Source organism: Notamacropus eugenii, chromosome 5 (genome assembly GCF_028372415.1).
Source record: "Notamacropus eugenii isolate mMacEug1 chromosome 5, mMacEug1.pri_v2, whole genome shotgun sequence".
Lineage (NCBI taxonomy): Eukaryota > Metazoa > Chordata > Mammalia > Diprotodontia > Macropodidae > Notamacropus > Notamacropus eugenii.
Genome location: NC_092876.1, coordinates 165,668,625 through 165,812,803, shown reverse-complemented (window position 1 = coordinate 165,812,803; position 144,179 = coordinate 165,668,625). Strand labels below are relative to the sequence as shown.

At 36.5% G+C, this 144,179-nt stretch overlaps 2 protein-coding genes across 11 annotated transcripts; both read right to left on the bottom strand.

Annotated features, from left to right (window-relative positions):
* Positions 1-25,253: 25,253 nt before the first annotated feature.
* Positions 25,254-44,034, bottom strand: LOC140505420 (uncharacterized). Of its 7 annotated transcripts, none has more exons than XM_072611396.1 (6): positions 43,965-44,034; positions 42,185-42,405; positions 40,076-40,255; positions 35,504-35,630; positions 34,287-34,355; positions 25,254-27,011 (listed from the first exon to the last, which is right to left on the bottom strand). In XM_072611396.1, exons 4-6 carry the CDS (start codon positions 35,535-35,537, stop codon positions 25,306-25,308), a joined length of 1,809 nt encoding a protein of 602 aa, XP_072467497.1. In that variant the 5' UTR covers positions 35,538-35,630; positions 40,076-40,255; positions 42,185-42,405; positions 43,965-44,034; the 3' UTR covers positions 25,254-25,305. The 7 variants fall into 7 exon arrangements, with proteins under 7 accessions (XP_072467497.1, XP_072467496.1, XP_072467495.1 ...); XM_072611395.1 differs by having other exon boundaries at positions 43,647-44,026; XM_072611394.1 differs by lacking the exon at positions 40,076-40,255.
* Positions 44,035-58,971: 14,937 nt separating this feature from the next.
* On the bottom strand, positions 58,972-143,427 carry SLC36A4 (solute carrier family 36 member 4). Of its 4 annotated transcripts, none has more exons than XM_072611387.1 (11): positions 143,193-143,427; positions 110,327-110,450; positions 104,399-104,489; positions 101,978-102,066; positions 100,545-100,640; positions 93,744-93,828; positions 85,286-85,510; positions 83,089-83,187; positions 74,543-74,712; positions 73,093-73,262; positions 58,972-64,356 (listed from the first exon to the last, which is right to left on the bottom strand). In XM_072611387.1, exons 1-11 carry the CDS (start codon positions 143,239-143,241, stop codon positions 64,049-64,051), a joined length of 1,506 nt encoding a protein of 501 aa, XP_072467488.1. In that variant the 5' UTR covers positions 143,242-143,427; the 3' UTR covers positions 58,972-64,048. The 4 variants fall into 4 exon arrangements, with proteins under 4 accessions (XP_072467488.1, XP_072467489.1, XP_072467490.1 ...); XM_072611388.1 differs by lacking the exon at positions 143,193-143,427 and adding an exon at positions 111,126-111,315; XM_072611389.1 differs by lacking the exon at positions 143,193-143,427 and adding an exon at positions 111,137-111,315.
* Between the last annotated feature and the right edge of the window lie 752 nt (positions 143,428-144,179).

Below are 144,179 nucleotides of genomic sequence, written 5' to 3'. Positions count from 1 at the left end.
ACTCAAAAAAGTTAAACAATTTTTCCTATAAGGGAAGATGACACATATAACTCCTAAGAATTTTACTATTGTTAGGGCAATTAGGAGTCTACATAGACAGAGGGCATTGGTGTGAGTTGATTATGTTGGGATGATTTTTTTAAATGGAGTGAGAAAGAGAGATGCACTGGGAAAAGCAGGAAGAGAGAGGAAGAATGGGTAAATTTATCTCATGTGAAAGAGGCATGCAATGAAGAGCTTTCAAAGTAGAGGGGAAAATAGGAGGATAATGGGAACCTCACTTATAAGAACTGCTTCAAAGGGGGAAAATATATGTACATATTCAGTTCAGTATAGAAATCAGTCTTAGTGAATAGGGAAGTAGGAGGGGAAAGGGATAAAAGAAAGGTGGGGAATGATAAAAGAGAGGATAGGGAGGGGAGGCAGTGGTCAGAAACAAAACAAACCTTTGAGGTGAGAAAGGATAAAAACATAGAGAAAGAAGGATAAACAAAAGGAAATGGGATGGAAGGAAATATATTATATTCATAACTGTGAATGTGAATGTAATGAGCTCACTCACAAAAACAGAAGCATATAGCAGAGTAGATTAGAAACTAGAATCCAATAATATGTTTTTTATAAACAACATACCTGAAGTAGAAAGACATATGAAGAGTTAAAATAAGGATGTGGAATAGAATCTATTATGCTTCTTTTTGTTGTTTTTTAATTGTTTCAATCATGTAGAATTCTTTGTACCTGAATTTGAGGTTTTCTTGGCAAAGATATTGGAGTGGTATGCCATTTGTTTCTCCAGCTCTGAATAAGTCATAGATATGATTGTGATGGAATACTATTTTGCTATAAGAAATAATGAGTGGAATGGTCTCAGAAAAACATAGGAAGCGAAGTGAAGTTAGAGCAGAACCAGGAGATCATTCATTGTACACAGTGGGAGCAACATTGTAATGATGATTAACTATGAAATACTTTGCTACTCTAATCAACACAATGATCCAAGAGCCAAGACAATTCCACAGGATTCATGATGAAAAAAGGCTATCCACCTCCACAGAGAGAACTGATGAACTCTGAATGCAAATTGAAATGTTTTTCATTTTTTTTCCTTTTTGTAATATGGAAATATGTTTTGTATGATTTTAGATATATAATTGATATCATATTTATTGCCTTCTCAGCCAGTGAGGGAGGGGCAAGAAGGAGAAAGAGAATTTAGAACTCCAAATATTAAAAAAGAATATTAAAAATAAATAATAAAATTTTAAAGCAATGAATAAATTAAAAAATACAACTTTAAAAAATTATGCAGTTCAAACATCACCTTCTACTTGAAGCCTTTCTTCATCCCCTTAACCACTAGTGTCTTCCCTACCTACCTTGTATTTAACTACTTTGTATATATTTCTATTTATTTTATATTTACACTGTATATACTTATGTCCTTCTCTCCTTTATTAGTATTAGAACTCTTTGTGAGTAGTGATTGGTTTAATTCTTTTTACTTGTATCCTCAGCACATGACCCAAAGAAGGTGTTTAATAAATGCTTATTTGTTTATCATTTTATTTATAGCAAGAATATCAAGATTGCCATGATGCAGGGGTTTGGGGGTGTGTTTGTTCTTTTTAACTGTATATACTCACTGGTCATTGGGTAGAGATTTCACATGTAGGCTATCAACAGTTTAGCTGGCATTTGTGAGTTATCTAAAATCTGCTATGCTAAGTACCCTCTGCCCCTTTTCTGTCTTTCATAAAAGAGAAAGGAACTGCTCTGGTCTCAGGGATGTTTAGTATTTTTTCTCTGGTTCATTGGTTATGATGGACTTTGTTACCAAGTGATCACTATACTAGTGATGAGCTTTTTATTTTTTTAGGTTGGTCCTCAGAGTGGTCTGTTGGCAAGACATAATCAAAGCTTTTTTGTGTTGGCAAAGCATTTGAGAATTCACCATCAGGTCTAAAAGTAGGACTCTAAGAGGGATCATATTATGTGGAGACCCAGATATATACTTTGAGGACTGCAATGTACTGAAGTGTACCAACAAACTAATATGGAAATAGTCATGGATCAAGTATGAAGGAGGGGAGCGTTGCATAGGGCAACAACCTGAGCGAGCACCATACCTCTTTAGTGATGGAGAAAAGTGACAAGTTGTTTTTAAAGGATCTGATGTGGGATTTATTTTTAGTTAGAGGATTTTAGTCACATTTTTAACTTCTGATATAACATTCCCTTCTCTGAAAGAGAATCATAGGAAAAGAAGCAAAAGAACAGTAAGCTGGAAGAAGATTCTTTATGAAGACTTTGAAAGTTCCTCAGAAAAGTTTCACTTTTTGTACTCTTTTTCCTTTGATTGATCAGGTCATAGGAAGAAGTTAGTCTGATTAACACAAAACACAGACAAAAACAAGACAGACAAGTAGAAGCACTTGATAGCAAAGCACTTCTTACCATCCACTGAAAGTTTAATTAAAAAAAAAAAAACTCCATCAGAGTAAGTCCCTCCTTGATATTATCAATAGCTAGGAGAGATATTTTGAAAATTCACCCTTCTTCTCTGATTTTTCCCTACAAAGTGGTTTCTTAAGAGTTTCTTAATAGTCTCTCCTATTTTTTAAACATTATGCCTCTGCCAAGACCTTCTTAGAGTTCTGTCCTTAGTTATCCCCTTCTGAATGGGAGACTTCCACTGTTCCCAGGCCAATAAGAAGTTCCCTAAGAGGATATCCTATGCTCCTTTCAGCAGGAGCCTTTCACCTCTGAAGAGATGTCATCTAGATGTGACTCAGAAGAATTTGGAGATCTGGGGGCAGGTGGTTGTTTGCCAAGGAAATCTATCAGTAGAAATACTACCAGAGCATCCTAGGGTTTTCCTTTAGCAAAGGTCCAATTATCACATGTAGAATTGGAATCCCAATCCCTTTGTGATCACCATAACTACTATAGTGGAATAAAATACTTAGTAGTTACATCTGGATAAGTATTTAGCAATGCATGTGATTGCAGAAACAAATCAGGTCCAAGGCTTTTGGTGGCCAAGGTCACTGACCATTGGTTTCTCCTCAGCTAATAGACATTTGGAGTCAGTGAAAAGTAGGAAAAACAGGATTATGGGGATTGGGACACCTGGTTTTATATTGGTGGAGAGGATTGGGATACACTAAGGTGAGAGGAAGGTAGGTGGTTTTGTTACATTCCTTAAACTGAATGACAGTTGGAAGGGGGAGTAATTTTGTGACTCTCCAAATCAGATGACTTCCAAGAAGTTGAAGCTTTACTTCATAAAATGGTGGTTAAGGACAAAATGGAGTCAGTAAGGCTATTTTAATATGACATATCCTTTTCATCTCAAAATCCCTTCATATACTTCATACTCTCCTTTTCTTCAGTCTTTCATGTGGGTTGACTGCTCTTTTTCCAAGATCAACTCTTCTATGTATTTCCTTGAGCCCATACCCTACCTTCTCCAGCAGAATGTCCTTTTTTATCCCTTCTGTAGTATTTAATCTCTTCCTTTTTATTGACTCCTTTCCTACTGCCTTCAACCTGCCCAAATCTCCTCTGTACTCAAACTATCATCCTATAACTTTCTTCTCTTTCTCAGCCAAACTTACAGAAAAAAACCCCCCAAAACCAAATACTTTGCTCATTGCTTCCTCGTCTCTCAATATTCAACCCTTTGGAGAAGATATTTGTAATTGGATTAGAAATTTGGAAGCCATATTTCAGTTACCAGCTTGCAAAGTTACCAAGCATTTCTTAACTGCCAAATCTAAAGCTGTTATTCAGTCATTCAGTCATGTCCAACTCTTTGTCATTCCATGAACCATTATGCATCAGGCCCGTCTATCCTCTGTCTCTCAAAGTCTGTCCAAGTTCATGTTCATTGTTTCCATGACACTATCCATCTCATCTTCTGCCTTCCCCTTTTCCTTTTGCCTTCAATCTTTCCCAATATCAGGATCTTTTTTAATGAGTCCTGTCTTCTTATTATGTGACCAAAGTATTTAAGTTTCATCATTAGTATTTGACCTTCCAGTGAATAGTCTGAATTAATTCCTTTAAGTATTGACTGATTTGATCTTCTTGCTGTCCATGCAACTCTCAAAAGTCTTCTTCAGCACCACAATTTGAAAGCATTGATTCTGCAGCACTCAGCTTTCCTTACATAGTCCTACTCTCATAGTCATACATTGCTATTGGAAAAAACTATAGCTTTGACTTGTTAACAGGATTTTACTGAGACAGTCTTTAACCTGAGAATGACAAAACAGCAGGCCAGAGGCAAAGTGCAAGTAATCAGGTAGCCACTTAATTAGTTTCATTATGAGGAACATATTTGCAAATCAGGAATTCTCCTGATCAGAATTTCACCTTGCTGAAATGAAGACAGAGATTATATACAAAAATCAGAAGTGGCAAGGGTGGGGGAAAATAGATTACAAACAGTTGTTCCCAGGTCCAGAGTAGCTTCCCAGGACAAACCCACAAATGGAAGGCAATACAACAGTTCTGGAGTCCTGTGGGAACAATATTGCTCAAGTCCCTGGTGGGTCACAGAACCAGAGTTCTACACAGGTTCTACAGTTTTTCATTCATTTCATATCAAGTATGTAAGCAGAAGGATGTCAATGATTGTGATTGTCAAAGTAGGATTGATCAGTTCAAGCTGAATTGTGAGTCTGATTCACAAGCTGGAAAAGGCAATTCTGAAAAAATCTAATCTATTTGTATATTCATTACACATAGCATACCAATTATTATAAAAATCAGAATTTCCTCCACATACTATACAGGCCTTTGTTGGCAAGGTGATGTCTCTATCCAGACTTGCCATAGCTTTCCTCTCAAAGGGGAACAATCTTTTAATTTCATGGCTGCAGTCACCATCTGCAATTATCTTTGAGTCCAGGAATGAATAGTTTTGACACTGCTTCCATTTCTTCTCCCGGTATTTGTACCAGAAAGTGATAGGACCAGTTGCCAAGATGTTAGTTTAATAAAAATTATGTTAAGACTTGAGGCAGCTTGAATGTCATATTTCAAGCACTTCACTCCTTTAATGAAGAAGCTGCTAAATCTTATGTTATCCTGACTATGGTTCCACAGTATTTGAATAGTATCTTGCTAGCTGCTTGCAAAATTTCTTCTTGACCTGGGAGCCCTAGAATTTGGCTATAATATTCCTGGGAGTTTTCATTTGAGGGTGTTTGCTAGGATGTGATCAGTGGATTCTCTTAATTTCTACTTTACCCTGGGGTCCTAAGATATCAGGGCAGTTTTCCTCTATCATTTCTTGAAAAAAGACATCTATGCTCTTTTATTATTATTATTATTATTATTATTATTATGGATTTCAGGTAGTCCAATAATTTAAAACTATCTTTCCTAGATCTATTTTAGGTCAGTTTTTTCCCAATGAGATATTTCACATTTTCTTCTATTTTTTAGAATTCTTTTTATTTTGTGTTATTATTTTTTGATGCCACATGAAGTCATCGGTCATTAGTCACTCACCCAATTCTGAATTTAAAGGAATTATTTTCTTCAGTGAACTTTTCTACTTCCTTCTCCATTTGTTCTATTCTATTTTTTAAGGAGCTCTTTTCTTCAGTGCACATCTTTTTCTACTTGGCTAATTCTTCTTTTTAAGGCATACTTCTCCTTAGTGGTTTGTGTCTCTTTTACCATTTGGCTTGTTTTGTTTTTTAAGCTGTTATCTTTTTCAGTATTTTCTTGCCTTCTTTTTTTTAAAAACAATATTTATTTAGTATTTTATTTTTCCTAGTTACATATAAAAACAATTTTAACACTTGTTTTTAAAAACTTGAGGTCCAAATTCTCTCCCTTCCTCCCCCCCCCCCATTAAAAAGGCAAACAATTTGATACAGGTTATACATGTATAGTCATGCAAAACACATCCATAATAGTCATGTTGTGAAAGAAAATATAGACAAAAAACCCTCAAGAAAAATAAAGAAAGCAAATGAAGTATGCTTTAATCTGTATTCAGACACCATTATCTCTTTCTCTGGGGATGGATAGCATTTTCCATCATAAGTTCTTCAAAGTTATCTTGGATCATTATATTGCTGAGAATAGCTGAGTCATTCACAGCTGACTATCTTACAATATTGCAGTTACTTTGTACACAGTACATTTCACTTTGCATCAGTATTTTTAGGTTTCTGTAAGAGAATTCTTATAATTTCAGTAGTATTCCATCATAATCACATACCACAACCTGTTCAGCCATTCTCCAATTGATAGGCATCTCTTCCCTCAATTTCCAATTCTTTGCCACAAGAAAAAAAAGCTGCTATAAATATTTTTGTACATATAGGTCCTTTTCCTTTTTTTTTTTTTTTTTTTATGTTTTTTGGGATATAGAACCAGTAGTGGCACTGTTAGGTCAAAGGGTATGCATGGTTTTATAGCCTTTTGGGATAATTTCATATTGCTCTACAGAATGGTTGAATCAGTTTACAATTCCATCAGCAGAGGTAATGTCCCATTTTCCCCACATCCCTTTCAACATCTGTCATTTTCCTTTTCTTATTAACCAATTTAATAGGTTTGAGGCTGTACCTCAGAATTGTTTTAATTTACATTTCTCCAATTAATAGTGAATAGAGCAGTTCTTTCATATGGCCACAGATAGTTTTGATTACCTCATACCTTTTGATCATTTATCAGTTGGGGAATGGTTCTCATTTTTATAAATTTGACTCACTTCTCTATATGTTTGAAAAATGAAGTCTTTATTAGAGAAACTTGCTTCAAATTTTTTTTGTTTGTTATTTCCCTCCATCCTATTCCTTCCCCTGTTTATTCTATTCTCTCTCTCCTTTCACCCTCTCCCTCCTCAAAAGTATTGGGCTTCTGACTACCTCCTCCCCTAGTCTACCCTCTCTTCTATCACACCCCACTCCTTTCTCTTATCCCTTTCGTCTTCTACTTTCCTGTAGGTTAAGATAGATGTCTATACCCAATTGAGTGTGTATGTTACTACCTCTTTGAGCCAATTCTGATGAGATTAAGGTTCACTCACCCCCCTCACCTTGCCCATCTTCCCCTACACTGTAAAAACTTTTTCTTGCCTCTTTTATGTGAGATAATTTACCCCATTCTACTTCTCCCTTTCCCTTTCTCCCAGTATTCCTTTCTCAGCCTTTAATTTTAATTTTTAAAGATCTCCTCCCTTCATATTCAACCCATACCTGTGCCCTCTGTCTATATATACTCCTTCTAACTGCTCTAATAATGAGAAAGTTCTTATGAGTTATGACTATCATTTCCCCATATAGGAATGTAAATAGTTTAAAGTTATGAAGTCTCCTATGATTCCCTTTCCTATTTACCTTTTTATGCTTCTCTTGAGCCTTGTATTTGAAAGTCATATTTTCTATTCAGCTCTGGTCTTTTCATCAGGAATGCTTAAAAGTCCTCTATTTCATTAAATATCCATTTTTCCCCCTGAAGGATTATGTTCATTTTGCTGAGTAGGTGAGTCTTGGTTGTAATCCTAGCTCCTTTGCCCTCCAGAATATCATATTCCAAGTCATATGATTCTTTAATGTAGAAGCTGTTAAATATTGTGTTGGAGCTGCTTTCACAGTAAAGTGGTAGGGTGTTGTTTGCATGTAATTAACATGTTTCTGGCTTTCACATTAAAATTTTAGTGTGTATGAACATGTTATAGCTTTTGACAAATTTATGTCTGTAATTGGCATCATTTTGGCATGTAATTGATCTTTTGCTAACTTTGAAAGTGTTGCTGGTGTTGCCGGTGCTGGTGTTGCTGGTGGTGGTGTTGCCAGTGGTGCTTCGGAACTTGCTGCTCCTGGATCTGCTGCTTCTCCTGCTGTTTTTGCTGATCCTGGTGGTGGTGCTGGCTTTCCCAGTAAAGTGTTAGTATGTTATTGGTATGTAGTAGACATGTTTTTGCCAGCTTTCACATTAAAGTATTAGCATGTTGTTGGTTCATATTAGTGTGTTGTAGATTTTGACAAAGTTATATCTGTGAGTTATTGGCATCTTGTTGGCATGTAATTAGCGCTGGATTGAAGGTACTGGAGCTTCTGGTGGTGGTGGTGGTGGCACTACTGCTGCTGCTGGTTTTGCTGCTTCCCTTGCTGCTGCTACTATTTTTGCTGATTGTGGTGGTATTAGTGCTTTTGTTGCTGCTTGTGCTTGTGTTGATGTTGGTGCTGGTGCTGATGTTGGTACCACTACTGCTGCTCTTTTGCTGCTGCTTCTGCTGCTGCTGGTGCAATTTTTTTTCTGGTGTTAGTGATGTTAGTGTTTCTGCTGCTGCAGGTCGGGGTAGCACTGGTACTGGTTGTGCTGATGCAGCTTTTACAGAGTATAATTAGTGTGCTGTTGGCTTTGACACTATAAAATTAGTGTGTAATTGGCATGTTGGCATGTAAGTGGTGTGGTGCTAACTTTGGTGTTGCTGGTGGTGATGCTTCTGAAACTGCTGGTGCTGGAGATGCTGGTGGTGGTGGCTTTCACAGTAAAGTGTTAGCATGTTGTTAGTGTGTATTAGCATGTTGTAGATTTTGACATTATATCTGTGAGTTCTTGGCATCTTGTGGGCATGTAATTGGTATACTGCTAATTTTGAAGCTATGGGTGCTGATGGTGCTGATTTTGCTTGTGCTGGTTTTGCCACTGCTTGTAGTGCTTGTGCTACTGACCTTACTGCTGCTACTGCTATTTTTGCTGGTGCTGGTGTTACTGCTGCTCCTGCTTGAGTTTTTGCTGCTGGTGCTAGAGCTGATGCTTATGGTGGTGATAGTGCCACTGGTGCTTTTTCTGGTGGTTGTGGTGCTTTTGCTGTTGGTGGTGTTTGTGGTTGTGGTGGTGCTGCTGCTGGTGTTGGAGCTGATTCTGTCTGCTTGCAATATTTTCTCCTTGATCTAGGAACTCTGGAATCTGGCTATGATATTCCTGGGAATTTTCATTTTGGGATTTCTTTCAAGAGGTGATCAATGGATTCTTTCAATTTCTTTTTTGCCTCTGGTTGTAGTATAACAGGGCACTTTTACTTGATAATTTCTTGAAAGATGATGTCTCGGCTCTTTTTTGATCCTGGCTTTCAACTAGTCCAATAATTTTAAAACTATCTATCCTAGATCTATTTTCCAGGTCAGTTGTTTTTCCAATAAGATATTTCACATTGTCTTCTATTTTTTCATTATTTTTATTTTGTTTTATTGCTTCTTAATTTCTCATAAAGTTATTAGTTTACATTTGCTCAATTCTAATTTTTAAGAAATTATTTTCTTCAGTGAACTTATCTGCTTCATTTTCCATTTGGCCAATTCTTTTTTTTTTGACATTTTTCTCTTCATTGGCTTTTTGCATCTCTTTTACCAGTTGGTCTACTATGCTTTCTAAGGTGTTATTTTCTTCAGTATTTTTTGTGTGTCCCCTTTACCAATCTATTGACACATTTTTTCATTATTTTATTGCATCACTCTCATATTTCTTCCCAATTTTTTCTCTGCTTCTCTTACTTGATTTTCAAAATCCTTTCTGAGCTCTTCCATGGCCTGACACGAATTCATAGTTTTCTTGGAGGCTTTGGATGTAGGAACTTTGTCTTTGTTACCTTCTTCTGAGTGTGTGTTTTGATCTTCCTTGTTACCATATTAACTTTTTATAGTCAGAATTATTTTCTGTAGTTTAGTCATTTTTCCAGCTATTACTTGACTCTTAATCTTTGTTAAAGTAGGACTCTGCTTCCAGGGTGGAAGGTGCACTGTTCCAAGATTCAGGGGTTTTGTGCAGCTATTTTCAGAGAAAATTCTAGGGACCTATAAGCTTTTAGTTCTTCCAAAGCAGTACGATTGAAGGAGAGATGCTTACTACTCTCCTGGCCTATGCTGTGGTCTAAGAGTGACCAGAAACACTTTTTTGCCCTGGAACTGTGACAAAGGTCCTTGTTCCAGTGTGGCCACAAACTGGAATGTGATAGTGTTCCTCCTTGTCCTGGGACTACCACCCAAGACTGTGATCCTGATGTGAGTATAAGCAAAGCAGCATAGTTCTGTTTCAGTGTGAGCAAAAAGACCCCTGTAATCTCATTTCTGATCAGTTGTTCAATCCCCTTAATGTTTGTGGTCTGAGAGTTCCAGAAGCAGGTGCTGCTGATTCAATGATTCCCAAGGGCTGCTCCTAGTTTGTTGGGGCTAGGATTGTGTGGGCACAGACTGTACTGGATTGTGCTTCAGACCCTTCCTGCTGACCTTCTAAAGTATCTTTGGCAACTGTGAGATGAAAGGTCTGGAAACTACCACTGCTGCCACTTATTCAGTCAAACCCAATGCTTCCTCTGGGTTTGCTGGGGCCTAGTCTGTCCTGGCACAATCTGGGCTGCACTGTGCCCCTCTGACCCTGGTGCAACAGACATTTTCTGCCAACCTTCTAAGTTTTCTTGGGCTGGGCCATTTTTTACTCTGTCTTTTTGTGGGTTCTGCCACTCTAAAATTTGTTTAGAGTCATGAGAAGTGCTAAGCAAATCACATGATGCAAAACTCATCAACTCTGCTTTTATTATCTTTGTCAAGAATTAAATGGTATATCTAAATGTTTTGCCTAGGGGCATGAGAAGGGAATAACCAATTCAAGAGCATCCCCACAGATATATATGACAGAAAGAATAAAGACAAGAAAAATCTGAACCAATATCTCCACCATGCACCTGAACAGGGCTTATACCTCTGAGACATCTTTCTCCCCTACTCTACATCACAATTAGCCATAACAGACTCCAGTCTTAAAGATTTAGTTTTGCTTTAGGGATAAATATATAATACCTTAAGAGATGGATATCTGTTAGTCTGAAGATTTGTAGTAATTCATCAGTGTTTTCCTCACAAATTTTTTAAAGGAGATAATTACATATTCACTATCTATGTGGAATTGCAGAATGTAATTATTTTCTTGATTTCTAATGATTTATTTTTTTTCCACAAGGATGAGTTTAAACTGGGGAAGAAGAAAGAAAAAATGAATGCTGAGTGAATTTTTTTTGAAAGGTCTGTTAAACCTTTATTGATAACTAACCTACTATACTTGAGAAGGAAATGGCAAACCACTTCAATATCTTTGCCAAGAAAACCCCAAAAAGAGGTCATGAAGAGTAGTATACAACTGAAAAATGACTGGAAACTTATTGCAACAACATGAGAGTAATAATGACTGTACCTAGCCCTAAGCTATGATTACTGAAATTTTGCTATTTGAGGTGGAATCTCATGGGATTGTAACCTGACATGGTTCTGAGTTTTGAATTTAGGTATAATTGTCCAAATGATTAGTCAGTTATCCACCATTGGAGGGAAATGCCATTAGTTGCTCAAGGGAGTCCAGCCTGAAGACTACTAGAAGTGAATGTCTGTATCAGGGAAAAGTTGAGGAGATGCCCTTGGCATGGACTAAGATAGGATCTCCTTGATTCAGTTTCCCCAATGTGTTATTTCCTTTCCAAATAAGCATGTTTCTTACCTGGGTAATGTTGAGGCTGGCTATGATACCCTGTGAATGATATGGAATTTTACTTTATGATTGGCTATTCCAAATGGTAAATACAATTCTCAACTGAAATCAAACAGAATTAAGGATGCTTTATCTATTCTGTGCCCTTAGGCTTGGGTCAGAAAGAACAGTTCTGATGTTGTCATAACTGTGTTCTTTCTTCTTCCTTTCATATCAATCTCTCTAACCAGGGCATGTAAAATTGTTAATATAATGAATTTTGTTGTTGCAATATCCCAGCATCTCTGCACTACTATACAATAGGATGCAAGGTCCTTCAAATATTTTAGAATCAAATGGTAATAATTAGACATAGATTAAGAAGTTTGTGGGACAAAAATATAAATCTATTAGTTAGTAAGTTTGAAATCAGAAACATCTTTTGTTTGGTTATAAGGAAAAGAATTTCCATGCAATCAGTTATCTTAGAGGAGACTAACTTTTGAACTGTCTTGTGTAACCTCAAAGAGAAGTCCAATTTTACTCAGATTATTTAATTTGGGATTAACACCTGTGTAGAGCATTCCTGAAGCACAGATTACATACAGACTGATCACTTAAGATATAAACTGCTCTCTGTATACAATTTGAGATAAAGTACTTAGTATATATACACATCCCATCCCAAGGTTTTTGTCATCTGTTACAGTTGAAGCTAAATAAGCATCTTTTATGCAAGTCCATTTGTATAACCAATGAAACAAAAGATAAAAGTCATCTATTTACAGAGTACCGATAGCTATGTATTCATGTTCAGGATAAGATTCCTAAAGTATCTCATCCAAGGGGAGAATTAGCTAGAGTGGAAAATTGGGGAAAGCAATAAGATCAGATGATATCAAATGTAAATGTTTCTAATGGGATATACAGGTCTTGAGCATGTTCTAATAATAAGTCCTAAACACTGGGTTTGGGACTGTATAAATAAAATTGTATTGATTATCCTCTGTACATGCTAGGCATTTTCTGTTCCGTTTTGGTTTTTAGTGCTTATTTTTTAAAGTTTCAGAGTTCTGCCTTCTGTGGTACTTTAAAATGTTTAGTTTTAGATTTCTCTGTTGTTATTTGAATTTCTTAAATGTATCAACGTAACAATTTACTAACTTACATCATGGACAGTTATAAGTAGTAAAACTGAAATTTTTCCCTTTATGAGGTTTAAATCTGAAAGAAAGAACAAAAAAAAGAATGCCAGTCTTAAAAAGTTAAAAGATAAAGAGTTAATTCTAATTTAGCAAAGCACTATTAACCCTTGCTTACATGTCTACTTTGGTAAATATTAAATCTTCAACCTGAAAGACTCATTTCACAACTCAGATCCTCATGGATTACAGAATGAAATGAAAATGGAAAAATGGAAAAACTTATGGAATATGGAAAAACTTAAATTCTCTTTTATTTCAAGTCAATTATGATTTTCTCATTTGATGTTCTTTCCATAGCTGTTGTTAATAGAATGATTAACTCCGATGGGCTGCAGACAAATCCCATTGTCTGAAGACTAATGCCATCACCTAAGAAGCTTTGTCTTGCATCGCATCTTGGCTGTGGTTAAAGAGTTTTAAAATGGAAGATCCAAATGATGTAATCTCAATTCTATGTCATCAATAGCCAATCAGAAGAAGACACATCTATATTGCTCAAGATTTTGCTTTGTCATTTCTTTAATTGCTTATAAAAGACTCTCTCAGGATTCAACCAAGATCTATGATACTCAAGAAAGTACACTGACCCAATTTATTGGTTACTGTTAGCCTAATAAATTGATCATGCTTGGAAATGTGTGCCTCACTTTACCTTAACCTTTATTGTAATGATACCTTTGAGACCACTAACTTTTCTATAAGACTTAGGCTCCTACAGGAAAAAAAATCACAATAGCTCACATTTACATGGTGATTTAATGCTTACAAAGGATTTTATAAATATTGTCTCATTTGATCCTTTCATGGACCCTTAGAGGTAGGTACTATTACTATCCCCATTGTATATAGGGAAAACCCAAGCAGGAATAGATTAAGTGATTTGTCAAGGGTCACACAGCTAGTACGTAAAAGAGACTGAATTTGAACTCAGGTCTTGGGGGATTCAAGGATAACCTTCTATCCACTGTGCCACCCAGCAGCCTAATGAAATCATTACAAAAATAAATGACCAACAAATACCAAAACATTTATACCAGGATTTCTTGTGCTACATAACATCATGGCAAAAAGTGAGTACCAATCAACTGGGGAATGGCTAAAAAAATTTATATTATAGGAAGGCCATGAAATATTGTGGAAAAAGGAAAAATCTTAGGATTTTAGAAAAAATTCAATTGGTTTTTAGGAGTTTATGCACAGTATGAAATGTTCAATGTTTAATGACATCTGTGCTGTAGGAAGTGGTCTCCCCACCTTAATTAGATCCACAAGTTTTATCTTCCATAAGATTTTTCCAATGAACACACAAGTATAAGCTCCAGTTGAAGGTCTTCCAATAATCCTTGCTATTATAGCTTCTTTCTAGTATGAATATTGTGATATCTAGTGCCCTACATCTTCCAGCAAAAGGTTGGAATTGAACACATTCATATGTCTTCTCTGCACTATTAATCCTATGATATAAAGTAAGAGATGATCACTCGCTGAAGGCCTTCCCACATTAAGTCCATATAGGGCTTAATCACAAGATGAAATTTCTGTTGTCTAAGAAGTTCTGTACTCAATCTGAATGCCTTTGCACATTCATACCAGGAATATTATTTCTATCTCAGGTGAATTTACTGATGGGAAATAAGGGATGACTTTAGCCTGAATGCTTTTCCACATGGATTATATTAATGAGGCTTTTCCTCTAGAATGAATTCTCTGATGTTCAGTAAGGGAAGAATGTATATTAAAAGCTTTACCACATTCTAGGTACTCACAAGAATTCTCTCATATGTGGATTCTCTGATGTACATAATAGGAAGAGTGGTGGGTAAAAGTTTTACCACATTTGTGACATTCATAAGGTTTCTCTCCAGTGTGGATTCTCTGATGTGCAACAAGATGGAAGCTCATTCTAAAAGTCTTTCCACATTGATTACATTCATAAGGTTTCTCTCCACTGTGGATTATCTGATGTTTACAAAGAGTGGAAAGGCATCTGAAAGTCTTTCCACATTGATTGCATTCATAAGGTTTCTCTCCAGTGTGGATTCTCTCATGTACAACAAGATTGGGCTTGTGTGCAAAAGCCTTTCCGCACTGATTACATTCATAAGGTTTCTCTCCAGTGTGACTTCTTTTGTGTGCAGCAAGATTGGACTTATTTGTGAAAGTCTTTCTACACAGATTACATTCATAGAGTTTCTCTCCAGCATGGATTTTCCAGTGTAGAATAAGACTAGACCCAAGTCTTAAACCTTTTTCATGTTGATTGTATTCATGTTTCTCTGCAGTGTGGATTCTCTTATGCCTAGCAAGACCAACCCTGGACTCACTATATTTAGAATAGTCATTCCATGAGTTCATTTTCAGCTTTACAGCCATCTCCTTCACATCAAACCTGGTCTCTGCATCTGATGGAAACAAACAGAAAGACACAAATGGGTCAACATATACTCTTCCTTCTGTTTGTTATTGTCATTTTCAGTCATGTCTGACTCTTCATGATCGCCTTTTAGGGGTTTTCTTGGTAAAAATACTGGAGGAGTTTCCCATTTCTTTCTGCATCTCATTTTACAGATGAGGAAATTGGGCAAGCAGGGTTAAGTGACTTGCCCAGGGTTACATAGCTAGTAAATATCTGAGACTTAATTTGAATTCAGATTTTTCTGGCTCATATTTGTAACTTCCAACCACTCCTTCTGGTTATGTTCCCTGTAGCCAAACAAGAAGTCCAATTCCCACCCTTCTCCACTACTCCATCCCCACCCCCCATCCCCAACCACACACTGCAGCCTTTCCAATACTTGGAGACAGTTATCTCCACCTGTCTTATCTTTTCTCCACTTTCAATTATTCCTCATATGGCATGACCTAAAGACCCTTACCCATCTTGCTTGCCCTCCTCTGGACACTCTCCAACTCATTGATGTGTTTCTTAAAGTGTGATTCCCAGAACTTGACCCAGTTCTCTAGATGAGGTCTGATGATGGCAGAGCATGTACAATAGAATCTCATTTCCTTTTTCTTTGAAGCTGTATCTTTTGATGCAGCCAAAGAGCATATTCCTTTTGCTGGCTGCCATACTATGGTGCTGGCTCATTTTGAACTTTCAGTATGTCTACTGAAAGCCTCAAATTCTTTTCAGAAAGATTGTCTATGCTTGCCTCTCCCATCTCATACTTGTGAAATTGATTTATTTTTGTATCCAAGTACAAGACTTGAAATTGATCCCTGGTGGATTTCATCTTCTAGGTCCAAATTCATGTGCTAACCTATTTAGAGCCCTGTGGCTTTTAACTCAGTCATGTGTCAGATGTGTGGCATCTATATTCTTGTCATCTATATCTTTATCCAAGTCATTGAAAAAAATGTTAAATAGTGATCCTTGTGGTACTCCAATGAAAATGTATTACAAGTTTAGCTAGCTTTACTCCTAGAAAAGAGGTGAAGGTAGTCAAAGAATGACTCTCCACCCTCCAGGAGAGAAGAGACAAGAAGAATTTCACACACACACCTCAGCCCCCTAAAAATGAAGCATAGTTTCAACATGAAAAGACAGAAATATAAAGATACAAAGAGGTTGAAGGGAATTCTGTCCTACATCAGAAGCTTGGAGAGTGGCTACATCTCACACAGGAGGAAAGGAAGATAGACTATTGAATAGAGGTGTAAGAAAAAAAAGAAACTAAGGATCTTTGCAAAAAAGAATGGAGCTGGTGCTCTGAAAGAAGTAGTTGTTTATTCTCAATGGAATTATAAGGTAGATACACAGGGGCTATCAGATGAGAGATCATCCCGCAAATGCCAGAGGAAGAAGAATATTGTATTGATGAATGGTGATTCCATGAGACAACTACTGACTAACCCAATAACAATAGAGTGGTCTCCTATCTTCCTGGAGTACACCTCCATAACATAAAATGACTTCCCAAGAATTACTCCAAGAGTTGATTAGCTACCTTGGAGAATTCACATGTGCACAAAAGGATACTGCCAGAAGTAATCTAGAAAACACTGCCAAACATTGTGAAGTGTAATGTTGATTGTCCAGAACATGAACGTGCTAATACTACTGGCCTGCTTCTAGGTGACACAGGGGGAGCTTGAGCAACTTGCTTGGGCCTGTACATAACTCAGGAAGTTTGGAAACAACAGCGTCAGCAAAGACAAGTCATGACAAATTGGAATCATACACTGTGGGAATGCTGTATGCATAACTTAACTACTTTTAGAATAATATTTAATAAAATATTTTGTGCTCTTCTTTTAAAGAGAATGGAGAGATGTGGACTAAGTGGTAATACAATTAGATAGATTCAGAATTGATAAAATGGCCAGGTTTAAAGAAGAGACATTAACAGATTAACTTTTAAAGAGGTTTCTAGTAGAGTGCCTCTGAGATCTGGGCCTGTACTGTAACATTGATTTGAATAATGATAACAACAATATGTAGCATTTATATGGTACTTACTGAGAAGATTAATTTTAGATTGTTTTCTTATTGATCCAATTTACAAATAATTGATTTTTTCCTGTAACTGCTTAAATCATAGTTCTTTTTCTCTTAGCTTGGTTCAGAGATTCAACTGGCCAGCAATAGGTTAATTTTAAAAATCTAGCTTTCCTGTTAATAATCAATCTATTCTTGTGTCAAGGAATATAGCTGATCTGAAGGGTAGCATATAAATATCAAGGTGACAGGTCTTTAAAAAGGATAGTTTGTTGTTCAAAATGAACTGGTTTATTATCTTTTGACCTCGCACCTAGATGCCAACAATGAGCACTTCTTGAGGGAGGGGGGAGAGGTTGTTGCTAGCCCCCATTACCAAACTTCCACCCAAATATATTTTTACCTGTGCCTCAGTGGCCCTCAATCCTATGTCACTTACCTGTTCTGTTCTTTATTCTGTACTCACTAAAATCTATAAAGGGAGAACTATCCTTTTGTTTGACATCTTTGGCCTAAAAGGAGGCAAGTCATTGATCCATTTATTAATAGGCAGCATACCTATTAATGTTAATTTGCTCAGAAAATTGCCTCAGTTTATTTTTTAATTCCACTTGTGCCAGGCACTGTGATAAGCACTTTACAAATAATAACTCATTTGAGTTTTATTGTTATTATCCTCATCTTATAATTGAAGAAGCCGAGGCAAACAGGATGGAGGATATGGCTCAGTCTGAATCATGAGTGACTCATAATGAAGCACTGTTCCAGACCAAATCAGTGTAGAGAGACAAAGAGGTCTGTGGACACTGGGGAAGGGGCCTACCCAGCATTGCTAGCACTTCAGCTGAGAGATGCTGCTCAGCAGGCCAAGAAGAGGTCCCAGAGCCAGTGGGACTTTAACTTGTGTAAGGTGAAGAAACAGATGACATCTGGCAGTCCTATCACTTACTAACCAATTTGAGATTGGGCAAACTGAGGAGACCTCCCTGAGAGATGGCAGCTTCAGAGCAAGTGCTAATCCTCTTAAGCATACAATTAAGAAGCAAGCAGCAACCATATGATTCTGATTTGAGGAACAGAATACAGTCTCAAGTCCAGCATACAGTCTAGTCTGAAGCTTGCAGAGGAATAACCAGGGAAAGAATCTAAAACAAAAGACGACCTTGCAATTCTGTCATTCTGACTAGTACAGTTTTCTAGCTAGCTTATAGTGACAGAGCAATTTACTGAAAGTTGTAATTTCTACTACAATCTACTGAAGTTTACAGTCAGTGAGTAATCTATTGAAATTCCATATGTGGCAAGCCAACAGATGTATTGCTCAGACCCAAACAAAAGTCAAGAATTTGCAGAGTTCAAAGAGAAAGATGGGTAGTGAATCAGACCACTTTGGCAGTACTGAAAGGTTGCAGATATCCAGCCTGAGCTGACCCCAAGATCCTGGAATAATATAACACCCAATACCACAAGAAAGCAGTAACAGGACTACCCTAGACATTCATTCTAGAAGTGTAAAGGGCCTGGCCCTGACATCAACCTGAAAGTCAGCAATGAATCTGAAAGAGAACAAACAATATAGAATCCCACCACTAAAGCCATAGGGGTGACAGAGATAATCAGGACACAAATCCAAATGAAGAGAATTAATTCAAAGCACCACTAAGGAAATCCTCAAAGAAAAGCACAAAAGGGGCATAAATTTAGCTAGAATTGATGGAAAAGATCAAGAAAGCGTTAAAAGAGTTTCAAACGTTTTTAGAAATAACATGAGTACACTAGAGGGGAAAGTTGGAAAATAAATGAGTGCTATGAAAGAATCAAAAAGGGAGTTAAGAGCTTGGCCCAAGAGCTGCAGAACCTTGTCAAAAAATATATGGAAATATATAACTGGTGAAGTGAAACTATATATCCATGAGAAAATAAAAAATACCAAAATAAAATTAAAAGACTAAAAAAATAGGAGAAAATATAAAGTATCTTACAGGAAAATGTACTTACCTGGAAATCAGATTAAGGAGAGGGAATTTAGGAATCACTGGATGACCTTAAATCATAAGTCTTACTTCAAAAAAATTTTTTTTAAACACTGCTAGTTCTCTTTAGAACTAGAGGTCAGACTAGAAATAGAAAGAACACACTGGTCAACTCTGGGAAGAAACACAGAACTGAAAACTCACAGGATCACCACAGCCAAAATTTAGGTTAAAGGTTTAAAAAAATACTGTTAATTGTTTGTCCTTCATTCTCAAAGAGGACCATGACATCGAGAAGGTGATGTCATGACTTGCAAGTGAATTGGATTTAAGTGAGGCAAGGCAGTTCAAAGTCACCAGCCTCACTCTCTTCTCCAGAGCCATCTAGGTCCAGTGGCAAGATCCAACTCAGTAGGACTGGAGATGGCCCTGGATGCAGTGGGAGACCTCTGCCTTGTAACCATAATAAAAGAAGGTAGCAGTAATAAGATAGAAAGTCTCAGAGTAATTTTGCTATGTCTTGGTGTTCTTAAAAGCATGGAAGATTACTGGAATACACTGGGCTGGGGAACAGCAAGGGTTGGGAGAAATTATCTCACATAATTGAGATGTGCAAATAGAAGTCTATATAACAGAGGAGAATCAGGTGGGAGGAGAAGCTGTCTCATCTGAACTAGTCTATAAAGGGACTTCAGAGGACAAATGATGATATATGCTACCCCCTCCCAATATAGATTAAGAACTCAGAGTGTAGAATGAGACATATGTTTTTTGGATATGGACAAGGCAGGAATGTTGTTGATAGTAATTCATGTTTGTAATGAGGGATTTGGTTTCCTTTCTTTCTGAATTAGAGGCAGACACAAGGAAAAAGGGAATTTTTGCTGATTGATTGAAAAAAAATAAAATTCATTTGAAAACTGTAAGAATACACACTGAGGTAACTTTTGCAATAATGGCCAAGAAAATTCATAATGTAAGATACATTTAAAAAATTTTGACTACATAAAATTTAAAAGATTTTAATAAAATAACAGAAACTATCAATATTTGATTTTTTATTTTAAAATTCAGAGCCATGATCAAAAATGATCACTGTATATGTGTATACACATCTGTATGTATATATATATATAATAAAACAGAAAAAGATGATTGCATAGGAAACATTTATTATTTGTTGCTTGATTTTCATTTTCAGATATAAAAAACTTCAACATGGCACTTTCAAATCTGTCCTGATTCCTTCTGGCCTTCCTCTTGTTCTATTGGATGAGTAATAAAAATTTCTAACTATTTCCTTTTCTTCCATTTTTTAGTGGTGAGGGAGGGCAATCCTATTTCTACTTTCCATCAAAATGCCAAATTTATCTACAGAAAATTGACAAAAATATTTGAAATAAAAGCACTTTGTCAAGCTAAATCAACTTTCACCTTATCCATATCCCCAAATGTACTTTTTAGTTAACATTTTGAATCCATCACCTTTTTGTCAGAAGACAGGTAGCACAGATTTTTATATGTCCTCTGCAATGATAGCTGGTCATTATAATGATCAGATTTGTAACATTTTCAAAGTTCTTAGTTTTTAGTAATATTGTTATTGTTAACAATTACTCCCTTATAGCTATTCAGTTCACTCTGCCTCAATGCTTATAGCTCTTCTGTTTTTAATGAAATTTCATATCTTAGATGGCATAATTGTTTTCAATTCCATTCATATACCAATCTTTGTTCATCTGTTGCCCTAAGTAGAACATCATACCTTGGTTTACACACACACAGACACACACACACACACACACACACACACACACACACACACACACGATTTTATTGAGTCAAAGAGTACGAGTCACTTTTGGGGATTCACACCTTCACCAACAGTAAATTAATTAAAGAGCCTATAATTATTAGTGAAAACAACAATAGCTCACATTTACATAATGATTTAATGCTTGCAAAGGACTTTATAAATATTGTTTTAGTTGATCTTCTCATGGACCCATGGAAGTAGGTATTATTATGATCCTCATTGTGCAAATGGGGAAACTCAGGCAGGAATGGGTGAAGTGACTTGCCATGAGTCACATAGCTAGTAATTATAAGAGACTGAATTTGGGATCTTGGGGATTCAGGGACAGCCCTCTATCCACATGCCACTCAGCAGCCTAAAGAAATCATTACAAAAGTAAATGTCCAAATATACCAGAGGCAGAGTCAAGATGGCAGAGAAGAGGCAAGAACTTGTATAAACTGCCTTCCAAACAACTTTGAAATAATGCCTCAAAACAAATTGTAGCATAGCAGAACCAACAAAAGAACTAGGGGAAGAAATTTTCTATCCCAAGAAAACTTAGAAGGTTGAAAGGAAAGATCTGTCTCACTGTAAAAACTGAAAAGGGTAAATACACAACCAAAAATAAAAATGAAATTAAAGTAATCATTAGGAGCTATTTTGCCTAATTATATGCCAATAAATCAAACAACTTAAATGAAATGGATGAATATTAACAAAAATATAAATTGCCCAGATTAACAGAAGAAATAGAATACTTAAAACCCTCTATTTTATAAAAAAATAAAATAAAATTGAACAAGCCAACAATGAGCTCCCTAAGAAAAATCCCTAGGACCTGATGGATTTACAAGTAAATTCTACCAAATCACTAAAGAATAATTAATTCGAATATCATAAAAACTATTTGAAAAAATAGGCAAAGAAATCCTACCAAATTCCATTTACAACACAAAAATTATACTGATACCTAAACTAGGAAGAGCCAAAACAGAAAAAGAAAACTATCGACCAATTTCCTTAATGAATATTGATGAAAGAATTTTAAATAAAATATTACCTAAAAGATTACAATATGTCACAAAAACCACATACCATCACCAGGTAGGATTTATACAGGGAATGGAAATCTACTTCAATGTTGGGAAAACTATCAGCTTAATTGACCACTTTAATAATAAAGCCAATGAAAATCATATATTTATCTCAATGGATGAAGAAAAATCCTTTGATAAAACACAATACTTATTCCTAATAAGAACACTAGAAAGCATAGGAATAAATGTAGGTTTCCTTAAAATGATAAGTAGTGTCTATCTAAGACCATCAGCAAGCATCATCTGTAAGGGGGATAAACTATAAGCTTTTCCAATAAGATTAAGGGTAAAGCATTATCACCATTATCATCACCAATACTATTCAACATTTTCCCAGAAATGCTAGCTCTGACAATAGGAGAAAAAAATTAAAATAATTAGAAGAGGTCATGGGGAAACAAGATTATGATTATTTGAAGATGATGTGATGGTATACTTGGAGAATCCTAGAGAATCAACTAAAAAACTAATTGAAATAATTAACAACTTTAGCAAAGTTGCGGGATATAAAATAAACCCACATAAATCATCAACATTTCTATATATTACCAACAAAGTCCAGCAGCAAGAGATAGAAAGAGAAATTCCTTTTACAATAACTGCAGACAATACAAAATACTTGGGAATCTACCTGTCAAGACAAACCCAAGAACACAAGTACAAAACACTTTTCACACAAATAAAGTCAGATCTAAACAAATGGAAAAATATTAGTTGCTCATGGGTAGACTGAGCCAACATTTAAAAAATGATAATTCTAGCCAATTTAATCTACTTATTCAGTGAAATACCAAAGTACCAAAAATTATCTTATAGAGTTAGAAAATGATTAAAAAAATTCATCTGAAAGAACAAACATTCAAGAATATCAAGGGAATCATTAAAATAAAATGTGAAAGAAGATGACCTAGCAATACCAGATCTTAAACTGTATTACAAAGTGATAATTATCAAAACAATCTGGTATTGTCTAAGAAACAGAGAGGTGGATCAGTAGAATAGATTAGGTACACAATACACAGTAGTAAATGACCATAGTAACCAAACATAGTGTTTGACAAACCCAAAGATTTGGGGACAAGAAATAAGTATTTGACAAAAACTACTGGAAAAATGGAAAGCAGTTTGGCAGAAGCAAGATATAGACCAACATCTAACACTGTACAACAAGATAAGGTCAAAATAGGTACTGATTTAGACAAAAATAGTGATACCACAAGCACATTAGGGAAGAATGAAATAGTTTGCCTGTCAGATATATGGTAAGGGAAGAATTGTGACCAAATAACAAATAGAGAGCATTACAAGTCATAAAAGAGATAATTTTGATTACATTAAATTAAAAAGGCTTTACACAAACAAAACCAATGAAGCCAAGATTAGAAGAAAAGACAGATGTGAAAAATTATTTTGTAGCAAATGTCTCTGATGAAGGTCTCACTTCTCAATAATACAGAGAGAATTGAGTCAAATTTATAAGATTATAAGTCATTCCCCAATTGATCAATGGGTCAAAGGAGCTTTCATATGCAGAAATTAAAGTTATCTATAGTCATAGGAAAAAATGCTCTGAAGCACCACTGAATAGAGAAATATAAATTAAAACAACTTTGAGGTGCCTCTTCACTTCTATCAGATTGCCTCATAAGAAAGAAAAAAATGTTTAATGTTGGAGATGTGGGGAAATTGGGACACTAATACCCCATTAGTAAAGTTCTGAATGGATCCAACTATTAGAGAGCAACTTGCAACTATGCCCAAAGGGCTAGAAAACTTTATACTGTTTAACCCAACATACTATTACTAGGTCAATATCCCAAAGGGATATAAGAAAAAAAATGGAAAAGAACATTTTTGCACAAAGATATTTATATCAGCTCTTTTTGAAGTGGCAAAGAATTGGAAATTGAGGGGATGCCAATCAATTGGGGAATGACTGAACAAGCTGTGCTATATGATTGTAATGGGATACTATCATACTATAAGAAATGATAAGCAGAATACTTTCAGAAAAAAAGCTGGAAAGACTTTCGTGAACCAATGCAAAGTGAAGTGAGCAGAACCTGGAAAATATTGTATACCATAACAGCAATATTGTACAATTATCAACTGTGAATGACTTAGCTGTTCTCAGCAATGCAATGATTCAAGACAATTCCAAAAGACTCATGATGGAAAATGTTATCCATCCCTGAAGAAGAAACTGGTGGAGTCTGAATGCACATCAAAGTATACGATTTTTCACTTTTTTATAGCTTTTTTGGCCCGTTTTCTTTCACAATATGATAAATATGGAAATTATTTTGCATGACTGCACTTGTATAACCTGTATCAAATTGCTTGCTCTCTCATGGAGGAGATATGGGAGGGAAAGAATACGAAAATCAAAATTTTAATAAATGAATGCTAAAGATGATTTTACATGTAATTGGCAAAAAAATAAAATGATTTTTAAAAATATCCAACAGATACCAAAATATTTATACCAGGAATTTTTGCAAGATAACATCATGAAAAATAGTGAGTACCAATTAACTTGGGAATGGCTGAAGAATTTATGCTATAGGGGAGCAACTAGGTAGCATAGTGGAAGGAACACCAACCCTGGAGTCGGGAGGACCTGAGTTCAAATGTTGTGTGACTAGATGTGTGACTCTAGGCAAGTCACTTAACCTTGACTGCCTCAAAAAAAAAAAAAAGTTATGCCATTGGAATGCTACAGAATATTACAGAAGAGTAATGAGAAACCTTGGGATTTCAGAGAAATATTTAATCCACTTTGAGGCCTTTATGTATGAAATTTGTGATGTAGGAAGAGGTGTTCCCAGGTGTTTCCATTAATTATTCCATAAATTTTATCCCCAGCAAGATTTTTCCAAAGTACTCACATCTATGAGTTCTAGGTGAAGGCCTTCCCATAATTATTCCTTCTATAAGGCTTCCTTCTAGTGTGAATGTTATGGTGTCTAGTGACATTCATCTTCCAGCAAAAGGCAGGTCCTCATTGAGCATATTCATAAGTTTTCTCTCTATTATGAATCCTTTGATATAAAGTAAGATATGATCTCTGGCTGAAGGCCTTTCAGAAACTTCATCTTGGGAACAAGCCCAGTATGGACACATGAAAATTTCTGATGTTTAACAAGCCCTATGGTCCATTTAAATGCCTTTACATGGACATTACAGGAATATGATCTCTATTATGTGAATTCTCTGATGGGAAATAAGGGATAACTCTGGTCTGAGTGATTTTTCAAATTGACTTTATTAATGAAATATTTACTCTAGTATGGATTCTCTATTGTTTAGTAAGGTGAGAGTGTACATTAAAAACTTTGCCACATTCTAGACACTCATAAGGTTTCTCTCTAGTGTGGATTCTCTGATGTACAACAAGATGGGAGCTTCTTCTGAAAGCCTTTCCACACTGATTACATTCATAAGGTTTCTTTCCAGTGTGGATTCTCTGATGTTCAACAAGATGGGAACTTCTTCTGAAAGTCTTCCCACACTGATTACATTCATAAGGTTTCTTTCCAGTGTGGATTCTCTGATGTACAACAAGATGGGAACTTCTTCTAAAAGTCTTTCCACATTGGTTACATTTATAAGGCTTCTCCCCAGTGTGAATTCTCTGATGTACAACAAGATTGAAGTTACCTGCAAAGGTCTTTCCACATTGATTACATTCGTAAGGTCTCATTTTACTGTGTACTAGCTGATGTGTATTAAGAGTGGAAAGGCATCTGAAAGCTTTCCCACATTGATTACATTCATAAGGTTTCTCTCCTGTATGGATTCTCTGATGTATGCCAAGATGGGAGCTTCTTCTGAAAGTCTTTCCACATTGATCACATTCATAAGGCTTCTCTCCAGTGTGAATTCTTTGATGTACAAGAAGATTGACATTCTGTGTGAAAGTCTTTCCACACTGATTACATTCATGAGGTTTCTCTCCAGTATGGATTCTTTGATGTACAAGAAGACTAGAATGTTGTGTGAAAGTCTTTCCACATTGGTTACATTTATAAGGCTTCTCCCCAGTGTGAATTCTCTGATGTACAACAAGATTGAAGCTACCTGCAAAGGTCTTTCCACACTGATTACATTCATAAGGTCTCATTCCACTGTGCATTAGCTGATGTGTATTAAGAGTGGAAAGGCATCTGAAAACTTTCTCACATTGATTACATTCGTAAGATTTCTCTCTTGTATGGATTCTTTGATGTACGACAAGATGGGAGCTTCTTCGGAAAGCCTTTCCACATTGATTACATTCATAAGGCTTCTCTCCAGTGTGGATTCTTTGATGTACAAGAAGATTGACGTGTTGTGTGAAAGTCTTTCCACACTGATTACATTCATGAGGTTTCTCTCCAGTGTGGATTCTTTGATGTACAAGAAGACTGGAATGCTGTGTGAAAGTCTTTCCACATTGGTTACACTTATAAGGTTTCTCCCCAGTGTGAATTCTCTGATGTACAACAAGATTGAAGCTACCTGCAAAGGTCTTTCCACATTGATTACATTCATAAGGTCTCATTCCACTGTGCATTAGCTGATGTGCATTAAGAGTGGAAAGGCATCTGAAAACTTTCTCACATTGATTACATTCATAAGATTTCTCTCTTGTATGGATTCTCTGATGTATGCCAAGATGGGAGCTTCTTCGGAAAGTCTTTCCACATTGATTACATTCATAAGGCTTCTCTCCAGTGTGGATTTTTTGATGTACAAGAAGATTGACGTGCTGTGTGAAAGTCTTTCCACACTGATTACATTCATGAGGTTTCTCTCCAGTGTGGATTCTTTGATGTACAAGAAGACTGGAACGCTGTGTGAAAGTCTTTCCACATTGATTACATACATAAGCTTTCTCTCCAGTGTGGATTCTCTGATGGTTAGCATGACCAGCCCTGTATTGACTATATTGAGAATAGTTATTCCATGAGGTCATTTTCAGCTTTGCAGTTGACTCCTTCACATCAAATCTGGTCTCTGAATCTGAAGAAAGAAAACATACAAACATACATACATACATATACATACATACATACACGTTATAAATATATCATCTTTCTTTTGTTCACAAAAAATAAACTGAACGATGGGCAACTAGGTGGCAGAGTGGATAGAGTGCTGGCCCTGGAGTCAGGAGAACCTGAATTCAAATCCAGTCTTAGATATTTACTAGCTGTGTGACCCTGGGCAAGTCACTTAATCCTACTTGTCTCAGTTCCTCATCTGAAAAATGAGCTGGAGAAGGACATGACAAACCACTCCAGTATCTTTACCTTAAAAAAAAAAATCCAAATGGGGCACAGAGAGCCTGAAATGACTCAACAACAATAGAAACTGAATTACATTCAATTTCACCAGTCAAAAAGAAGAGCTTTTGAACTTTTGGGCAGATTCAATCATGTGTAATTCCTATTAGATCATACCTATAGGAAGATTTAATTAACAGAGTTCCACAAATAATCAAATCACATTGGATCTTTACAACATACACAAGACACAGTCAGAGCCAGCATTCTCATTATACTTTACAATTCAAGCAATGAGCTTTGAAGAGCTCTGAATCCCAGGAGCTGAGACTAAAACTCAACCCAGTGACTGAGTGTGCTCTGTCCACTACATTAGACAGATTGTCTCTAGTTCACTTTCAATCCTTTCTTCAAATACATTTTGTTGATCACAATCTTATTTTACTGTATTCAGGTAATCTTCCCACTGTTCTGTATTGACCATTGTTCTGTACTGATGCAATATCACGTTGTCATTTTTTGTAAATTTCATGCTAACCTGAGAAACACATTCATCCTTTTCAATTATCCTGTAGTAATTTCCAGTTATATTTACCTTTTATTATAATTTAATCAGGTGTATAGCTATCATGCCATTGGTTGCACATATACTAAATATTCATAGCATTTCACTACCTATAGTATCTTTCAATATAATGTAATTAGCCTAGTTATCCCTTTAAATTTTTTGTAATTGTTGTTGCTGTAGATGAGAACCCATCATAAGTATTAACTTTGGTTTGGTGTTTTTTGTATTCACTTGAGGCATAATAGATTCTATTCTGGTCCATCACTTTTTTAGGATAGCCATTATCTCTTTATTTAAAATATTTTTTTATCTTTGAATGCCTCTGTTTACTTAATAAACCTTAAAACTAAAATCCTTATAATAAATACAATAAAATAACTATTTATTTCCATTCCCCGAAATATTTTTTCTCATTCTAGACCTTGAAACCACCATTGTTCTGCCAGGAAGTGGATGGCATGCTTCACTATTAGTCCTATAGCAACACTTCCCATTTAGGGGATCAAGAATCCTTGGGAGTTGGTGATGATGGTCCAAAGGGTTTGAGCTAAAAATTCTTTCATGGTATCTTAAGCAGTAAATAATTGCCCAATTTTGTTATAAATACATTTTTTCCTCTCAAAAAACAAGTATGTGAATATTTGAAGGATAATCAGTCCCTTTCTACTGTGATTTCCAACATCATGATCAGGCATACAAGGCTTTTGGTCTTTATTCAGTGAATGAGACAAACTGTGACTGACAGCTTCTGACCAAGTGCAACATAATGCTCAGTTTCTCAACCTGTCATCAAATTGTTTCCAAACCCTCAGACGGTATGGACATTCATGTGCGAATTAATTCCCAGTGGGATGATCACAGGCATGCAAAGACCCTCATTTAATTTTTGGCATTGCACCAGAGTACTTCCTTCCTTTGCCAGTTACCTTGTAATCACATTTCATCAATGATATAATCACGAGATTAAGATGTTACAAGTATTTTTTGTTCCTGCAGGACAGTTGGCAAACTCCTGGATCATGATTCATGATCGTTTGGCATGCAAATTAGGGGCCATTTTTTAAAAATCATGTATCATCGCAACCATTCTACATAGACAAAAAAAATTATATTGCCTCTTGTTGATAATTTTTCTTTTTATTTCACCTTGCCTTCCTCTTATATTACTATTCTACTGTGAGGTTGGTTTTCAAAAGAGCTCTTTGACTAACTGGGTCAGTCCCTCAGTAGTTTCTGTGAGAGTGTAGTAAATCTTTCATGGTAGAAAAAACGAGTTAAAGAGATTTTCTCTTAAAAAGATTGTTTTATATATAAACATAATTTCTTAAAAATAAGAAAACCAAAGCAATATATGCAATTGACTTTCAAGTGCCTTTGTCAATTAATACACTTACTTGTCATTGGCCAATTAACAAAATACATAAATCAAAACAGATCTTGTATATTGTAACTTATGATTCATTTGTTAATAGGTTAGGGAACTATTAACTAAAAAATGAATTTCCATCTTTCACCAACAGTGCTTATAAAATTCTCCTCCCATTTTCCACTTCACACATATATAAGGGACCATTTCACTTTATCCTGGTTATATATCAAAATATAATTAGTGGCACAACAGATAGAGAGATGGGCTTTAAGTCAGAAAGACCTGAGTTCAAGTCTTGGATTCAGACACTTATTAGCTGTGTGACCCTGGGCAAGTCACTTGACCTCTATTTGCTTCAGTTTCCTCAAATGTAGAGTGGGGATCATAATAGCACCCAACTTCTCAGGGTTGTTAAGAGAATCAAATGAGCTAATTATTTTAAAAGCTTTATCACAGTGCCTAGTGTGGATCCAGAGCTCCTCCATTTTGTTCACACATATATGTCTGTACTCTCCCATCAGTGCTTGTAATGTAAGTAACCCAAAATAGGGTGTACCATGGTATCTTGTTTTGCAACCTCTTCTCAGAAACAGCAGAGACTCCCCACACTGTTATGCAGAAACCTGAACCCTGAAACGAGGTATAAGAGGCACCAGATTATCTTCCAGTCCCAGCAATAGGAACTTTGATCAATCAACTTTTGCCCCATCATCCTATCCTGTTCTTTACTCCCTGAAACCTACATAAATCTTGTATGCTTTTCATTTGCAGAGCCTCTGCCTCTTTGGGTCAGACTGTCTGTTGGCAACCTTAAGAAATCCTCACTGGTCCATATTATGTTTTTCAGCCAATCTGTTGTTCCCATTCCTGACATCAATGTTGGTGTGTATTTGGTCATATATAAATGTTAGCTATGATAGTTACTGCTAAATTATTTTAAAAATAATTCTTAAAGAAAGCCCAACATGAAATTTTTATAATTATGTTATACTTATTTCATTTTATGGATTTATAATTCTATGTTTAGTTTGAAAAATTAAAAGGATAAAAAGTTCTTATGTTTTATAATATTAGAGTCTAATGTAAGTATTAATTTGGAACTTTGGGAGGCAAAATTATCAGTCTCAGTATTTCAAGCACTTAATGCACACATTTAAAAGAATATTCTAAGTATTAGATTAAATGATGAGTGTGCATCATAACACTTTTTGTAGTGGTTGTTGAAAGCGATTCTAAGAACAAAAAATTTTAGAAGGCACAACTCTTTTCTGGTGTCATGGTTGTTCTTTGAATTGATCAGTTTTGTTGAAGCATAACTATTCTCCTGTTTCTTCTGCTCATTGCTCTCTAAATCAGTTCAAAGAACTCTTCCCAGGTTTCTCTGAAACTGTTCCTTTCAATAGTTCTTATGAAACAATAAGGTACTATTATATTCTTAGACCAGTACTTCCTCAGTCATTTGCCTTTATGTGGTCATCACTTTTTTTTTTTGCAACAAGAAATTGCATCTATAATAATTTTTTTGTTGGGCCAATGCACCTTCTTCTCTTTCTTTGATCTCTTTAGTTGATAGATCTACTTGTAGTTATCACTGAATCAAAGGATATACAGTTGAAGGATTTTGGGTACATAATTCCAAACTGTGTTATGAAATAACATTCCTTCATTTTAATGGTATGTGAATCTTTTTATCAAAGGTTTTTCTTATACACAACATGTTGTGTTGGGTTCTCCTTTCTAATGTATTCTGCTATCATCCTCAATTTTTATCATTTACATTTATTTATGAAAATTAATTATCTTTCTCCATCATATCTTCTTATCATCTTTACTCTTTGCTCCTGTCTCCAACTTCTGAAGGAAAAAAGTAGGTGAGGGAAAGGAATAGGATCAACACTAGTCATCTATAATCGAAATTCCCACCAATTACCAGACCTTGTCTTCCTTTGATCCCAGTCCCAGATGACTGGTTGTAACTATCTTAAGGGGCTCTTATCTTTCAATTTCACCTATTGAAAGCATCCTTTAGGAGAGAAATTTATTTTCCACCACATGAGGCAGTTGAGTGTCCTAGTGGATAGTGCAATGAGGCAGAAATCAGGCAAACGGGAGTTCAAATTTGGTCTCAGAAATTTACTAGCTGAGTGGCACGTGGAAAATCACAGCACTTCTTTGTCTCATTTTATCTGTAAAATGAGGGAAACAAATAGCACCTGCTTTCCAGGGTTGTTGTGAGAATCAAGTGAGGTAATATTTGTAAAGCTCTTGGCACAATATAATTGATAGCTATTATTGTGATTTTTATTTTGATTCTTTCTACCCAAATTATTCTCTCCTTCATAAAACTCCATTATCTTCTCTCTTTGTGTTTATAGTTGTGTCTGTTGAACTTTATTTCCACACCAAAACACTCTCCTTTGCCTACATCAGCTAAGAGTGGGTTTCATGGTCTGTTATTTATTCTCAAACCATCTTCATGTTTGTATGATAGATTTTGAACTCTTTGAGAGAAAGAATTGTCTTTTGCTTTTCATTGTATCCCCGGGACTTAATTAGCACAATGCCTAGAACGCAGTAGGTACTTAACGAATGCTTATTGACTAATTGACTGCACCTAGAGCTCATACTTGGTCTAACCTCTCTGGATTCTGGTCTCTCTCCCAGTTGTCAAACATAAGGCTTGCCTTAGCTGTGCTTCTTTTTCTTGTTTCACTTACATATAGTTATCTTAGGATAATTCTAACCCTGATGAGACCTGACCAGACCCAGTACAGAAAATAGCAATGGCACCTAGCCTCCTGAACAGTCTCCTGCTATGGGATACTCAGGAGCCTCTCCTTCCCATCTCCCTAACCTTAGAGTGGTGGTCACCTAGCCAGTGATTTCCCAAGAATGGATCAAAGATTGAGCCATAGAAACCAGAAAACGAATGAGGCTGATGACTTATGCTTCAATGATTTCCAAGTAAGGCAGAGGCTTTCACTTTCACTTTTCACTTTCACATCACATACTGATGACTGGAGATGGAGAAAATCACAGAACCAGGCAGACCAGGTCCAGTACAAATTCAGATTACATACCCTCAGCTGGGCCCTCACTATGGCAAGGAAATCCTCTGCCAACTCACCACAAAGTTTTTCCAAATCTTTTCACGTCTCCTTAAACTTCCCACATCATTTATTCCCCTCTATACTCTCTAATCAGAATGTGGCCTCATTTCTTCACTGAAAAAATGGAACATTTATCTAGAACTATCTTATCTCCTTCTCATTTCACATATATCCAATACATTTTTTTCTTTCTTCACCCCAGCCTCCTGTGAGGAGAGGGCCCTCCTGCTTGCCAAAGCAAATTCATCTACATATATAAATATTCCTACTCCATCCAATCTTTTCCCCCAGAATATTCCCAATATGATCCTTCCCACTTTTTCAACTACTTTTCAATCTGTCTCTGTCTACTGGCTCCTGCCCAAGTTCCACAAATAAAAGATCATGTCTTCTAGATCCATCTTTAAAAAAACCAACTCATTTGGCCCCTTCCTCCCCATGATGTCTTCTTATATCTTCTAGCCCTTTTATGGCTAAATAACTGGAGATGGCCATCTACAATTGGTGTCATCATTTGCTTTTGTCTTAATTTCTTCAAAACTCTCTATAGTCTTGCTCCCAATTTCACTGTTCAACTGAAACACCTCTTTCCAAAATTACCTGTGATCTCCTAATTCCTAAAATCAATGGCCTTTTCTTAATTCTCATTCTTGTTGCTCTTTTTTTGCAGCCTCTGATAACTGTCAATCAACCACTTTTCCCTGATACTCACTTCTCTTCCCCCTAAAGTTTTGGGACAATACTCTCTCCTGGTACTCATCACAACGTATCCAAAACTAAACTTGTTATCTTTTCCCCAGTGCTTCCATCTTCTTGCTGTCCTGTTACTAAGGCACAACCCTCCCAATCATCCAGGCTGATAACCTACGTATCACCCACTCTTCATCATCTCTCACACATTCCTGCCCCCTACATTTGATCTACTATAAAATCCTCTTGATTGCACCTTTGTAACCTCTCTCAGATGCATCCATTTCTCTCCCAATACTGGCCCTTTCTTGGTTCAGGGACAACAACCTCACACCTAAGGCACTGAAGAATGGGCTGGCTGGGAGCACTACCTCATGTCTCTGCCCAGTTCACTCAGTTCTCTAACCAGCTGTCAGGTTCATCTTCCTAAAGCTCCTGCCTAACCATATCAGTCTCTACTCAAAAAATTTCCACTGGCTTCGTATCACCAAGATAAAAGATAAAATCCTCTTTTGGGCTGTTAAATTTCTTCATCATCTGCTCCTCTTTTACCTTCTAGTCTTCTTTCACCTTACTCCCACTCCATATTTTGAATAATCCAGTGGAATATAGATCTCCTTTCTGTTCCATTAACAGGACCCTCCATCTCCCAACTCGATGAGTTTTTCCTGGCTGGCCCTCATGCCTAGAACGCTCTGTCTAGTTTCTCTGAAATACAAGGTAAACTCGCCCCCACCTTCACCAATTAGCCTTCTCCAGTCCTCCTTACCTTAGGGTCTGCCTCCCTTATCCTTTATGTACAGCAGGTTTTACAGAGTTGTGTCCTTGTTGTCTTTCCCACTACTCTGTAAGAGCAGGGAATGTCTTTATATCCCCAGTGCTTAGGATACAGCCTGACACAGACTAAGCACTTAATAAATATTTGTTGACTTAAGGAAGGGCTAATAAAGAGCTTTTATCAGCTAGCCTTGGCCCTTTGGAGATGGTTGCAGAAGAGGTCCAAGCCCCAAAGTTTCCAACAAAGACTTCTAGGATCACTGAGTTATTACCAGAAGGGACCTAAAAAGAGTATGAAGTCCAATCCCCTCCTTTTACATATGAGAAAACTGAGGCAGAAAGGTACAATGACCTGACCAGGATCTCACTGCTAAAAAGTATCTGAAAAAGAATTCCAAGTCATATATTCCTGCCCTGAAGTCTAACATACCCTTTACTGCAACATGAAGAAGCTTCTTGTGATAATAGCCCAGATACACCCATCTTTACCTCACTCACCTGGACAGGAGTTCCTCAGGCCTTCTTGTTCAAAATGGGAAATGAAATATTCTCTGGGAACTGGAAGCCCTAGGCATGGGGAATAAGGAAGGGATGAGGATGGAGAGAAATTTGTAATTTAGTCCTCATTAGGGAAGAGGGGAATGCAAGCAAGGGTCACAAAGTGGTTCCAAAGACTACAAAAAGATGGTTTCCAGGGTGGGTATTGCTAGGAGTTTTGATGCCAGGAGGTGGGAGGTGGGAGGTGGGGAGTGGGTGGGGGTGTTTTAGGGAGATTCATGCAACCAGTCTGGAATCGGAAAGTTCCAACTTTGTCCACTTCTTTCATAGAAGGACTGCCTCATTCTATAGCTTCCATTTTCTCGAAATTATAGGCAGCTTATAGGGCAGAGAAAAGAGCACTTGAGTCAGGAAGACCTGAGTTCAAATGTGGCCTCACAAACATTTAATCTGTTTGCCTCAGTTTTCTCCACTACCAAATGGGTATAATAATAACACCACAACCAAAAGGTTTTTGTGAGGATCAAATGAGATAATAAGAAAAAGAACACCCTTGGCATGGTGTCTGGTTTTGTATTTAAAGGTATATTTATTGTATTAAATGCTTACTCCCTTCCCTTTATTTCCTTGCATCTATACTAGAATTTGGGGAATGCATAAAAGAAGAACAAGGACACACATGCTATACTAGTGCTCTAAGAGCAACACCATGAGCAGTGGGCTAAAAATTTATCCTAATTAACAAAAAGAACATTCCAAAGACAAAACCCTTCCCAAAGAAGATGGCCTTGGAAGGGAGGGGATTCCCTTCATTGCCCATCTCCAAGGGAAAGCTGCATGATCAGTTTTTAGGGATTTTGCAGACAAAATGCATGTTCAGGTAGAAGTTAAACTACATAATGCCTGAGATACATTCCAAGTCTGAGATTCAGTACCATTGGTTTGATCCTTGGCCTGAAACTGCCCAGAACTTCTGAAAATGCCAGAAGAGGGCATCTTCAGAAGCAACAAAGGAAATTTCCAGTTCCCCTTCACACAATACAAAGATCTTTCATGGGAAAATCAGACAGCAGAAGTACCTTGTCTCTTGAACACAGGAGACTAGCACTTTAGCTTTTCTAAGAACTGATAAATGCCTGAAATCTGCACATTAGGGAGGGAATGAAGACATTCCTTTTGATGGCAAATTCAGAGTTGCCAGAGGAACTGGTCCTTACCGAGGGAGAGTAAGTTCTGAGCATTCTCCAGCATGACATCCTTGTATAGCTTTTTCTGAGCATGGTCCAACAGACCCCACTCCTCTAGGGTGAAGTTCACATCCACATCCTTGAATGTCACCAACTCCTAAAACATCAAAACCCATATTAGAGTCGAAATGCACTTCAGAATTAATCTAGTCCAATGCTCACTAATTTACAAAAGAAAACTGAAGCACAGAGAAGGGATTGGGCCAAAGGTCATATCCTTTACAAGTGTTGGAGCCAATACTTTAAATCAGTCATGAAAAGCCCAATGAAATATTGAGAAAACTATTTTATCTTTTTAGTTGGAATAAAACTTTAAGAATGTATAGCTATAAAATGTTATTCCCTATGGAATCAAAGAAGTTATGTCTTCAATCAGTGAGATACGAAGAGAAAAACAAAGCAATATGAAATTTCTTCCTCATCATAACTGTTGTAAGTGATATAATTCCTTGAAGAGTTTATAAGAAACAATAAGTACTATGTTTTGTTGAGCTAAAATATTTCCTATGATCACTGAAGAAAGAGTATAAAAGAATAATGTAGTTAATTTTCTAAAAGTTAATTTCCTAAAACATCTTCTCTAGAGAATATTCTTAAGAGATATTAATCACAATCTAGACTGAACTGAGTGTATATGAGATTGTTCCCATCTAAGTGAAGAATATATATCTATCATTGTACTGAGGGCTTGAAGAGGCTTTGGGTATATGTCAGAGACAAAACATCTTATGTATTATTTTATTAAGTGGGGTTGGGATTGGAGCTAATTCATGAGAAAGACAATGTCAGGTTCTTTATGAGAAAAAGATAATCTAAACTTACTCCTAGAATCTAGAACACTGGAGAGTAAGAGTCAAGGGAATGAGTTAAGAAGTAGGCTGATGAAAGACATCCTATGGTAGAGCTTGGCTAGGTCTGAAAGCACCTTGATACTTTGGAGGAGTAGTCTATTTTCCCAACGTGCTATACACAAAACATATATTTGGCCAATTCATCTGATATTTAATGCTCTACTATTTCATTTTCTTCCATTTCTGTTATAGTGATATGATTCACCTTTGGAGAACTTCTATTATTCCCAAGCAATTTTTCATCACGTGTATAAAACCGTCTCCACCATTTCGAAATTTTGATTTCTTCTTTTTTGGATGTTCGTTCCTTTGCAGTCCCCATTTGGGACCCCATTTGGGTTTTCTTGGCAAAAATACTGGAGTGGTTTGTTATTTCCTTTCCCAGTTCATTTTATAGATGAGGAAAGTAAAGGCAAACAAAGGTTAAGTGACTTGTCCAGAGTCACATAGCTAGTAAGTTTCTGAGGCCAGATTTAAATTCAGGCTGACTCCATGCCCAGCACTCTAATCACTGTGCCACCTACCTGCCACTGAGTCACCTAGCTGTCCTAATTTCTTCTTTATTTAAAACAACTGATATATGCTCTATTTGGAATCTTTATTTAATCTTTAACTTCCTTTATTTCTATTATCTTCTGAACAGTAAATGAATTCATTGATCATTTCCCATTTTTTGAGATTCCCAATAAGTTACATCAGTTTCTCCCAAGTCACTATTCTTCATTGCACAATTATTTATTCATAGCTTGAGTTCTCTGTATAGAAAGGTAGTCAGTCCTTTCACTGATTAGCAATTGATTCCAAATTGATTCTCTAATAAATCACTCCAAGAGAAGCTATTCCTTCTTTCTAACTAACCGTTTTCCCTCCCCAATCTTTCCAAATATGTCATTCACCACTCTAAGGCAGGTCTATGAACTCCAAACTTTCATTGAAGGAGAAAGCTAATCTCAGACATCTCTTCATTTCTGACCTAGCTCAGCTACTTTAGGACTTTCTCAGACTGACTTTTACACCCTGCCCTCAAATTAGATACCTTCTCCCTTCCTTCATTTTCTTCACTTTCCTACTCAGTAAACTCCAGTAGCTCTGTACCAACTCTAGGATCAAATGCAAAATCCTTCATGACCTAGGTGCTTCCTCCTCCTTGCTCTGATGCTAGTAAGTGTTTGAGGCCAAATTTGAACTCTGGTCTTCCTGACTTCAGGTTCTACACTCTCCACTTGTATCTCCAAGGCAATATTCACAGCACTGGTGGTGACTATGAGTATGCCAGTGTAGTTCTCAATCACAAAATATAAAAGACTCTCTATATAAAAGGCAGAAGAAAAACATTTATTTAGACACCAGAAAGTCAAATCCCACAACCAGAAAGCAAAATCTGTCATAGCAACTAAGGAGGTAATAAACATGATCAGCGCACAGGGCAAAGTCATTCCCAATTCCCTCCTCTGCCCAGGCCTTCTCACAAGCAAACACTTCAGAGCCTGAGCCTGGCCATGCCTGCCTAACTGCCTGTATCCTCCCACCACATGTGCCTTAGCCTTCCAGGTGATTTAAGCAGATCATATGGGCTTATTAATGACCTAAGAAAGATCTTTCCATTTAAATTACTATTACACCCTGGTTTCCTTGCTATTCCAGGAAGAGGGCACTCTATCCCCTGGCTTCAAGAAATTTCTCTAGCTGTCCTCCAGGGCCAAAACCCTCTGCTTCCTCATTTCTGCCTCCCAGTTACCTTCAAATTCCAACTACAATCTCTCTTTCTACAGGAGGCCTTTACCAACCACTCCTCATTCTAACGCCCTTCCTCTTTTAATTATAACATGTTTATCCTCTTTATAGCTTCTTTGCTTATTGTTTTTATTTTGTTGTATCCCCCATTATTTTGTGAACGCTTTGAGGGCAGAGACTGGTTTTTTACCTTTTTTCCTTTTTTTGGTCCTCAGAACTAATCATAGAGCCTGGCACATAGTAGGCACTCAGTAAATGTTTATGGAATGACTAAATACCCCCATTCTCCTTCATGTAATCTAGTAGCTTCTTTCCTCCAGGATCTAAACACCTAAGTTTTTGGCCTCTTATTAAGCTCCCTTTCTTCTATAAATGGCACTACCATCTCTTCACCAGCTTCATAAGGTGTCACTATCTAGCACTCCTCTCTTTCATTGCACATAACTAATCAGTTGCCAAATCTTACCTTTGCTTGCTTCACTCCATCTCTAAAATCTGAGCCTTCCTCTCCACTCACAAAGCAACCTCCTTCTTTCAGGATGTCATCGCATCTCCCCTAGGTGGGTGCAATGCCTAGATGGGCCTGACTCACTGTAATCCCTGACAGTTTAGGTTCTAGACTGAAACAATTTCAGACCCTCCAAGGTTATTCAACACTTAAAGAGAAGGTGTGCTTAGCCAGAAGAGAAGAATATTTTATAAGAATAAACAAACACTGAGCTCAGTCAAATCTCATCCAGCTCTATCACTTCCACCAAGTATCTGGGCACATCTCCAGCTCCTTGTGGCTGTTGGTATTTATGAGAACAGGAAATTAATAGCCTGAGTTTTTAGACCCCTGAGCTAACTAGAGGATGGGCTCAGCACCTTTTTAATGGAAAACTATCCTATTGATGTTATAAAATGTTAAGAGAATGGCAGCAAGATGGCAAAGTGGATAGAGTCAGGCTGGAACCAGGAAGACCTGAGTTCAAATCCAGACTCAAAAATTTAATAGCTGTATGATCCTCTGTAAGTCACTAAACTCTATTTGTCTGAGTGTCCTTAACTGCAAATGGGGATAATAACACCACTACCTCCCAGGATTTTGGGGAAGATCGAATGAGATACTACTTGTAAAGCCCAGGGCACATCATAGGTGTCACAGAAATGCTTCTTCTCCTCCCTCCCTCCTAATTGGTTGCCCTGCCTCAGGTCCTTCACCATACCAGTTCATCCACCACATTACTATTGAAATCTTTCTCCTTAAGCACAGATTTGACCATTTGACTATTCTACTCAACCAATTATGGTGGCTCCTTCTTGACTCTAGGATCAAATATCCACCCCTCTCATAAGGTCTCAAAGCCCCACATGACCTGGCCCCAATGTCTCTTTCCAGCCACATTAGACATTATCTGCCCTCCTGTTCTTTGAGATGCAGCCTCATGGGGCTTCTTTCTCACACAGAAAATTTCACCTCCCATTTCTGTTTCTGTGTACTGCCTGTCCTCCTTGCCTGGAAGTTAAGCCTTCCTTCTCTCCACCTTAGAGTCTCTCTTGTCCTTAAAGACACAGCTCATGCACTATCTTTTCCTTGAAGTCACACCAGGTGTCCCCAGCTGCTGGTACCTTCCCCCAAAGCCACCCTGTACTTTGCCCCTTTGTACATTTTAATTAATTCACTTATACTTATGCTGTTTCTATTTTATATATAATTTTGTTCTCCTCCACTAGTATGTAAATTCATCTGAATATGGATTATTTCATTCTTTGTAGCCTTATCCCTTATATTTAGCAGAGAGCCAGACACATAGCAGGCCCTTCAAAAACACCTGCTGATTAGATCTTTTTTTCTACACCTTTCCTTCATTTTTCATTCTTTATTAGTCTTACAAGTTGACCTTCTTGGCCTCTGGACCTAGGTATATTTCTAGCCATTCTCTCTTATACATTTCTATGTCTTAAACACTTCTACCTTTTGCTTCTTCTCTCTTTTGTTTCAGTTGGTATCAGTACCCAATCCCAGTTTCTTCTATTCACTTCCTGCTAAAATTTTCTCTTGTCCAGAACAAAAGGGCTTTCATGATGTCTTCACATGATGGGGGAAATGAATTTGTTGGGATTCTTACAGCAAACAAACCTAAGGTGGAGTCATCTGAAATAGGAGGGAGTCAGACAATGGTGTGCTAGTAAATGTTTAACAACTGGATTTCTAAAAATATATATATATATGTATATATATATATATATCAGCACAACATACTTTTACATTTTCTGTTCATCAAGAACATCACTTTCTTACATTTAGACAATCAACAAAACCATCAAGACCTTACTTGAAGCTTTTGCTGATTTCTTTGAACTATGAAACATTTTACGTGGAACATTTAATAACCAACCCTCCCCAGGTGGTTGAGAATATCCTTGGAATGCTGAAAGTAAATTTCTGGGAGAACATGACTCCATTTTATTCCACAATTGTCATTCTGTTGTATACGTCCCCTGGATGAACCACAGGACCAGCTACAATAATCGCTGGTTCACTTCAGTATCTAATCTCTTCTATTTGGTAGAAAAATAAATAAAAAAAGACTTCAGCAGTTCCTGGAATACTTTTCTCCTTTACCTAACATGACAAATAGTTCCCTTCGATTTAGAGTTCCCTCTCCATTTAGAGAGAGAGAGAGAGAGAGAGAGAGAGTAGGAGGGAGAAAAGGATGGAGGGAGGAAGGGAAGGAGACAGAGAATCTGGACCACAGTTTGACTACTTGATCCTGGAGGGAGGGGAACTAGGGAAGGTTAAGGAGGAAGAGTGCTCTGGGATGGATCCACCAGGGAATGACCCATTTACATTGGAAGGGCCTTAACAAACATCTTTTGGTCTTTGTGTAAGCTAGCACCCGTTGCCAAACTTCCAACCTGCTAATAACCAGTTTTGCTATAGGTGAATAACCATCTTTCCCCACCTTGTCCTTGGTATGTATAAACAGGTGGTGTGGTGGATAGAGCACTGTGCCTGGAATCAGAGAAACCCATCTTCCTGAGCTCAAATCTGGCAATTCATTTAATCCTGTTTATCTCAGTTTCTTCTCTATACAAATTAAATGGAGAAGGAAATATTAAACCATTCTAGTATCTTTGTAAAGAAAACCCAAATGGGATCATGAAGAGTTGGACAGGACTGAAAAACTACTGCACACATTGTATAAACACTACTAAATGAATTGTGAATGATATCCCTTCCCTTCAATGGCTGGTAGGGGTGTGCCACACACTGAGTGTAATAAAATCTATTTCTCTGGTTCTTATTAGCTTATTGGCATCAGCTGGTGGAAAAGATAAAACAATTCATGGAACAAGAGCCAGATCTACCAAACCCGTACAAGAAGGAAGCACCTGCTTGTCTTCCAAGGAAAGAGGACAAAGCCTAGAAGACATATATGAGACAACAGTGCCCCTGCTCATTCTAAATGTCTGCTGACCAGAGCTAAGAAATAATAAAAGAGAGAGACACAGAGAGACCTGGGAAGACTTGTGTGGCCGGAGGTTGAAGGAAATGAGCAGCATCAGGAGGACAATTTCTGCTCTGATGACAATACAGCAAAGGACAAGAGCAGGGGAAGCCTTCAGGGCTCTGCTCCAGGCCTGTTCAGACAAGACTCAAGCGTGAAGGGGTATCCTGGACCTTTAATTGCTAAAAAAGGGAGAGCTTGGCCAAAAGAAACAAAAAGAATGGGGGAAGAGTTCCATGTGGAGGGAGGGGTGATAGGTATGCATAAAAGAGAGTAAAGACTTCATGATCCATATGGAACCGAGACTAAATAGAGAAATGGTTTTCTTTCAAACTTAAAAAACAAAACTTAGAAGGACAGTAATTTAGGTGGTGGAGAGGGAAGTTAATGCTTAAAATGCCAAAGTGCCATGAATCAGTTCAAAACACTGACAGAAAGCAGGACAGTGTTGTTACTATGGTATTCAATATCATAAGTAAGAGAGATGGCCAGCTTCAAAGACAATCTTCTTTGTCTACAGAAATGGCCTCTTTGGCTGATGTTGGTCATGTCACTGGATGGACTACACTTACCTGGGCTGGGGGTCTGTGGTTCCCAGGGGCCATTCCTTCTGGCTCTGGGATCCCTGCTTGGGTCAGGCCTTGGTCCTCTGCAGACTGAGAGCTGGGGAGGGAGAAGGAGCCCAGAGGGTGAAACTTTTTTCCTTTCTCTTCCTAGGCAGAAGGCTGACCAACTCAGATTTATGAGGTTGGACCAGTCCCTGGTCCTGTTCTCAGGGGAGAGAGACTCCAACCTACAGAAAGAAGGAGGCAGGAGGTAAGATCAGGCTTGGAAATGAAGATGGTCCCACTCTCTCTTATTCCTTCACTTCTACCATGCTCCACACCCCCATCCTCCTACAGAGATCCAAAACGCAGAATGGGTTTGGTATCCCAGACAACCTGAGATAAGTCAGAGCCTCAATGACCCCTGAGTCAGAGTTCTCCCTGCAACTGGTACTCTGTCGTCCCTGCATCCCCTTATCCCCTCTCTCAGATTCTCATTTTCATTCTCTCTCTAAAGAGAGAGAGAGAGAGAGAGAGAGAGAGAGAGAGAGAGAGAGAGAGAGAGAGAGAGAGAGAGAGAGAGAGAGAGAGTAGGAGGGAGAAAAGGATGGAGGGAGGAAGGGAAGGAGACAGAGAATCTGGACCACAGTTTGACTGCTTGATCCTGGAGGGAGGGGAACTAGGGAAGGTTAAGGAGGAAGAGTGCTCTGGAATGGATCCACCAGGGAATGAGCAGGGTACATGAGAAAGGGAATAAAATCCAGTCTGGGCTTCTGCCTCCAGGCAGGGGGCCTTCATGAAGGCTCTGAAAGAGGTGAGAACAGGAATGCAGACGCTTTGGTGCCTGGGTCCAATGTAAGTCCCAGGGATGGAGAGGCAGTATTTCTGGATCCTTATAGGTTGTACTAAAATTGTGTCTTGTTCTAGTCCCCCTGACAACTTCCTCTTGCCCTATACACAAAGCTTTAGTAGGAAATTGAAAAGGGGAACCAGTCAGTAAGCCCAAACTGCCCCAAAGATCAAAGAAACAAGATTTACAAATTGTATTAACCAAAATTCACATTCTAGCAACTTAGCAGAACCATCTAGATGCTGCTTCTCCCGGTTCTAGTACTTTGATATGTCAATTTCAGACCCTATCCAGACCTACCCAACTCCACAGCAGCAGGATATCAAGGACAGCTGGGAACTTTGAGATGATTTGAGTACGTACATGAATGAACTACTAGCCTCAAAGTGATCTCTCCCCAAAACACCCTATAAAAAAGTGACCTCAAACACCCCCTACCGCACCCCTGGGTCCAGCTGCCTACTGCTCCCAGCTCTAATCCGTGGTGATGGGAGGGATGCTTTCTGCCTCTCACTCCCCATCCTCTCCCACCGCCCCGCTCCGTACCCCTCCCCACTTTTCTAAGCTCGTCTCCGCTCTATTAAAAACGTTATTGCCGGCCGCTTCCCGCGGCCAATCATAGCGCTTTCTGGTGAGTACCGAAAATGCCAGGTGCACCAGGCCCCCTTCCTTCATCTCATCGATTACTTATCCATGCACTTGGTGCTGTGAGCAGGATGCTGCACGGGAAGCAATGGTCCAGGCAATGAGCCACGCGGCTCAGACTCTTAGGAGATGGCCCGGGCTGGCCACCACTGCCCTCTCGATTTCCTATTTCCCACAGGCCTCTGGGCCGCCCGCTGCGCCCCGACTGGAGCGCTCCAACCTCTCCCCCATGCTGTGCGGGCCCCCCGAAACTCCCCAGCCTGAGGCCCGGCGCGGTACCTCCCAATTCTGCCCCCACCAAACCCTGCTGACCTTCCCCGCCCCCTCCCCGAGGCTCGGGCCGCATCCTCCCGCATCCCCTCCTCCGGGAGACCTAGGAAGGAAATGTGGGTTCAAGAGGAAGGGGCGGCGTCTGTGGGCGCCTACATTAGGGAGAAGGCGGGGATGGGGGAGGCTTGTCTTAGGGTTTCAGTTTGAGTGGAGGCGGGAGACTCCCGTGTCCCGAGGTCCAGCTTTTTTATTCACTATAAAACAAGTTTTGGGGATGGAAAAATATTCTGTTTTTCCCCTCACTCTCAAAGAGTGTGCCAAAGGAAGCAAACCTGGCATGGCCCGGCGCCCGGGGGTCTCAAAAGTCGGCCCGGGTGATGTCTCGGTTTTTCAGTTGTTGAATTTTTTTAAAAATTTTTTATTCTGAGCTTAAAAATAAAACAAGCATTTCTATAACATAATATAACAGGGAAAAAAGCATGATTGCTCGTGAAGCTGCAAATATATTACGTACAACTTGCTATTACTTTTAAATGTGTGATAAAGTTATCACCAATCTTTTATTCCATACCTGCCCTGTATATATGTGTATATGTATGTATATGTAAAACCATTCTATACATCTACGTGTATCGATTCTTTCTCTGGATGCAGGTAGCAATCTTCCTTCTTAGGTCCTTTGTAGTTAATTTGGGTATTTATAATAGTCAAAATGACTTAGTTGCTCAGTCATTCTTAAAACAATGTTGCTGTTACTGTATACAATGTTCTCTTGGTTTTGGTCATTTCGCTCTTCGTTATTTCCTGTAAGTGTATCCATTTTTTTTTTCTAAAAAAACATTGCAGTTGGAGGGCAAGGAATGTGGGCATCCCTCAGTGGGTAGTCTCAGGCTATCGTCCCCAGAAGGTTAGGCCTTTATAGATGTCCACGCAGGATTAAAGGCATGGGCACTGTCAACACTGAAAGCTTCAGAGGACCCAGATCTCTGTTTCTGGCAGAGCCCCTCAAGGAGCCTATAGAAACCCAAGAGGCCTAAGGACACTGGGTTGGGAACAATCACCAGTTCATGTCATTCAATTTCTTGTGAGGCCCCAGAAACTAGGATCATTGGAGTGGGTGTTGCTGTATATCAGCATTGGATCATCCTGATATGTGGAAAAAGTAGATTGCACATGAAATAATTCTACTATTTATTCATTTTGAGGTATGAAAAAATTCAATATGGCCCTTTCAAATCTGTCCTGATTCTTTCTATCTTTATACCTATTCTACTGAGTGAGAATTAAAAATATCCAACTACTTCCTTCTTTTAATTATTTTTGGTGAGGTGGGGGGCATGCAATCCTATTCTTAGTTTCTGTCAAAATGCCATATTTTCCCACAACAATTTGACAAACCAAAAAAGTTGAAATGAAAGTACACGATCAAGCTAAATCAATTTCTATTCCCAAATGACTTCTTTATTCAGCATCTTAAATCTATATCACCTTTTGGTCAGGAGACCAAAGATCTTTGTAAGTCCTCTGCAATAGTGGCTGGTCATTGTAATTATCAGAGTGGTGATATCTTTCAAAGTTCTTGTCTTTAGCGATGTTTTTATTGTTAGCAATTACTCTCTGAATGTTATTCAATTTACTGTCTCCGTTCATATTACTCTTCTGAGTTTTTAATGAAACTGTCTATTTTAGATCGTATTTTTGTGTTCAATTCCATTCATATACCAAAGTTTGTTCAGCTGTTGCCCTAAGTAGAACATCACACCTTAGTTTCCAGTTCTTTGCCTTAACAGAAGGATATTATCAGAATATTATCAGGAGGATAAATAGCATAAATGTTTTTTATACTTGGGTCCTTTTCCTCTGTCTTTGACTTAAGGGAATATGCACGCACACACCCACACCCACACCTACCCACACACCCACCCACACATGCACACACACACACACACACACACACACACACACACACACACGATGTCATTGACTCAGAGTAGTAACCACTTTTTGAGCTTCACCCTTCACCAACAGTGAGACCTGTAATTATTAGTAAATTCAATACATACTTCACCTTAGTGTTTCTTAAATTGAATTTTAAAAATTAACTTTCATTTCCTGTCTGCCAAACTGATTCGCCTACCCCAGACTCTTGAAATTAATATGTAGTCAAGGAAAATAAATTGCCCCAAATAGCTGTCATTTCCATGAATGTGATGAAATATTGTGCTGTTAAAAATTATGACAAGTGAGGGTTGCAGAGAAACCTGGGAAAGGTGCATGAACAAATGTAAAGTGAACAGAACCATAATATCTTGCAAATAAAAACAATATTGTAATGAAAAATAAGTCAGGAAGACTTAAGAACTCCAATCAATGCAATGACCAAGCATCTCTAGGAGACCAAAGATGAAATATGCTAACCATGACCTGATAAAGATGAAGGACTCAGAGTACAGGATGAGACAAATAACTTTTTCTTTGACATGGACAATGCAGGAACATTATCCTTCAATATACATGTATGTAAATTCCCTTCAGTATCTGTGATCATCATTTTCTTATCATCTTTGTTGTTGTTCATTTGTTTCAGTCATGTTCTATTCTTTTTTACCCCATTTGGGGCTTTCTTGGCATGGTTTACCATTAACTTCTCCAGTTCATTTTACAGATGAGGAAACTGAGGCAAAATGGATTAAGTGACTTACCCAGGGTCACACAGCCAGTAAGTGTCTTGAGGCCTGATTTGAACTCAGGTCTTCCTGACTTCAGACCAGGCACTCTATCCAAGACCCCACCTAGCTGCCTCTCATCACCTTTACCAATATGAAAATCTTTCTAATTATTAGTGATTTGGGTTAGTGATTATAGATGTGAAACTTTTTTCATGTGGTTGTTTGATAACTTTCATTTATTTTTTAAAAAACTGTTTATTCATAGCTTTTAACCATAGACTTATTATGGAATGACTCATTTTTATAAATCTGTATCCATTCTTTAAAACCCTTGGAAATGAAACTTTTATTAGAGAAACTTACTGCAAATCATTTCCCCATTTAACAGCTTCCCTTTTACATTTGAGATATGTTAGTTTCTTCATATGATAAATACTCACCATTTTATTTTGTGTGATCTTCTCCATCCCCTATTTGGTGACTCACTTTGGTGACTTTGTGGAACACAGGGTTACTATACTCATTCTCTTTTGTATGTTACACAAGTAATCTGTATAAGCTCTTTATTTTTAAGTAGTACAAGACAGTTTGGATGATTGTCATTTTCTGCTTCACACTTGGTCCTGCTAGGCCTCCATCCTGGAATACCAAAGAGGCTTTAAAAAGAGACATATGAACATACATTTGATGAGAATATAGATTTAGAGTTGAAAGAGACCATAGAGGTCACTATCCAACCTCCTCATTTTAGAGATGAGTAAATTGAGGCATAGAGAGATAGTTCCTCAACTAGAGGGACACAGAGAGCATCTGAGGCTAGATTGGAAATTGAGTCTTCCTAATCCAGTTCCCCATCTTTTACAACATGCTGCTTTCATCTACACAGTACTGAAAATCACTCTGAATAAAAAGAAGAATGATTAAACTATATATATATACCTTTTAGCCCACTGATTTTGCTATGAAACTTAAGATTCTAGGAAAAACAATAACAATAACTTGCATTTACATAGTGATTAATGCTTACAAAGGACTTTACACATATTGTCTCATTTAATGTTCTAATGGACCCTTGAATAGAGTATTGTGATATATAGAGTACTGTCTAGCAACCTCCATCTTCCAGCAAAAGGCATGTTCTCATTGAGCACATTCATAAATCTTATCTCTACTATGCATCTTTTGATAAAAAGTAAGAGATAATCTCTGGCTTCCCACATTGAGTCCATATAAGGTTTGTTCACAAAATCTATTTTCTGATGTTTAGCAAACTCTGAACTCCATTTGAATGCCTTTGCACATTTATTACAGGCATATGATTTCTATCTCATGTAAATTCGCCTGTGGGGAAATAAAGGACAACTTATGTCTAAATGTTTTTCCACATAGATTATATTAATCTAGTATGGATTATATTACTCTAGTATGGATTCTCTGATATTTAGTAAGGGGAGATTGTACATTAAAAGCTTTCCCACATTCATGACATTCATAAAGTTTCTCTCTACTGTGGATTCTCTGATGGTAAGTAAGACTGAAGCTATTTGTGAATGTCTTTCCACACTGATTACATTTGTGAGGTTTCTCTCCACTGTGGATTATCTGATGTGGAGCATCAGTTTGGAGTTGCATCTTGTAAAGGTAACCACACTGACATGCTCAGGATGGCTGCTAGCACAGGTTCTTAGATCTGCTTTACTAGGAAAGATCGCTGTTTAAGGGGTCAACAATCTTTTTTAATTACCTTCACTAGTTCAGAGGAAAAGTCAGCAGCTTGAACTTCAGAGAAAAAACAAACAGAGGAACTATAGAGACAATATAAACAGAGAAAAAAGACCAACAGACAGGGCTCTATGGCCTGAATCAAAGCAATATTGCTATTGCTTTACATACATCCCTGGATGGAGAGAGCCTTTACATCTGAGCAGTTGGGAGCTCTAAACACATGGCCACTCAGAGTCTCAATCAGGGAATCACAAGATCCTTCTCATAAGTGAGCCCCCAAAGTAAAATACAAACTCAGAGTATATATATACTTTTCAGAGCCAGAAAGCATTACAACCCTCATGACTCAGTGCCTAACTAGAAATTAGCAAAAGATATGAAAGCCTTCCTACAAGCAAGCTTCCCCTAAGCAAGCTTCCCTTAATGGGCTCCATGTGAGGCCTATTAATGATTGGGAAAGATCTTAAATCCCATTAGCATTACACATCTGAAAGCCTTTCCACATTGATTACATTTGTAAGGTTTCTCTACAGTGTGAATTCTCTGATGTTTAGATCACTGTAGTCCTGTGCTCACAACACTGAGAATAACCATTCAATGAGATCATTTTAGTTTTGAAACAGGGGGGAGGAGCCAAGATGGCAGAGTAGAAAGACACATATGCTAGCTCCTAACCCACAGCCCATAAAATACCTGTAAAGAAGAACTCCCAACAAATTCTGGAGCAGTGGAAACCACACAACAACAGAGTGGAGGAGATTTCTGTTCCAGAGAGCCCTGAAAAATGGACACCAAAGGTCTGTTGCACACCAGACCTGGAGCAGAGCCCAGCCCTACCTTGGCCACATGGCACCAAGAGGAGTAGATCCGAGCAGGCTTCAGGGGCAGAATCTCCAGCTGCAGCACAGGGCCCTCCACCCACAGGTGCCAAAGGTCAGAGAGAGGGTCTTTTTGGGTGGCTGAGAGGGGAGTGGGGTGTCCCCATAACTCAGGCCCCCTCGGGAGGCAGCAGCGGAAGCAACAGCAGACAAGGGCTCCCAAAGCAGGCAGGAGCTCGGATCCATTGTTGAAGGTCTCTGTGTAAACCTCCTGAGGGAACTGAGCCCCGTGTGGTGGCCCTGCCCCTACCTGAGCAGCTGAACTTAATCTCACACTGAATAGCAGCCTCACCCCTATGAAAGCCCTGAGGCTGGGAAGCAGCATTTGAATCTCAGCCCCTAAGCGCTAGCTGGGAGAACCGGAGGCGAGGTGGGTGTGGAGAGGAAACTCAGAAGTCAAGTAACTGGCTGGGAAAATGCCCAGAAAAGGGGGGGGGGGGAATAAGACCATAGAAGGTTACTTTCTTGGGGAACAGGTGTCTCTCCCCATCCCTTCGGATGAGGAAGAACAAGGCATACTGCCAGATGAAGTCAAGAACCCTCCCTCCAAAGGGGACTTAAACTTGGCTCAGGAAATAGAAGACCTTAAAAAACAAGTTAGCAGCTTACTAAAGGAGAACCCAAAAAAGCACTGAGGGAAATAGCAGCTTTAAAAAGAGGCTAACTCAACTGGAAAAAGAGGTCCAAAAAAACCAACGAGGAGAGGAAGGTTTAAAAAGCAGAATTAGCCAAATGGAGGAGAAGGTTCAAAAGCTCACTGAACAAAATAATTCGTTGAAAGAGAGAATTGAGTCCAGGGAAAAGAATGACTATGACTTAAACCAAGAAGTTAGTAAACAAAACCAAAAATTAAAAAAAATAAAAGATGATGTGAAAGAACTCACTGGAAAAACAGCTGACCTGGAAAATAGATTCAGGAGAAATAATTTAAAAATTATTGGGCTACCTGAAAGCCATGATCAAAAAAAGAGCCTAGACACCATCTTCCATGAAATTATCAAGGTAAACTGCCCTGATGTTATAGAATCAGAGGGCAAAGTAGATATTGAAATAATTCATCAATCTCCCCCTAAAAGAAACCCAATCAGAGAAACTCCTAGGAATATTGTGGCCAAATTTCAGAGTTCCCAGATGAAGGAGAAAATACTGCAAGCAGCTAGAAAGAAACAATATGAGTGCTGTGGAAATACAATCAGGATAACACAGGATCTGGCAGCTTCAACATTAAGGGATCAAAGAGCTTGGAGTAAGATATTTCAGAAGTCAAAGGAACTGGGATTGAAGCCAAGAATCACCTACCCAGCATATCTGAATATAACACTTCAAGGGAAAAAAAATGGACATTCAGTGATAGAGACAAATTTGAAAATTTCATGTTGAGGAAAAGAGCAGATTTGTATTTAGAATTTTGACTTCCCAAGACAAGAATCAAGAGAAGCATGAAAAAGTAAACAGGGGGGAAAAATCATAAAAGAATCTCTAAAGCTGAACTGTTTACATTACTACATGGAAAGAAAATATTTTTAACTCTTGAATCTTTTCTCAGTATTTGGGTAGTTGGAGAGATTGTACACACGCACTCATGCACATATGCATAGATAGATAGGGAGTGCAGGGTGTGTTATATCAGAAGAGATGATATCCACATACACATACACACAAAAAAAATAAAATAAAACAAAATAAAATAAAAATTAAGGGGTGAAGGAGGAAAAATCCGGGAAGAGAAAGGGAGGAATGAACTGGGGCAGGCTATAACTCATAAAAGAGATAAGAAAAGTCTTATTCAATAGAAGAGATAACAGGGAAGGGGAGGGGGGGAATAAAGCTACTCTCCCCACATGTGGCTGAAGGAAGGAATAACATGCTCACTAAATTTGATAAGAAAATTTATATCACACTACAGGAAAGTAGGAGAGGAGGCAACAAGTGGAGTGAAGGGAATGTTAGAAGGGAGGGCAAATGGGAGAAGGGAGTCACTAGAAATAAACACTTTCAAGAAGAGACAAGGTCAATTGTAGGGGGGAAAAATAAGGGGCATAGGGTAGGTCAGAGGGCAATATAATTAGTATTATATAACATGATTACTATGGAAGTCTTTTGCAAAACAACACATGTTTAGTCTGTATTGAATTGCTTCCCTTCTTAGTGGGGCTGGGGAGGGAGGGGGGCAGGGAGAGAAGTTGGAATTCAAAGTAGCAGAAATGAATATTGAGAATTTTTACTGCTTATAATCAGGAAATAAGAATTACAAGAATAGGGGCATGGAAATTTATCTTGCCCTGCAAGAAAAGAAGGAAGATGGGGATAGGACAGGGGTGGGGTGTGATGGAGGGGAGGGTACATTGAGGGAAGGAGCAACCAGAATGCAAGGTATTAGGAAGTGGGGGGAGGAGGGTGATTGGGAGAAAAATTCGTCATGTTACAAAGTGAGGTAAAAGCAATTCTAATTAAAACAATAGACTGAATTAATTACTGAGAATAAATCAATGACATCTTTAGTTTGGAGAAAAGAATTTCAGTCTAACTTTCCAAGAGGAAGGTAACCTCTGATAAAATTTGGCATTGATGGAAAAGTCAAGGTTTTAATGGTAAATTTGATTTTATGATTGCCATTTAATCAGGAACTAGAACATGTATAGAAAGGCATGCAAGACACTTAAGACCTGCCTTAAAAGATGTTTCTTAGCCAAAGTGAAACTGTAATCATATTTCAAACCTGGTTATAGGAACTTGCCATTTTTAGATGATGTGGGACTACTAAGTGACTGTTCTTCTGAGTCTAACTCCAGGTATGGGAAGCAAGAAAGGTGATCTGAGCCTCCATTACATGATGCCAGTATGCTCATGAGATGCTAGTATGAACTGCATAGGTGATCTCAAGGGAAGAGTGGGAGAGCAGCTGTTCAGCATGGGCTGAGGTGGGATTCTCCGGACTCAGTTTCCCCAATGACACCTGGCAGACTTTAACCCTGACTGAATGCAAGTGGACAATCTACTCCTGCCTGGAACAGACATGAAGTTGGGGAGATATTGTTTCCCTGCAATGTCCCTAGTCTTGGTGGCAATTTCCTATAGTCAAAAAGGTATGTAAGCTTAATACCAGATCTCTTCAGTTATAGATTATGGGTAGAGGAACATCTGAGGCTGCCTAAAATTAATCTATTAGGCATAGGACTTTAGACCAACAACATGAAGATAGGGTCTTTTTATTCTTAGTAATACTGAGGAGACAATTAGATTCAGAGATTGTGAAGTTAGCAACATAAATATTATCTGTGTCTCAGCTGGCTTACGTTTAAAAAAAAAATTTTTTTTTGTGGTCCATATTGTAAATGCTTTAAAAAGATGTATCACCTGACCAAAAGCTTGAATTGCTTTATCTGTTGTAAACTGTTAAAAAAAAAAAAAAGAAACAGACTTCTTTACTTCAAACCTGGTCTCTGCAATATGTTTTTAAAAGTCTGTTTTTTCAGAGCTATATTTCAAGAAATCACAAATGAAAACTGAACAGGACAAAAAGTAAATTGTCCCAGTTTTAGAAAAAAAAATTATAAAAGCAATTTTAAAAAAGTTTAAATCCAACCTCCCAAGTCCCAAAATATGTTCTTCTTTGTTACATGTGGACACATGTTGGTAAATAAAACAAGGTCAATAATAGAGTACTGTGATATATGGAACAACACATAGGAACAAGGTCTCATACTTCTAGAGGTAGAAGGGAACTTGGAGGTCTTCTAGTACAGTAGATTTTATTTTAATAGGAGGACACTGAGGCCCAGAGAAGGTAACTTATTAAAGATCACACAAATGGAAGTGGCAGAGCAAAGACTCAAACCCAAGCCCTGACTCCCAAGTGTGTTCTTTTAACTGTACCATACTTCCTGAATCAGTCTTACCAAGCTAGGAAAGACTATCAGGAAGCATGCACTGTGGTATTCTTTGTGATTGTCCTCTGAGGTCTAGCTTGAAGAGGTTCTGAGGGCAGATTAGAACTCAGATCTTCTTGTTCCAAGTCTACTATTCTAGCCACTGTGCCACCTAGATGATATCCTAAATCTTAATTTCTGTAATTCTAGGATTCAGTGATTTCTCAAGATTTTCAAATCTACTTTTCTTTTTCTTAAAGCCTGGATCTCCTTATCTCGCCCAGGTTGGAAGTGAGGCAGCCACTCATGGACTTGATTCCACTACTAATCATCACAGAAGCTTCGACCTACTCCATTTTGGACACGGACTACATCTCTGTACCATAGGCAGCCTGTTGGACCCCATCTAGGGGTCAACTGTATTAGTGTGGATACCCAATAGACTTAGCCCTAGCTCAGAACTCCTGATCTCAAGCAATCAACTGGCCTCAGCCTCCTCAGAAAAAGGGATTACAGGCATGGCCCACCATGTCTGGCTAGATTTCTTATTATAAATGTATACATACACGTGTGTGTGTGTGTGTGTGTGTGTGTGTGTGTGTGTGTGTCTGAAACTCCATGGGTTTTTTGCTGCATGAAATTGTTTACAGTCAGAATTTCTCCTAGGTAGAAGACCAAAAACACCCTGGATAGCTCCAAAATTGAGAGTAAAGACAGCTCATACTTATGAAAGGTCTAAATGTAGGTAGCACTTTTGAACCTGGGTATTTTCTGTTGAGATTATACTTTCCTTACAGTTACAGAACTGAAGAATGTTAGAGGTGGAAAAAATCTCAAATCATTCTAGGCCTTAACTCTCTATTTTACAAATGAGGAAACTGGGGGGGGGGGGGTCAGAGAAGGAAATTATCTAAATTAATGATTTTCTTATAATGTTAAATACTAATTCATCCTTGGACTCAACTTTAAAGATAGACTATTTTTGTTTCAGGATTTCATCACCACACACTTCCTAAAGTTTAAAAAAGATGATTTTTGGTATGATAATGAATATGTTTCACAACTGTGTAACAGACTTCATTGTCTATATGGTCTCCAAGAGTAAAATAAAAAGCTATAGATCTTTATCTCCACCCAAAAGCTCTCCACTGGTAGTGTTGAAGAGAGAGATCAGGTTCAGATGTGAAGGAATTTACTTAGACCTTCTCTTTAGCCAGAGAACTTTATTGCCACAAAAACAGTGGGCTAGCCCTGAAAGAATGACTAGCAATTTACAGAGGGACAGGGGCTTGTTCTTGTAAGGACAGGATAAGGGAGACAAGGGAATCTTATGACCCAGGATGGTGGAGTGGAAACAAATAATTCCATGGTCCAAGATAAGGGTGAAATTTTGTGGTATTCCAAGATAAGGGGAGACTTTAAGGCACCAGGGAAAGAGCAACTCAACTCTTAGGGTGCCTTTGTATCAAGAGGCTTCAGGGCACCTTTAGAGGATGAACCAGGAAAAGGGCAGTTCAATCTTTAAGGCACCTTTGTATCCACATCAGCAGGACTCCCACATTCTAAATTTATTTAGTCAAAACTGGGACTAGCTTGGAACTATGACCAGGGTCCCTGCTCCCTTGTGACTGACCATAAACACTCTACTCCTCTCCCCCTGCATCTGTGACACAGAACTGCTGTGAGCAATAGAGCTGTCAATCAGCACCAGCTATACCTAATGCCAGCAAAGGGTCTCCTGTCATCTCTTTCTGACCAGTTGTCCAACCTGCTTACCATCTCTGGGCTGAGAGCTCTTGAAGCTGCTACTGCTGCTATTGGTGCTGGTATTCCACACAGGCCTCTCCTGTTGACCTCCTAAATTTTCTTAGGCATGAAAAAATATCTCATACTGACTTTTTGTTGGCTCTACTACTCCAAAATTTGATTTGAGGCATTATTTTAAAATTGTTTGGAGAGGAGTGTTGAGAGACTTCAGCTAGGTTGCTGCCTCTAATCTTCCACATTGGCTCCACCTCATCCCTAGGTTTCTTTTATTAGGAAGAGCTGTAGGTACTCATAACAGTTGAGAAAAGCACCAAATAGAAGACTCCTGCTAAAGACAACAGTGAGCAGACAGAATGTGTAGCAAAGAGAACATCCTGCTGCTGAAAAGGTTAATAAGTGACAAGAAATGCTATTAAGGGTCAGTCAACTTATTCTTTGTAGGACTGTGTCTCTGAAGTTGGGTAAGCTATCTCCCATTCCTAAATATTTCTTCCTTATTCCCAATTTATCTGAATCCTTCCCTTGTTCAAGGTCAGCCCACATATGACTTCCTCTAAGAAGCCTTTCCTGATTTCCTAACTATTCATGCTGTATCTATCTGCTCAAATATTCCTAGAACTCCTGGATCTTTTCTTTATCTATTAATCTATATTATACTGATTTGTATTCATGTTGTCTCTTCCACTCCCCACTTCCACCGCCATATATAAATTCCTTGACAAGAAGTTTGGTTTTGTATTCTCAGCACCAAGGATAGTGCCTGACACATACTAAGTACTTGTTTATTTTCTTAGTATATTTTGGGAGGAAGAGCTGATTCTTTTTACTAAAACTTACCTCCAAAACATTTTTTTTTTACCCATTGGGGAGTTGGTGAGAATTTGTTGAAAGCCCCATTGGAAGGATTTTTTCAAGGTTTCTGGTTTAGAGCTCAAACCAGGAGAAGTGTATGTGGCTCCATGCACTTGACACAAGAACTACATATCAATTTTAATGTCTTTTGTAGGTTGTGATTTTCCTCTAACACTTACTTGTCATAGGGACAGGGACTGGACCTATGATTTCATTTGTCTCGGGAACCTCCCTGATGAGGAAATGCTCTCTAATATTGAAGATTGCTATTAAGTTCCTCTTTCTAGCAGAAATGGTGGTTGACCAAAGGCTAAATTCCTCCTTCCAGTAGGCATCATTTAAGTAATCCAATCTCCTAAAGTTGTTTCCCCTTCTGACAACTGGGAGGATGGGGGTTGATCATTAGTTTATCAACCACCACCAAGTTCCTTTGCCCCAGTCCCAGTTCCCTTTTTCTCCTGACCATCTGAAGCAAGTTCCCCTTTCTATAAGCTGAAGAATATCAGTTGATAAAGGGGGAAGGGAGGAGGCTTAGATTATATTTGTGGCTTCAAAATACAACAGAAACAAAGACTTTGGGGTGGAATTAAGAAAGTCTAACTAGTCATGTGACTTGCCTCGTCCAATTAAATTATATTCAAAATAAATTTTTATATTTTTATTCCTCTTTTTTGTCATAAAAATCTGTTCTGTAAATCACTTGGAGACTCTGACCTCAGAGGAATCAGGTGACTTGATTTGATATGCAACTTATTTGATTGCAAAATAAATCATAGATAGCTCAGTGACTTTGTCCTCAGTTTCCCTATTATTTAAATTAATTTTTAGGATTAATTTTTTGTTTTCAACATTCATTTTCGCAAGATTTTGAGTTCTAAATTTTCTTTCCCTCCTTCCACTCTCCCCTCCCCAAAACAGCAAGCAATCTGAGATAAGCTTTATATATACATTCAAATTAAACATATTTTCATATTAGTCATGTTGTAAAGAAGATTAGAACCAACGGGAGAAACCACAAGAAAGAACAAAAAAGAGAGAGCAAATACTACTCTTCGATCTGCATTTGGACAACATAGTTCTTTTTCTGGATGTGAATGGCACATCCAGAGTTGTCTTAGATCTTTGCATTGTTGAGAAGAGCCTATCAAAGTCAGTCATCAAATAATGTTGCTGTTACTGTGTACAATGTTCTCCTGGTTCTGCTCACTTCACTCGGCATCAGTTCATGCCAGTCTTTCAGATTTTTCTGAAGTCCACCTGCTCATCATTTTTTATGGAATGTATTCCATTATGTTCATATATCACAATTTATTCAGCCATTCCCCAATTGATGGACATCCCCTCAATTTCCAATTCTTGGCCACCACAAAAAAAAGAGCTACTGTAAATATTTTTGTACTTGTGGATCCTTTGCCCATTTTTATGATTTCTTTGAGATACAACTCTAAAAGTGGTATTGCTGGGACAAAGGGCATACACAATTTTGTAGCCCATTGGGCATAGTTCCAAATTGCTCTCCAGAATGGTGGCATCAGTTTACAACTCCACCAATAATGCATTAGAGTTCCAACTTTTTTCACATCTTCTCCAACATTTATCATTTTCCTGCTTTGTCATGTTAGCCAATCTAATAGGTGTGATGTGGTATCTCAAAGTTGTTTTGATTTGCATTTCTCTAATCAATGCTGATTTAGAGCATTTTTTTAATATGACTATATATAGCTTTAATTTCTTCCTCTGAAAATTGGCTGTTCATATACTTTGACCACTTGTCAATTGGGGAATGACTTGTATTCTTATAAATTCAACTCAGTTCTCTATGTATTTTAGAAATGAGGCCTTTATCAGAGACACTGGCTGTAAAAATTGTTTCCCAGTTTTCTGCTTCCCTTCTAATCTTGGTTGCATAGGCTTTGGGCAAAAACTTTTCAATTTAATGTAATAAAAATCATCCATTTTGCATTTCATCATGTTCTCTGCCTCTTGTTTGGCTATAAATTCTTCCATTCTCCATAAATCTGACAGGTAAACTATTCTGTGCTCTCCTAGTTTGCTTATAGTACCACCCTTTATATCTAAACCATGTTTTTGACTTTATCTTGGTATACATTTTGACTTTATCTTGGTGTACAGTGTAAGATGCTGGTTTATGCCTAGTTTTTGCCATACCATTTTTCCAGTTTTCCCAGAAGTTTTTGTTAAATAGTGAGTTTTATCCCAGAAGCTGGAATCTTTGAGTTTATCAAAGAGGAGATTACTATAATCATTGATTACTATGTCTTGTATACCTAACCTATGCCACTGATCCATCACTGTATTTCTTAGCCAATACCAAGTAGCTTTGATGATTGTTGCATTATAATACAATTTCATTTAAAATACAATTTAAGATCTGGTACAGATCTGTAGAATTTCATCAATTCCCTTGATAGTCTAAACCTTCTGTTCTTCCACATAAATTTTCTTATTATTTCTTCTAGGTCTATAAAATAATTTTTGGTAGTTTTGTATGGCACTGAATAAGTAAATTAATTTAGGTAGAATTGTCATTTTATTATATCAACTCAGCCTACCCATGAGCAACTGACATTTTTCCTATTTAGATCTGGCTTTATTTGTGTGAAAAGTGTTTTGTAATGTCTTGGCAGGTGGACTCCCAAAAATTTTATAATGTCTACAGTATCAGTTAATTTTAACAGAGGTTTTATATAGTAATTGGGACAAATTACATAGAATGAAAAGGCATGGACAGGTTGTGATCTGCATTAGGAGAGAATGAATCTGCACAAGTGAGATCACAGTTTAATTGAAACTCCAAAGTAAAGATAGTACTAACAGCAAGATTGTGCATACACATAGAAAAGGGTCTCCTTCGCTGGTTGGTGGCTGGAGAAAGGGAGGAAGGAATTCTGCATGCAGTTGCTTCTACTGTGGCAGAGTTAGGATTGTACCATTTACAAAGCAGCAAAAATAATAGCTGATCCCATTCTAAAGCAAGGGGGAAAATACTAAAAGGGGAGTGAGGGAGATGAGGGCAGGGCAATTTGCAGAAATCATTTTTGTAGCCCAGAAACCTGTGTAGGTATGTTCAGTCTGTATTTACCAGGAAAAAGCAGCAAACATGTAATAGGAACTAGTTTTAAACATGTGGTTCACTTTCAAATAAGGTCAGTTTTTAAATTTTAGATTCCACTGAGTCTCATATAACCATCATTTTCAGACGTGTTACTTAGCAATGTCCTTTAATCAAATAAAAGATGAGGCAATAAAAAGTACATTACCCAGAAAATAATGATGTTATCTTTATTGAAATTAAAAAAACTTAAGTTACAGAACACACATAAATTCTCTTCCTTCACACCAAACCAGTAAGAAGAAATTTAAGGGGAAAAAGCACTGGCTTCAGAAAAATGATTCTATCTAGAATCATAAAAAATTTTCAATTGAGATCAATTTCCTTAAAATTTGATACAGCTGCATTTTCCATTTTTATTAAGGAAGCTGTCAACATAATTTTTTGGTCATTAGTTTACAATGAAGTCATAATCCTCAACTAAAATAATAAATTAAAACACATATAGTATACAGTATGTGCACAGAAACTGGCTAATTTTGGCAAGGTGTCTTAAAAATCAGAATGAATTGTCATTTCATTTTTCATAGGCATTTGGAATAGTATCCCTATCCTTTCTTTGGCATGTCTTTCTTTTATATTGTCTCATCTAGCGGTGAGACATATTCATACATTTATTTTCATAACGACTTAGGAGAAGCCCAGTGGGACATGCCAGCAAGATCACGTATTCTATGGTAAGATAACAATCATGATGCTGAAACCTCTGTTTACTCATCATCACTATCGTGTCAGAAGCCTGTAACAGGTGTTTTTCAAACTGAGATCCAGGGAAGTTCCAAAGGGATCATGGAGACAGGGGTTTCATAGCTCAACATCTTTTATTCTATAGTCTCATCTCTACTCTTTACTTTTCCATCTTAGTTTTTTAATAGTTAACATTTGCTGATACAATATACGCATATCACTATTCTAATTTATTCATCATTTATGATAATATATTTTATTTGTGATGTCATTTATTTATCATACCAGCTTTCCCCATTAGCGTTCCCTTTTGTAAATGGTCAAAAGAAAATTAGAACTATTACACATGACCTAATGGGCTATTGACAAATGGAATAATTTTTCAAATTTATTTAGTTCTGTTTGCAGATTTATTGTGATGGACAATAATAATTTATTAGTTTAGAAAAAACCTATGTGTGAGAGTACTGAGTAAGGCTAGGCCTCTGTTATAATTTGTACAAATCTCACAGATCCAGGAAATTTTAGTACAATGTCTAAAGTGGAAGTAATGACTCTTAATGAAGATGGAGACTTTCATGAGGAAAAGAATTGTAAAGATGACCCTGAGAACTCAATTTACTAATATTTGTGTAGGATGTGATCATCAGCTTGGTCTAATAGTCAAGCCATAATATTCCTAATTTCCTAATTTTAATAATGCAGAATTCTGTTTAACTTTTTTCTTCCCCTTTCAGAGGACAGGAATGATAAAGAATATAGTAAGAAAAGGGAAAGTCTCTGAGAAAAACCATTTGAGAATCAGTTTTAAAGTAAATGAAATGTTCTGGAAGGCCTAATTTGGAAATCAATGACACCCAGGTGAATATGTAGAGTTAGTCTGATTAGCTCTTTCACTCAGAAGAGGGAGGAGGTCAAGTAGATACAGCCAGTTAGAGTAATTGATGAATAACTAAAGGGAGATCCTAACTTCAAAGAAATTACAACAAAGCCTTGGTTTTAGTTTGTTTGATCTACTTATATTTGGAGTAGATTGCAGCTAGAGTTTGCCCACCCTAGTGCAGGCAATCCCCTTTGTTCTAGATTGCCCACAGATATTAGGGTACCATTGGGTTTTATATTGGGGTAGAGAGACTTAGAGGTACCTTTGCCACCTACATGTCTGGCTTCATTTCCCCAAACTAGAATAAAGTGGGAAATTAGGAATTAAAACAGAAGGCTTACAGGTCCTGTACCCTTTCTGTAGGAGTACATCTACTAAGCTGGTTTGTAATACTATCAGTAAAAAGCATAATCAAATCAAGTTAGTGTTAGGCTTTTTCTGTTTCTTTAATTCCCCAAACTTGAATACCCAGGTGAACCACCACTTATCCAGAATGAGGCAATACTCCAAGGGATCGAGTCCCAGTAACAGATCAGGAGAAAACCTTAAAACCATGTCCAACCCCATCACTTTCCTGACGAGGAAGACAGAATCTAGAGAGGTAGTGACTTCCCCCTAATAACATACCAAGTAAGCACATGCCAGGACTAGGACCTGGGTTCTCCTTATTTTTATTCTAGTTTTTTTTCCCCCATTACTTCATGCTGCCCAAATGTTAAGTGATTGAATCTCTGTGGCATTACAAGTTTCCCACATTTCTGAACATGGCACTTCAGCAACATGATACATGGATACAAATGGATTTGGCACATGCATTCATTCATACTCTCACAGTGTAAAAGCAGCAGTGAGCACCAACAAGCAAGAGAAATCTTCCCAGAAAAGATTTCTCTAGAAAGTCTTTGTCAGTCACCCAAACTGAAATTTTCATGGAAAAAACTAAAATCACTGTCCAAGAAATTCCATTGTAAAGAATACACCTTTGTTACAAACATGTCCACCCACTCCCACCTTTTCTTTTCGCCAGACCTGTGATTTCACTGGGCTAGTGTAGGAAATACTAAGGGAGGAAATTGCATTTCCAATGCTCATCAGAAACTTAAGAGTCTGAAAGAATAGTCAAGGCCATTGAGTTGCCTAGGGTCACATAATGAGTGTCACAAGTCAGGTCTTCCTGATTTTAAGACTGACTCTCTATTGCTATAACATTCTGCTTTCTCATTACCTACCTTTAATAAATAACACACTGGTGTATCTTTATTGGACACAGATATTTCTTGCTAAAAAGTCAAATTATTTTCTTACTCTTTAGGCTCGTTATTTGTTTGCTTTTTACAGTTAAAACATTGGGTAATTTAGAGAATTTCATAGTGGAATATTTAATCAACAAATACTATTTCATCTATGGGTGCCTCATGAAATTGTAATTTTTGTATGTGCTGGATATTGGAAGTTTTGTTTCTTTATCAGAAAAATATCCAAGGAATAGGATAAAGATTTAATAATGAAAAGAGAGCAGAGCTCTGTTAGAATTATCTATTTTCAGAAGGCAAATAATACCTAACATTAACTTACATTTAAAATGGAAGAAAAGTAGTGGTTTTCTGGTTACTCATAGTAATAAATATTAATAAAAATTAGCATTTCCATAACAATAACAGAATCTACTTTTCATTAAAGTTTGTTTTATTTTAGCCTTTACGCTCTCATTTTTAAATGATCTGAGATTCAATGTAGTGCTCTCAATATAAAACACAAGCACAGCAAATTATTATTTGATGATCTTACTACAATTACAAAGTCTCTCATGAATAGCTACCAAAATAAGAATATGACATGTGTGGTGGTGTATTTGCTGAGAGACTAATGAGCAAACAGTCCTTAAGCCATGTCAAACTTACAAAAAAAAAATCAAGATGGAGTAGATGCACCATTATTGTGATTTTGATAGCTCCTTAAATAAGGCTATTCCATCAGAGTATTTGCTACTGTAACAAAAAGCATAAAACTTTTTAAAGCATGAAAAGCATAAACCAAGATGATAATCTTTTTTGTCATGTTCTGTAATCATGTTCAAAAAATAGAAAGATTTTTTTAAAAATGTCTTTCATGAAAAAAGCTTACAAGTTATCAAACAGGGGAAGGTATTTCTTCTCATCTGTTAAGCTTTAGAAAATACTTATATTTTGATTCTTTTTCCCCCCTACAAATGACTACTTTAGCAAGAATAAGTCCTTTTGTGTGTGTTCTACATATTCCAGTCAATGAAAGCATGGGATCCAGCCAGATAGGGAATTTGGAAAAAATCCAGGTACCCTGAAAGTTCTATCAGCTGCTACAAGAGGAGGCAGATGCCCTGAGTAAAGAAGGGCTAGACTTAGACTCTACAAACTGTCCCTAAGACTCCCTAAGAGGAGCAAAGGAAGTAGAGAGAAATTCCTAGGTACAGAAGAAGTCCTGAAGAAGCAGTGACAGACTCCACAGAGGGAAGAATGACCAAAAAAGCTGGCAGAGTGTAGCTATGATCATTATGCTACCCAGCAATCATACTGCCTAAGGGATCCAACAAATGAAGAGTCAGTGTTGGCCTGGATTTTTCCCCTCAATCATTCTCTAAGCTGCCAAAGTTTAGGCCTTTCAGCCTGCCTTGAAATTCTCTCCAGCAAAGGCCAACCTGTACTTAGAAGAAAATAATTCGCGAAGAAGTGGCTAGAGCTCTATGTGCTCATCTTCATTTCAGAGAAGAGAGCAGACACACATGATCGCCTTCCTGCACACACAGGAAAGAAGACAGTTTTCATCTGAAAGTAACCTCCTATTTGGCATAGTTGGATATGGGAATATTGTTGTCAAATGAATATTCAGGTTAACTAAGAATTTAAAAACAGATTAAAATAAATATAATTCTTACTCCAATGATCCATTTATATTATTACTATTGATTAATAACTTTGATAATTCAGAAGGCATTTCAGGATTTTATTGGGAAGTCATTATTATTACTATTATCAATAATAATTGTACAGAACTGTAGAAGGAAGTATATATTTGTGTGTACATATATATATACATATATACACACATATGTACACATACAGATATATATGGTTTTTGACTGCTTGAATTTTGGACAAATTGGAGTTCATTTGTGTTTTTTTAGCTGATTAATAGTATATAAGTAATAAAAATAAAATCATAATCTTTTACATGCTTTACAATGTATGTACTAATATCCACTCTGATAGTTTGGGGAAGATTTTTTCTTCTTGGTTAACTTTTAAGGTATTTATTATTGGTCTTATTCTTCCCATAGAAAGGATAACAGCCAAGCATGGAATGACCTATCTCCTAAATAGAAAAAAAAAGTGTGTCTTGAAAGGCTTCTGGATGAGGTAGGGATAACAAAAGAAAGTAAAAAGGTACAGTAACTTCTAGATCTTTTGATTTTTTTTTTTGAAATTGTGGAGACTGAACAGTATGTTTTCACCACAGTAAATAATTTTAATACGCTGTTACTAATAAAGAATGGCAACTTATTACAATAAGTATAATATCGAAAAAAATGTAAAAAAAAAGTGTTTTTAAAATATGTTCTCCGAGTTTTCATCTTATACTACATTTTCACAGTCAAGCAAAGAGCAGAAGTTTTGCAATCCTATCACACTACTTGAAACCAGATGCTGCATAGGTTGAATTTAGATTTACAGTTGGACCTTGTGTAGCATTAGGCAATAATGTGGTAGCAGGATAAATAATTTCTTCAATAGATACATATGTGCCTACTAAGAAACCAGCAATTCCAATGAATAATATCAAGATATCTTTAAGAATCATCCACAGGCTGAAACTTTCCTTGTAAAATATAAGAATTTCAACTAAAGGTGGCAGAATTAGTGCCAACGTACTACTGCTCACAGCTCCAACAAGGGAAATCACTATATCCAAACGAGGAATCAGGATCGCAACGAGACCTGTGAAGAGAACAGAAAATATGGGCATGCATGAATGAACATCAAGATAGAAATTTCCAGTTCAGTCAGAAAAAAACTCAGCATTAAATGAGGGCTTCTTGAAAAAGAATCTTAAATTAAACCAGGATGTGGATTTCACCAAACTTGTAGGTTGTTACCTTAGGAAATAAAGGAATTTAATATTTTACTTTGAAGCTTTAAGTGAAAGACAATAAAAAAGTATGATCTACATCTATTGAATCTGAGCAGCAATGACTTTTTTACAACCATAAGGAATCACAAATAGCTAGCGGTTCTTATTTTATAGATGAGGAAACATAAGGCTCAAACTGATAAAATACTCTGCCCAAAGTCACACCACATTATGGTAGAACCAGGACTAGGCTCCAAGGTTCTACGCTTTGAATCTAAAACCTTTCTATTATGGTATATTGCTCTTCATAATTAAGCAAAAACTAATTTTCTTGGGGCAGAGGATGATGGACATTGCAGCTTCCTAGGAACCTTTACTCAGCCCAAAACTGGGGTTATTAGCCTTTTGGTATGACATAAGTCCCTTTGGCAGTTTGGTGAAGCCTATGGAGTCCTCAGAATAATATTCTTAAATGCATAAAATAAAAGATTACATACAAAGGCAATTATACTTAAGCACACATCAAATTTTTTTTTTAATTCAGAAAATTAAGGTTAAGAACTTTTGGCCTAGAGGCTTATTTATAGTGTAGCAGGAATCTGGGCTGGGACACTGACTGTGACACTGTGACACTCTGACCTGGCTCAGACCCAGTCAATCAATCAACAGATACTTGTTTATGTGCCAGGTACTGTGTCAGCCCCCTTGGAGATTCAAAGACAAAAAAAAAAACTAAGTGATCTCTACTGTCAAATTCCTTATCCCAAGTTCCAGTTTTCTCATCTTCAATGTGAAGATAATAGTTTTGTCACCTAGGTCTCTGGGTTATTATGACAAAAAAGCTTTAAGAATCACAGCATATTATATAAATTCATTGTTAAATCATTCTTTCTTATTCTGGTCTACACATCTGATTCAGGTGAATGTACTGAGAAACTTCCATCCTCATTAACTGGTCTTTATTTTGTTTTCTTTGAGATCATGATGTGCTCCCTGCTTTTTTTTTTTCAGCTGAAGTACAAGAGATTCTGATCCATTCTCTTACCTTTACTCTGTGTATCTCTGCTTCAAGTGTGTTTCTTTAAAACAACATATGTAGAATTCTGGTTTTTAATCCTCTTTTTTTAATCCTGCTTCCATTTAATGGGTGAATTCATCCCTGTTACCCTAGTAATAACTTTCTATGGTCAGGTTGTTTTGTTATGTTAAAGTTGGCCTCTGCTCCTTGGATAGAGGGGGCACTATTGCAAACTTCAGGCCTTTATTGCTGTAGCTCTCAGAGATACTTCTGGGGGTCTGTAAACTTCTTGTTCTTCCACAGTGGTATGATCTAAGGAGAGGCGTTGTCACTGCTCTTTCGGTCTGTGCTCTTATTTGTGAGCAACCACCAGAACTCTTCTCTACCCTAGAATTTGTGGTCAGCGTTCCCACTCTTCTCCTTACCTGAGGAATGAAACCTGGAACTGCATGTGGACAATGCAACTGAATCCTGCTCCCAGTGCTAGCCAAAGGATCGATGTAATCTCTCCTTCTGACTAATTATCCAACTCCCTTACTGGCTTAAGAGTTCCAGAGGCCACTATTATAACCAGTTCAGTCACTCCCCAGGCCTGCTGCTGGCTTGCTGGGATGTGGCTTACACTAGCCTGCATTCTACTCCCACCCCAGTGAAACAGATCTTTCGTGCTGAGCTTCTAAGTTGTCTTGGGCTGTAAAACTGTTTCATCCTGACCTTTTGTTGGTTCTGCCTCTCAAGAATTTGTTTTTGAGGCAAAGTTGTTTAGAGAGGAATTTGGGAGAGTTCAGGTGAGTCCCTGCCTTTACTCTACCGTCTTGGTAGAGTAAAACTTTTCACTTATTTCACAGTATTTGTGAACTCATAATTCCCTCTAATGGTGCAGATTGCAAGCTAGCCTGCCTTTTTATACAGTATTAATCTTATCTGTGTTTTCCATGGATCATTCCCAGAGTATCTGCCTAATATATTAGAAAATGTCCTTTAAGTCTTACTTATTTAATTTTTTTTAGTCTTTTATCTGTTGGGTAACCAGTGGAATATTTGGATTGTCAATCTAGATAATTATTTCTTATCTGTACCACATGACCAACACTTTTCAAATTAAATACTTCCTAACTGGTATCTCTTATATTACCTTCTTGAATTACTGGAAGTATGATGCAGCCTGCTTAATCTCACTCTGATTCTCCATTGGTCTTTGAGTTATTCAGAAGCTGGATTCCTCATATACTGTGATATTCTAAGATTTATAACCCATACAGTGTCACAATGAGAACACTGCCAATCAATAGACGGGTTCTTGAATCAGGGAAACATTTGGAAGAGCTAAAAACATTATGCAGTTTTTCAAATGTAATCCATGCTATTCTCTTCCTCCTATTAAATTCTAAGCCCAAGTCCTTATCCATTTGGGTATCTGTCACAGGCACATTCACATATAGATTAATGTATCTACCAACTCTCATTTTCTAGACAAAAGTGGTTTTCCTTCATTGTTTTTCCTGTATACACTACTAGTTGGATCTCTTTTGAGTAATCATGAATCTCACTGAGAAGGTTTATTTGTGGATGGAGGATCACTTGTGATAGCCTCTCCATTACCATCCTTTTTCATAAGGATGCCCACCCTGTACACAAAGATCATTCAAATAAAATATTTTTATCAGTATTACAAAAGAAGCATATGGGTCAATCGTTACTGTTCTTCTCACAATTGCCTTTTTTTGGGGGAGGGTATTACTAGTCTATGATTTTAAAAAATTCTTTTATAATCCTCCCTTCCTTGAGATATCTTACAAAGTAATCCCTCAATGGTTTTAGTACTGCCACATCCAGCATGGATTTCCTTTGTGTATTTGAACTTTAACTTTCTAAATACCATTTCTGCATCTTCTAATGGCACATCAGGGATTGATATATTAACATCCAGATGGCTTCTCAGTCACTGATGATAAAAACAGACCTGGGCCTGAAGAGGAGTTGAGAAAATGAACTTCTCTCCCCTTCATTGCTCCTTCATTACAATATGAATGAATAAAAAGCATTAATTAAGAGTTTATCTGTGTCAGGCTACATGTGAAGTCTATTGTCCAGCAGTCTATTAGATGTTTCCAATTAGCTATCTCATATGCATGTCCAATACTGAACTCATTATCTTTCTCCATAGACCTGTTCAAGAGATACAAGGCAACCTTAGAGGAGAGAGTGCTAACTTCTAGGTGGCCAAAGAAAACATTCTATAGAAGGTGATATTGAAATTTTGAAGGAATCCAGAGAGTCTAGAAGTGAAAGTGAGAAGGAAGAGCATTCCAGGAATAGAGCATAGCCAGTAGAAAGTCATAGAGATGGGAGATCAAATAGGCCATTATGACTGGATTGTCGATTTCATCATAGAGAACAGTATTTAAGCAAATATGGGAAGAATGGAAGGGTATGGGCTTGATACTAATGGTAACAGGGAGCCACTGTAGTTCCTCATGTAGGGGAATAAGAGGGTCAAACCTGCACTTAAGGAAAATCAGTTTAGCTACTGATACTGGAGTGGGGAGAGACCTGAAGCAGGAAAACCAATTAGAAACTGGAAAGCTATTGCAATAGTCTAGGTGAAAGGTGATGAGGGCATGGATTGGTTAGGGACTGTGAATAAAGGAAAGGTAACATAAGACAAGACAGGATGAAATTCTGACAAAATTTGGCTAACAATTTAGTATGTGGAGTGAATGAGAGTAAGGAGTTAAGGATGATATTTAGATAGTAAATCTGGGTAATGGAAAAGATGGTGGGATCCTCAAAACTAACAGGGAAATTCAGAAGAGGGGTAGATTGGAGAGAAATGATGAGTTTTGGCTTTAGACATGATAAATTTAAGATGCCTAATATCTAGTTTGAAATATCCAAGAGTTGGTTGGTAATGCAGGGTTAGTAGATCGGGGAATAAAGACTGAGAAGCAGTAAAACAAATACAAGTGTTGTCATGAAAACCTAAAGAAAAGAAAGTGGTCAACAATGTTAAATACTACATAGAAGTCAAGAAAGATGAAGGCTGAGAAAAAGTCAGTAATTCTCCTTTGTTAAAAAAGTTTTTATATGATAATTATAGATACGTGAAATCAGAATCTTTGGAGGGGGGAAACAATTTTGAGTCTAAAAGTCAAATTTAAGTCAGTAGGATGGTTCCGATCTTATGGGAAAAATAGGAACAAAAAGGACTTTGTGTGAAGCCTGGCACTTCAAGCGTAGAATGTTGAAAGATGAGCTCATTGTCATCCCCTTAAAATAGGCATCCATTCTCAATTTCCCCAATATCATACCCAATTGGTTCCAAGGCCTGAAGACTTAATATATTTTTTACTTTCTTTTTTTCTATTCTGGATTACATATGCACAAAGATAATCAATTGGTTTATAGTTTTGGTTTATGTTATTTTACTATTTGTTCTTAGAGTTATTTATTTGTGCCTCACTCTATTGTATATATTTAGTAATCCTAACAACAGCCAAGAAGGTGAGCATAAAAGGGTATTTCACAATTTAGGCAAGACCAATATATGAAAATTAATTAATCAAACTTTTATTAAGTACCTACTTATGTAGAATTAACTATACTAGAACCTAGGAGGGTAAGTCACAATACCACCTTTCAATATGCTTCAAATATAGATATACAAAGGAATTAAATCAGAAGGTCACTCAATAGATTCACATTTTGAATCTTTTGAACAGAATGTTTCCTTGAAGCATTAACTTATTATTCAATTTATGAACATTTAAATTAGACTATTCAGGACAATACTTATTTTGTAAAATAAATACATGTGAACTATTTAATTTTTAAAAATCACTAGCAATTCTATCACTTAAAAAAGACTTAAAATATATGGTTAGTAAGGATAAGAGCTAGGATGACATCACTGAAAAATGATTTTGTGAAATCATTTGATCTATCAAGGCCTCAATTTCCTGAAACATTGGATTAAAGTCAACTATAAAGGTCCATTCCAACTCTGAATCTATGAACTTATGAACTCTGAATTTAAAGGGGAAAAAATGCATGACTCCGCAAAACACAAATTCCATAACTGAATAAAGCACATGGGCAAAGTCGTTGGAAAAGTCAACTTAACACAAATTCTAACTGCATAGACATCATTGATATTTCTTAATAATCTATCTTAGATTTAGTGTAGAGATGCAAAATGTCAGTGAAACACTTAACTATCATCTTATCTTTACCTAAATAAGCTGTAGCTAGTTTAAATAAATGAAATTGTTGTGTGAGTTCTACAGTATTTTGACTTTTATGTCATTGAATAGATTTTTAAAAAATTAACCTTTCTGGCCACATATTTTTGAGATGGAGTTTCTCTAATTCCCTGGAAGTAGTGGCCACTCCTGGGCCCAATTCCACTACTGGTCAGCACAGGAGCTTTGATCCAGGCTAGTGTCCCTCCTCCTTAGTTAGTCAAACGGACCTCCCAGTCCTGAGGCTCATCATATTGGTTCTAGACTTAGTGTTCAAATATATTTTCCTATTGTAGATTAAAACTTGAACTCAAAATCCACCAGCTTCAGTTTCTTCAGTAGCAGGCGTACATCACCATCCTGACAACTTTGGTAACCAAAGTTGTTCCTTCTTTAAATATATATTATCAAAGTAGTTTCCAAGATAGTAAAGATGATCAGGCAACACTTCCTGAAGTATCCATAATTTTATAGGTACAGGTACACCTTTTACTGATGCAGATCTTTGCTAAACTTTTCTATAATTTGATAGGCTCTTATTGAATTATTATTGCTAAAAATAAAAAAGTCTTCAGAATAAGAATTTTGGAAGAAAATGAGATTAGACAAGAATGTTATATGAAATGCCATGATAGTTTCCAAATGGATCATGGACACACATATTTTTAAAAATTACACAATTAAAAATTGGAGGGGAATGAGAGACCCTATCTGTCATAATTATGGATGGGGAAACTACTTAAACATATCGGGGAAACAAGCCCACATAAAGAAGGAATTGTGAGAGACAAAAGAGACAATTACATAAAAACATAAAGTGATATCATATGTCATTACACAAATTTTTTACACAAATAAAAGCAACGTATTCAGAATTTTAAAAAGCTATAAACTTTGGAAAAATCTTTGCATTAAACATTTATAATAAAAGTCTGATGTCCAAAATGTACAGGAAACTGACACATAAGACCAAGTCATTCTACAAAAGATAAATTGCTAAACATAAACTGACAAAGAAGATGAAATGTAGTTTTTTAAAATAAAAAATTATTAAAAATCATGTGAATAGTATTCAACATCACTAGTTATAAGAAAAATACAAATTAAAACATCTAAAATACTACTAATCACACATCAAATTTTAAAAGCTAGTAAAAGAAAATATATGTTTTGTATATGTATGTGTACAATGTTAGGGCTGTGGGAAAAGCATGGTAATTCCCCATAGGTGGAGTTTTGAATTTATTGAACCATTCTGGAAAGTAATATGGAAGTAGACAAAAGAAGTTGCAAAAATGTTCCTACCTTTTGACCACCAATTACACTATTTTTTTAATATCCTAAAAAGACTAACAGGAACAAAAGACCTATTTGTATAGGAATAGTCACAATGTTAATGTTTTGGTGGCCCTGGAAAAGACATAAGAAAATTTGCCTCCCCATGGGTATGAGATGCTACATATGAAGTTACTAGATTTGACAACTAAGATATTATTAGTAACTTTGGAGAAAGCAGTTTGGGTTGAATGAAGCCAGCCTGTAGAAAGTTAAAAAGAGAGGAAGCAGAAGCACATACTGTAAATGGCCTTCACAAGGACTTCAGCCACAGAAAATAAGAGAGACAGGTGATGATAGTGGGGGGATACATGGATCATATGAGGAGTTTTTAAAGACGTAGGAGACATAGGTACATTTGCAGACCACAGAAAAGCAGCCAATAGACAAGGAGAAATTGAACATAAATAAATTGAGAGAGGGTTTGGGAATAAAGATAATTAGTTCAGTTTTGGATATGTTACATTTGAGATGTCTATAGCACATTCAATTTGAGACACCTAATAGGCAGTTAGAGACAAAAGACTAGAGGTCAGCCCACAGATTACGGATACTCAAGTAGATCTGAGAATCATTAGCATAAAGATGATAACTGAATCCATGGAAGCTGATGAGATTAGCAAGTGAAATAGTATAGAGGGAAGAGATGAGGGCTCAGGACAGAGTCCTGAATAACCAGGTACTGGTTTTAACCAAAGTAAGCAGGTAGAACCCGGAGAAAAATCCAGAGGAGATTGAGGAGCTGTAATATAGGCAGGAGAACCAGAAAACAGTAGTATCTCAAAAACCTAGAGATGAGAATATCAAGGATAAGAATGTGATCAACAGTGCCAAAGGATGAAGAGAAGTCATGGTGAACAAGGACTAAGAAAAGGTCATTAGATTTAACAATTAGGAGATCATTAGTAACTTCAGAGACAACAGTTTCAGTTGAATGGTGATTTTGGAAACCAATCTATCGAGACTCGAGAAAGTAAGAGGAAAGAAAATGGAAGCATCTGTGGTAGATGGCATTCTCAAGGAGCTTAGTAACAAAAGGTAAGAGAGATATGGGATGAGAATGAAGATGGATAGATCAAATGAGAGTTTTCTGAGGATGAAGGAAAAATTAACATGTTTAGAGGCATTTGGAAAACAGCCAGTAGACAGGAAAACATCGAAGATAAAAGAGAGATGAGGATGATAGAGCAATCTCTTGGATAAAAAGGGAGTATAACGGAACTATGACTACTGTATTCCAAAAGCTATATCTCATCTTCATGCAGCCCAGGATTGTATTAGCTTTCTGAGCTGCTGCCAAAACTTGGTTGAACCTAAATATGTAGGTAAAAGGAATACTGCTTGTAGTACCTGCTTCAGAGAGTAGTTGTGATAAATAAAACAATAATATTGTATTTTGTAAACCTTAAAGCACAATGTAAATGTAACCTATTACCATGACTAGTATAATTAGGATTTTTTTATATTACCATAATTACTAGGGCAATAAAAACCTTAAAAACAAGAAATAGCAATAAAAAAATTTATAAAGCTATTGCATTCATTTTCAGGCAGCACTCAAAGCAGTAATGATTTTGTTATGATACCAAAAGCTCTAAGTGTGAGCAAAATGACTTTCTTTGTAGAACAGCAAAGGTTAGACTAGTAAAAACAATTATTATATAATAAAAATGCCCATAAGAGATGAAAAAGTTAAGATGGCATTTTGAATTTGCTTTATTATAATTATAGAAGTTATAATTATATAATCATTATATATCACATAATAATATCAATGACTATGTATAGCATAATACAATATACTGTATATTACATATTATATAGTTATATCATATATAATATAATTATATTATAATTATAGAAGTATTGATTTATAATTTTAGCATTATGAAATTATTTCAAATATCTCTTAAAATCCTCATTTATAGAAAAATATATTAAAATGTAAAGATTGTATGAAGGATTAATGTCAATATAATAATTTAATTAAAATATATATTTATACTTACAGGTAATAAAAACTAAGAAAGTTCTAATAATAAGTTCACAGATTAGCTTTGATTTATTTTGAAATTTGGATGTGATTCCTGGAATGATGATTTCTGCTGGAACGTAGAACTGAATTGAGTAAGTCACAAAAATCCCAAAGGAATACAGAATTTTCACTGATTGATACAACCTGTCAAAAATATTTGCACAAAATTTAATCATCATATAAAATGCAATACCTGGTTTATAGTACTTTGTATCTCTCCTTTGCCCTTATCACAATCATTATTACCACAATTTACACTTGTATAAATATCATAGATCCCTATCCCCTGCACAACCAGTAGACTCTAAGTTTCCTGAAGGCAAATTGTATGTTATTTTTTATTTTTGTGTCCCTGGTATCTTGCACAAGGTATGTTCACAGCTCTCTAATTTCTGAAATTCTTGGCTCTGTAATCAGTATTTCAAGGTATGAAATACTTTGTGTCTAAAGATAATATAAATCTTCAGTTAAAGAAAACAACAAACTATCTGTTTCTATTTTTATATTTTGACATCTATTATGATTCTTTCTTAGGAAGAAAAATCTACATTGTTAAAGGTGGTCTTTCTCCTGATTTCAAAAACCTTCATGACAGATTACCTTAGGTTATAATAATATATGCAAATTCTTATTAAATAGACAGGGCTTGCTATTGAGAATCAATCTGAAAAAGCAAGGGAACAGAAGGAAAAATGTGCAGAGAAAAATCAACAAAAACAAAAAGATATCAGTGATACAACGTGCACATGGAAGCAGAAAGGGTAACAGCTGTTTAATTCCTACTCTCTGCTATAGCGAGAGGAGAACTCCTTAGAAGCCCCTTGAGAGCAAGGATAGTCCTTTTCTTGTCTTCAGACCCCTGCACCTGGAACAATGCCTTACACGTGGTAAGCTCCACCTCCGTGTTTGCTGAACCCAAGCCACTGTGGAAGATAAGTTCAAAAGTGTCCTCACTGGCAGTGGTTTTAGAAGTTATTCATTGGTAATGGGGGGGAAAACGCAACCTATGTTTCCATAGTCCTCAGAGAAGATATATTTCCATTGATAGCATCTGTAATCATTAGCCTAAAAAGAGTCTCCTCAATCTTATTGATAAAAATCAATAATCATGTGGCAGCAGTTCTGTTGTTCTTTCTGATTTCCTCTCATACACTCAGTCCCTCTTCATTGGTAAGTTCAGGCTACTTCTTGATTACTCTGTATTTAAATTATTTTCCTTTATACGCAAAAGTAAGTCATAATCAAAACTTCTTGTCTTTCTGTACTGGGTTGAAAATGATGAAATTTTGTATGTCAAATTGAAAAGAAAAAATGATAAAAAATGTATATTTAAAGTAAATGTTCACATATTTATCAAATTACAAATGTAACTATATTGGTATTGAAATTACAATAAAGGGATCAAAAATTATATGTCTACCTACCATTCATCTTGAGGAAGATTTAAAGTTATGCTGCCCTTGATTTCATCTTGAAAGCGCATATATCCAAGGGTAGCTAATGTTATATACAGAGTAGTAACAATCCCCATGCCAATGTTCAATGCTTCTGGGAAGCGTTTTGTTTCTTTCATTTGATTTTCCAATGGGAGTACCTGAGGATGGGGAGAGATTTTTTAAAAAAGATATGCATAACAAAATCTTAGAACTTTAGAGTTGAAGAAGACCTCAGAGGTCTCAAGTCTATTCTCTTATTTTATAAATAAGGGAACTAAAGTAAAGAAAAATGAAATAATTTACCAATGTTATAGATTCAGAAATAGAACCCAGGTGGCCTTATTCACAATACAGGACTTAACTTTCAGTTTTACTGATGCCTTTTCTTTTTTTCATCAGTTATTTTCTGGTCATACCCTGTCATCCACTCACCCAGTGAGCCTTCCTTATAACCAGGAGTCAAATAAAACCAACCGAAACAGTTGGCAGCTAGGTGGCACATTGGCCCTGGAGTCAGGAGGACCTGAGTTCAAATCTCTGTGACTCTTGGCAAGTCACTTAACCTCAGTACCCTCATCTGTAAAATGAGCTGGAGAAAGAAATGGTAAGCCTTTCCAGTATCCTTGCCAAGAAAACCTCAGGTGGGGTTACAAGAGTCAGACACAACCGAAATGACTCAATTGACATAGACTACATCTGACTACACAGACATCATTCTGTCCCTTACCTCTCCAAGGAAAGAATGAAAGCACATTTCATCTCATCTCTTTTCTGAAGCCAATACTAATCATTATAATTACATATCATTTGACTTGATTTTAATTGTGCTTGTATGAAGTCATTGAATATACTGTTTTCCTGGTTCTGGTTACTTTATATCAGTTTCCAATGTTTTTCCAAATTCTGTCATATCAATTACTTCTTATGGCTCAATAATATTCCATCCCATTCACATACCACAATTCAATCAACCATTCCCCAATGAATGTGTACTCACTTTGTTCCCATTTCAGCTACCACAAAAGTGCCCTGCAAATATTGTTATACATGTGACCTTTCTTTCTGTCCTTGATTTCCTTAGGGATCTAACAATGAGGATTTCTGGGTCAAAAGGTATGAAGCTTGGTGACATTTTTCAAATTATTGTGGTATACACACACACACACACACACACACAGAGTTTGCACTTTACATAAACTCACACTACACAAATTCAATTTTGCATAAAGAATTCTGAAAGAAATACACATTCCAAAAACATCTGTCAACTTTACAGGATTGTGCTTTCTTGCCACTCCTGTCCTTCAGCTCAGTGCTCTGCAGCTTCCCACTTGCCCCTCTCCCACAAAAAACCCTAAAAAATCCCTCTAAGCTAAAACAGAAATATTTGATGCAAATAATTGTTCATCAATGAAAATTTACCTTCTTATCCTAGCTGTAATTGCTTTTATTTGTGCCAAAAATTTTAATTCTATGTAGTTGAAATTGTTTTGTTCTATTGTGGGTATTTAAAAGAATATTCAATGCAATGTCTGCCTTGGCAGTTGGCACTTAAAGTGAGGCTTGAAAGAAACAAAGCATTCCAACGGGGAGAGGTGGGATGGGAATGTGCTGCAGCATGAGGGACAGGATGGAGAAAGGAGATGGAGCACTATGTGTGAGGAAACTCAAGGAAACTATACTTGAGTCATAATATGCAAAAAGGGAAATAATGTGTAATAATGTTTGAAAGGCAGGCAGGAACCATGCTGTAAAGGGCTTTAAATGGGAAATAGAGGAGTCTGCCTTTGATCATAATGGCAATAAGGAGCCATTGGAGTTTACTGAGCAACCGACATGGCCAGACCTGTGCTTTAGGCATCTTTATTTGGAGGATGGACTGGAGTAGGTATAATATAGAAATAGTCGATAGGGTGGGATTAAGGGTGTGAGTATGAGGGATGCTGATGTTGGGAGGCTATTACAGCAGACTAGGCAAGGGGAAATAAGGGCCTGATCTAGTTTGCTGTCTGCATTAGCAGAGAAAGAAATGCATACAGAAGATTATGTGAAAAAAGGAATCGACAAGACTCAGAAAATGATTAGACTTGTGGAAAAAGTAAGGAGTTAAAGATGACTGCAACAATGAGAATCTAGGTATTTGTTTAGAAAAATGACTTCTGTAGGGGCAACTAAGTACTGCAGTGGAAAGAGCACCAGGCCTGGAGTCAGTCAGGAAGACCTGCGTTTAAATCCAGCCTCAACTACTTACAAGCTATGTGACTCCAGGCAAGTCACTTAACCTTTGTTTACTTTAGTTTCTTGATCTGAAAAATGGGAATAATAATAATAGCACCTACCTCCCAGAGGTGTTGTGAGCTTCAAATGAGACAACAATTGTACAGTGCCTGGCACATATTAAGCTTAACTAATATTAGTTATTATTGTTATTATAACTAATGGATATACTGAGATTGAAATGCTTATAGAAATCTAATACAAAATATTCAATACACAATTGGTAGTATAGGATTGGAGCTTAGAAGGTAGACTAGAGTCAGCTATATAAATCAGTCATATGAATAGGGTTAAACTAATGGAAGTTGATGAGATCAGCAAGTAAAAAAGTGTAGAAAAGTGTAGAAAAAGTAATGTAATCTGCCACTGGATGAGTTACGTCTGATGGAGTGCTTGAGCTCAGGAGTTTTAAGCTACAGTAGGGCAAAAGCCCACATGGTGAACTCCCAAGGGTGGGGGGCTAATTATTATTCTATGTTTCTCCTACTTTTTGTGGCTAAATTTGAGAAAGCCATCCACAGCTGATTCCTTTTCTTCTTCCCTTGTCACTCTTTCACACTGACGTCTGACATCATTCATCAAAAGCTTCTCTCTCCAAAGTTACTAATGATCTCTTTACTGCCAGATCCAAAGGCCTTTTCTCAATCTTCATCCTTCTTCACCTCCCTGCAGCCCTTGACACTATTGATCACCCTCTTATCTCTCTAGGTTTTCAGGACAACTCCTTTTCTGGATTTTCCTTCAGGTCATACCTACCTAAGAAGTGTCCCCAGGGCTCCACACAGGGCAGCCTTCTCTTCTTACTCTATACCATTTCACTTGGTGATCTCATCAGCTTCTGTGAATTCAGTTACCATCTTTGCTGATGATTTTTTTCAAATCTACTTAAACATCCCTACCCCTCTGCTGACATATGGTCTTGGATCTCCAACTGTCCATTAGACATCTCAAACTGGGTGTGCTGTAGGCATTTTAAACTCAGCATGTCCAAAACTGAACTCATTATCTTTACCCTGAAACTCTCCCACCTTCCACACTTCCCTATTACTGTTTTATTCTTTTTTTAATCATTATTTACTTTTAACAATTTCTTTTTATATTTTAAGTTCCAAATTCTCTCCCTCCCTCCCACCCCTACCCCACTGAGAAAGCAAGCAATTTATCAATTTTACGAGTGAAATTATGCAAAATGTATTTCTATATGTCATGTTTCAAAAAAAGCAAGAAAAATAAAGTGAGAAAATTATACTTCAATTTGTATTCAGAATTCATCAGTTTTCTCTCTGGAGATGGATAGCATTTTTTTCATCATGAGTCCTTCAGAACAGTCTTGGATCATGGTATTGCTCAGAGTAGCCAAGTCTTTCACAGTTGATCATCATTACAACATTGCTATTACTGTGCACAATGATCTCCCAGTTCCTCTCATTTTGCATCAGTTCGTATAGGTCTTCCCAAGTTTTTCTGAAACCATCCCTCTCATTGTTTCTTTTAGCACAACAGCAGTCCATCACAATCATATGCCACAACTTGTTCAGCCATTATTCAACTGATCACCATTCCCTCAATTTCCAATTCTTTGCCACCACATAAAGAGCTGTTATAAATATTTTTGTGTATCGGTCCCTTTTTCTTTGCTCTCTTTGAGATATAGACCTGGTAATTGTATTGTTGGGTGAAAGGGTATGCACAGTTTTTAGGGCATAATTCCAAATTGTTCTCCAAAATGGCTGGAGCAGTTCACTATACCTCTTATCCCCTGTAGCATTTATCATTTCTGATAGGGGTGAGGTGGTACCTCGGAGTTATTTTCATTTGCATTTCTCTAATCAATAGCAATTTAGGGTATTTTAAAATATGGCTATAGATAGCCATATCTTCTTCTGAAAACTACCTGCTCACTTCCTTTGACTATTTATCAATTAGAGAATGGGTCTTAGGGGCAGCTAGGTGGTGCAGTGGATACAGCACCAGTGCAAGAGTCAGGAGGAACTGAGTTCAAATCTTACCTCAGACACTTGACACTCACTAGCTGTGAGACCTTGGGCAAGTCACTTAACCCCAACTGCCTCATCCTGGGTCATCTCCAGTCATCCTGATGAATATCTGGTCACTGAATTCAGATGGCTCTGGAGGAGAAGTGAGGCTGGTGACCTGCACAGCCCTCCCTCACTCAAGACAAAGTCAAGTGGAAGTCATGTCACACACACATTGAATGGGTCTTATGTTTATAAATTAGATTCAGTTCATTACTCAGTATTTACTTCAGAAATGAGGATTTTATCAGAGAAACTTGCTGTAAATGTTTTTGATATTATTTTATTGTCTATGATAACTCTGAGCAAAATGTAGTTTCCCTGGGTATTTCTTTTGATGAGGTCTAGTTTTGCTTTGTCTGAGATCATGATTGCTACTGCTTCCTTTTTTACTTTAGTTGAAGCATATTAGATTTTGTTACAATCCTTTATTTTAACTTTGCATGTGTTTCTTGTGAACAATGTATTGTCAGATTCTGGTTTCTAAACCACTCTGCTTAGTACTTCCATTTTATGAGTGAATTTACTCCATTCATATTTGGAGTTATGATTACCAACTGTATATTTCCCTCCATTCTATTTTCTTCTGTTTATCCTTCCCTGTCTTCTTCTTCTAACCCAAATCTAAAGACCGTTTTGCTTCTGACCACTGTCTTCATTTACTACCCCCCCTTTCATCATTCCTACTTTCTCTTATTCCCTTTCCCTCCTACTTTCATGTGGAGTAAGAGATTTCTATTACCAACTGAGTATGTATACATGCTTTTCTTCTTTGAACTAATTTAAAGGTTAAGTGAAGTTAAAAGACTGTCCAACCTCTCACCCCCACCATTTCCCCCTCCACTGTAAAAGTTCTTTTATGTGAGATAATTTCCCTTATTTTTCCTCTCTCTTACCCCTTCTCCCAGGGCATCCCTCTTTCTCACCCATCTATTTTTAAAAACCTCATCCTAACGTAATCAATTCAGTCCCATACCCTCTATTTAAAATCGTTCTAACTGCCCTAATAATGAGACATTTCTCAAAAGATAACGTATCATCTTCCCATACAGAAAAGCAAGCAATTTAACCTTACTGTGTCCCTTAAGATTTCTCTTTCAGGTTTACCTTTTTATGCTTCTCTTGAATCTTATATTTGAAAGTCAAATTTTTCCTATTTAGCTCTGGTTATTTCATCAGGAATGTTTGAAAGTCTTCAGTTTTATTAAATCCTTTTCTTTCCCTTGAAGGATTAGACCAGTTTTCTGGGCAAATTATTCTTGGTTTTAATCCTACCTCTTCTACCTTCTGTAATATCCTATTCTAAGCCTTCTGCTCTTTTGATGTAGTAGCTGTGTGATCCTGACTCTAGCTCCAAGGTATATAAATTGTTTCTTTCTGGTTGCTTGAAATATTTTCTCTTTGACCTGGAACCTCTGGAATTTGGGTATAATTATTCCTGGGAGTTTTCATTTGGGGATCCCTTTCTGGAAATGATTGGTGGATGCTTTCAATTTCTATTTTACCCTCTGGATCTAAGATATTGGAGTAGTTTTCCTTGATAATTTCTTGAAATATGATGTCTAGGCTCTTTCTTTGATTATGGCTTTCATGTAATTCAACAATTTTAAAATTCTCTCTCCTCAAACTGTCTTCTCCATTAGTCATTTTTCTTATGAGATAGTTCAAATTTTCTTCTTTTTTTTATTCTTTTGTCTTAGTTTTATTGTTTATGTTTCATGGAATCATTATGCCACATGCCTGATTCTAATTTTTTTAGTTTTTTAATTTATTTTAAACTTAAATACAAAATAAGAAAAGAAAAAAATGTCATGTACACAGCAGAACATAAGGTATAAAGCAATACATTTCCATTTCAAGAAAACTTGCATAATGAATACTACACATTATTTTCAAAGCTGTCCATCTTTTCGTTTCCTTGTATGGTTTTTTCTTTGTCCTCTGCTATATACTTTTTACTTTATTTTTTTCCCTTCCTCCCAACCCCCAACTGAAGGCTACAATTAAGCGCAGATACACACACACACACAGAGGTATATACATACACAAAGATCCATAAACACACAAAAATATACATACACATTCAAACATATCTACATAAGATTGTCTTATGCTTATTTCCACTGATCATCTGTTTCTCTGAAGGTGGATAGCTTCTTCCTTCATAAGTCCAAGTCTTTCCATATTTTTCTAAATCTGTCAGCTCATTATTTCCTATATCACAACAATATTCCAACCCAATCACATTCTATCTAGGAGATTGTCTATGAGAGTTTTCCCCCAATTATCTGCATTCTCTCTATTCTTGGCTACAAAGGCTTTATTATACAGGAAAAATTTTAATTTAAAATAATCAAGGTTATCCATTGGCATTTCTCTTCTCTCATTTTATAATATGGTTTAAGGTCTGGTACTACTGAATCTAGTTCCTTCACATCTTTTTCCCCTGGTTTTCTTAAAGTTCCTGACTCTGTGCTCTTCCAAATTAACTGTTATTATATTTTTTTGAAATAAGAAGATAATTTTTTAGTAATTTAACTGGGATGGCATTACATGAATAGATTAAAGAAAACTGTCATTTAAAAAAATTACATTAGCTTTACCTACCAATGCACAAAAATATTACTTTAATTATTTACGCCTAACTTTGTATAAAAGGTGTTTTGTATATTATATTTGTATAGTTCCTATGTCTGTTTTGGCATGATTCTAATTTTTAGGAACTATTTTCTTTCAGTGAACTTCAGCACCTCTTTTTTCCATTTGGCCAGTTCTGCTTTTTAAGGAGCTATTATCATCAGTAAAGTTTTATACATATTTTTTCCCACTTGGACAATTCTATTTTTTGCTTTTTCTAGGAATACTTATTGGGCTTGTATCCAATTCACATTTTTCTGTGAGACTTTGGTTATAAATATATATATTGGCTTTGACTTTATTTTCTTCTGAATTTGTGTCTTGATCTTCCTTATCACCAGAGTAACTTTTTAATGATTTTTTTTTTGTTTGTTTGTTCATTTTCCCACCCTATTTCTTTATTTTTAACTTTATGTTACAGTTTTACTCTGTTTCCAGTGCAAGGGGGATGGGCAGGGGTACCATTTCAAGTTTCAGGCTTTTTCATGCTGCTGCTTTCAGAGCTAATTCTAGGTGTTTATAAGTTTTGGGTGCTTCCAAGATGGGGTGATTTGGGGAGAGGTATGCCCACTGCTCTCTCAGTCTTCATTCTGGTCCTTATCCAGGAAGGATCCCTGATCTCTTGGGATTATAATCAATAACTGCTACTTATATCCCCTCGCTTCTTGAGACTAGAAGTCTCACTGTTCCTCGGTGTCCCTAATCCCAGAAGTGATAAAAACCTTTAGGGCTTTCACTCCCCTTTTGACAGAAGGTGCTCTTCTTCTTCTTTAATTATGACCCAGAAATGAATATAGAGTTGCCAAACAGTTGCCGCTAAGGACTCCCACTCCCTTTTGACCAAAAATGCCCTTAAACTAAGACTCTGAAATGGATATAGGTGGTGAAGCTGCCAAATAGTGTTTAGCCCTCTTAGCCCTGGGTCAAGTGGTAGCCCAAGAGCACTTCAGTTGCCAGGCCCCTGATTACATCACCCCTACTCTATTTACATTCCTGTCACCTCCAAGATCATATGTAAACCCATCTGTCATTAAAGTTCCACGTCATTTGCCTTACCCCTAGCCTTTCCAGTTTTCATACCTTATACTTCCCATCATGAACCTTGGAATCAGTGACACTGGCCTCCTTGCTGTTCCTTGCACAAGACACACTCTATCTTCCAACTCGGTGCTATATGTGAATGTGTGTGCATATACAAATATGTACATGCATATACATAGATATCTTACATATGTATATAATGTATATATATTGAAGGAATATTTATATTTTGACCTCCTGTAGTCATATAGAAACCTATAATCTAATATGGAAATAAACAGTTAAACTAAGAAAATGAAAATGAAAAAAAAATGCTCATTTAAAATACTTTTTTATCTACCTCTTTTTATACTTAATGTTTTAAAATAAATTTTTGGGGCAGCTAGGTGGCACAGTGTATAGAGCACTAGTCCTAGAGTCAGGAGGACCTGAGTTCAAATCCAGTCTCAGACACTTGACATTTACTAGCTGTGTGATCTTGGGCAAGTCACAACCCCAATTACCGCCAAGCCCCCTCAACAAAATAAATAAATAAATTCTTACCACTCCAATGCCTTCAAAAGCAAATACAGCTGTACCAAAAAAGAGTGGATATTTCTTCCAACCAGCAACAGCTGGAAGACTTCGGGGATCTGGTATATCCTGGTGATTAAAGAAAAAAACTTTTATAGATAGATAGGAATTCTTAGTTAATCCAATGACATTTACAAAGAACAAAATCAATTACCTTCTTGTACTTCCTAAGTTTTTTAAAATATAACAGTTAATAATTTTTGTTTTCAAGCAAAAATGACTGCACTTATACCAGACTTATTCTATCAGGTTGAGACTATCAAAAGTTGCTAATCTCCTTCCCATACAAGCTTCCCTGGGAATTAAGTGCTTCCAGTTATTTCCTTCTACTAGCAGAATCCAGGGTACCTAATAACAGGATTGGATCCCAAAGAAAGAACATGAAAATGCTAGACCTTAGGCAGAAAGCTACCCCAGTAGCTTCACTGGCACTGGTATCTTTGGTTTATTTCCCAGCTTCCTTTGCCCTACCCTTTTATACCTTGGGACTTCCTAGTGTCTAACAAATGTCTTGGATTTTTACTCCTAAATCTAAATCTTCCTTATAGTATCTGTGTGTTCCTAGTTCTTGTCGACCTGGCTTCTGATTTTATTATTTTATCATTATATTATCCTGATCCAGCTTGCAAGGCTTGGCCATGGACTTGTCTTAAGCCTTCATATAAAAATTCTTTCTAGATTGCTCATCTAGTGCTTTAGCTTGACCACTGGCTTCCATTTTCTGTTCAAGTCTGATCCACTTCCATGACTATTCTCTATCACTTACTTACATGTCTGTCTCAGACCCAGTGTTCTTACCTCATGACCAGCTGCCTGCAGTGCTGCTGGTACTGACAAAGTCATTTGTCTAAAAATGTTTTGTTTTTCACAAGGGCCTTGAATTCTTGTTTCCAGAAAGCACTTAGTACAGTGCTAGATACACAGTAGAAATTAAAATACTTGTTGAAATGAATGGATATAACACTAAAAAGGTATTAGAACAGGTGGATTTTTTTCTCTAGCCTTTTAAACTTAACTGTGTGACCTTAAACAATTTATAAATTCAAAGGTGTATATTAATGTGGGAGTGATACAAGAGGGACTATACAACTGGGCACAAGTATTCCTGGGTCTTATGTAGATATAAGAGTTGATGCTTAGAAATTCTTAGATTAAAAAGTTAAGAGAAATCAATATGGATCCAGTAAGATCCCACCTGACATGGGGTTGCTCTAAGTAATTTCTTTCAAGAAAGTTAAAGTGGAATTTTGAATTCAGAAAATTATAAAATCATTTGAAGGCTAGTGCCAGTAAGAGCAAAACTGGAAAGAACCTCAGAATCCATATAGTTCGACCTGTACCTGAACAAAAATTTTCATTCCATCATATCTGGCAGGTGATCATCTTTCAAGTATTTGCTTAAAGACCTCCAATGAGGGGAACCTGTTCCCTCATAAGATAGCCTTTCACACTTATCAACAAGTTTTTCTTTACATAAAAGCTATGTTTGTATCTGTAAATTTTTCAACAGAAATACCTTTAAAGCACAAAAATTTCTACATCCACCTAAGGGCAAATATTATAGACATATTACATATGTAATATACATGAGCGAACATTATCTGACTTTGTTACCAACTTTCAAGCTGTATTTTTGTAAAATAATGAAGTAAACTAAAGTAGAAGCTATGTGATTTTGTAAATATACTATGCACAAAATTTTTATGAAGCTTAAATGTCTACTTAGCACCCATGAATGAAAAGACCATATATTATTTGGTGTTGTCCTCCTCTGCAAAACTGGAAAATTGCCCTGGATGATCCCTAAAGTCCCTTCCAGTTCTACTTTTTTATGTGCAAAACACAAAGAGAAAAAATATATGCTTTGATCATCAAGAAATATGAAACATATTATTATAAAAATGATGTTTAAATACTGCAATAATTGAGTCAAGAGTAACTGGGGGCCTGAAGTAAAGTGGTATTAGTATCCAGGCCTACCTTATTAGCATGAAACAAAAGTCAGGAAAAAATAAAATTTGGTAGGATCATTTATTATCAAAACCCTTCCTTTAAAAAATGGAATGGTACAAAAATCATAAAATATTTTTATAATTTCTAAGCTATTTACAGTATTTTTAAAGTAACAATTAAAAACACATTAAAGTTTAAGATGTATTATACTTACTCTAATAACATATTGGTAGATTATTATAAGACTGATGGCCATGGAAAGATTGGCAAGAAGTGATAGCACAGACAAGCTCTTTAGTTCACGAACAAGGACCAAAAGAAATATAAATGGGAGAAAGCAAAGCATATATATCCTCAGGTCAACACTTCTTCTTTCATATAGAGTTGCTTCATCAGTACCATTCAGAGAGAACATTTTCTCTGAAATTCCTTCATGAATCTATAACAGGTTTAGGGGGAGAAAGGAGAAAATATAGAGAAAAAAAATTTTTAGACTATTTTCTACTCTATTTTACATATTTAAAAAACCTGACTAAGATAACAAAAAGGAGGTATAGAGAAATCAGTAACCTATGGTACCCTGCTCAATCATTAATTACAGTAATCTTCAAGTGAACAAAACTATAGTAGCACCATTTTAAGAACATTGACCTCCCAGAAGCATGGATAATCAAATCTATTTTTCCTAATTCTAGCAGGAACTATTTTTTTCAGAAAATAATTATTTTTTCTTATTATGAAAATTAAGTACAATAAAATTGTTTTTAGGATGAATTGATTCATTCCTTTTGAAACTTCATGAAGCACCACACTTTGAACTCTAATTAAATACTTGATACATATTAGGAATATATATACCTAATATGTACTAATATTATATAGATCCAGCCTTCATAAACCTATTTATTTCTTCTAGTATTTAATGCTCAAGTTGTAACTATTTTTCAGAAATAATGTATCAAAGTAAATTATTTTAAAAACAATAATCTACCATTTAAAATATCTTATTAAACAAAAAATTTCAAATTATTTTCAATAATTACATCACGAACTCAATGTATGGCACTACACTAAGTAGTAGGTATTTGATTATTTCACTTGCAAACTATTTTACAAACAAAAGTCAATCATTTTAAAAAATGATTAGTCTTCAACTGTAACAATTGTTCAGTTTTTTGGTAAGTACAATTACTCATGACTTTAATGTCATCTTACTGCCCACACTAAAACACTGACAATGAAATAAGAATTATTATACAACTTCAGAAATGTTTTTAACAAGAATGCTACTTGGAACAAATCATCCTAAGTTTAATACCACTAAAGTAAACTTGCCAAATCCCTTCCCCTCGATCACCTACAAGCTCCCTTATATTTCTGATGGAGTCTGTGATTCCATAATTGATCCATTAAGTGAGAAAACAAAAAACTTGTCCTGGCACTGTTGGGACCAACTGGTCTCTGTTATTTCTATTATGCCTTACTAACAAAGCTGACAACTGAAAGCATGAATATTTCCATATGGATAGCAATAGATCTTTTGGAGTTTAAAACCGTACTCTCTTAAAATCTTTGGGCCCAAGAATATTGTGCCAATCACACACTGAAATATGTAACCCATGTTTAACTTGTGAATTACATAATCTATCAAGGACCAGAGATTTTGTGGGTGCAAGATTTCCAATTTGAAAACTCTATATAACAATGCAAACTGTAAACTTGTTTACAGCAAAGCTTAGAGAATTTCCTAAGGCTCGCTGAGGTTAAGTGACTTGTCTGTGGTCACTCAACTAATAACTTGAGAGGTAAGATTTGAACCTAGGTATTTCTGTGCTTAAGTTACACTAGCTCTGGCTTACAAATTATCCTTCCAAAATTAAATGCTATATTATTTAAATGGAATAGGAATAACATTGTTAATGTGTAGCACTTAACTTTTATTCTCATATTACTTTTGTTTACCTGATTTGCAAAGTAGCCAAACAATTTAGGGCTTTGTAGGTTACAAAGCATTACGCTACAGTAATCCTAAAATAACTATTCCAACTGCATATTAATGAGAAGAACTTCTATAACGAACGTAACTTTAAAGCTAAGAACGTGGGAACTGTAAGGGACTTTGGAAATAATTTAGTCTTTATGCCATCAAATTACAAAGGAAAAAATGAATATCTAGAAAAGTTAAGTGACTTGTTCTAAACATTAAGGTTATCCACAAAGCTGCTGTTTTCTAGTAAGTTTTCCATTACATTTTGATGGCTAAGCTGGCTAGTAAGAAGCCTGAAGTATCAGGAAAGTCTAAAAGTGGATCTGTCACAAATTCCTTTTAATGTACTGGGTTACTTCACAAAACTCATAAAAATACTTATATAAATAACCCAAACAATGAAAACAATAGAGACATAACTGGACCCAGATTTAGGTAACCATTTGTATTCTTTGGTGCCCTCTACAGTCAGAGGTTGGTTATATAATATGTGTGTGTTCATTGCAATGTTTTACCTTGGGTTAAAAAAAATTTATATATATATATATATATATATATATATATATATATATATATATATATCCACATATACAGATATATATGTGTATCAAATATATTTAGTTCCACATGTCATCCACTGTACATATGTATACATATATGCATACATACATATCTCCTCATGTATATCTATATCTATATTTACACACACAGTGACATGACTTGCAAGTTGTTCTGGCCAGAAATTCAGAGAGTCTTCCCCTCTCAGAATGACACTTTTTTTGACTCAGTAAAAAAAATTCTTTGTCTCATTTCTTACCTAGTCTTAATCACTGAGTCAAACTGAGGCCTGGGAAAGACCTTGGCTTAAAAAGGTCAAGGTCTCCCACTGCATCCTGGGCCATCTCCAGTCATCTTGATGAATATCAGACCACTGGACCCAGATGGCTCTGGAGGAGAAAGTGAAGCAGGTAACTTTGCACAGCCCTCCTTCACTTAAATCCAATTCACTTGTGTGTCATGGCATCACCTCCCTCATGTCTTGATCCTCTTTGAGAAGGAAGGACAAACAATAACAACCAACAAGCACCTACAACATGCAGTGCATTGTATTAGGCACTGGAGAGATGCAAAGTCAGAGAAGGCATAATCCTTGCCCTTGAGGAGTTTAGGGTGGTGGAATATACATACAGAATAATGTAAATTAGAATACAGAGAGTCCATAAAAGAAGTACAAAGAGTTTGCTATGAGTTTAGACATTGGCGTTGGGCTTAATGACTGAGGTGGTCTTTGGGCTGAGCTTTAAAGAATGGGTAGGAGTTTAATAAACACATTTTAGGAGTGGAACAAAGTGAGAATTTCAGGAGTAGTCAGTGGCATTAGCAGAAGTATGTAGATAAGAAAGCAAAAATATAAAACAAAGAGCTTCTGAATCATCACCTACAATGTAAGGAGTAATAGATGAGGGAAAAAGTATGAGATAGTAGTGAGAATGTCAGGCAGGATGCCTGACAGTTCTAAGTTAGCTGCTATTAAATCCTCACAAGCTTTTCTACAAGGGGAGAAGTTCTTTATTTTTCCCCCCATGTGCTCTGCTTAGTTGAATCAATTTACCACGACTTTTAATTAATTTTTTCCAGTTTTGACTGTATACTCAGTCCAATGATGTCTTAGAAATACTTACACTTTTCTATGTACTAAAGACATCCTTCAACAAAGCCCCTCTTATAATAAACGGAAAATAATTGAATTTTTTAAAAGAATAATTCCTTTATCATCCAAAAATAGTCACTAGTCCTAAAGTTTATTAATAACATACCTTTTACTAAATTCTCCATTACATTACATCTATAAGTTTTATAATTCTATACATGTAAAATGGGAAAAAGTCCCACTGGGAAGAACAGATCTATTAATTGAGGTCTTGTTTGTAGTTCTATTATGAAACATAGTTGTTTGTAAGATTAGGTAATGTTTATGCCTTTATTACAAGCAACAATATGCAAATATTAATTCAAGCTATGGTTCTGCCAAAAATAAGATTTATGAATTGTGAATGTACTTATAGAAATGAAACTTTTTTTACAACAAATAATATTAATGGAGATAGGTAAAGTTAGTTCAGATAAACAAATTATTCCAATCAGAAACCTAATTAGGAAGTCACATAACATTCAGAGTTAAAGGGGACCTCAGAGGCCATTTAGTTCAACCTGTACTAGAATCTCTTCTTCAATACATCCAAGTGATCATCCAGTCTTTGCTTGAAGAGACTCCAGACAGAGGAAACTCACTACCTCCTAAGGGCAGTTAGTCCCTTCCAAGCTGGGAAGATGGTAATTGTGAAGCGTTTTCTTACCTCATGTTTAAATTGTCTCTTGGAAACTTCCACTGAATTTTGCCCTAAGGAGAACAAGTCTAATCTCTCTTCCACATGACAACCTTTCCAGTACTTGAACATAGTTATCATAATCATCCCCTCGAACCCTGACTTGAGTGTTTTTTTCTTTAGATTAAATTTCCCTAGTTATGTGATGATTCCGCCTATAGAATAAACATGGGATCCTTCACTATCTACTGGATGCTCTCTAGCTAATTAATGACCTTCCTACAATGTGGCACCCTGAACTGACCACAACAATCAAGATGTAGTCTGATCTGGAGACAAGAATATCACTTTCCTAGTCCTGAACTCTTTGACTATCTTGAAGTAGCTGAAGATCATATTACCTTTTTTGTTCAACACATTCCTCGTCTCCTCTGATCCCTTCCCTGATCTCATACCACCTCAACTACAACTAACCTTCCTCCCAAAACAATCCTGAATTCATTTTGTATATATTCTGTATAGACTTATACTTGTAATTGTTGTCTCTCTTGTAAAAATATAATCTCCTTGAGGGCAACTGTTTCACTTTTGGTTTCGCATCCCTGGTACTTAGCACAATACCTGGTACACAGTAGCATTCAAGAACAGCTGACTGGTGGGTGATTCACATTGAAGTTGCGGTCTACTAAAACCCCTATATCTTTCTGAGATAAGTTGCAATCTAGCAACACCACCCCACCTCATATTTGCATCATTTTTATTTGATATCTCATATTTGTATCTCATTTTTAAATCGGTTTACACTTTGTCAGTATTATATGTTATTTATCAGATTCAGTGCAGTGTTTTCATGTGGTATCATGGTTCTGTCATTCCAATGTATTAGCTATGCTTCTTGGTTTTTTGTTGTTTATTTTATAAGCCTATCAGTTATGCCTTGATCCAAGTCATTGATTAAAAATATTAGACAGCATCTGGTCAAGGCCAGATGCTTAATGTGTTCCTTTCCCTCAGATCTTCCAGTTGTTTGTTCAGTTGAGAATCCACTTGACTGTACTAATATTGACGAGCTCATAGCTCTTCATCTTGTTCCCAAGAAGGCATAAGAACCTTTATTAAATATTTTCCTAAGACACAGGCAAATCATATCTATAGTATTTTCCTGATAGTTTTGTATCAACATATTAAGGATCTCGCAATCTGTCAGTTTAGGACCTGCTACCACCAATACAGATCACAAACCATGACACATAATAGACAAAAGTCTTAGAGAACTATGACTGAGTGAGCGAATTTGTTGTTGTTGGACATCTTGCAAATTTAACTGACAGAACTTAAACCTAACTCTTTCTGACTCCAAACTCAGCTCCCTAGCTGCAGTGCCACAATGCCTCTTTCCATTCTAGTCACCCAGTCAATACAGCTGAGTATAGCTCAACTTGATGAAGCCATGCTGCCACATTCTCATCACCCCCACATGTTCTTTAGCCATACCTTTAATTATACCTTCTAGAATTCTGCCAAGTTGAGATCAAAGGTCTACATATTGTACATATTGAAGATTCCATTCTTTCTCTTTTTGGAGTTTCACTAACTCTGTGAAATCTCTTCTCCCAAATGTAAGAGGCATGAAAGAGAAAGGATTTCCTTTCCTATAACTCTGTCCCCAATTCTAAGGTAGACTGATCCCTTTCCTCCAAGTTCTACTTCCTTCCCACTTCCTTTTTGGTCAAATTTAGTACAAAATAACAGGATCCCCTGTTGCTTCCCAAGGAAAACCAATATATTATTTGATGCTCTGTTTTAGGAATAGTGAGAACTCCAGCAGATGTCTGTATAATAAATTTCCCCTTACCATTAATATAGGATGTTTTGCCATGCCAGGCCTATAACTTATTTATCAAATTCCTCATCTATTTCTTCTTCTTACCCAGGTCTGTGTGACAATATCATTTCCATTTTTGCCTCTATTGATCTTTATCCAAATTGGGTTTACTTAATAAATCAGTTACTTGTTCTTCCCACCTAAAAACATTATCCCTTTAGTCTTAATTTATGGCATATAAAGACTTTTTGGAGACCTTTCTGTGTGTGAATGTATATGTATAAACATCTATCTATCTATGTATATCACCCTATATACTTGCTCTTACACACATATGTAAAATGTATGTGTGTGCATGTACAGAATGATTTACATATATGTATATAAAAATGTGGGGGGCAGTGTGATATGGTGGTATTGATAAGGACTTAGTTTATCTGACAGTACCAAAACCAGATCACTACAATTTTGGCTTACCCAAACCAGACCACTACAGTTGTATGACTAGCTCCACCTCAGTGAACCAGGTACCTTGCTCATTTAAAGGCTGAGTATAGGTTGAAATAATTTAGGCCTCTAGACTTTTATTGTTCACTGTGATGGAGCAAACTACATGACAAATGACAGGACTGAAATCCAGGACCAAGAAGACCTAGAGACCAGCCCCTCCCCTGGCACACACTAGCTATATGACTCTAGATTAACCACTTTAGCTCTTAATACTGTAGGCAGCTCTTTAAGATTAAAAGTTGCAGAAAAGCTACCCATTTGTATTGGTGAGCTATTTTACTCACTTTTAGTTCCATAATTAAATTATAGATCTAGACTATGTTAATAAATGTATATATATTATCATTCTACATGTATTTTTATTTGACTACCTCACTGTTTCCTCTTTTATAAAGCACAAATAAATGAGTAAATATACAGGCAATTCTTGCTGTTTGTAAGTGGACCAGTCCATAGGCCTCTTACTCCCCTGGGGAGCTCTGCATGGCCCTGCCCCACAACCCAGCTTCAAATACCTGGGACCCCTCTAAAATCCAGAGCAGCTTCAGTGCTTGGTGCAAAGGAACCCTGGCTGGGGAGCGAGGTGAGTTCATTTATGAAAGTAATGTCTACTGTAATTATAGGCAGAGAAAGGAAGATCATGGCTCCTCTGTTGCCAATATTCTTTCAGTAGGAGTATGAAAAATAGCATTAGCAAAGAAACATCAGACTAAAGAAAATGTTTTGGTGAAGGACAAAGAGGACCTGAGTGAAGATTCCTGGACAAGGACAGGTATAGCTAGTGTAGGAGAAGACACAGTTACAACAAAAAACTTACACAAGGGAAATAAGAGCAAAACTCATTCAATAAAAAGTAACTCAGCCATATCCAGACATAATTCTATGTACCAAAAAAAAAATATGATAATAGGAAAAACACTGGCTTGGAATCAGCTAAAGAGGGTCCTAATGTTTCTATCACTAACTAGTTGAGTGACCAAAAGCAAGATAATTCACATAACCAACATGTCTGGGCCTCAGTTTCCTCATATGTAAAATGTGAGGGTTATACTAGATGATCTCAAAGGTCCATTCCAATTTGAAAATCCTAAACTAGTCACTTTATTATTTAGGGATGTTAAGCTTTAGATTAAAAAAGGATACAGTTAAATGTAATATATAAAATCTTACATAAGGTATATCCTTTCATAAACATGTTCATGTTTATGCTTTACATCCTAAACATCTAAACCATGGGTGGGAAACCATGTATTACTCTATATCGCATTTGCTACTACACCATGCATATATCAATCAACATTTATTAAGCGCCTAATATGTAAGTAAAACTTATAACTGATAATGATGACAATAATAATAAAGAGAAGGAAAAAGAAGATAATAATAATAAAGACTACCTACCAGTTACAAAGGAATGTGGTTTGGCATTTTTTTGGGTAGAGCTCCAACTTCAGTGCTTGGCATGTTTGCCCAAATAGGCAGTCAGTCTCTACCAAGGCTGAAGACCCCTTAGAGTCAACCTGAAACAATATCCCAACATAAAGGAGAACTACCGAAAACTGCCACACTGATGGGGATAGTACCTATTTATATTCAGTAATTCTTCAGTTCTATTGATGTCCACTTCTTTACTTTCCCTTTTTTAAGTGAAGCCTAGCAACATTCTTTTCAGATTTTTACTCAAAGAAATATGCTCCCAGAATCTTTTGGTATGGGGCTCTGAGATAACAAACCCAAAGGACTAGCTAACCTCTGAGGTCCCTTCCAGCTTTATATCTATGTGCTGACCTGACAAGAGAAATGAACCAGTCATGACAAGGCAAGAGAACTAACAGACCATTTAAACTCACAAAGTTGGAGACCAACTTGCAGAAGTGAAGCCTAAGGGAAAGCAATGAAGTAGCACTCTCCATGAAATAAAAACACTTCCACTCTAAAATGGAACTTCTACAGAGGGAAAGATAATGGTAAAATAAAGATAACTGAGGAAAACTATCTCAATAAATGGAAGAAAAATACTCACTTGCTTCACATTCTCAGCTAAGAAGACAATGTAAGCACTACAGAATCCCAGCTGTGTTATCACCAGAAAAATGTCCACAATATTCCTGAAAATAGATACATATAATTTAAGGTCATCCTCACAAAATGATAATTTTTTTACCCCTTCCATAAGCTATGCTAATAAATTTGAAATAAAATGTTTTTATTTTTCCCAAGTGACAGTAGGGAACAGAATTAAAATATCCATTTCTATAATGTATGAACATTTACAATTTTCAAATGAATAAAAGAAAGAAAATAAAAGATCCTGCTATATGTGCTGATAATCCCTTCTCACCCCAAAAAGCACATGACACAGTAGAGCAAAGTTCTTCCAAGAATATCATAGACATATTAAGAAGCAGTGTACTTCAAAGCCCAGCTGTTACCACTAGCAGCTGCACAAGTAATTTCACCTCTCTGGACCTCAGTTTCCTCATCTGTAAAACTAGAGGTTTTCAACTGTATGACTTCCACTTGATAGTAAGGTTTCCTGCTAAATACAACTAAAAAGAGTGGTTGTACTCTGAGTGCTGTGAAGGGAAACATAAATCCTCCACTATCACAGAGGATGTCCTGTGCAGACTCCAATGGCACAAGGATACCTGGGACTGTGGAGTCAGAGCAGGTTGGACCCTAGATAGACATCATCTAGTTCAAGCTCCCAATTTGGCAGGTGAGGTAACTGAAGCCCAAAGAAACCAAGCCATGTGACCAAAGTCACAGATGTAGTAGCAGGCAGAATGATCTGAGTACATATGGCTGCTGAGCTATCCACCCTCATTCTGCTGTCAGCACACTCACCATCCACCCATGGAGGGCCTCTTATTCTCTAGAGCTGACAGGGTGCCAAGTTCTGCCTCTGCTACTTGAACATAGAAACTTAGCCAAGACAGGGAAACACCATGCCCAGAGTCTCTGGACTAATGACCACCAAAAGCAATGAGGCATCAAGAACCAGCTACTCCCCTGAATAACTAAGACCAAGGCCCATACCACGTCCAAATATTCCTAACCCTCAAGATCAAACATATCTCAAGTTTCAACTATGATGGACTCAATGCCTTTTTGTCAACTTTATAGATTTATTTCTGGTTCAGATTAAGTAAACACATCCCAGAAGTCTCTTGTTATCCCAGTATTAATCAAAATAATCAATTGATGCCCATACTTCAGTGCAGACCCAGAAGATTAAGTGGGGAAATATTGCAAAGTATCTGACCTAAATATCACTTGTCCATCTTTCCTCAACTCAACCCCAGCTATACAATAGCGCTGGGCATTGTTTGACATTTTTAACCTAAAAAAGATGTTAAGAAGAATAATATTAAATATCTAAACTATTTTTCACCTAGTAGCTTTACCATGATTTTTATTAAATATTCTCAAGATCCTCCAAAAAGTAAATAATTACACACACTTTGAAGAAGCCAAGAAATACCTAAATTAAGATGATTCAAGTTAGTTTACACAGGATATAAGTGGCAAAGCTAGTGCTGTGATATATGGTTCCTAGGACATACTATCTCCCTTTATAATTATTTTCTAGCTTTTAAGTTCAGAGTGACTAATTATTCTACTCTTTAAAATGCAATAAAGCATGAACTACGCATGTTAATTTAGATATTTAGGTTTAATCAATCAGAACATTTGTCTTCAGTTTATACAATGTAAGTCCTACAGAATGAGGTCTTATCAGATTTTAGATCTCCCAGTACCGCTGCACTGTCCTAGTATAAGTTACTGTAATTTGCCCAGGGTTACATAAAAGCTGAGTAATTAGACAGACATTTATAGCTCCTGGTGCCTTTCACACTGTTAACAAACACCATGTTTAGATACAAAGTTTAGACAGAAAGGAATTTTGTATTCTTATTGAAATTAGTCTAGTAGGAAAAAGAGAATTTACCACAAATAACCATAATATATAAAAAGGCACAAAATAAAATGTCATGTCAAGTCTGAGAGAGGGAAAGTTCTTACTGACTAGGGATCATTAAGAAAAGCTTTCTGAATTCAGAATCTGAGTTGTTTTAAAAAGGTTAAGAATCTCCAAAGTAGAATGGAGCACAGCAGTCATAAATCCAAGAACAAAAATTCACTCTACAACACACCTAATCATGCAGCCTTTACTTGAAAACCTTTAGTGTGGGGATGCCCACTGCTTCCTGAGACAGCTAGTCTCATTTCTAGATAGCTCTAATTATTAGAAATTATTTACAGTAAAAATCTGCCTATCTACAAGTTCTAATTCTATTTTCTGGAGCAAAGCAGAGTAAATCATCCCTCTTCCACATGACAGCTTTTCAAATACTTGAAAACAGCTACAACAGTCCCAGTAATTTTTCAGGCTACCAGGGGTGGGGAACTTGTGACCTTGGGGGGACATGTGGCTCTCTAAATGCTCAAGTGTGGCCCTTTGCCTGAATTCAAACTTCACAGACAATTAAGGGATTTGTTCTATGAACTTTGGACCCAGTCAAAGGGCTGCACTTGAAGACCTAGAGCCACATATGACCTTGAAGCTACAGGTTCCCCACCCTTGGTAAGCATTCTCTAGGCTGTAAGTCTTCTCCAGGTTAAGTCCTACCAACCAAATCCTCACAGAGCATAATCTTACAGCCCTTCATTATCCTGATCATGCTCCTCAGGATGTTTTATAACTTATTATGTACATCCTAAAAACATGGTATGCAGAACTGAACAACATACACTCCAGATGTGGTTTAATGAAGGTGAAGTACTAGGGGCCTATCAGCTTCTACATTCTGAACCCTATGTCTCTCTTAATGTAGACAAAGTAAACATGGGGCAGCTCGGTGAACCTAGACTTTTTGGCTGTCATATTGATTTTGCAGTTCACTAAAAGCCTTGGATCTTTTTTAGGTAAACTTCTATCTAGTCATGCCTCTTCCCTCTTGTACTTATAAAAATTAATTTTTACATGTATTTATATTAAATGATTTTTTGAAATGTAAGAGTTTATTCCTATTAAATTCAACCTTACTAGGTTTAGGTTCAAAACTACTAAGATCCTTTGGAATCTGACTTGTTATCCAAGCTAGTTTTGAGACATCAGCAAATATTCCTACAAATAAGCCTGTCATCTGTGCCTTTATCCAACTCACTGATAAAAATGTTCAACAAAGTAAGGCTATATTCAGATCTCTGGGGCATTCCACTAGAGAACTGCTTCCAAAGTTGACATCAAACCATAACTATATTTTATGTCTTCTTACAAATATATTCAAATGTGGTACTGTTTAGCTCTCAACCTCACAAGAATAGCAGATGAGTGACTTTGTCAAATTACTTACTAAAATCTACATAAATTTTATCTACAGCATTTCCTTGACTGACCTAAAAGAAATGAAGTTACTTTGGCATGAGCTGATTTCATGAAGCCATGATGACTCTTTCCTGAGATAGCTAGTTGGTCTCATTTCTAGATAGCTCTAATTATTAGAAATATTTGCATCCCTTTATATAGGGACTACTGCATCTCTTTTTTCTAGATGTTTACTAAGCATCCCTTTAATAATATTTTTCAGAAGTTTACAGGGAAATGGAGTCAAGTTCACTGGTGTGTAACCTGCAGAGAATACTCTTTTCCCTTTTTCAAAAATTGGAATGCTGCATGATTTTCTCCATTCCTGCAGCAGCATTCCTGTTTTCTACAGTCTTTCGCAGATAATTATTAATAGCTCAGCAATCACATCTATTAATCTTTTCAGTATTGTGGGATGTGGCTTTTCTGGGCCTGGTATCTTGAATTCTTTAAGTTTACAGCTAGGTGTTCTCTTCCTATCTTCTTACTTATATCTAGTATAAATTCCCCATAGTCAATTTTGTTCTGTCATTTCCAATCCAAAAATGATTTTTTTTTTGGTAGAGAAAACAGAGGAATTGAATATCTCTGCCTTCTTTTCATTCTTTATTATTATTACCTCATTTACCTTTAGTAGCCTTTCCTTCCTTCAGTTTTCCCCACTCTCAACTCCTCCAAGAAAACCTTTTTTTATTATGCTTAGCACTTGTCAATCTCAATTAATTCTGAGCTTTCAAACTGCTGACACTGTTCTTCCAGGATTATCCTACCTGTTGTCTTCATCTTTCAAAATTTATGCTTAAATCTATCTTAAATCTATTTTTTACATCTTTTAAAAAATGTATCTACCTCCCCATTTTCCTCCTCAATCAAATTGTTTTTGTTTGTGCCTTCAGATTTTCATTGTTGAAAATTTTCCATCCCTTCTGAGCTGTCTTCCCCTTAAGAATTTTAGCCCATGGGATCCTCCCAATGTTTCCTCTGAACTCTTTAATATTGTTCTCCTGTAATACAATATACGTTTAAGACAATACCTGGCTTTTTTCTCCTCTTTTGAAAATTATAGGATAGAGTGCTCATTTCAATTCAAATTCCCCATCATTTATACTTTAGCAATAACTTCTTCCTTACTGGTCAGTCAGGTCTAGAATAGTAGTTGCCCCTTAAGTGATTTGTCCACATTTTGAATAATGAAATTAATAATGGTATTATCATTTAGACAAGCCAAGAAATGATTAGCTTCTGAAAACGTGTGAAAGAAAAAGAGACAGACAGAAAGAGAAAGGAAGCATACCAACAGATGTTCAGATAATTAAAGTCCCCCATGATTACTATATCATGCCTCTGTGAAAGGACTGTCATCTGTTATCTGAAGTCACATCCTCTCTTTTCTTCCTGTCTAGGAGTTCTATAGCATGCTTTTATGACAATGTCACATCTACCTCTGCCTCCACTGGTCTTTACCCAAATGCCTTCCACCATATCTGTACCATCTATTTCCTGGATTTTCTCAGATCCTTTTTAATATATACTGTTATTATACCACTATTAGGCCAAGAAAAATCAAAGAAAGAGGGAAAGACCTTTTACGCACAAAAATATAATAGCTGTTTTGTGTTAGTAAAGAACTACTTTGTCCATGTCTATGTTTGGTTAGAAAAGAAAAAAGATAAAACCCAACATTATTATCTATATCTCCCAGTAGACTGATAAGGTCCAGGAGGAAAGAGACTGAGTTTTTTTCTCAATTTATTACCTACATAAGCACTAAGCACTATTCTCTGCACACAACAAATATTTAAAGCAAGTTTGTTGAAATGAACTAAATATTATCTGCACAACAATGAGAGGCACCATGGCATAGTTTCAAAAGTACTGTCCTAAAAGTCTGAAAGCTTAGACTCTATGAACAAGGTGCTTACTAGGTAACCTAGCATTTAAACCTTCTGGGCACATTTTCTTACCAATGATATCTTAATTGCTACATCTAATGGCTTTTCTTTGTAGCGTTTGACTAATTTCTCTGGGTTTCATGACTCGGCTCTCCCTTGGTTGTCTTCCTGTCTGAAGGCTCGTTCTCAACCTCCTTACTAGAACTTCAACTGTATTCTAATCATTATCTTAATTTAGGCCCTGAAAAGTCTTGGCCTGAATCATTGAAGTGACCTTAACTGTGTCCCCTTGCCTCAAGTGTCTTGCCGTTACATTGCTGCCAAAATGATTTTCTTACTGTATAGTTCTGTTTGTATCACACTCCTTTCCTGACTCAAATTCTTGTGGCGACATTTCACTTCTAGGATCAAATAAACTCTTCAATTTTCATTTAAAGATCTTTACAACTTGACTCTATACCATCTTTCCAGTGTTCTGCATGCACTCTATGATCTACTTCTACTGGCTGATTTGCTGTTCCTCACACATGATGCTCCAACTTCCCTCTGAATGCCACTGTACTCTGGCCACCCCTGGCCTGGAAGGCTCTCCCTCCTCACCTCAGCCTCTGTGAAATCCTAAATTCATTCAAGATTCAGCTCCAGAGCTGCCTCCTTACTGCCTTTCCTAGTCACCCCATTACTAGTGCCTCCTATTTATCTTATATTGACTGTATTTATCTTGTACATATCTATTTACATTCGTGTTTGTCTTTCCCATTAGAATATAAGCTTCTTGAAAACAGGGCTTGTATTTGCTTTCTCTTTGTAACCCTTGTACCCAGCACAGTGCATGATACATAGGAAGTGCTTAAAAATACATGCTTATTTATCAGTTGAAGAATTTCCTCTTTTAGGGAGATAATGAGGTTAGTTCAGGGCAAGAAGAGTTTGAAGTGTTGGTCAAACATTTGGATATGTTGACCTAAAGTTGAGAGAGGTCAGTGATGTGTTTATGTGTAAAAAACATACACGGAGACACAAAGATAGAGACAGACACACACACTCAGAAATAATAGAAGTAGCTCTAAGCAGAAGTTGTGAGTAGTGGTCAAAGAAGACAGTGTAGAGAAACAAATGGACAGGTCCTAGAACACCACTTTGGGATACAAACTTTAAAGTGTCAAGAAGAGGAACCAGAAAATGAACTGTGAGAAAGGTAGAAGGAAAACCAAGGAAGTGTAGTGTTTCTGAAGCCCAAGGAGCAGTAGGGAATCAACAATATTAAATCATGGTGAGAGCTCAGGGAAGACTAGGACTGAAAAAAGACCACTGGATTTTAGAATCAGGAGGTAACTTTTGAGAGCAATTTCAGCAGACCCCTGGGGATGGAAAGGAGGCTGCAGGTTGACAAAGTGAATGGGTGGTGAATAAGTGAAGATGCTACACCTGTGTCACTGGCAGGAATACCATCACACAGCACTCGAGACCTTTGTAACAGTCTGGTTACAAGGGTTAACACAAGGGTTCTTAACCTATCTGTGTACTTGCAGATATAATGAAATATTAACAAAACACTCACCCTCCCAAAGAAGATTTTTTTTGGATGCAATTCCAAGGACTTACTTCCATAGCAAAACAAACAGTGTCACTATAACCTAAGGAGGATTTTTTAAACCTGAAATGTAATAATAAATATGTAAAAGAAAAATGTTAGCATCTATAAGTTCTATTATTATTTTTTAAAGCCTTAAAATACAATATAAAATGATTCTGAGGGGGAGAGGGACCTGGATGTGACTTCATTACTCTTGCGAACTCAAGGAGAGGAGACAATCTTTATTAATGTGTATCTACAATTGTTTTGCAACTAATATTTTTGAAGAGTTATATCATTTATCAAGTATCAGGAGTAAACTTGCACCAAGGTCTTCCTGACCCTGAATCCAGTTCTCAGTTCATTATGCTAGGCTGCTTCTAGCATGCCAATTCAAGAAAAATTAATAAGCTGGGGGAAATTCTGAAAATGCCACTTCTCCCTTAAGAAGTACTACATGTGATGATTAATATGCGGTTATTGTTTTATATTCATTGATATAAATGTTAAAATCACATCCCTACTAAAACTAAATTGTTATGAATTTCAAGTTTATGCTTCACACATTAAATATTTCACATCTCTGAAATTAACAGCAATTATTATATACAAAATCTAAATCAATTTGTAAAATGGTGTTCTTTAATACTTTCCATGGGGAAGTTTAATTTACAAAATTAGTCTCAAAACCACCTTCTGAGGTGGGCAAGTAAACTGACATTATTGTTCTTTTTTGTTAACAGACGAGGAAAATAAGACTCAGTGCTTAAGTGACTTGCCCAAGGTCACACATTGATTAAGTAGCAGAGCAGTCAGTAGAGTCTAGATCTTTCAGGGAACAGCTGTGTAATATTTTGCTTCACTACAAATTAGGCATTTTGGACTCATGAAGAAAACAAAATGAAGATCCTACATTTAGAAAGCACATTATAGTTCACAAAAATAGGATTTTAATGCTTACATCACAACCCCACCAGAGTAGAGCACTTTCCTAACTTTAAAGCACTAAGATAAATGTTAGCCATCATTTCTGTTGTCATTATTACTATTATCATTATCATTACTATTACAATAAGGTCCACAAGACTTTCTGGGGCACAAAGAACAGAACTACTGGCAAATGAAGCTCACTAAACCAGAACTGCAAGTGTTATTGTTCCATTCAGGCTTTCCTACTTTCTTTTATTTCTTGCCTCTCATGTTAAGCAGGAAAGGAAAGTAATTTATTTCTCTTAGAAGAGTATGTCTAAAGAGTGATAAATTGAATGACATGATTTGAATGACATAAACAAAAAACTTGTTTTGTTAATAAAAAAATATAATTTCTAATTATAAAATACAGCAGCAAAAATAGACTACCTGAAGGTTCTAAAGTTCTTTAACAAATATGTGACTAGATCAAGCAACTTCACATTTACCTCTGACAGAGAAAGTGACTGCAACGTACCAACATGTGCATACAGTGAACAGATATAATTCCTATAAACACAAGACTGATTGGTCCAAGCTGTAAGAGATCAAAACATAATTTTTAAACATAGAAACTTTACATATAAGTTGCCTTACAAGTAATGAGAAAACTACTTCAATAAATATTTAATTGACTGATTAAATGGCTTACTAAATGAGACAATAAACTCAAAGACATAAAAATTTTAAACTGATATTTAAGTCCATCTCCCATTGGCTACCCCAACCTATAGTACATCTACAAAAGGAATGGCAATGATGTAGGCTAAAAAGTACATTCTATTGAAAATCATATGAAAGTCAAAGAACATCATAGGCTCCTACCAACAGAACCACAGCGTGGTAGGATCATTTTCATGTTAAATTACCTTAAAAGGGCTGAATACTGCATCAAACTGGCATAGTATACAATGCATGCCAAAGCAACTGAGAAAGAATTTTTCTATCTCTACTTTCTCTTCTAATAAACATGCTTAAAAATCAGACTAAAGAGTTTTATCATAGGTAATTTCCTAATAATTGAAAAAAGAGGGTTTTTGAAAAATAGTCAAAGCATCCTCATAATTTCATATTTATTCATATAGCCAAAAGAATGAAAGTTGTTCTAGACTGGAGTAGGTCGATCTGTCAGACAAATTACTTGTACAGTGAGATCATAATATTTTAAACAATTAGTAAACAAAAGTCAAATATTATTCCAATATTTCATAGGTAATTTTCCCAAAATATCCCTAAAATAAGCAAACAAGTTCAGCTACCTGCTAAATTACAAAGAATTACAATCTTTCTCTTTGGCTGACATGTGCGAACATAATTCTTTAGCAAGAAAACTTCATAATTTAGAAAACATATAGTTTTACAACACAAATAATCTATACTATAACTTTTTTTATTTATTGGATACTACATTCTCTTATTTTTGTGTTCTTATTGTTTAGTCAGAGGTGAGTCTGACTTTTCATGACTGTTTCTTGGGATTTTCTTGACAAAGATACTAGAGTGATTTGCCATTTCCTTTCCAGATTATTTTACAGATGTAGAAACAGGCAAACAGGGTTGTATGCCTCAGGTCATACAACTAGTAAGTGTCTGAGACTCGGTTTGAACACAGGAAGAGGAGTCTTCCTGACTCCAGGCCCAGTACTCTATCCACTGTGATACCCAGCTGCCCTATTATTGTACCCTCTTCTTTTTCCTTGAAAAAGGTAAATGACCCAGTTGAGACCCTTGGGTTATGTACAACATAGGCAAAAGTATGGACCAATGTATATCACAGGTTATCTGTGAGGTTAGTAGATATCTATCTGAGGGAGGGTAAATTCATTACCTCATCTAGCCATAGTCCATGGACAGATTAGTGAGACCTTTCCTTACATGTCCACTCTATCTGAAGTACATGTAGGCAAGGTTTATCCCTTATGGTTCCAATTCCATTAACAGAAATCAGGAGCAGACACAAATTTCACACAAAGCAAGACAGAATCTATAGATAATCAGGATCTGAAACTTTCTCAGGCCCAAGTCCCAATTCATACACAGCATCAGAATCATGATTTCAGGTAATTTGTTAGTAAAATTACCATGACCAGTCAACAATCAACAGTCTAAGGCAGGGATGAGGAAACTGCGACCTTGAGGTCACATGTGGCCCTCTACGTCCTCAAGTGTGGCCCTTTGACTGAATGCAAACTTCACAGAACAAATCCCCTTAATAAAAGGATTTGTTCTGTAAAACTTGGACTCAGTAGAAAGGCTGCACCCAAGGACCTAGAAGACAACATGTGACCTCGAGGCTGCAGGTTTCCCACCCTTGTTCTAATGGAATGTTCACCTCCCTTTTATATGTTGCCTGCAGTAGCAACAGGTGAAAAAGACTGTGGCATACATTTCCTGACAATGTGTACTTGCTCTCATAATTTGACTGTCCCAAGGTTAGCAGCACAAACAATGTTTACCATGCCAGGTGTAGATCAATACTGATGACCAAAAATGACAGGCAGACTATTAAGCCTTATGAAACCTAAACTTTGTTACAAGCATGCTCTTTTAAATATGTTTAGTGTTAACTTCAGTTCAGTCCAACAATTATGGTCTGCTTTATGCAAGGCACTACAGTATTATAAGTAAACGTTCAATGATGAAGAAATATTAAAAGCTACTTATTTTCAGTTTGTTTATACATTATTATTTATAGCTTCCATAACTTTAGTGAAATACATCGTATCAAAACTGACTTTTAATTGGTCAAAATGCATTTGACTAAAAACATCTGATATAACTAAGCCTAGATATTATTCTCTGACAATTGTTCTGTTTCCAATTTAGGTCATTCAGTGTATCTTAACTTGCCAGTACAAAAAAGGTCTTACCACAATGCCCGCATTTTTTATTGCCAGTGGGAGTCCTAGAAGGCCAGTTCCAATATTTCCTTTAAGAAGGTGCATAAGGGTTTGTATGAATCTGAAAAGTGAAAATTATAAGATTAATTATTCAAAATAAAAAAGAAAATCAATGGATCATAGAATCTTTTTGGTTTTTTTTGGCAGGGAGTAGGAGGAGTGAGAGAGTTAATCAAGGTTAAGTGACTTGCTCACACTGCTAGTGAGTGTCTGAGGTCATATTTGAACTCAAGTCCTCCTGATTCCAGAGGTGGTACTCTATCCACTGAGCCACCTAGCTGTGCCCCGACTTCTTGGGAGGGAGGAATCTCCAATAATCAGGATGTCAGCATTTCCATGTTTCAATGAAATTTTCTTAAAGGGCTCAATAAAAATCCATATTTAGTATCTAGCATTTATACAGTACTTTTAAGATTTGAAAATTGTTATATATGTAATCTCATTTGATTCTCACAACTGTGTAAAGTATGTGCTATTATTGTACCCATTTTACAAATATAGAAACTGAGTGTAAGAAATGCTAGTGCTTTACTCAGGATCACACCGATAATAAATGTCTAAGGAAAGATATAAACTCAGGTTTTCTTATTCCAAGTCTAGTACTCTGTCCTTTATGTCACTTAGCTGCTTCAGAACATTATATTTCTAATTTTAAAATCATCAAACCTTGTTCTGACATTTTTCTTGATTTTAAAGGGAGATAGAAATAACCCCAAGTAACGTTTGTAACAAAAGTAAAAAGCCCGGTATAAAAAATAAGGTATCGTCTCTCTTGTATGCATAATCAAGCTTAAGAATGTTAATAAAAATGCAAAAACAGCATGGACAATATAAGCAACAGTACTGATAATTCAGATTGTGATTCTTGGAATAATACAACCACTCTGAAAACTGATAAAATTAAGAGAACTGCCCCTTGACTCTAGTCTTTAATCTGAAACTTTTCCTTTATTACCAAGGCATTACCAACTTTGCAACAAATTTGCTTATCCCAAGTAATATGTCAACTACTTCCAAATATTTTGTTTTATTTTTTAAATTATTTTGTTTTTAAACTGATAGTATTTTCTTATGGCATACCATTGTAAGGTATTTATTCTATATGTTTAAGATATCTACAAGAGGAAGAAAGAGTGTTTTGATCTGCAAAAGACTTTAAAGAAGTAAAACAAAAGACTTTAAAGCAGTGTATGTTCAGACTGCTGAATATTGCTTTTTCCACTATATTAAACATACTTGATACATGATTCTTTTAGAGGATTTTAACAAAAAATATGCAAATAAAAAAGCTGAAAGACTAGTTTCAACAGAGATAATATTAGCTGGAGGAGATTTTAACTGTGTGGAATTGTCCTGAGACTCTTTGAAAGAAACCAATGAGTACATAAGAACCTATGATGTGCCAAGTCCTGTGTCTGTACTAGCACTGGGAATATAAAGACCAAAAATGAAAATAGTCTCTTTTCATAATCTCTTTGGGCTCACAGATTAAGAGCTATAAGGAATCTCAGAGGCCATAGGATCTGACTACCTCATTTTACAACTGAAGAAATAGGCCCAGGGAAATTAAATGACATACCCTCCATCACGCAGAGGCAGGATATGAACTCAGATCCTATGATTCCAGAAGCAATGCTGCTTCTGTAGCATCTCACTTGTTCTCAAAGAAATTACATTCAGAGAAGCTGATATATTATTCAGTCAATAAACATTTATTAAGCACCTACTATGTGCCAGACACTAATACAAAGAAAGGCAAAAGAAAGTCCCTGTTCTCAAAGCACTCATGGTCTATTGGGGAAGAAAACATACAAATAACTACATACAAATAAGTTATGGATAAGATAAGGTGGAAATAACCAACAGAGTGAAGGCACTGGAATTAAGAGGGATTGGAAAAGGCTTCTTATAGAAGGTGGGATTTTAGCTGGGGCTCAAAGGAAGTCAGGAACGCCAGAAAACAAAGATGAAGAGATAGAGATTTCCAAATATGGGGGAAAGCAAGTGAAAATACCTTAAGTTAGGAGATAGAATATCTTGTTTGAGGATCAGCAAGGAGGTAAGTCATTAGATTTCAGAGTATGATGAAGTTTAAGGGGTAAGACTGGAAAGATGAAAGAGAGGAGGTTATGAAGGGCTTTAAAGCCAAACAAAGGATTTCATATTTGATCCTAGAAGTGGAAGGGAGCCAATAGAGTTAAGGTGGGGAAGGGGAGGCGAGGGTAACTTGGTCAGAACTGTACTTTAGGAAGATGACACTTTATTGACAATTTGAATGGAGGATAGACTTGAATGAGGAGAGACTTATGGCAGGGTGATGACCAACAAGCAGGCTACTGCAGTAGTTCAAGTTAAGGGCTAGCATTAGGATAGCGGCAGAATCAAAGGAGAAGGGGGCAAATAGACAACAGATGTTGAGAAGGTAAAATTGACAGGTCTTGGTAACAGATTGTATATGAAGGGTGAAAAAAAGTGAGGAGTCAAGGATGACACCTAGGGTGCAAGCCTGGGTGAATGGGAGGATGGTGGTATCCTCCATAGTAGTAGGAAAAACTTCCATACTTTTGAACTCAGAATGCAGAGTAAAGCATTTGGGAGGGGCATGGCTATGAAGAAATTCATTTACTTGACTGCATGTTTATATTGGGTTTTATATTGTTTCTTCAATAGATGAGGATGGGAGAGGAGAATTTAAAAAACACAGTAATAGGAAAGTTAGGAAGTGGGGCGGGGAAAATAAGGAGTTCATTTTGCACATGCTGAATTTAAGATGTCTACAGTAATCCAGTTTGGGATATCTAAAAGGCAATTAGAAATATAAGATGGCAAGTCAGCAGAGAAATTAAGGCTGGATAAGTAGATCTGAGAATCATCAGTATAGAGAAGATAATTGAATCCATGGGATTCATGGGAGGTGATAAGATCTCACCAAGAGAAATAGCATACAGGATTAAGAGAAAAGGGTCCAGGACAGAGTTCTGAGGATATATATGGTTAGCAGATATTGCCTAGAGGGAGATCCAACAAAGTGGACTGATAAAGAGCAGTCAGCTAGGTAGGAGAAGAACCAAATCAGGAAAGAATAGTGTCATAAAGACCTATAGAGAAAAAACATCAAGTAGAAAAGGATGATCAACAGAGACAAAAGATGTAGGGAGATAAAGAAGGATGAGGATTGAGGAAAGGCCATTAGATTTGGCAATTAAGAGATCATTAGTAACTTTGGAAAGAGCAGCTTTGGTTGATGATGATATTGGAAGTCAGTCTAGAGTAAAAAAAAAAGGGTGAGAAGAAAAGCACATATTGTTGACAGCCTTCTCAAAGTGTTTAACAACAAAAGGGAAAAGAGGCATGGGATGATAGTTGGTAAGGATGGACGGATGCATCAAATGAGGGTTTCTTGAGGATGGGGGTGGAAGGATAGGGTTGGGAAATGGGCATATTTGCAGTCAGTAGAAAATGAAGATAAGAAGAAATGGAGTGGGGGTGATAAAGGAAACAATATGCTCGAGAAAATGGTATGGAATGGGATCACTTGTCCATGTAGAAGAGTTTGTCTTGGCAAGGAGAAGGACCACTTCTCTGCAGGAGACAAGGATGAAGGCAGAGGTAACAGCAGAAGGCACCTGGGAGATGTGAGTTGAGGAGGAGGGAAGAAGAAGAAGCTCTCAGTGAATGGTCTCCATTTGTTCAGTGAAATATTAGGCAAGATTCTTAGTTGAAAGCATGTAGAATAAACACATATAAACACAAAGTAGTTAAATACAAGGTAGTACTAGCAGCTGGTTGGGTGGAAAGGGGAATCAGGAAAAGCTTCTTGAGCGATATATGTTAAAGGAATATAGGGAGCACATGAGGCAGAGGTGAGAATGGTGTGTATTCTAGGCATAGGGGACAGCTAGTTCTGTTGCTGTTTGTGTTATGTGCTCAAAGAGGACCAAAATGATATCACGATGTTGGGGTCAATGTACATAAACATTTGGGATGGAGATATCTCTAAATCTGCACATCTTGAGTTTCTTTTGACCTATTTTTATTCTACTTTGCTCATAGAGCACAGCACCTTCTTTGATGTGGGCATGCCATGTTGGATGGTCCTGTGCCAGTGTCTCCCATGTCTCACAACTGATTCCAAAGTTCTTTAGAGAAACTTTGAGAATGTCTTTGTATTGCTTCTTCTGATCACCATGTGAACATCTGCTTTATACAAATTCTCCACAAAATAGTCTTGTATGCATAAGAGTCAATAAGGTTACCAAAAAAGAATATGGAGAGAAAGAGATGATCCAAGGGAAGATTCTTGGGGTATAATAGCAACAGTGGGAGGGCAGGATATGCACGATGGGCCAAGCAAAGGAGATTTAGAAAGAGTGATCAGGGAGGTATAAAAGGAACCATGAGAAAACAGATCAGAAGAACTCAGAGAGGTGAAGTATCTAGAAGAAGAGGATAGTTAATAGTAGCAAACAAACAAAGAAGTCAAGAAGGTTGAGGACTGAGAAAAGGGCATCAGATTGGCAATTAAGATATCAAAAAGCAATCACTTAAATTATGCAGTAAGAAGCCAGATTACAGGTGTGACATGAAAGGAAGTGGAAGAAACAAGTACTGACATGTTTTGTGTTTGGCTAAGAAAGGTAATAGATTTAGAATGATAGCTAGAAGGGATACTAGCATCTACTGAAGATTTTTTGGTTTGTTTTTCTTTTTTAAAGTTTAAGGAAATTTGCAAATATTTTAAGGAAGTAGGGAAAGAACCAGTAGATAAGGAGAAAGTGGAGATTGCAGGGGTGTTTTGATTGAGGAGGCAACCCACTGTAGAAGACAAGAGATGATAGTTAGAAAAGTTGTCTCTGAGAAGGAGATGGGCCTCATTTTTTTCAGAGGTTAGAGGAAAAGAGTAGAGAATAATATATGATGACAAAGGCCTTGGAGCTAATTAGGAGAAAGGAAGGAATTCACAGCAAATGACCTTAATTTTCTCTCTTTAGTAAAAGTTAAGATTATCAAGAGAGTAACTGGGTGGGGCAGTGGATTGAGTCCTGGGCCTGGAATCTAGAAAATTCATCTTCCTGAGTTCAAATCTGGTCTCAGATACTTAAGAACTGCATAACCCCAGGCAAGTCACTTAATGATATTTGCCTGAGTTTCCTCTTCTACAAAATTGTGTGTTCGTCTTTTGTTGCCAAAGAAGACCATGCCATCACTGAAATAATGACATGACTTGCACTTGACTTTGTTTGGAGGGAGGGAGGGCTGTGCAGGTCACCAGCCTCACTTCTCCTCCAGAGCCATCAGGATCCAGTGACCAGATATTCATCAGGATGACTGGAGATGACCCAGGATGAGGCAACTGGGGTTAAGTGACTTGCTCAGGGTCACACAGCTAGTGAGTGCCAAGTGTCTGAGGTGAGATTTGAACTCAGTTCCTCCTGACTCCTGTACTGGTGCTCTATCCACTGCACCACCTAGGTGCCTGCTTTTACAAAATCAGCTGGAAAAGGAAATGGCAAATCACTCCAGTATCTTTGCTGAGAAAATCCCAAATTGGGTCATGAAGAATCAGACAAGATGGAAACAACAAAAGATTATCAAGAAAGAGTGGGAGGAATGAGAGGTGTGGGAGGCTCAAAAAGAATAGAGGTTTAGCATAGCTTTATGTGCTTTGTAGGTTTGTCTGATGTTTGCCACACACAACCAAATTTATCAATAAAAGTGGCACAAATTTATAGCTGATTTTATGATATTTCAATCACCTTCCTAAAATAAATGTAACTGCTATGATTTGCTCAGTCATTAATTCTATTTAAATAATTCTCCAAATCAGTTTAAAAGCATAAAAAGAAAAAAAAAGAACAAGTAAAATACAAAGAAAGGTCTTTAAAATACCATACTTACGAAATGCCCTCTTGACCATCAATTTGGTAATGTTTCTGAACTGGCAATAGCTCATGTTCATGCTCCTCATCAGATGTGCCATCTAAATTTTGTTCATCTATCAAAGGCTTCATTACTTCCATATCTATGAAACAAAAACAAAGAACATTTGTGAGCTTTGTATGAACATTAAGAAACCTAACTTCTTCTACTTCTTGTAGTAATTTTCCAAATTGCTCAGGTCAAATAAAACTTAAAAACAACAGCTAGAAACCAGTTTATTCAAGTTAAAGGACATAGCCTTCCTTTTTAATAACAAATATTATGCCCCCCAAATAGAAAGTGACACGTACCATTCATTGCAACCATTATTAAAATAGTTTTGCTTACCTCCTATAGGGAACATACTTTGGGGTAGAATGGGGGTTATTTGTTGGAATGAATCTATTGGGTTAAAAGTAATCAATAAAGTCTTAAAATATGTGTAAGCATGGGTTAGTTGAGTAAATCAAGCCACCCCTCCTATTTAAAGTAAATGATAGGAATCTTTGACACCTTAATGAGATAAGAGAAAGTTTCAACCAAATAATCAATCACTGAAAAACTAGTAATGTTCACAGGAAGAACATGCAGATTTGCTAAGAAAAGCTGGTCATCATGCCTTGTGAATGGTCTAAGAATTTGAAGACCAGTTCAGAACGCAAGTTATTCTAGTATCTGGTGGAGATAGATTCCAATGAGTGGAAAATGTGGAGACAGTGTTCCAGGTAACTCTCTACTCCATATTCCCACCCCAAGTCATTCAGGGAGAAAAGAGCACCTTTGCCTTGCCTTAATCTCCTTTCCCTTCCCCAATGAAAGGGAGCACCTCATGAACTTCAGAGTCTAGAGGTCTTCCCATCTTCCCATCCACATCTTAGCAGCACTAACAGTTATAACTTCATCAGGGGCAAAACAAAGAATACAGCAAAGAATTTACATCATGTCTAAAGGAACTTATTGAACACCTCATAAAGGGGAGAAAAGAACTCTCAGACACCAAGAGCTGTGAATTATTCCTTTACTACATATGTTCTCTAAGCTAGAGTTCACTTTCCTCTTGTTTCTATCTGTACTGATAATAGAGTGTGGCAGGGGTAAGGGTGGGGGTTATTTTATACCAACTGCTCTAACTGTACCACTTTAGTAAATATGCCTTTCTAAAAACTACTTAAGGTTGGCTGAGTAAATTGATTCTTTTTCTCCCCTTTTTTCTTTAATTTTTCACATTTAATAGTACTTTTTCCAATCACATATAAAGACAGGTTTTAATATTAATTTTTGTAAGATTTTGAGTTTCAAATTTTTCTCCCTCCTTTTCTCCCTCCTCTCCCCCATCCCAAAGACAGCAAGCAATCTGATATAGGTTTCAGATGTACAATCATGTTAAACATATTTCCACATTAGTTGTGCTGTGAAAAAAGAATCAGAACAAAAGGGAAAAGCCATGAGTAGAAAAAAACAAACAAAAAGTGAAAATAGTATGCTTCCATCTGCATCCAGACTTCATAGTTCTTTCTCTGGATGTAGATAGCATTGTCCATCGCAAATCTTTTGGAATTAAGATCATCATATTACTGGGAAGAGCTAAGTGTCTCATAGTTGATTGCTGTACAATGTTGCTCTTACTGTGTACAATGTTCTCCTGGTTTTGCTCATTTCACTCAGTATCAGTTCACATAAGTTCTTCTAGGTTTTTCTGAAATCCACCTGTGCTCCTCATTTCTTATTAAACAACAGTATTCCATTACATCCATATACAACTTGTTCAGCCATTCCCCAATTGATGGGCATTCCCATCATAATTTCTAGTTCTTTGCCACCACAGAAAGAGCTGCTATAAATATTTTTGTACATGTGGGTCCTTTTCCCTTTTTTTATGGTCTCTGGGATACAGATCTAGTAGTGGCAGACTAAACTGATTCTTAATAATTATGATGGGAAGTAGATGGGGGTTTATAAACTAGAGTATTAGAAAGACAATTCCAACCCAAGGAGATCTAGCAGGCAAGTTCTGGGGATCCATTAATTTAACAGTGGGAGCACAAATTTGGATTATAACCTGAGAGCATAAGCTACAGATGTAAGCAAAATAATTTACTGTGTTGACACTGGGTAATCTATTTTACCTCTCTTTGTCCAGTTTTATCACATTTAAAATGGGGTTAATTAGGGCTTGGAACTAGGTTTCCACACTATTTCCCAGGCAGTTCTTCACCATACTGCCTATACTCTAACCTCCAACATTATTATGATCTCCACTGCAGTCTCAGGTTCTCATATCTATGTCTTTTAGCTCTCTTAAGTGACCTTTCACTTTAGCTTGCTGCCACAAATTACACAAGAATTGTTTCATTTATTGCATCATAATCCCATAAATACTCTCTGATTGTTTATTGATTGAACAGGAAATCTAAAGAAATCACTGATCAAGAATCAGATAGGAGAAACCCAAAGCAATAGAAGGAATATCAGCCCTATTTCACTATTTCTAAAGAAAGTATATTTGAATTTTCATAAATTAAACTTTTGGAAGTTTTCTTTTATCTAGTTTGCTGTCTATTGTACTCTCCTCAAAGACATAGCACAATCAATTGTAAGCAAATAATCATTCTAAAAAATTTGTGTACACACACGTATAAAACAAACATATATCCTTTACTGCTCCAGGTAATATTCCACTAATACAGACTTTGGGAAAGTGGGGGTAGAGAGGTTAGAGGGAGAAAAAGCCAGTTTTAAAAGGACCTATGGTAGTAAACATTTCCAATCTGACCCTGAACTACTAGTAGTCCAGAACCTAACAGATGGAGAATATAGTTCTAAAGTACATGACATCCAATATTAGGCTTTTAAAGAATAGTTTTAACTAATCTTTTTCAAATAATTTCTATTTTAATACATTCTCTCATAGAAAAGAACAAAGGAAAAGTTTAATCTAAATGTGAATTTTTACAAATTAGTGAAGTTTTTCAAAAAAACAAATTCTTTTTTTGTTTTTTAACATTTTTCGTCATTTTTCTGTGACCCCGTTCCAAGTCCTCCATATGCCCAATACATAAGAAAGGAGAGAAAAAAGAGAAAGAGAAGGAAGAAAAAGGTTGATGTAATAGAACTGTCTCACCATATTTGTGTTATGTGGTATAACTGAACTCTTACCCCCCCGCCCCGCCACAACCCAACATTCCTTTTTTGGTATACTCAGAATAATGTTCCTTCACTTACAGATTAATAATAATAACAACAATCATATTCAGATAATACAAATGATAATACTATACACCAAGCAAAGTGCTAGGGTTTAGCACTGGGGATACAAGTATAAAGAATGCAATAATCCTTACTCACAAGGAACTTATATGATAATGTATAAAATAATGAGGATATGTTAAAATATATCCAACAGAAATATAAAGTGAATAAATACAAAGTAAATATGAGGTAGCTTGGGAGTGAAGGAGACTAGCAACTGTGGAAATCAGGAAAGACTTCATGTAGAATGTGGTACTTGGCTCCCTCTTGAAGGAAAAGAGAAACTCTATACACAAAAGGTAATACAGTGCATTCCAGTCATGAAGGACAAGGTATAAAGGCATGGAGATAGGAGATAGTATTTAGTATGAGGAACAGAGAGGCCAGTTTAACTGGAGTGTAGAATGCTGGAGGGCAAGTAATGTATAATGAGCTGGCAAGAGGTTGGGCCCAGGTTGCGAAGAGCTCTTAAAGCTAAACAGAAAAATTTATAGTTGACCTCTAGAGGCAAAAGAAAGGGGTAGACAAAGTAGGGGCAGACAAAGTAGATGAGTCACACCATTAGCTCTGTGTTTAAGGAAAATTACTTTGGCAGCAATGTGTAGAGTAGATTGGAGTTGTGAGAGACTTGAAGCTAAGAAGCTGTTGCAATAATCTAGGTGAGAGGTGACAAGGGCCTGAACTGACGTGATAGCTATACAAGTAGAAAGAAGGGGTACAATGCTGTGAAGACAGAAACAGCAAGCTTGTCAAATAAGTAGATGTGTGGGTGAGGGAAAGTGAGAAGTTAAGGATAATGCTGACATCACAAAACTTGGAAACTGGAAGGATCATGGTACTTTTAACAGAAATAGGGAAGTTTCGAAGAGGAAAGGGTTTGTGGAGAAAGAAAATAAGTTCAGTTTTGGACAAGTTGAGATTAAGGTGTCTATAGGACATCAAATTTGAAATATCTAGTTGGGAGTACAGAATTGAAGCTCAGGAGACAGATGTGTACAGAAGATAAATGTGCATTTTATACGGGTGTATACAAATTTGTATAATATATATGTGTATGTGCATTCATGCATAAAAAGATAATTTTAGGAGGAAGAGGGCTCTAGCACCTAGAGGGAGGATCTGGCAAGACTTGCTCCAAAACGTGTTATTTGAACATTGATTTGAAGGAAACAAGTGATTCTAAAAGATGAAGGTGAGGTTTGAGTGCATTCAAGGCACAAGGGATAGTCAGGACAAAGGCATAAAGAAGATGAAGAAGTATCACGTGTAAGGCAAAGAAAGAAAGCCAGTTTGGCTGGGCTATAGTGTGTAGGAAGGGGGATAATATAATAATAATAATTAACATAATAAGGGTAGGAAGGTGGGTTGGGGGCTATTTATGAGGACTGTTCAGAGTTCAATGGGAGTTTATATTTGATCCTAGAGGCTACAGAGAACCACTGGAATGTATTAAGTATTTAACCTCTTTGGGTCTCAGCTTCCTCGCCCATACTAGGAGTTGGTTGAATTTATGATATCTCCAAGTTTTGTAACTGCAGTTGTGATTCTCAGATTTTTTTTATGGAGCTAATTTGAAAAAAAATTGCTAGCAATAATGTCTTATACAAGTTTTTCAGAAAGCTAAAATTTTGGCAGCATTTATAACAGGCATATTCAATATTATAGTAAAAAGAGTGAAAATGTTCATCAGGATATTATTAAATTTCTTCATGCTACCAGCTAAGTCCTTAACTTAATGGGCTATATAATTAATGGATACCTTTTCATAAGAAGTTCTTAATGTATCAAACATATATTGAAATTGATACAGGAAACTGCTTATTCAATAGCTCCAAAGACTAACTGGGAACATTATATCATTTTGATGAACTGACTACTATAAACCATTAGTTTAAATATGAGATGTAAATATGACTTTGAGGAGTTGAGCTGTGAATCACATGACCATAGATGGCTTGGCTAGACATGAGGCTTTTGGAAGCCTAACTTTGGAATTTATGATGTCTGGTCTAAATAACTCTAGAACTTGTGTTCATTTTACAATCCAGTTTTATTTCACATTTCCCCTTAATACATCCTACTTTCCAGGCTAAACTCCTGGAAGGCACCCCTTCCTTCTCATCTCTGCTTCTTATAACCTGTATTACCCTTCCTTCAAGGCTCAACTCAGGTGTGCCATCAGCTCTGTGAAACCATCCTTGAATGTAGCCCTTCTAATGAAACTGTTTTCTTGAACCTAAAATTTTCTTAAGAGTATTTTGCATTTCTTTATTGTCCTTATACCCTCCCTAGTATTACACTTACCTTTTGTTCACATCAAGCCATCTCATCTCACTCCTCTCACCAGTAAAAGATTTCTTCATGGGCTGCCTATCTCAGAACCCTGCTTAATAAACATTTGTTTACATTCTTAAATTAATTCAGTTTGTTTCTGACAACTCCTCCAAAATGTCATGGTTACTAGAAATCTAATCTTTCTGCCTATGGGCACTGGGCACTATGTTCTGGAAAGTATCTAGTACACTATATCCTCACAATGTAGATAGTCATCACTACCTAACATTCCAGAGAAGCCATCAGTCCTATCATTTGAAGCACAGAGTCCTGCAGATCACATTGGCTAAAGAAACCATCTCATTAGGAACAAAGGTAAGTTTCCTTATGTTTTTAAAGAATATGGACACTAAAAGAGAAAATTATTCTTAATATTCTTTATGAGAATATTAACATCTAAAACATCTGAAAATACATTTAATATTAATACAAATGAATGTTGAAAGTCAATAATGTAGTTTTTATTGTTAATGGACCACCACAGAAGATATATACAGCCACAGAAAGCCTTTAAGATGATCATCACTCAACTTCAATTCATGCTTAGAAAACTACTAATGAAGTGCAGTTTTACTCAACTCAAGAATCATCCTACTGATTTTCTTTTTCTTACTTGATTAATTTTATTTTTTTCTCCCAGGAATATTGTTAAGGAAGCAAAATTTATGTCATTCTAAAATTCAGTTTCTAAGGCATATGATTTTGCATCAAAACAAAATTTGTATTCCTTATAGTTTCAGCTTATTATGTGCAGAGATAATACGTTTTTTCTGTGTAATTACCACGGGAAAAAAAAACAAATGACCCTGTCCATCAAGTTGAGAGAAAATTGGACAATAACTATAGGTACTTTGAAAGTTTAGTAAAATCTAAATAGGAAGGTACTAATAAGTGAATAAAAAGCATGAAAATGCATTTCTTGATCTTTTTGCTGGTGATTCATCAAATTAATTTAATACTAAATTAATGATTTAGAAATATTTTATTCAGAACTTACATACCAAATAAAATGGTCATTTTTGTATACATAGTAGCAGAGAAAAAAAGAACATTACAAATGAAACTCTAGATATATATTATGTAGACTTTCTTTGTTTTTCCTTTTAAGCTTATAAATTCAACCTGTAGTTTTCAAAACTCTCCTGCTTATTCACACTTTTTTCTAGCCTTTCTTCTGCTCTCCTCTCTGAATTTTTTAAAGATACCTCAACAAATCTCTGCCCTTTGTTTTCACCCTTTGTTTTCTTTCCTTATCTCTTTCTCTTTTTCTGTATCTTTTTTCTTTTTTCCTTCTTCTTTTTGGCTAGTTTATCCCTGTCACCCTGCTTATTCTACCTGCATTAGAGAAAAAGAAAAACAAAACCCTTGTAATAAATTTATAGGTTCAAGCACAACAAATTTCCACATTGGCTGTGCCTGAAAATTATGCATTATTTGGCATCTTGAGTTAATTAACTGTCAAGAGATGGATAGTATGAGCATACTATGTATCTCAGTCCTCTGGAATCATTGTTAGTCATTGCACTGGTCAAAGTTCTTAAATCTTGTAAATTTTCTTTATAATGTTGTTAACATTGTACAAATTGTTTTCCTATTTCCTATTTAGTTCATTTCATATGTATCACTTCATAAAGGTCTTCCCAAATTTCTCTAAAACCATTAATTTCAACATTTCTTATGGCACAATAATATTCCATTGCATTCATATATCATAATTTATTTAGCCATTCCCAAATAAGCTGGAACCAGTTTCCAGCTCTCTGCAAATTACAAAAAGAGATGCTATAAATAAGTTTTATACATTTGTACAAAAGGACCCATATGGTTTCTTTTCCTCTTTGTTTGATTTCTTTGGGGTATAGGTTATATACTGGTATTACAAGATCAAAGAGAAAGCACAATTTAGTTCCTTTAAGGGCATAGTTCCCAAACTTTTTTTCAGAATTGTAAGACCAATTCACAGTTCTTCCAACAATGCACTAGTGTGCTCCTCTAACATGTCATTTTCCTTTTTTTATCTTCTTTGCCAATTTGGTGGGTGTAAAGCAGAACATCAAAGGTACTTTTATTTGTATTTCACTCATTATTAGTTATTAGAAGAATTTTTCCATGATTATTGACAGCTCGGATTTGTTCCTTAGAAAACTGCCTTTTCATATCTTTTAACCAATGGCTTTCATGCTTATAAAAATTGAATAACTTCCTTATATATTTTGAATATGAGACTTTTAACAAAAAAACTATAAAGATTTTCCCCAGTTTCTGTATCTATTCTAATATTTGTTCTGTTTGCATTAGTCCTGTTCATGAAAACCTTTTAAATTTAATTAACAAAAATTGTCCATTTCATCTTCTGTGATTGTCTTTCTCACTTATTCACTCACAACCTCTTCTATGCATAGGTATGAAAGGTTAACTTCCTTGACTCTAATTTCTTTACAATGTCATTCTTTATGTCTACGTATTTATCCATTTAGAGTTTATTTTGGCATATGATATGATGATCTAAATTTTATTTCTGCCACATTGCTGTGTAGTTTCAAGAAGTTTGGGGAGAGAAAGGGGAAGGAAAGTCAAATAGTGAGTCCTTATTCTAGCAGATGGGGTGATTTAGTTTCTTGAACACGATACTATGGTGTTTCTCCTCTTTTATATGTTGTGTACCTGATCTGTTGCATTGATAAGTCTATTTTTTAACTAATATTTAATCATTTTGGTGACTGTTATTTTAGTGTATCTGATCTGATACTGCTAACCCCCTTCTATCTGCATTTTTTCATCATTTCTGAAAAATTCTTGAACTTTTGTTCCTCTTGATGAATTTTATTTTTGTTTTCTAGCTCTATAAAGTAATCCTTTGGTATTTTAACTCTATGGCGCTGAATAATTATTTTATGTAGTACTGTCATTTTAATCTTTCTAATATGTTACTGCAGGCTATTCACTATCATTTTGTTGAATTTTTTTGATTCACTAGCTCATTAAGGAACTGATCTACAATTTTCTTTCTCTGTCTCTCTGCTTTTGGTGTCAAGAATTCATTTGTTTCATAGAAACAGTTTAGAAGAACCCCTTCTTTTCTTATCTTTATAGGTGATGTGTTATTTGAATTGTTCATGGAATGTAGATAGAATGTACTTTCAAATCTACATGGTCCTGGGGATATTTTTTTTGAGAGTTCATTTACAACTAGTTCAATTTCTTTTTCTGATATTGGGTCATTTATTTATTCATTTTTTCATCTGTTAATCTGGGTATTTGTATTGAGGTAAGCATTCAGCAATTTCTCTTAAGTTATCAGTCTTGTTGGCATATAATTAGGTAAAATATTTTCAAATAGTTTTATTTCATTTTTAAGCATTTTAAAATCTTTTTTAATTTTTAAAGGAACAATGTAGTTTTCTTCTTTTTAAAATCAGAGTAGCTATTGGGCTTTTTGAAAATAGCTAGCTCCTAGTGTTATTCATTAGATCTTTTTTGTTTTCAATTTTCCTAATCTCTCCTTTGATAATTCAAAATTTCTAATTTGGTGTTTAATTGGGGAAGTCATTTCTGCTTTTTTTAGGTTTTCTTTGCTGCTGCATGCTCAATCACTAATTTGTCTTCTTGTTTTTTGGGGGAAGGTATTGTATGTTATCTATTGTGATTTCCTCTGATGAAATTTCTTGTTATTTCTATGATTTATACTTTGATCAATCAATTATTCAGTATTAAGTTATTTAGTCTCCAAATACTGTTTAAGTCTTCAGAGGTCTTTTTTTTGTGTGATTTAGCATTTTCTTTTTTTAAAATTTTTTTCTTTTATTTATTTTTTTTAATGTTCTACACTCACTACCATAAAACTTAGATTTTTACCCCCCACACACCTACCCCCCACAATCTTCCCTCCCTCCCCAAGACACCATACAATTCTATATACGATCTACGTATACTTTCCTATTGAATACATTTTCACTATAGTCATGCTATGTAGATGAAGTAAAATAAACGGAAGAAATCACATAACAAATCAAAACATAATACACACAGACACAGACACAGACACAGACACACACACACACACACACACACACACACAAACATGATCTGCTACATTCTGCAAATGAATTCCATAGTTCTTTCTCTGAGTGTGGAAGGCATTTTGTCTTAGAAAACCATTGGGATTTTTTTTTTTAAGTTCTTGTGTTATTATGAAGTTCCAGGTCTACCAGAAAAAACTCTTGCACACTGTGGTCATTGCTGTGCACAAAGCACAAAAAATCTCCTGGTTCTGCTCCTTTCACTCAGCATCAGATCATATAAGTCCTTCCAGGCCTCCCTGAAGTCTTCTTGTTCATCATTTCTTATGGTACAATAGTACTCCATTTCATTCATATACCCTAATTTATTCAGCCATTCCCCAATTGATGGGCATCCCCTTGATTTCCAGTTTTTGGCAACCACAAAGAGTGCTGCTATAAATATTTTTGTACATGTGGGACCCTTTCCCATTTTTATGATCTCTTGGGGATACAGTCCTAGTAGTGATATTGCTGGGTCAAAGGGTATGCACATTTTTGTAGCCCTTTGGCCATAGTTCCAAACTGCTCTCCAGAATGGTTGGATGAACTCACAGCTCCACCAACAATGAATTAGTGTTCCAACTCTCCCACATCCTCTCCAACATTTATCATTTTCCTGTCCTGTCATGCTTGCCAATCTAATAGGTGTGATGTGGTACCTCAGAGTTGTTTTGATTTGCATTTCCCTAATCAAAAGTGATTTAGAGCATTTTCTCATATGATTATAGATATCTTTAATTTTTCCTCTGAAAATTGCCTGTTCATATCCTTTGACCATTTATCAATTGGGGAATGACTTGTATAGTTGTACATTTGAGTCAGTTCTCTATATATTCTAGAAATGAGGCCTTTATCACCAAAATTAGCTGTAAAAATTCTTTCCCAATTTACTACATCCCTCCAAATTTTGGTTGCATTGGGTTTGGTTGTGCAAAAACTTTTCAGTTTAATGTAATCAAAATTATCCATCTTGCATTTTGTAATGCTTTCTATCTCTTCTTTAGTAAAAAATTCTTGCGTTCTCCATAAATCTGATAAATACACTATTCCTTGCTCCTCCAGTTTGTCCATGGTATCAATCTTTATACCAAGATTGTATACCCATTTGGACTTTATTCTTATGTATGGTGTTAGGCATGGGTCTATGCCTAGTTTCCACCACACTGTTATCCAGTTTTCCTAGTAATTTTTGTCAAACAGTGAGTTCTTTTCCCAGAAGCTGGGGTCCTTGGGTTTATCAAACAGGAGCATGCTATTTTCCTTGCCTACTGTGTTTTGAGTCCCAAGTCTATTCCACTTGTCTACCTTTCTGTTTCTTAGCCAGTACCAAGTGCTTTTGATAAGTTCTGCTTTATAGTTCAATTTGAGGTCTGGTAGCGCTAGGCCACCTTCCCTAGCATTTCTTTTCATTAGTCCCTTTGATATTCTGGACCTTTTGTTCTTCCAGATGAATTTTGATATTATTTTATCCAGCCCCAGAAAATAATTATCTAATAGTTTAACTGGTATGGCACTAAATAAGTAAATTAACTTAGGTAGAATTCCCATTTTTATTACATTAGCTCGGCCTACCCATGAGCAACTGATGCTTTTTCCACTTACTTGGATCTGACTTTATTTGTGTGAAAAGTCTCTTGGAATTGTGTTCACATAGTCCCTGGGTTTGTTTTGGCAGGTAAACTCCCAAGTATTTTATAGTGTCTACCCTAGCTTTAAATGGGATTTCTCTTTCTATCTCTTGCTGTTGGACTTTGTTGCTAATATATAGGAATGCAGAAGATTTGTGCGGATTTATTTTGTAACCTGCAACTTTGCCAAAATTGTTTATTATTACAAGTAGCTTTTCACTTGAGTCTCTGGGATTCTCTAAGTATATCATCATATCATCTGCAAAGAGTGATAACTTAGTTTCTTCTTTGCCTGTTCTTATTCCTTCAATTTCTTTATCTTGTCTAATAGCTACAGCTAACATTTCTAGTACCATATTGAATAATAGTGGTGATAATGGACACCCTTGTTTCATCCCTGATCTTATTAGAAATTCATCTAACTTATCTCCATTGCATATAATGCTTGCTGAAGGTTTTAGGTAGATACTGCTTATTATTTTATGGAAAGTTCCCTGTATTCCTATGTTCTCCAGTGTTTTTAATAGGAATAGGTATTATATTTTGTCAAAAGCTTTTTCTGTATCTATTGAGATAATCATGTGGTTTCTGTTAGTTTTGTTGTTGATATGATCGATAATGCTAATAGTTTTCCTAATACTGAACCAGCCCTGCATTCCTGGTATGAATTCTACCTGATCACAATGTATTATTCTCATGATAAGATGATGTATTCATTTTGCTAAAATCTTATTTAAAATATTTGCATCTATATTCATTAGAGAAATTGGTCTATAATTTTCTTTCTCTATTTTGTCTCTTCCAGGTTTAGGTATCAAAACCATATTTGTATCATAGAAAAAATTTGGGAGAACTCCTTCTTCCCCAATTTTCAAAAATAGTCTATATAGTATTAGAATTAACTGTTCCTTAAATGTTTGATAGAATTCACTTGTAAATCCATTCTACCCTGGAGATTTTTTCCTAGGGAGTTCATTGATAGTTTGTTCAATTTCTTTTTCTGAGATGGGGTTGTTTAAGTATTCAACTTTCTCTTCTATTCAACTCCAAATCTGGGCAATTTGTATTTTTTAAAATACTCATCCATCTTGTTTAGATTATCGTATTTGTGGGCATAAAGTTGGGCAAAGTAATTTCTAATTATTGTTTTAATTTCCTCCTCATTGCAGGTGAGTTCACCCCTTTCATTTTTGATATTAGTAATTTGATTTTCTTCTTTCTTTTTTTAATCAAATTGACCAAAGGTTTATCAATTTTATTAGTTTTTTCATAAAACCAACTATTGGTTTTATTTATTAATTCAATAGTTTTCTTAATTTCAATTTTATTAATCTCTCCTTTGGTTTTCAGTATTTCTAATTTGGTATTTACTTGGGGATTTTCAATTTGTTCTTTTTCTATCTTTTTCAGCTGCATACCCAAGTCATTGATCTCCTCTTTGTCTATTTTATTTATGTAGGCATTCAAAGATATAAAACTTCCCCTAAGAACTGCTTTTGCAGTATCCCATAAGATTTGGTAGGTTGTCTCATTATTGTCATTCTCTTGAATGAAGTTGTTGATTGTTTCTATGATTTCTTCTTTAACCCACTCCTTCTTTAGGATTAGATTATTTTGTTTCCAATTGATTTTTGGTTTATCTTTCCCTGGCCTTTTATTATATATAATTTTTATTGCATTATGATGTGACAAGGATGCATTGATTATCTCTGCCTTTCTGCACTGGATTGTGAAGTTCAGAGGTCATTTATTGGATATAGTTTTATTGTCCTGTGGCCCACAAAGGATGTTTAATATTTTTGGTTTTCTTTTTTAAATTGGTTTTTTTTGAGACTTTTATGTTTCAATACAGTCAAGTATACAACAAAACTTGTATGTTTCAATACAACTTTTGCAAAGTTATCATATAATGATGGGTAATGCATAAACTCTTTTCTGTTCCCATTCAGTAATTACTAGAGATCCAGAGATCTATTATCTCTAATTTTTCTAAAGGTTTATTCAGGTCTTTATTTTATTTTTATCATTTTCTTAGATCAGTTCAAGTCTGGAAGGAGTACATAGAGATCCCATCATATTATCATTTTACCACTTCTCCTTGCAGTTCAATTAATTTTTCCTTTAAGTATTTAGATGCTATACTGTTCACTGTCATACACACACACACATATACATATATATAACATACACACGTGTGTGGTTATTTGTACATTCTTATTTATATGCCTGTAATCCAGTGTGAGGGAAGTGGAAAAGGAGAAATGAAATACTAATAGATTCTATAAATCACAAGTATTAGGAAAACTTTTATTATCTTCTTATTCTTTGAAAATATGGGAGTGTAGACAAAGGGAGGAAAAATATACAAGAGAATAGAATGGAAGCAAATATACAATTAAATCAGTGTCACAATTGTTCAGTTCAGATGAAAGTGAGATTCCCCACATCCCTTCCTCTATTTTTGTATTTCATATAGCCTACTATGAGAGCTAGATTTCCCTCACCCTCCTTCTCCTTTCCTCCCCAGTTAAATATACTATTTATCCAATTTCCTTCTTTTCCTAAGACAATTAAAACAGAGCAAAACCACCTGGGTACTTTGCCTATGAATCTTAAAAACATTAAGCCTCTGAGATGAACTTGTTTTTTCTGCTCCTTTCAGCATAAAAACAATTCATCTTCACACCATCTCTTCCAATTGATCATATCTGTGCACCTTTCTATGTTTCTCTTTATCTTCTTTGTTTCCACTTTAAAGTATCAGTCAGTTCTAGATTTTTCAAAAGGAGAATTTCATTAAATATCTGTTTCTTTCTTATAAGATTTTACTTAATTTTGTTAGATAGGTTATTCTTAGTAATAAGCTTCTATCATTTCCCTTTTGAGTATTATATTCCAAGCTCTCTTCACCTCAATTATGTTGGATGTAAATTGTTTTGTGTGTCTTGACTATGGCTTCTTGGTGCTTGAACTTTTTCTTTTCGGCTACTTCCAATATTTTTTTCTTTTATGTGGAAACTCTGGATTTTGACTATAATATTCTTGGGAGTTCTCATTTCAGGGTTTCTTTCAGGAGGGGGGGTAATCATTTTTTTCCCCTCTGGTTCTAAGAGGTCTGGAAGTTTTTATTCGTTATTTTTTTGAAACATGATATCCAGGCCTTTTCTTTTTGATCATGACTTTCAGTTAGTCTGATGATTCTTAGATTATTTCTCCTTGATGTTTGTTTATGTCTTGCATTTTCTTCTGTTTTTTCTTCAGTCTTTTGGTTCTTATGTCCCATGGCATCATTGTTTGTGTTTGGCCTTAATTTTCAGGGAGTTCAATTCTTGGATACTGTATAATACCTAGCATTCCAAAATTAACTCTCCTTAACATTCTTCCCTCCTTAGCTATTTTATTTTTATCTTATCTCAGTTCTTCACAGTATTCTTTTAGTCCTTGTGACCAAGGCATTCTTTTCATAAACTTCTGTGTATAGTATTTCTTCACTGTATTTGGAGTTTTCTTCTGTTCACCCTATCTCTTCTCTCAATTTCTGGATTAGGGGCTTGGGCTTGGGTCAAAATGTATATCTGTACTGAAGGTGGGCCATACATGATCTTGGGTTTGGTGGCTATGAGTAAGTCCTGTCTTCTGAAAGTTATCTGAAATTGTGTTCTACTGTATTTTGGGCCCAGAATACCTGGATGCTCATCTAGTCCTGTCTCCTGCAGTGGACAGGCCACCTTCAACACACTTCTGGCTCTAGCTTGTCTCTGCTTTGTGCTTCAGTATTATTCTGGCAGTCTTTCCGTGTAGTCCTTGACTGAATGGGGAGTTTATAACCAATTCATCTGGTTCTCTTTATTATTGTTTCTTCTGGCATATTTTAGATTTTACAGGGAACTGGGCCACTTCTAGGTCCTAATACCTCACTTTGCCACAGTTGCTATTACTAATAATATATTAATTATCAGAACTATTTTTTTCACATCCTAAATAAGAGGTGCCTAGATTTTTCAATAGTTCAAAATTTCCTTTTTTAAAAAATTGGTTTGGTATTCCATCCCCTGACGCTTCTTGTACTTCCTCAACACTTAGGTTTCATGAATTTCTATAGCCCAGAAATTTCATTTCCTCATGATCAACCTCTCGTGATAAGCCTCTCTGAAGTCAGTTAGGCAAATTCCCAAATGACAAACACACCCTGTACACTAAGCTCATACTTGAAGATTTTCTAGGTAGATAAGACCTGTGAAAGCTTTTAGTCCTGTACATAGCCTAAAGGAACCTCAGGTCACTTTGACACAATAAGATATTGGAATAGCACTTTATAGTTTACAAGTTTAAGACAAATAGAAAATTTATCCCCTAAGGAGTGGAACATACCCTACTACTCCTATGAGAGCAGCTGGGGATGGGGGAGGGAAGGACGGCAGTGGGGCGGGGGTGGGGGGTGGGGGACGAGGGGCGGGGAGGAAATCTTGGAGATTTTAGAGAACCAGAAAGTTTAGAAATGGAAATAGAAAACAAGCTGTCAACAAGAATGGATCTGACAGTCTTCCCCCACCTCCATCGTATCAAATCAACTGAAAGTCCATTTGTATTGATAAGCATCTTCATTTAAAAACAAACATTTCTAGGAGAGTTGGGGATTAGTCATTACACATTTCTAGAAAATGCAAATGAACTGAATCACTGTCTTCCTATCAACACCTCTCTAAGATGAACTTCACTAAGGAAATGAGTGTTTTACTATACTTAAGAAAGGAGAAGAAAACGTGTCCTTCCACTTTCACCACACGGCCCCCTCTTCAACAGCAGTACGGATTGAAGAGGATTTGAGGAGCCAGCGTGCTTGTGCCAGAATACAAGACTAATAACCAGGGGTCTGGATTCAGATCCCACCCGTGTGCAGCCTTAGAGCTCCTCAGTCTGTCTTCCTATCTGAAAAACAAGAACATTTACATTTGAACTTTCTGCCTCACGGAAGGGTTGTGAGTGTAACACTTTGCAATCTTTCAGGTAAATAAACGTGGACTTCTTTTATTATAACTACAAATTCATAGCCCACATTCCATGAGGAAAACTATTTTTCCAATATCAAATTCCAAATACTTTACTTCTAGATTATAATTAATTCATGAATTAGAGAATGATTGCATATAAGTAACTTTGTTTTTTTCCAAAAAATTTATTAATTTATTTGTTTTCAGTTTTCAACGATCACTTCCATAAGTTCCAAGTTTTCTCCCCCTCCCCTTCTATCTTCCCTCCCTTCCTCCCCAAGATGGCATGCAATTTTATATTGGTTCAACACATGCATTCCTATTAAACCCATTTTCACATTAGTCATCTTACATAGAAGAATTAAAATGAATGGGAGAAACCATGAGAAAAACAAAACGTAAAAAAGGAGAAAACAGTCTGCTTCATTCTGCATTCCATCTCCATAGTTCTCTCTCTGGATGTGGATGGCAATTTGCCTTTGGGAATGTTTTAGGTCCCTGCATTGCTGGGACAAAAAAAACAAAAACAGTCCTCACACACTGTGGCTGTTACAGTGTATAATGTTCTCCTCATTCTCCTAAGTAGCTTTGTTTTAAGTAACATCTATTACCGTCTCCTAAAGATAGGCTCATAAAAAATAGATTTAAACTGAAGTGGAAGGAAAGATATTAGAAAGGCATTATTATGACTTTAAGTTAAGACACATGGCATTCACCTTCCCCAAGAATACCTTCCCAGTCCTTCACATCAGTTTATATCCTTTTTCTTTGTTCTCATCCCTCAAAAACCTACTCAAAATTCAATCCCAAGCTTTTTCCCCTGATTAATTTCACTGAACACTAATCATCAGTTATCTACTCTGTACTTGTTAATTTAGTTGGTCCATTATAGAATCACAGAACCTCAGACTGGAAAGGACCTCAACACCATCTAGTCCAATTCATATTTGAAAAGAATCCCTAAAAAAAACAACAACCCACAGGATCACAAATTTAGAGCTGAATGGGCCTTAGATATCTATTAATCTCAACCTCATTTGACAGCTGAAGAAACTTAAGGCCAAAAGCAGTCAAATGACTTGCCCAAGACTACATAGGAGGAAGAGGGAGAACTAGGATTGAATGAATGCACTCTGACTCCAAATCTAGTACTCTTTTCACTACTTATACTGTTTCTTAGATCTTTTTCACATATCTCCCCAACAAAATTAAAAGCTGCTCAAGCTCAATGACTATGTCTTTTTCTTTTGTGTATTATACAATACCTAGTGCTATATTCTGCATTGTGGGTGTTAAATGCAAACTGACTTACATTTGGATGTTATTAACAGAAGTCTCTTATTAAGGAGTTTTGCTGTCTGTAGTTTTTGTTATTAGGGTTTGGGTTTTTTTTGAGGGGGTGAGTAAGGTTTGAATATCCTTATTACTAAAAATATAAGGAAGATACAGATTAGGGGTTCTTAACCTAATCTGTGACCTTTTTTTTTGAACATTCTGACAATTATATCTCAACATAATTGGTTTCCTTTGTAATTCGATATATTTTATTTTATACATTATTCTGAGACAGGATACATAGAGTTCACTAGACTGTTAAAGGAATCTGTGACACAAAAAAGGCACTCCCTAACAGCCCTATCAAAATCAGAAGAAGTTTCCATAACTAAAAAGTCACTTGTTCCTCAGATATTTTTAAAATGTATTAATCAAATTTTTGCTATGAATCTCATTTTTTAAAGTTTCATATTTTTTCCATCACTACAAATTGATGTTTCTTCTTAAATTTCCTATCTTTCCAGTAAAACTTGTTTTTCTAATTCTTTATGTTCTGCGTTGATCTATGATCTCATTGATATTAATGTACCCTCCATATAATAAGACTACAACCCATCCAGCCTACCTAACTGGTGAAATTTTTCTCCATATCCTATAAATTCACCAAAAGGAGGTCAGCCCAATGTGGTAAAAACTCTCTCAAAATTTCCTGGCATTATGAGAATACTAGTAAAATTCACAAATAATTCAACAGCTCTCCTTTGATACTGCCAAATGACTGGCCAATCATCTTTTTTCAATCATGTATTTCTTTGATGACATTCTTTACTATAGCTCACCATATTACTTTATTTGTTATGTACTATAGCCTGCTTACTCTTACCATGCATCCATCTTGTGATACTCAATTTCAATTATTTGAAGATACAATATTCCACAGCTCATAGTCATATACCAACACCAGTATAATACTGGTATTAAAAAAGATTTGCCTTCATTTCAGGGAAAGTTTGCAGTCATTAAAAAAGCTCTAAAATTTCCTCCAGTGATCCAGTTCACTCTGGTCCTCTCATTTCATTCTTGACTCAAATAGTTGGCCATTTGCAATATCTGTGAAACTACACGTATACAGATGGACGGGCCCTATCAGTTGTCCATTTAAATACGTGTCATTGTTAGGATAGAGGAATTTTTTATCTAGTTGCAGTTTTCCCTGTGTGGATGGTTAGGCCAAACTCCTGAATCATTAGGGGACTTATTCAGTAGTCTCTTCAATGAGCCAAAGATTGATAAAGCCAGTACAATGATATCCACAAACAGAAACATCTAGAGGATCTGATTTGGACTGTGTACTGGATCTCATTCATCACTCTGGTGAACACAATTTAGCAAATAGATACCTAGCTATTTTATGATTCACCTGGTATTAATGATCAAAGATTTTGCTATACTCAATCAAACTATTTTTATTATCAACAAATAAGAAAAATGAGATATTCTATTTCCTATATCTTTTGGTCAATTTTGCAAAAGTAAAGATTTGGTTAAAACCAACCTAAGGCCCACTGGAGTTATTTGGTAATCATAATCAGATGTGAGATGAAAATAAGCTAGAAAACCTCTGGGACACAGATGTACCTGGTTTGTTACATTCCTGAACCTTCCATGTATGGTGCTTCATTGACAGTATACTCTACTTGTTCTTCTCTGTGAAAAACTGTCTGAATGAACACTTGATGACAACAAAAAGACAATGTACATTTGCTTAACGTGACATCAAAGCAAGTATTGTAGAACTCAGTGAAACAATAAGAAGCTTCTTTGTCCAAAAAAAAAAAGAAAAAACTATACAAAAACCCATTAAAAAAGGTTGACTAAATGGATGAGACCCCAAAGTCCTACAAAAACGTGCAAAAATCTAAATAAACAATGGATTTCTGTCAAGAGCGGTCAAAGGTGCTTTTCGTTAAGAAATAGGACCGTTTTCTTGACGAAGATGAATGGACACTGATGGACTACAGGCACACACAGAAAAAGAAAACAATAACAAACAACCAGGAATGTATCCAATGTCACGTGAACACAACACATATAGACATAACACATCCTTGCTCCATAGTGTTTTAAGTCTATACAAAAACCTTTTTGTGAGCCTTAAATGGATTTTTTTACATCATAAAATGATTATTAAGCTTTTCTTTTTATTCTTTGCTTAGCTTTTTTAAGTACAGCTTACTGTTACTGCTGTAACAGTAAGGCAGGCAATATGATGGTGTTTCTCCTAGCAGGATACAAACTAATGAGACGTATTAAAATAAACATGGTATACCTATCTATGCGTAAAAAAAAAAAAAGCAAAGATGTGATCCACTGTAGAATATCACTTAGAAAAGCCTGTCTGATCTCTACTAATATTCTTATCCAGGATGCCATAACATACATCAAAGATGTATTTTTTAATATAGATATTTTTATATAGATATAAAAACAGACATAGTATGACAATTTTTTTTGGTCACTTTATTTTTTTTTTAATAAAGTCCAATGTTTGCGCTCCACCCTCTCCAAGCCTTTGGCATCCTTCCCTCACTTCAGATACTTCTGAATCAATTCTTCCAGACTTTAATCAACCAACACACTTATAATTACAATGACTCCTGCAGCAGCTCCTTTCCATACACTTGGTCCAATCTGGACGATTTTTCTATCTTTTTTCTTTATTACTATTTCTCCCTCCTCTACAAGCATATTCAGGACTATAATGTTGGACTCCATTCTTGCTACTCTTCTCTTGATCACTAAGAGTTTAGGACAAAAACTTTTCCATTTTTGGTCTCCTTTTTGTCCTTCCAAATTCATCCTTAAATGCCATCATGATGTGATTATGTTTGGTTAGGTCTTTCACCAAACTTTCTTTAAAATGACTTTAACCTCAAGTTCTCTGTTTTATGAAGCAATCCTGTTCATAATCTACCATCATCCTTCTCTCTGAAATTTCACAAATGAGGCTACATTCTTTTTATTCTTTTTTACCAAATCTGTGGTTTTGTTGGTGTAGGGGATTCGCATTAATGAAACTCCCTCTATTAATGCAGATCAGTAATTGCTTTGCAACTTAAGAGTTTGGAGAACTTCCTGAGGTATTGAGAGGTCAAGTTATCTGGGATCACAAATTCAAAACAGATGTTATCCTTGGCTGCCATCTTTCTATGTTTGCTGATTAAGCAACTTTTTAAGCTCTTTTGATCTCCTTATTATAGTTCCTGACTGACACTGGTTTAACTTCTGCATAAAATTTTTGCCATTGGTATCCATGTAATTTTTCCATCTATACCCATTTTCACACTAATAATTTATTTGGGTCAATTTGAAATAATTTTAAACCTTCTTTTCTTATTTTTATTTGTACTACTGTCTTAGTACTAATTTTTATCATTGCTGACTAGTATATAGACTTTCAAGTCAGAAATTACTTCCACATCAAGAATTAATTGTTCATTTTCACTCTATCAATCAATTTCATTTTTTGTGGAATTATTTAGTGTTCACAATGTCTAGCAATCCAATTCTTCTCTCAAGGCTTCTGTGCAGTCTAAGATAAATTGGCTTCATTTATTCCTTATTCCTGAGTCATGTTTTCCAACATAATTTTAGCTATCCACCTATTCTGATCTTTGCATTAAAGTTACAAAGTATGATATTATATGTTAAGTTAGAAAGTCTTATAATATGCTTCACAGAATTTCTCTGTGTCTTTAATAAATGGTACATAAGCTGGGGTGTTTTTTTTTTTTGCAAATATTTATTAAGGACACTGCAATACAAGATGACCAAATGCCCCATGAAATGACTTTTTTGTCTTGATAACTCTGGAAACTCCTTTATTTTCTTCTCTTTGGCTGTACTTCTTCTATCTTCTAGTTTCAATTATAGTAAGAAGGTCAAGATTAATAATAAAATGAATTATTAATTCAATTTAGTTCCTCCAATAGTGTATCTTTAGTCATTAGGTATAGATTTTGAATTTTGAACTATCAATAGCTAAATTAAATGTTGTAAATAGTCTAATATAATTATTAGCCCCCTCTGCCAACATCACTGAAGGAGAAAGAAGCCTCATGAAGCTGAGGGTCATTCTGTATTTCTCCCTGGGTCCCATAGTCAAGAAACCATCAGTAAATGGCCAGCTTATTGGTGATGAGCAACTCTACGCTGGCTGAGTCTTGGGAAAAACTTTCAGATTTCTGCAACTATACTCAAAGATTTCCACGGTAAAAACTGTCAGAGATTGCATTGTGCCAGCAAGGCCTAAGAATCCAGGTTCACCTCCACAAAAGGAACTTTGTTATATCTTCCTAGTAAACTCTAGAATTAAAACTTTAGAGGAGGGAAGGTCATTGGAGGTCAATCATTGATTGATCAATTGGGTGCAGCCTTTTCACTGAGTCCAAGTTTTACAGAACAAATCTTTTTATTAAGGGATTTGTTCTGTGAAGTTTAGATTCAGTCAAAGGGCTGCACCTGAGGACTTAGAGGGCTGCAAGTTCCCCACCCCTGAAACTCAATTGCCTCGTGTTACTCATAAGGAAACTGAAGTCTTAACTGCTTAAGTAATTTACTGACACTTAAGCAGCCAGTTGGTGAACAGACCCACAACAAAAATTTTGATTTCTAGACTCCAAGTCCAGTGTTATCTTCATAGCTAAGACTAATCTGGGTAAGGCGAATGTTCAGGCAGGGTCAATTTGATTAGTAAAGTCTAAACACACAATAAGTTACATGGAAGTTTTCCTCATTTTTTTGTTTTGTTTTTGCTGCTGCTACCATTTAGCATTTATAGCAGAGATCTTGACCTGAGAATTGTGAACTTTAAAAAAAATTTTATAATTTTTTAATATAATGTATTTCCTTTATAATCCCATGCACTTTAGTTTGTTGCTGTTAAGTCATTTTTCAGTTATGTCTGACTCTTTATGATCTCATTTGGGGTTTTCTTGACAAAGATAATGGAATGGTTTGCCATTATCTTCTCCAGCTCATGTTACAGATGAGGAAACTGAGGCAAATAGGGATAAGTGATTTGCCCAGGGTTACACAGGTAGAAAATGTCTGATGCCAGATTGGAACTCACAAAGATGAGTCCTCCTGACTTCAGGCCTGGCATTCTATCCACTAAACCACCTAGCTGACCTGCACTTTAGGGACTTAAAAATATTCTGAGAAGGGATACAAAGATTTTAACAGACTGCCAAAGGCTTTGGTCAATGTCACAAAAGAGGTTAAGAATTCTTGATCGAGAAGGTAAAACAATAGATCATAGATGGAGGATTTATGGGAAAAATATGAATAAGAATTACATAAACTAAGAATGTATGAAGAGAAGTTACAAGTGGAAGGAATATTGATTAAAACACAACTTTTGCAACGTAAAGTTCAAAGGCTTTATTCCAGTCATCACAAATAATGAAAATTAGTTTAATAGTATCCCACATTAGAGATTTTAGGGGATTTACTTTATAGCTAATTCTTTTCCATCCTTAATCAGCTGCTTCTAAAATGCCTGAAGACATTTAAAAATCTTCTCAAGTTAAATACTCTTGTGAATTTGGAAAGTGAAGCCAAAATAATAGAGAAGAGTAAGCTTTACAGCTAAGCTCTCCCAGCATTCTCCTCCAAACATCTTAAATCAAATTTAAAGCAGAAAAGCCATTTTTTCAAGCCCAAGACAATTTAGGAGGTCAGAAGAAGAGCTCTGTAGTGTAGTACATGCAGTAGCAACACCAGCTGTGGGCCTTGGAGGAAGCTGCAACAGCAACAAAAGCAGAAGTTTGGGGAGCTCTCAGCCTAGAGATGGTAAGGGCATTGGACAAATGGTCAGAAAGAGATTACAGAGGGCACAGGACTGGGGACTGTTTGGCAACTCCACCACCCATACCCACTTCTGGCTTGTAGCTCTAGAGAGGAATACTTGCAGTAGAAAAGGTATGGGGACCTAAGGAACAACAGTGCTTACAGTTTTGAGGGATTGGGGCAGACCAGGACAGCACTGACCATACTTCTTCCAAGATCATACCACCTTAGAAGCACCAAAAATTCCAAACCCCTAGAACTAACTGTGAAAACAGCAGCACACAAAAAAGCCTAAAGCTTGGGACAGTGTCCCCAACTCCCACTAGGTGAGCAGAGCCTAATTCTCACATAAAGTTCAAAGGCAAGAAATGGGATAGAAAAATAAGCTGACAATTAATAAAGAACCTGACCATAAAAAGCTATGATGGTGACAGAGACAATCAAGACAAAGACCCAGAAGACAATGATGTCAAAAGAGCTACAAGCAAAGCCTCAAAGGAAAAAAAATGCAAACTAGACCTATACCCAACAAGAGTTCCTGGGAGGGTTAACCCCCCTGCCAAACAAAACAAGACAAAACAAAAAGAATCCTAGGAGGACTAAAAAAGGAGAGAAAAAATATTTTATAAAAATCAAGTAAGAATGGTAAAAAATCAGAATTGACCAATCATGTATAACTGATATATTGCTTTCCTTCTCAGTGGATGGAAGGAATGGATGTAGGGAGGAAGAAAATGTGGAACTCAAAATTTTTTAAAAGTTAAAAATTTTTGAAAAGTAAAATATTCTTTCTCTCTTCCCCTGTATTAATAGGGACAATAAAGTGTCCAGAAGAAAGATCACAGAACCTCAGGACTGCAATGGATCATCTAGGCCAAACCATGTCTGAATAGAAATGTTCTCTAAAATATCCCTGCCAAGTGGTTGCCTTCACCTGCTAAGTCTCCCTCAGACCTACTTCAGACTGTCCCAGACCTACTTCAAAAAGCAGACCTGTGTATCCCACTCAGCATGGTGGGTTGTTGCTGGTAACAATGCTTTCTATTCTTCAAGCAAAACTTCAAGAAGGTGACCTTTATTGGAAATTCTATACTGTGACAAGGACAAGATTTGAGGCTATATCTGTCAAAGGCATTTGAAAAGCACTAACTTAAAGGAATAATGCATACTTCTAGTGATAATGAACTCAGTATCTCCTCTAGCATAACTATTTTACTTTTCACAACGCCTATAATTATTAGGTAGATTTTAAGTCTCCTCAAATGTCTCATTTTGGCAAAGAGCTGACGCAGTGAAGCTCAAAATCTGGCAAAGACCATCATGCTGGAAATGCTTCAAATACTTGTCTTCTGAAAACCAAAATAAATAAGAAGGGCTCATCACTATGATGATTGAAGGCTGATGAATTTGTAAGTCATAACAACTCATAGAAATATATAAACTGAGGCAATAAAGGGCTGCTATCTGTGTTGAGGAAGGAACTACCCACTCTAGTGAAATTATAGTTTCTTCAAATATTGAAGTAATTATTAGGTACATTTTATTTATAAGAAATAAGTATTTGTAAATTCCATTTTTATTTACTTATTGTAACTTATTAATAGTATTTTAGTGAGAGCAATGCAATCAAATGTGTTTCATTATTTTTTAAAATTTTGGTTTTACATTTTGGAAGTCCGATTCTAAGTTCAGTTTATGCTAACACTTAGTTTCAATGGTTGTCATAAGGGTTTAAAAATATACCTCCCACAGGTCTTTAAATCTAGATGGAAGGATAGTACTGGATGCATCTAGTGAATCATGATATTCATTTTTAAATCCCACCCACCACATACTGGGGTGTATGTGGTGTTCGGGAGGACTAAAACCTCTGGTACGAGCTCTTGCCGAGCCTGCTCATCCACCTTTGTGAATCATCACATGACTCCAAGAAGCTGCAGCATACGCTGTGGCCATACCCTAGTAATCCGTCTAGGCAGACAGGCTAAACCAGGTTGAAGCTTAACTGACAGGCTTCAAAACTATTGGTGAGGCAGGAAAATGTGTACTCAAGGGATGTGAAGATTTTCCCCAGTGGAATGGACAGACGACAACAATTTGTGCCAATGGCCATGAAGGCAGCTGAAGTAGGTGCTATGGAGTGCCTAAAGCTTTGTTGGGTCTTAAAAGACTCTAAGGTCATCCATGGCATCCTCGGCCATCATCAGTCCTCTTGACTTTTCTCGTGCTGCTGAACTTCCATAACTCTGGAAGAGAGAGAGAGGCTGCCAACTTGGTGTAGCTCTGCCTCACTTAAATCCAACTCACAAGAGTCAAGATATCACCCCATGATGTCACTGGTTCTCTTCAAAAATGAAGGACAAACAAGTAAATTTCCATCTTTCCTTATTCAATTGTTTTTACAACTAATGGGTTCAAAACCTGCTGAAATTCTTTGGGGAGGGGGAAGGATTTTGAACAGGTTAGAAAATGTTTCCAGGTTTTAAACATGCAAAAGTACCAGTTTGTTTTTTAAAAAAAAAACAACCTGACATTTTCAGAAACAAAAGCAAGTAATGATGAAAACAGTTTCCTGATCCTTTTTCAAAATGCTCTCCATATGTAATCAATTTCTTTTGAAAATCAGTTTTCTCATTTGTTCTGATTGTTAAAATGTCACCTTCACACTAAAAGGATAGATTATGTATATGTGTGGAACAAAATGTGACTCCCCATCTCATTAGAGAGTACTGTAAAGAATGCATTTTTAAGGGTCTTGTTTTTATATAGATTAAGCACATCAGTGACAACCTCGGGCACTTTGGACCGTTCTTTGTTGCAGTGGCCTGCCTCTGAGGGATATAGTGAATGTCAGAAATGTTGCTTTCTCTAAAACCACAGAATCTTTTTTATTCTAATTAACACACTGTTGTTTCATTAGCCACTACATTTACACAGTACAACAATAAAACGCTGTTCTTACTGAAAAAAAAAAAGTGATTTACCATTGAGAATATTTCCACACTAGAACATCTTTCCTTTAATGGCTCACAAAAAAAGGTAATTCTTCATACAGTTGATTATTGAGACAAAATCTAGAAAATACCATAAGCTGAAATGTTAAAAACATCTGTACTTTCATCCAACTGTACAGCAAGCCTCCCACACTATGTAATTTGTTGGAAAACACTTTCCTTCAGATCTTCAGGAAATTTTTTTTAATGTGTCTTCCAACAGTATTTCTGACAAAGGAATTTTAGTCTATCACCCACTGTTTTAAATATATTATTTTGGTCATTTTTACTTCAGCAGGAACAAGTTTTTCTTCAATGGTATACAGCTTTTTGTCTTTCACTATTAAGAAACCTTAAAAGAGGCTTTTAAACAGTTATCTTTAACTTAATGAAATTTTGTAAAACACTAAATTTGAGAAATGTCTTTAGACATCACTGAAAATTATGAGATTCATGTTTTGAATGGCAGATTTTTAAGTGTATTTCTAATTATAATAGCTGGATACTATCAGAAGCCAATATCTCAAAGAACAATAATACTACTACTTATAAATACCTAACATTTAACCCTTTAAGGTTTGCAAAGTGCTTTACATATATTGCCTCATTTCATCCTCATAACAATCCAGCAAGGCAGGAGCTACTTATTATCCCCATTTTATGAATAAGGACTTTAGTGGAACCTATTCCAGTAGAGAAGGACCCAGATATTGCTATGTGGTAACACTCCTAAGTTCCTAGGACAGGCATGATCTGTGGATTTTTGAATTTGGTATGAATCATAGAATAATAGTTAGAAGGAACTTTTGAGGTCATCTAACAGGTCAAGCCAGACTAACCTCATTTTCTTTTCTGATAGGTCCTAATAGAGCAGGGGAATGCTGAAGGCACAATTTATCTACATTTTGGCAAATCATTTGAAAAAGTCTCTGATGCTACTTAGAGGACAAGAAGGGGAAGAAGAAAGGAAAAGATAAGGGTTAGATGACAGTACAATTAGGTTGATTCAAAACTAGAAAAATGGCCAGACCCAAAGAAGTTGTTCTTGAAACTTGTAAAGAAGTCTCTGGTTAAGTGCAACAGGACATGAATAAAATTTGCAGATGTCACAAACCAGGGAGGGAAAGCTCTTACGATAGTCAGGATTTTAAAAGATCAACATAAGGCCAAATCTAGTACAGTAAAATTTAATAGAAATAAATGGAAAGTCTTATACTTGGATTCTAAAAAAAAAAATTTATTTTGCAATTCAGGATAGGAAAGGGATGATTAGACAATAACTGAAAAATGACCTTTTAGTTTTAGTGTACTGCAAGCTCAATATAGGGCATCAATGGGACATGGTAGTTCACAAAAACAGAATGTAATTTAAGGAAGAGAGTTACAGTGTCCAGGAATGCATAAGTGACAGGCCCACTATGCTCTACCCTGGTCAAATCACATCTCAAGTACTATGTTTATTTAGTTATGAGTGACATATTTTAGGAAAAACATTGATAAACTGGAAAATATGCATAGTACAACAGTAAGGATGGTGCAGGGTCCTAAGATTATTCTATAACCTTCATGGCTTAAAGGGTGTGAAGATGATTATCTTAGAGAAGATGGGGAAGGGAGACCTGATAGCTATCTTCACATATTTTCAAGTATCCGAAAGACTGCTATCTAAAGGAGGGTATAGATTTGTTTTGTTGTCTTAAATGACAGAGCGAGGATAAACAGTTGGGAGCTTCAAAGAGACAAATTTAGATTTGTTGTAAGGAAAAATTTCCAAATAATTAGAACTATCCCAAAGTGGAGTGGGCTGCCTCATAAAGTAGTGGGTTCCCCTTCACTGGGGATATTTGGGCAAAGGCCAGATAACCACTTCTTGGGGATGTTGTAGAGGGGAACCTTATTCTGGTATGAGTTGGTCCAAATGGCCTCTGAGATCCTTTTCGATTCTCAGATTCTGTGATACTGTGATTTAGTTTCTCCCACACCATCTCGACCCTAAAAAATCATGGATTCCATCTAATTTCTTTGACAAGCTGGCATCTAGCCTCTCTTTGATAAGCTGGCATCTAGCCTCTCTTTGATAACTGTTTCCATTTGTCCAATTAATTTTATATACAATAATGATGTTTTGGTCTGGGATTTAAATGAAATTTAAGTCTTTCTTTTCTACTCATCCACTCATCATCTTCCCAAACCCATAATCATGGCATTCTTCCAAGGGTATTTCTTTTGTTCTCCACTCTTCTCCACCATTTCCCTTGGCCATCTCATTCCTTTGGTTGTTTCTACTATTACCTCTATGAAGGTAATTCCTGAGGCTGATAAAGTGAAGCAGTGGATAGAGAGTGAGACCTTGAGTCAAGAAGACCAGTTTTCAAATCTAGTCACAGACATTTACTACCTGTGTGATGCTGGACAAACCATCCTCTGTCTGCCTCAGTTTCCTCATCTGTAAAACAGGGATAAGCACACCCACTTCCCAGAGTTATGAAGATAAAATAAGATTTGTATAAAGTGTTATATAAATCTTAAAGCAATCTTAAATTCTGGCTATGATTATCATCTATGTCTCCAGCCCTTATCTCTCATATGAGATTTTTAACTTCAACTTCCTATCAAAGATTCCCATTTGGATTACCCACTAGCAACTCAAGTTCAACATTTCCAAAGCCATATTACATTCCCCTCAAAACCTACTCCTTGATCTGACTTCACGATTTCTGGCACCATAATTCAAGAAGTTTCCCACATTATTAATCTCAGTGTTATCTTTAACATTTCCCTCCTCTTACCACTCATATCTAGTTAGTTATGTAAGCCTACATGATTAAGAAGACTTCGAATTAAAAAGTAAGGGGAAAGGAGAAAACAGCCCAAATATACTAAGCCTGAGACCACAGAGAAAAGCTGGTATAACACAGGAAACATAGCAGTAAAGATTTACTCATGAGGAAATCCAGAAACTTCAGAGAAAAAACATGGAAGAGCACACTTGGGTCTAAATTAGTGGAGGAGCAAGAGAAGAGTCCTCTTAAAAGCATTTAAGGATGAAACTGGAAGGACAATAGACAAAAATGGAAGGGAAAAAAAGGCATATAAAGGGTTCTTTTTACCATCAAGGGCACTAGAGCAACTACATTTGGCTCTTATAATTATAGCCCTAGATAAACTTAGAGAGAAATCAGAAATGGCACTGAAGAAAACAAATATAGGAAAAGTAATTGGATAACATAAAGTATATACAGAGGAGATCCATGATGGAGGTGACATAATTTTAAAGGCAAAGAGAAAACAATCCTCAAGGTATCTGAAGGAGAAGATACCAAAAGCATGGGAAAAAAAATTTCTGACTTTATACTACTAAAATAGATAACTAAGAGAACATCAATAGATGTTGACCTATCTGCCTATATGTCTATCAGTATAAAATTTTTAAAAGAACAATCTATACATGTAAAAAGTGCATCCCTGATAAGAGCATTAGAAGGGAAAAGGGAGGTTTTAATAAGGGATATTCCACAGGAGACTTACCATAACAATTAACTTAAAGATATAGAAAATACAAGATCTCACTAAAAACATCTAATTTAGTAGAGCAAACCATTGTCTTAAATTCCTCCAACAAGGATGCATGTTAAAATTATACACAATTCCCTGAAATAAATAACAACAGAAGATATGCTTGTTCAGTTATCCTTTGATCATTAATATTAAGTGAAGAATAAAGGAGATATATGCTCCCTAAATTCACCACTGTCACATAGAATCCAACACAGCATCTAATGACATTGTAGTGATTATATCAAGCCCTGGAAAACTTCAGGGTCTCCTGATTGAGATCCATAGTCACTCAAAAACACTTGGCCTAACAACCCACATAGAGGAAAAAACAAGTGGATAAAGAATATCTACTGCCCAGACTATGACAGGCAAGCAGAAGAAGAACCTGCAGAGATTTTCCAACTATATGTCTTGGACAATGATTTAAGCCAATTATTGAAGAAGAGGAAAAAAGAAGCCTAGATTACCTTTTGGAAACTGAATTTGAAAAAAACCCCACAAGATTCTCCTTGAAACAAAGGCCTATCTTTTTAACACCAATATTATATCAGTGTTATACAGCTGTGAGTAATGGAAGATAACAGACTCAGAAGAAATGAAATGTAAAATAACCACTCAAAGGGCATGGAAGAGGCACAGGGAAGGTGTGATTAGGCTGTTACAAAGAATTATGAAGGAAAAGAGTGTAAAGGTTATCCTCAAAGAAACATGAGCAAAAAAGACAATGAGCTACTGACACAGCAAGTGAGGCTCATGCATTCTATTAGTACCTTTGCAAAGTCGAGAAAAGCAAGGAAGGCCCTCAACACACTGGATGGACTTTCTGTGGCACATTTATGGGAGGGCATGGATAAGAGTCACATATGACAGGCAGGTAGGAATGGACAGACAGTGATCCATTATCACTAGAGGAAATAATCACATTGTTAAAATCACAGATCCTTTCCCAGGGTTCCGAGAAAGAATAAGTAGGGTCTAACAGCGGAATATGTTGGAGGGGAAGTCAGCCCAAGATGAATGAGAAGGTCCTGAGACTAATTTCTGGAAACAGAAGCAGAATTTTTTGCAATAAGGGAGAAAAGGTAGAGCTGCCTAGAGAGAAGGGTATAAATGTACCCAGAATTAATTAATCAACCTAGATTTTTTAAAGACATTTGCAGAAGATGGAAAAGAGCAAGCAACTAAGAATAAATATGAAAGAGAAGCAAAGTCCTATAGGAAGAGCATCAGATGCTCAGGATGAAGGGAGGCTGATAATGAATATTTAAGTATAACACAAAGAAGACTCAAAAAAGAAACAGAATGGCAACATACAGTGAGAGGGATGAATTGTTTAACTCTATTTTGCTTTTAGGGCAGTGAGGTGGTGCAGTGGATAGCTGGGTCAAGAGTCAGGAAGACCTGTGTTTAAACCCTGGGCAAGTCACTTAACTCAGTTTGCCTCAGTTTTCTCACCTGTAAAATAAGGTGGAGAAGCAAATGGCAAACCACTCCAGTATCTCTACCAAGAAAACCCCAAATAGGGTTATGAAGAGTCAGAGACAACTGAACAACAAAAAATGGTTTACAATCCATTCTCATTTTATTACATGAATGGGAAGATTCATTTTAAATTGTCTCTAGCATATTTAATTCTTTGAATACTTTATGATATAGATGGGAACTACAATCATTTATCTCCATTTTCCAAAGCAAAACCAAGAAAAATGGTTTGTAAAGAAATCATAATTCAAGTATTGGTGGAAGCTGAAATGGAAACCTGATCACCAAGTCCAGTTCTCAATCCAGTGAATTATGAAGTCAATCACCCATACTTATCACTGCATAGAATAATCATAAGGCAAAAGAATTAACTTTTTACATAATCTTATAATTTTATATTAATTTTAATGAAGATAAAAGTTTTTTAAAAGACCTGTTCCTGTTCTATTTCCCTAAAAGTTATACTTGATTAAATTAGACAATAACTGTCAAGTGTTTAGTTAGCACCTACATTATAGAAATGTCAGCTATTACCGTTATTATAGATGATGCACTAAATGGATTTTAAAATTTATTTTCTTTGGCAAGGGAACCTGCCACTTAACCACAAAGAACTGATTCTTAGTGGTGCTGGTTTTATTTTTTACTGCTGAGTCCCACCGTTGTCAACAGCTCCCTAACAGCCAAGTCAATTCGCTCCGCCCCACTACACACACACAAACACATACTTTAAAAAAACATCACCCTTCATTCAGGCACTGGGGTAAGAAAATGGGTACGATTCTTACAGAGTTGTTGCAGATGGCAAGGCTTCTCTCCAAGCCTCATCCGACTGCCTCTAGTTTAAGAAAAACAAAGCCTGCGGTGTTCTGGAGGCGGCTGTTTACCATGGCCAAGTTCACTGCCCTCGGCAAACAGCTGGCTCCAGCCCCGTCCGGGCCTCGAGTTCAAGTTCATTCTGGCTGGTGTAACAAACGGGCAGGGGTGGCTTTTTATCTTTCACACCCAGTCTCCGCTGCCCTCGAAAATCTCCACTCTCCCTTCTCACCCAGGGCCAGAAAACTGCGGGCCGGGAAGGAGAGGCCGGCGGGGAGCGAGCGACACCCCCGCCCCCGCCTCCTTCCCTGCGGTCCGCTCCAGCCCCGGCCCCGGACCGGGACAGCCCGCGCATCCTCCTCCCGGGCCGCCCCGCTCCCGCGCGAGCCCTCTCCCCGCCCACCACCCCCGCTTCCCAGGGTGGTAGGTTCCTAAGAGGCCGCCACACATCCCCCGAGGGAGGTGCCACCGGAGGAAGCGGGGGTGGGGGGATTCTCAGACAATGGCGCCCACCCCTCACCCCCCACCCACCCCCGGGTCTCGCCTCCGCCCCCGGCACGCGCCGTCCTCGGGGGAACAGCGACACTGCGGCCCCCGCAAGCACCCACCGAGTTCTTCCTCCACCAAGCGGGACGACGCCGGCGCCTCCGCTTCCATCTCTCCTTGGTCTCCAGGGCGCCGTCGCCCCTGCCGCCTGCTCTTCTGCCACGGTGGAGCCTGAAGCCGGATTGGGGCGAGAGGGCTCCTCCGGCGGGGATGAGGGGAGCCCTTCTCCCCTCCTCCCTCTCACTGGCTACTGAGCATGCCCAGAGCAGAGGGTTCACCGCGGCACGGGAGGAATTCCAGGCCAAGGATTCCGCAGCTCCGGGATTTTCCTGCAGCTGGTTACCGGGGTGGGCAGGGCGGGCTGTGGCATGTGGGGGTGGACCAGAGCATCTCTCCTGAACTGAAACTGGGAAGGGTGGGAGGGGATGCAGAAATAGCAACCACGACTTTGTCTCCTCGGAGGTCAGCCTTGGAGGACTCCGCCGCGGGGCCCCTGAATGTAATCCATCCTATGGAATTTTGGCTGCACCTTCCCATTCTTCCTCGTGGTGGGAGGCGGGGTGGTGCGGTGGGAAGGGAAGGGCCGGAATCAACATCTGCATTTTGCAGGCTATAATCTTGAGCAAAGGACTTGAACTTTTTAAAGCATCATTGTCCCCAATTTATTAAACTCTAAATCCAGGATCCTTAGACTTGTGGGAATTTGACATTTAGTGGCTACTAGTAGAGCACCCAGGTTGTCCATTTGTCCACTCTTGGCCTTTCTCCTTTCCTGATCATTCATTTCTTGGATAAGTCACACCTTTGACTGGAGCAGATATCCAAATAAAATAAGGCCTAGTCTTCAAAGTATACAGTATAGTAACAGTAATAAAAAATGGCTTAGAATGATACTTTGTACTTTTCTGCACCTATCATGATACATCATGGTTAACCGTACATATGCTATGCATCCCTATGAGGACATGCCTTTATGTATCCTCAGATATGGTAAAGTCTAGGATCACAGGAAACTTTTGACACCTAAACTGGGTTTGAAACTGCTAAAA

What these genes read in the sequence shown, in the direction of transcription:
- LOC140505420 (XM_072611394.1), bottom strand. Translation starts at nt 42,217, where the DNA reads ATGGCCCCTGGGAACCACAGACCCCCAGCCCAG. An exon ending in ACCACAGACCCCCAGCCCAG is followed by an intron (nt 35,631 to 42,184) that starts GTAAGTGTAGTC and finishes TTGATGTTTTAG; the next exon opens with GAGTTGGTGACATTCAAGGA. An exon ending in CCTGAGGAACTCCTGTCCAG is followed by an intron (nt 27,012 to 34,286) that starts GTGAGTGAGGTA and finishes TTCTTTCTTCAG; the next exon opens with ATTCAGAGACCAGATTTGAT.
- SLC36A4 (XM_072611387.1), bottom strand. Translation starts at nt 143,241, where the DNA reads ATGGAAGCGGAGGCGCCGGCGTCGTCCCGCTTGGTGGAGGAAGAACTC. An exon ending in GATGGTCAAGAGGGCATTTC is followed by an intron (nt 104,490 to 110,326) that starts GTAAGTATGGTA and finishes TTCACTTTTCAG; the next exon opens with ATTCATACAAACCCTTATGC. An exon ending in AAAAAATCTTCTTTGGGAGG is followed by an intron (nt 93,829 to 100,544) that starts GTGAGTGTTTTG and finishes ATCTATTTTCAG; the next exon opens with GAATATTGTGGACATTTTTC.